The 144,179-nt window shown below is 41.5% G+C and overlaps 1 protein-coding gene and 2 pseudogenes across 2 annotated transcripts; all 3 read right to left on the bottom strand.

Moving 5' to 3' along the window:
* Positions 1-33,747: 33,747 nt before the first annotated feature.
* LOC148016864 (uncharacterized) lies at positions 33,748-79,089 on the bottom strand. 2 transcript variants are annotated; one of them, XM_087662851.1, is made up of 6 exons: positions 78,786-79,089; positions 36,035-36,074; positions 35,775-35,888; positions 35,426-35,615; positions 34,969-35,236; positions 33,748-34,455 (listed from the first exon to the last, which is right to left on the bottom strand). In XM_087662851.1, exons 1-6 carry the CDS (start codon positions 78,837-78,839, stop codon positions 34,246-34,248), a joined length of 876 nt encoding a protein of 291 aa, XP_087518977.1. In that variant the 5' UTR covers positions 78,840-79,089; the 3' UTR covers positions 33,748-34,245. The 2 variants fall into 2 exon arrangements, with proteins under 2 accessions (XP_087518977.1, XP_087518978.1); XM_087662852.1 differs by having other exon boundaries at positions 35,775-35,855; positions 78,786-79,083.
* A 34,969-nt stretch (positions 79,090-114,058) lies between these two features.
* LOC148016863 (calmodulin-like) lies at positions 114,059-120,759 on the bottom strand (annotated as a pseudogene).
* An 18,509-nt stretch (positions 120,760-139,268) lies between these two features.
* Positions 139,269-141,452, bottom strand: LOC148016862 (pentatricopeptide repeat-containing protein At4g13650-like; annotated as a pseudogene).
* Between the last annotated feature and the right edge of the window lie 2,727 nt (positions 141,453-144,179).

The following is a 144,179-nucleotide window of genomic DNA, read 5'->3' as shown; positions in this document are numbered from 1 at the left end:
ATGAGGGCTTGCTCGGTTGTTATCTCATGCAAGGTTCTAGGAGTTTCCCTAGGCTTTAGCATAGCTGGGGGTTCATGCCTAGATAAGCAAGATTGGTCAATGCTAGGATTTCTTATGTCCTTGGGAGTTTCCCTTGGACGTGATTGGTATAGTTCTATCAACCTATTGTGACAGTCTTGTATCCACTCTTGATTGGTCAATGTAAGTTCTGTTGTCAGTGGATTGAGTGTTGCAAGCAACCGTGATGGTAATGGTTACTTTGACTTATTAGAGCACACGGATGTGTCTGAGGCTTCCTCGTTGTTAGGAGAGATGGAAATGGGTTCCTTGGTGGGTGGACTCAATGCTTTATTCCTCAGCTCTTCAGCACTCTTGGTCTCAATCTTCTTGGCATCTACAACCACTTGCAATTGTCATTGTTGTTTTCCTTGTTTTCTCCTCTTTTTCTTAGGCAATCGAGGCATATCCCTTGAAAACTCGAGACCCTAAACTAGGTCAGCCGGTTGATGTGTTTGGTTGGGCCTCAGCATTCTCTTTCTCTAGTGTGTCCTCATGGGACATAGTTGCAACTTGCTGAACAGTCTTTCTAGGTTGCGAGGGTACAACTGCCTCTTTTTTTGGAGAGCTCCGGTAGCTCTACGATCCAAGTGCAAGCTTCAAGCAAGCTCCATCCTCAAGCTCCACGCTCCAAGCTCCATTGTCACGAGCAAGAAAAGAGAAGAGAAGAAGAGAGGAGAAGATGGAGAGCTTCTCCACCATGGTCCCTCACCCTCACACACTCACTCCCTCACACTCTCACACTCCCTCTCTCAAGCACAAGCTCAAGCAAGCAAGAAGAAGAAGAAGAAGAGAGCTACTCTTGGCCTCACACAAGAATGAGCTTCTCATTCACTTTTCAACTTTATATACAGAGCCCTAAATCCCTTTTGGGCGATCATCCCTTTATCCTCTTTTTTACATGGCCGTGGCCGTGGCGTAGGCCCTTTTTCCCATTGTCCTCCTATCTTCCTATTTTCCTAGCTTCCTTCCTACCACCCATCTACTTTTACACTTTGCACGGGTGAGAGCTCGGTGCTCTTAAAATAAATCATGGTGCGCCTCGTGCTCTTTCACAAAAGTATTGACTTGTGCTTTTTCTTGTGTGCCTTTCTCCTTGATTTAGGATTTTCTAGCAGTTCTTGTGTTTCCATATTTTTCTTGGCGCGCCTTCATCTTTCGTTTCACTTTTGCCTTGGCTCTATCTTCTGGTTTAGATTTTCTAGATTTTTCACCTTGTTTGTCTGAGGGTTAACATCTAGATATTGGTGGCCTTCCATATTCCAAGATGCATTTGCATATGAAAAGAGATTTGATATATGCCAAAGATATGATAGTAAAGAGAATTAGAAGTGCCTAGTGACTCCTATTATGGCTTTATTACCATTCGAGAAGTGGGTCATTAACTTTGTTAGTCCTATTATTTTGTCTTCCTTGACGCAAAAGGGGTATATCATAGTGGTGATACACTATTTTACAAAATGGTCAAAAGCACGAGCAATGAGGAAGGATAATGCAAAGGATATTGCTAGCTTCTTTCTTGAATAGATAATTTGTTAGTTTGGCCCACCAAAACAGTTTGTATCAAACCATGGAACACATTTCTTAAATAAGGTGAAATCAAAATCTTGACTAAGGCTTGGGATATTAAGCATAATAAAACAACACCTTATAATCCACAAGCAAATGGGAAAGTTGAAAGTACTAGTAAGCAACTTGTGGGACTTCTACCAAATATTGTCTTAGAAAAGAAAAGACATTGGAACAATAAATTATATGTGGCTATATGGGTGTACAACATGATCTTTAAACGAGCTATTGGCCACACTCCATTTAAATTGGTCTACAAAGAGGAGTATGTGTTATCCCTTGAGAGGGATAAATATGCACTTTTCGAATGCTTTATGATCTTAGCACATCTTTACAAGCTTGAACTTTAGATTTCATTACATCAAGAGATGGCCAAGCATCATATGAAACAACTTCATGATGTGAAAGTGATGAAGTATTCATTTTAAAAACGACAACTAGTCCTATACTATGATGCATGTAGGGAGCTTTTTCATGAAAAATTAAAGCCTGAGTGGGATGGTCCCTATAGAATAGTTAGAATAGGTAAACATAATTCCACTGCATTATTAACAAACTTACAGGGGTGGCATTTAAGAATAAGATTAATCTTAATAAGATCAAGTCTTATTATGTATAAATATACTAATGAGATGAATGCCTTTGTAGATCTAATTGGAAACTTGCAAGAGAGATCAAATTGGTTGATGGGGCAGCTAAGCCCCTATTTGGAGCACCCATGTCTAGAACAAAGATACTATCAAGGAAGGCTAGTTTGGTGGAGAAGAGGATATAAAGTGATTGAACAAGAAGATGAGATGTTTGTTTGGGAAGTTAAGGTCTTCTACCATTATTGCATGACTATCCTAATAACAAGTATCCCTATAGATTTCAATGAAGAACGTAGGATGGAGCCTTTGATTCACCCTCTGAATATGCTGAGCTTCAATTATCATAGTTACGAATAGAGGCATTGACGATGACTGGCTATGTAAGCCCTTTATGGACCTATACATTGTATTTTCATGGAGCATCCAGGGGTCCCAATAAGAAAGGGAGGATCACAATAGCCATTAGAGATCCCTAATGTAGGGTGATGATGAAATTAGCTAATTGTCTTGGGGTAGGATTTACTAACAATATGGTAGAATATAAAGCCTTGATAATGGGATTGAACATTGCTAGGAGAGGCACTATATTCTAGTTATTTGCAAAGGGAGATTCCCAATTGATATTGAATCAAGTAAATGGGTTGTACATGATACACAATCCCATCCTTCATATGTATTATCGCGCTGCTATAGACTTGATTAGTGAGTTTGAAAGAGTATCCCTTCACCTGGTTCCCGGACATTGAAACTAGTTTGCCAATTCATTAGCAAACCATGCTTATGAAGAAGACCTCTTTTTCAACTATGGTCCTTGCTTGGATATATCTCTAGATGATGGGATAGGACCTAGTCAATTACGGGGACTCTTATTTGAATATGCTTTATATGGCAGGTGATGGCTAGTTTGGGTAATGCAGAAAGTAGTTGAGACCCATCTACCATTATTATCCTAGACCTATAGGCTCATTAGATGACATTTTATGTGCACGACTCTTACTTTATATGTAGGAAGTATGGGTCATAATTTGATGCACTTAGTTTAGGGATAAGAGCCCTATTTTCTCCTTGGAATGGAACATCTTGTTACATGTCGAATGCCACTCTAAGGGGGGATTTTGTATAAGCTGTATAGATTTATTACTTTAGGGGAAGAGGGCCACTTATTTTTGTAGTGAAATGATTTACTTCATTAGGTCTGGTAGGTTCCTAGGGAAATAAATCATTAGGTCTGGTAGGTTCCTAGGGACGAATTAGACTCGGAGTCAATGCCATGTCTTCTTGGGGTTGGCATTTAGCCAAAATAAAATAATGATAGTTGGAGTGAAAATAAAAGTGAGTGGGAGAAAAGGATTTAATGTTGTCTCATGAGAGCTTTGGTAGGTTCTTGGGTAGCAAGACTAAACCTAGCCCGATGCCCTATTCTCCTTGGGCCACAATATGCTTAGCTCCCTTCTTTTCACATGTCTAAGTATCAAGTAATGAAACATAGAAAATGAGAAAAATAAAAAAGTATATGAATTCAACTAGTGCAAGCTATAGAAGACTTGCCCAGTAGGAGTTCCTGGTCTAGTTGTCCTAGGTTAGGTAGGTGGGTCAAACCACCACTTAGGATGACCTCTTTGATAGCTCTTTTAGCCAATCTGTGTTGGAGCAATGAGTTACCAAATAGCTCCTAATCTCATTGTCAGATTATTCTTGGCCTATCCATTGTGGACTTCATGTCTTAATCTTTATTAGGGGGTAGGACAAGATGTTGAGGGTTAATATGATTATGTTTTTTGTTGTTTTTTTGTTGGTTTTTTGGCTAATTTTTGTATGATTTCAATGATGATTGATTGGTTTGGAAGTGTTTTAGAGAGTTTTGGATAAGTTTAAATAGGTTTGAGAATCTCATTATATTTTTATGTGTAGATATGATGTGCTAAAAAGTTTTGTTAAGTGCCTGTTGAGGTTTTGATTGGTTCTATTTAGCTTCTATTTTATTGTGATTTCCTTTTGTATGAGAGGTTGGAATCATGATTGATGGAGTTTAAGAGTGTTTGGAAGCTTATTGAGGGATTCTTGATGGTTTTGAATGGTTTTAGTTGAGCTAAATGCTTTTTGATGACCTTTTGTATGGTACTATAGACCCTCTATGTAGAGCTTCTATAGAGTCTCGATCTTTGTTCTGTTTTTGTTCCATATGCCTTTGTAAGTGCTCTACAAGATGAATATGTAGCTTGAAAAAGTTTTATAGTCTTGGAAAGAGATGAATACAAGTTCAAAATTACTCAAAGAGAGGAAAAACTAACTACCAAAGACTCAAGGGAAGACTAACATGATAGTGACATTGTTGAGCTACGAAAGGACACTGTAGTGGCTCTGGTGATCGTTCATATCAGACATATCTCTTGGGAGGGGTATTCACAACCAAAAAGGTATTATGTATGGTTATTCTTCCTTAGTCCAATGTACTATTGAGAGAGAGCATATGAGAGAGAGAGTGTGTGTAGGAGAGATAGCTGATTCTCTATGAGAAACATTATATCTACATATGAGAGACGATTAAGACTATGAAGATGATGAAAGATGAATACTATGTGATGATTTCCATTCAAAGTGGAGCATTCTTTTGGGTTCTCTCATTCTTTCGATGAAGAATATGTTGAATTTTTATTGTGATAAATCCATGGGAGAATTGCTATATGATGCTACGTGAAGATTTGAGAAAATCGGAGTTGTTTTTCTTCTTGTGGTTGATTAAAATATGAAGAACATGCTTGTTGATGATACAATATAGATTTTCTAGTAGTAGATTGCTTGTTTTCTTGGTGTCTCTCTTGGAGCTCCATGAGAGCTGCATTCTATGTCATGTTGTGTATTTTATTTGAAGTAGCTTGCTACTCTCTATGTTTTATTTGTTTACAAATCTGTTCAAAGGTTTGATAGACCAGTGCCTAACGGGTTAATTAAAGAAGCTGATTGTTACATGTCCAACTAATGTGTTAGATAATTAAATAACTGAAACAACCCGAGGAAAGTGCGGTGGATGTGGCCATAGGTCCGTCCTACGAATGGGTGGTCCCAGTTGACTGGGAACTTTTCTCAAATCACGATGGACAGCAGGAAGATCGTCAAAGAACACGAACAACAAAAGCGTTGACCTAGAGTTATGATTGATTCTGATTTACGCTGTTTTAGGGGAATGGAATGGGACTATGCCTTATGGCAGAGAGGTTGAGCTTTGCATCCCTCTCGTTTCCCATTCTCCTTGAACCAAGTGCAGCGTGAATCCGCTTCGGACCTGGCGTTTCTGTGTAAAGTAGTTCGCTTGGGCCGACGCTAGTTGCTGTTAGGAAATGACCAATAAGGAAAACCCTAATTCAGGTTGTCTTAAGTGGGAACGACCGGAATACTTCTGCTACGTGGTAGACACGGAAAGCCCTAGACCGCAAACCCTGTAACATTCCATGGGAGTGCCGAGCGGAGCTTTCTAGACATCCTTTCCGATGGACTGCTAAGAGGTGTTCTAAAGATACAAGTGGACATGTTATAGTTGGTATCAGAGCCGACCAACAATGGAATTTTTTTAATGAAATATTAATAAGATGCAATAAAGCAAATGTTGATATTCCAAACATTTCCTTACCTCAATGCTGTCTTGCAGAATTACAAAGCGTGGAACAAGTTCTTAGTATTTCGAGTCATGTTTATGACTGCAATGCATTCTCCGCATTATCGACAAAGGGTTGAGATGATGAATATCCTAGAGCAAATCTATAATCCATCACCTTTGTACATGGAAGGAAGATGGATGGTTGCCTCAGGAATCTACTATATAGCCGCCCACCGGTTTGCTTACCTACAAACCAACCTAAAAAGGATCAAGTGGTTGGAAGACCTGAAAGTCGTGAAGTTGTTCATTTTTGTGGAAGCTCACGTAAACTCAACTTTACATATTCGAGGTTGGAGGGTTGAGATGAACTCATATACATATGAGGAAGTAACCCGTGTAATCCCCGCCGACAGGATAAAAGTGTTAGGGCGCCATGAAAAGAATGGGTTCCAAAGAAAAGGATATCCTGAACTTCCAATGATTTATCGATTCCTGAAGATCCATGACCCGAAACCATACTATTATACAGTTCCTGTAGATAAATGTAATACAACATTGTTCTCCCCAAACTAAATGTAACAATTGGCTTATCATCGCAAGAAATGTTGTATTTCGAAAGGGCTATGCCCATGTAAATACAAATAAGACTTCTTTTTATCAATGTCTAATTGTGCATTAGAATTGATAAAAAGTTAAGTGGTTAGATTGCTTGGGTGATAGCGGAATTGAAGATGTAATATAAATCAATAACGTTTATTGTATAATGACGTTAAGAAACCTTTATCTAAGCACAACCCCAGGTACAGGTTCCCAATTCGCCTCCTACATCAAGTACTGCTGTAATCCATGAGAAGAAGTTTCTTCTCAAGCAGATTAAGCCGCCCAAGTTTGACGGGAGAGGCAAGTCCATCCAAGCGGATGCTGAAATTCGGATTGAATCCATGGAGGATTACTTCGAAGCAGCCGGTACTGCACCCGCCAATCAGGCTATTTTCGCCAAGCTAAAGCTCACCGGTGAAGCCAGGCTTTGGTGGAAGCAATGGTGCAGGGATCAAGAGATCGCGGAGGGATCCGTTACCTGGGAGAAGCTGAAGAAAGCCGTGCAGGGAAGATACCACCTGCATACCGCACGCAGAAAATGAATGAGTTCTACGAGCTAAAATAGATGGGACTCAGTCTTGACGCATACTATTCTAAATTTGTCTTACTTCTTAAGTATGCACCACAGATGGACATGACACAATAGGTGTCCAACTTTTGTGCGAGTTTAAATCCACCAGTAAATACCCGTCTCGAATCTATGCGTCCATCGGATCTTCAGGACGCACTCATTCGAGCGGCGCCTATAATTCAGGAGGTGCAGTCTAGACCAAGGGGTAACAAAGCTTGGTCTTATAATGACCCGAACAGAGGAGCATTCAAACCTCAAATGAAGAGAGTTCAAGGTCATAATCAGGGACAAAGAAAGAAAGCAAGGACTAACAATGTCAACAACTTTGTTCCTACTCAAAGCAATGGCCGAAACCTCCGTTGTTTCCACTGCAATGAACTCGGTCACTTCAAGAGGCAATGTCCCAAGCTTGGTGGAGGACATCGCCAAGCATCTTTCCAAGGAACGGGCCGTGGTCAAGGAGCCGCTACCCGAGGTAGAGGAAGAACTGCCTGCATTGCCAATAGGCAATTGTGTGAAGAAGAAGATCCGACCATGGAAGCAGAGTTCGAAAGGGCAACAGTCCATGCCGCTCTACACAAGAAAGGCCCGAATCGCCAATTCTCGGTGATTCAAACACTGTCGGGCTATCAAGGTAAAACTTTCAAAACCTTGATTGATTGTGGCAGTATACATTCCTTTATCTCACCAGCATGTGCAAAAAGATTAGGAATAGCCACAGTAGAAGCACCTACCTTGCTGGTGGAATTGGCAAATAGTCGTGTGGTTACTTGTACCAGGCAAACTGCTAAGGTGGAATTCTTTTTGGGAGGAAAAATGACTTCGGTCAAATTCAGAGTCATGAATTTAGGTATCCATGAGTGTCTACTCGGAATGGATTGGCTTAAGCCTAATGACGTCCACATTCACTGTGGAAAAGGTCAAGTTTCTTTCGAAACTCTGAAAGGGAATTAGTCACAACTCAAGGTGAGGCTGGAGTGCCAAGAATCCAATTGGCCAAAGTATCTCGGATCATAAAAGGAGTCTGAAAAGGATTACTTGTCTACTTAATTAAGCTCAACAAGTTAGATCAGAAGCAAGAGTCTAGTGAAGGACCTTCTTGGCTAAAGAAATACATGGACGTATTCCTTAAAGAGTTGACAGAGCTCCCGCCTCAAAGAGAAGTGGATCATGAGATGAAGTTAGTACCAGGATTTGCGCCAATTGCAAAGAGACCTTATAGAATGTCCATACCAGAAGCAATTGAGCTGAAGGAACAACTCAAGCAACTACTAGATCAGGGCTACATCTGGCCAAGCAGTTCACCAGGGGGAGCTCCAGTACTGTTCCAGAAAAAGAAAGATGGAACACTTCGACTATGTATTGATTACCGAGGGTTGAATCAATCAACGGTCAAGAACAAGTACCCTATTCCTAGAATAGATGAGCTTCTTGATCGTCTTCAGGGTGCAAAGATCTTCTCCAAGATTGATCTCAGGTCAGGTTACTAGCAGATAAGGATCAAGGAAGAAGATATCCCCAAGATAGCCTTCAACACAAGATATGGGCATTTTGAGTTCCTAGTTATGTCATTCGGGCTTACAAATGCACCTGCCACTTTCAACAGGTTAATGCAGGATATCTTTAGGCCATATCTTGATGACTTCATACTTGTCTTCTTCGATGACACTTTAGTCTATTCTAAACAGGAAGAAGATCATGAACCCCAACTTTGGATTGTCCTTGAGACAACGAGGGCACATAAGCTGTATGCTAAAATGAAGAAGTGTGCATTATTCAAACGTCAGATCGAATATCTGGGATTCATAGTATCAATAGAAGGAATCTCAATGGACCCAGCCAAGGTCAAAGATGTGCTAGAATGGCCCATACCAACATCTCTCAAAGAAATACACAGCTTTCTTGGATTGACAGGATGGTATAAGGTCTTCATAAAAAACTATGCTTTGATTGCAGCACCTCTGACAGACTTACTAAAGAAGCAAACTTCCATTTCATGGTCAACTCCTGAACAAAATAGCTTCGATAGATTGAAGCAAAGTTTGGTATCAGCACCTATCTTAAGACTTCCAGACCTCAATAAAGAGTTCGAGGTAGTAACTGATGCTAGCATTCTTGCCTTGGGGTGTGTACTCATGCAGGAAGGTCATCCCGTAGCATACTCTTCAAGAAAATTGAAGAGTCATGAGAAGAATTATGCTACACATGATTTGGAATTGCTAGCTGTCATCCATGCTCTAAAACTTTGGAGACACTACCTGTTGGGTAACAAGTTTATGCTAGTAACTGACCATAAGAGTCTCAAATGGATCTTTATCCAGAATGAGCTCAACATGAGGCAACGTCAGTGGATTGAAGTGTTGGAGGAATATGACTTTGAAATCAAGTATTGACCAGGAAAAGAGAATGTAGTTGCCGATGCACTTAGTCGCAAGGCATTCCTAAATTCTCTAATCTTGCAGAATCCATCAACAGCTAGATCTCTAGCTACTAAAGTATCTATGCCAAACAATCCAATACTTGAGTTAGCTAGAGAGGAAGCATGCCATGATCCAACCTATCAAAAGATGCTAAGGAAAATCTCTACCAAGGATCAGAACCAAAAGTTGTAGGCTAAGTATCATGAATTTTCTATTAATAGTGGACTTGTCTACTATAGAACAAGGCTATGTATACTAGCAAGCCAGTCACTTAAGTAGAAGATATTGTGGGAAGCTTATGATTCCCCTTTCGCAGAACATCCTAGCTATGCAAAGACTCTTAATGCAGTTAGGAAGAGCTACCATTGGGAGAGGCTTAAAGGTGACGTTCTCAAATATGTCACTGAGTATTTGTCTTGTCAACGTATCAAAGCTGAACATGTCAAGATGCCAGGGAAGCTGCAACCGCTCGACATTCCCCAAATGAAATGGGAATTCATCAGTATGGATTTTATTGTAGGCCTACCCCAAGTCCAGGGAGGATACAACTCCATCATGGTTATGGTTGACATGCTTACTAAGGTTGCACACCTTATTCCAGTAAAGACAAACTATAAAGCCTCAGACATTGCAAGATTGTTTATCAAGGAGATATTCAAGCTACATGGCTTACCCAGAAGAATCATTAGTGATCATGATTCTCTCTTCACGTCACACTTCTGGAGAGCTATCTTTGAAGCTATTGGGACTCAACTCTGCTCTAGCATCGCTTACCATCCCCAAACGGATGGCCAAACTGAGCGAGTAAATCAAGTCATCGAGGATATGCTTAGGGCATACTGCTGTCGGGAGCCGAAGAGGTGGATTCAATACTTGCCTTTAGTTGAATTTGCCTACAATGCTTCTTACCAACAAGGCATTCAGATGACCCCTTTTCAAGCATTGTATGGTCATGACTGCAGAAGTCCCCTAAACTTGTCAGATCCAACCTTAAGGGTTGAAGCTTCAAGGCAGATGTTGGAAGAGATGGATGACCAAATAAAGTCAATAAGACAAGACATCCAAGTGGCCAAGGATAGACAGAAGGCATACGCGGATTTGAAGCATCAAGATAGAATCTTCAAAGAAGGAGACATGGTCTTCATTCGCGTATGCCCAAAGAAGAGTTCCCTATCCTTAGGAGATTGCAAGAAGCTAAGTCCAAGGTATTGTGGACCGTACAAGATCCTCAAATGCCTAGGACCTAATGCTTATAGATTGCAACTCCCTGAGAAGCTAAAGGTTCACAATGTATTCCATATCAGCCTATTGAAGAAATATGTACCTAATCCTAACCGTGTACTTGACGACCAACAAATTGTAATGCCTAGTCAAGAAGTCCTTGAACTAAAGCCTGATAGGATCTTAAATGTTAGGGAAAGACAATTGAGATCGAGAACCTTGAGAGAATGCCTCGTCCAGTGGAAAGATTATCCCGAAGAGGATGCCACTTGGATAGATGAAGGCACTCTCAACCATCAATATCCCCAGTTTATCTCGAGATGAGGACATCTCGATTCCTCTAAGGGGGAGAGAATGTAATATACTGAACACTACACACATGAACCCCCCATTTTAAGTAGTGGGGATAATAATATAGCATTTTGATAAATTACCAGGATAATGTCAAATTTTTTTTCCTTATTCCCCTCCCCAGCCGATTGTTGTGCTGGAGGGGGAGGGGAATAGAGTGCATGAAAAAGCTCCTCCGTGGAGCTCGCTGCTACTAGTCGCCATGGCGCAGACACGTAGGGGAGGAAGGATTCCCTCCCCCTTACCTATATAATTGAGGGGCTGTAGGTTGAAAGGAAAAATGAGAGGTCGGGTAGAGACGTTGTGTGCCGTCACATTGCAGAGAGGGAGGGAGGTCAAGCTGGTCGTCGCCAATCCGCCCTGGGGGAGCCGTGAGCTGCCACGCCAGCAGCCGCCACGCCAGCAGCCGCCACCGTTCAGGCTCTAGTCCACCTAAACTTGCACCAACTGGCCACGAAGCCTGTCGGTTATACCTTCTTCCCCCCTCCCACGTGGCATTGAAGCTTCAGAAGCTTCATGGGGGGGAAGCTTCCAAGGGGCCTCATAAGCCCCCTTTTCCCCCTTAGCCCTTCCTTTGGGCTCGCACCACGCTAAATACCCCTTGGAGCTTTGTTTTTCCCCCACTCGTAAAAGAAAAAGAGAGTGTTGAGGGTCTTTTGACACCTCCCTTTCCCACCCAAAAGCCCTAAGGGATTCCACATCTTTTTATTCCCTGTTTGTGCGAGTCTTTACAAGGCCATTAAGCCCTTCCCATGGCTTTAATGGGTCGTATCCGCAAAAGATTTTGAAACACCCCTTCTTCCAAAATCCCTACTTCAAGGAGGGAGCCTTCTAAAACTACTTTCGATGGACGGTGCAAGTTATTGCAAAAAGGGAGCGACGGTGGAATTTCAAAGAGGAGTTGTAAAGCTACTTCCATGACGAAAAGACTACAATTGTGATGCCTCCTAAGAAAGTCCAAGGCGCAGCCGAGCGGGAGGGTCGTCTTCGGGCATCCACGTGGATATCTCACCCCAAGCCCAGGTCTTCCTTCCTAATTTTTATTTGGTATTGTTGTAATCCAATCATGCAAGATTAATTGTTAGAAGTAGGATATATTTTTGTCCTAAATGCTCACGACGGAGGAACTTAGTCATTAATACTTTTAATGAAACATGCAAAATAAAGAAAGCATAAATGCATTTCTAGCAAATAGCTTTATGCATTGAAATGAATTAAAAATTAGATTATCGTCCATTAAAATAGTAAACTTCGGTTTAAGCCTAGAAGTATAAACTGCATATCGCACTAAAGTGCAAGGCTTGAAATGATTCTTACGATGCATAACTCTAGGAAATTATCGTTTGTCAATTGCATAAATTATCAAGTAAAAGGTTGCTTGTTTAGCATGAATTTTTATTCGCAAAGTTATAGGAAGATTAGTTGGAATTTAACCTAACCTATCATTGACCTCAAATTGATAAGTTAGGGTTGAAAAAATCAATTTACGCATAGACAACGAGTCATGTGAAAATGATCACGTAATTATCTTCTAGAGTTAAACAAATTGGCATAAACCTAAAACACCTAAATTGCAGAGTACTTGTTTAGAATGAGTTAAATTCCAAGAAATTCACTAGGAATTAATACGTAACCTAATTGCTACGTATTGCTAAACTTGAATCTCCTATACCCTAAATACTTGCCCACTTTCACTGAAATATAGGGATAGTGAAACATATTTGGAACGTGAGCTAGGGTTTGTCCCTAAGAATCTTTTGAGATGGAACTTGGAACTCTAGGATTGACGACGTCAGCCTAATGTAATTAGGAACAGATTGTTTCATGACTTCGTTCAATGAGTAGAACAAGTCTCATAGTTCGATGCGACACTTGCGCAGCAAGTGCGGAGTCATAGGATCTTGTGATTGGATCACAAGGGAATGGCCAAATTCTCGCAATGAGGTTGGCAGGTCCTTACGCAAGTTATCTTGCAAGAGGATGAATAATCATCCTAATTTAGTATCTTTCTTGAGTAAAGAAGATTGATTGGAAACTAAAGACCAGCCGAGGTGGTTTAGCAAGGGGTTTTGGTACCCAAATCCATCGGTTGCCTGCATAATACCCTTGAGCACGAAGCAATGCCTTGGATATCCATCATGGCATTGTGCTAGCTCTCCATAGATGCCTTCATCTATAAGGCTTGGGCTTCTTTCGTGGTCTTCTATGATATTTGTAAGTCCAAACCCTATCCTTGGCCTTGTCTCCTAACCTTTTTGTTTCAAGTATGGCCTCACTCACTGGTTCTCTCCATTCATCCTGCGCTTGTATCAACTCTTTCAACAACTCCTTGCTCTCATTACTAGGCTTGCTTGGTATGTTAGAATGCTCCTTGCCCTTCCCTCGAGGTTTGGTGAGGTCACCCTTGCTAAAAGTTATGATTATCCTCACACCTAGTAGCGTTAGGTGTATCCTCTGTGCAATATAGTCGGCTTCACACTTTGTTACCTTTTTGAAGGGCCTTCCTAGGAGGATTTCCTTTCCAAAATTCTCACTATTTTGCTAAACATAATAGGACTGGCAAGCTTTCTGTTTCAATAGTTACAAGGATTCTGCACTTCCCTAGAAGTGCTCGTGGGTGTTCCCCGTAAGGATTAAGAGTTGCATCAGTCAGTTTGAGCTCTAGTTGACCTAGTAGAGTCCATGCTTTGTAAGTTAAGATATTGAAATATGCTCCTTCATCAATGAGAGCATCAACACTATGCTCTCTTTTTGCAGTGAGTTTGACCCTAAGATAAGTAGATGGCACTATGTCTTCATCTTCTGGGTCTTGGTTTACAACTTCAAGCCTTCTGATATACGCCTTTGAGTCCCTAACTGCACAGTCAGACGTGGATTCTCTACTGAGATCTTGGGTTGCCTGTGCAGCGCTGCTCAAGGTACATCTATCGTCAAGCCTATCATGTCTAGTCATCCTCGCATTGATAGCTTGATGATGTTACATTCTGCTTTGACTAGACGCAGTTTGAACACAATGTATATGTGTTCTTGTAGTGTGGCCTTTTTGCCCTTGATGGTGGCTAGATTGGCCCGTTGAGGTTCTAGGGTCTCTGTTTGTCTCTATTCGTGTACGGGCTTTTGGTTGCTCCTTTGCAAGTGAGAATCCATGCTCGTGTAGAGCCATTACTACCCGAGGGTCTAAGTTGGAGGGCCTGTCATGGAGCGCGTTTTCTCTCCAACCTACTTGGGGGAGGTGCAGAGGGGGCAGAGCCCCCTCTGCAGGGGTCCGGGGGGCTGTCCCCTCCCCGGCCCACAGGGGCGTCACGGTAAACACCATGCCCAATTTGGAGGATCGTTCAGCCGAATCTTGAACCACTTGCTCGAAGTTTCGGCCCAGTGGTGGATCTATGATGTGCCTTTTACTCTATGTAGCATGTGGGATCAATTTCGAGGTTCAAAGTTTTTCTAATTTGTTGCCTCGTTTGTTTTTGGGTCCAATCAGGCTTTTCCACTCAGCGATTTGTGTCTAAGTCCATGGTCTCGCAACTGCCTACTTCTAGCTGCTAAGCAGCTGCGCCCTACGATTTTGCCTATTCCGTGTGCCAAAATCAAGTCATGAGCATCCTAAGGGCTTTCGACAGTTCACGCTGCTAAGTTCTAGCCGGGTCAGGTCAAGTTTTCTGAAAATTTGGTGAAACTGTACACTCGGCCCAACTGGTCCGAATTGCAAGGTTCGAGTGCCCGATTTGGCCCATCCGGGAGTCGCGTAGAAGGGGCCGTATGTAACTGTCTGAATGCCAAATTCGGCCCAGTCCAAACCCGGATGTCTGAGGGCCGAGTAGGCCGAGGCTGAGTCAAGTAGGCCGAGTGGGCCGAGACCGAGTTCCAAGGTAGTCCGAGTACTCAACTCGTATGGGAGCGTGGGCGTTGGAGTGGTCAAGAGGGTCGAGTGGGCCGAGGGCCAAATGGCCGAGCAGTCCGAGGGTTGATTATGGGCCTCGGCCCAGAATAGCCGTCACTCGGACACGCCGGGCATGGCGGATTTTTTCGCCAAACCTCACGAAATTTTTCGTGCCGGGTGTTGGAGGCCTTCCCCCTAGTCAAGCAGCTCCAAATCCATCCTACTTATGTAGGAGAAGGTGTAGAATTACCTAGGCTGGGCAAATATCTCTCGGGTGACAAGATTGAAGCAGATCCACTCACAAAGCTTCCCTCTTCTCTCCTGCTCTACTGAAACCCTACAATGCACAATGTGGCCTTTCTTGCCACTTTTGGCCCTTATACCCCTTCCCGGGTATGGTATTGATGCCCCCAATAACTCACTTGCCAATCTTAGGCATCACAAGCAAGTTTTATACCATTTTTGCATGATTCTTGCCCTGTTTTGCAATAGTAAACCCTAATGCTTATTTTCTTTGTTTTTATTTGTTTTCTCCTACTCTAATTCACCCAAATCACAAGGTAAATACCTACACTACTCCATCTCACAACATAAATCTCAAAAAGAAAAAAACCTACTTCCCAAGGAGATCGAATACCATCTTCAACCCCCTCACTTCCTACCTATCTCAAGCACTGCTTCGGGAAAAACCCTTACTTCGATGCTCGATTCGAAGCGCGCAAGCACTTAAGGCTTGAATCCATTGGTCCCGGCAACAACGGAACCAAAATGTGGGAGCTTTCACTCAACTGCCAAGACCCACGGATCGCTTATTGTTTCAAGCATTCCAAGCTGAGCACTAATGGCTACCTCTCACATAGCCGACGCGCCAACCATATCTACGGGTGTAGTGAGCTTAACTCCATGCCATTCAAGTTACATCCTCTCCCGCACACTCCGGTAGCTCCACGATCCAAGTGCAAGCTTCAAGCAAGCTCCACGCTCCAAGCTCTATCACCGCGAGCAAGAGAAGAGAAGAGAAGAGAAGAGAAAAAGAGAGGAGAAGATGGAGAGCTTCTCCTCCTCGGTCCCTCACCCTCACACACTCACTCCCTCACACTCTCACACTCCCTCTCTCAAGCACAAGCTCAAGCAAGTAAGAATAAGAAGAAGAAGGAGAAGAGGAGAGCCACTTTTTGCCACACACAAGAATGAGCTTCTCATTCACTTTTCAACTTTATATACAAAACCCTAAATCCCTTTTGGGCGGTCATCCTCTTTTCCCTTTTTAACATCGCCGGCCGTAGCCTAGGCCCTTTTCCCATTGTTCTTCTTTCTTCCTAGCTTCCTTTCCACCACCCGTCTACATTTACAAATTGCACGGGTGAGAGCCGCACTTTTTGAATTAAACCATGATGTGCTTGCACTTTTTTACGAAAGTTTTGACTTGCGCTTTTCCTTGTGCGTCTTTGTCTTCCGTTTCTCTTTGCCTTGGCCTTTGTCCTTGTCTTCTGTTTTAGCTTTCAGGATTTTCCACCGCCTGGCACTCTTTTACAAGGTTTCAGGGTGCGCCTTTGTATTTTAAAATGCACCTTTCCCCTTTTGCATTTGCCTTGGACCTTTTAAGGTTGCCCTTGCACTTTTGGCATTTTCTCCTCTTCTTTCTTCAGTCGAGATACCTTTTTTCCGCCTTTGCCCTGCGTCTTTTTTATTTCCTTTTGCTTTCTTCGTGTTGGGGTTAACACCAGATTAGGGCAACCGGCTATTATTGAGATCATACTCTTCACCTTCATCTCCTGCTTCCATGGCTTCCTCCTTCCTTCTCTCCTCTTTTCTCTCTTTCTCTCTCCTCTTCTAGTCTTCTTCCTTCTTCTTCTTACTCTCTTTCTCTCTCTTCAGCTCTTCTCCTCTCTCCTCTTAGCTTCTTTCATTACAAGTGGTATCAGAGATTCAGGCTTTGGTCCTTTTCCCCTTTCCCCTTTCTTCCTTTTCAAATCCCAAAAACCCTAGTTACTCAGCTTACAAGTACAGGTACATCAAGAAGGGCTGCTGTTAATTTCAGCTTTTTGGAGCAAGCTGGACTTATGGCTGGAGACTCAGACATATCTCGAGGTAAAATGATTAAAATAACAGCTTTTTGGAGCAAGCTGGAGTTATGGCTAGAGACTTAGACATGTCTCGAGGTAAAATGGTTAAAATAGCAAGTTGTCACTTCTTTTCATGCAAATTTTAAGGGTTCTAGGCCAAGTTTAGAGTCCCAAGAGTTGGAAGAGGGCAAAACCTCAATTACTTTTTTCCTCGACCCTCCTTCTCTCTCCTTTCTGCAAGCTACCATGGCTACCAGCCCACATAACCTCCACATACTTGCTTCATACACCTCCAGGGCTCTAGCCACCACTTGCACTTGATCCCCACCATCTCCAGCTTCATTTGGAGCACCTAGGCGACCAAGGAAACCCTGCCCCAAGCAGCAGCAGGCAGTAGCCCGCAATTTGCAACACAAATTCTGTTATTGCTCCTTGCCTTCTCCTGCCTTCGGCTCTTGCTCCTGGTCTGCCCCTTGGCACTCCTAGGGCAAGGACTGAACCCCCTCAGCAAGATCTAACCCCCCCTTCCTCTGACATTGACACCCGATTGAACCTCCTACTGAATACCCCTGTGGGTAGCCATTACTGCTCAGTCCAAGCTCTTGATCCAGCCCATAACCCCTGGAGCTAAGCCGTCAAGAGATCTCTCAATCCCCCTTTTGGCCTCTTCTACTCAGATTGAAGACATGGAGTTTAGCTTGCATGGGAGCTTTATGGGTAGCCATGAAAGCTTCACTTGAAGCTTCCCCTCTTTGAAGCTCAAGCTCAAGGACAAGCATGGCATTCGAATGCTGAAGTTCTCTTCCATGAATGCCCCAACCAACCGGACTTGATCGATGGAGCAATCAGACATCATGAGGAGTTATGCTCAACAGTCTCTGCAAGCATTAAAGAGGTATGCCAATCTAATCTCAATCTCTTGAATTTAGCCACTTGCTGAGCTTAATCCCTTGTTGGAGAGATTCAAGATTGCATAAGGTTTAATAGTTCAATCCTCTTTGTGTGCATGCTCATAGCTCTTCCTAAAATTCATTGTATTAGCTGACATTAACCCCCATTTTGTCTTGTGATCTTGGATGAGCCCCAATATGAATAATAGCCATTGTACATTGGGTAAGTGGCAGCCAGTGAGTCATTGGACTGCCAAGGTAACCCCCAGCCCAACCTTTGTCGTTCCTTGCATCTCATGAAAAGGCCCAATGTCTCTTTTCCAATGTATCTCATGTTGATTGCCTAATAAAAATGTCTTCCATGTATACTCCGATTGAGGAAAAAGACCGATGCGAGGCGGGGTGGTAAGACAAAATAGAGGTGACCTTTCCTTACCACTTAAGACCCTGAAGAGGTGCACAACCTAGCCCGGGGGGAAATTTGCACCTCTTGGTGATCCAGAGACTGATACTTGTATGAAGGTGCAGGTACTTCCCATGATCTCCACTCTCTCTTATGCAATGATCCCCCTTGGACACCCCCACAGTGCTAATGGTACCCATGTACGATACTTGAAATGCATGCAGTCAAAGGAGATGTATGGCTGTGAATTCATTTATGCATTGATGAGAGAGAATATGGGTATACAATGATGCTTGTGATAATGCTCAATATGCTATGTATATTGTTGATCAATCCTCTCTAACTATGCTCCATCCATATGAGGCTTTTGCAATAAGAGCCTGGCAGTGTTTTTGGTCACAGTCCTACAGGATAGTCAAAAAGATCCTATTGCAGAAATTTTTGTTTTGAATCTAGAAGTCAACTCTATAGGTCACCTCAAAGAGGGTTTTGTCCCCTCTAGTTTGAATCAAAAACCTCCCCAATCAGAGCTATAGTTTTAAAGTTATGCCCATTTCTGTGCACTAGGGTCACTGTGGAGAGGGTGTAGACCACTCCAGGACAAGCATAGTAAGTCCATTACAGAAAATTCTAATCATTTTTTATCACAAAGGTTAATAGCTCATCTTGAAGAGGAATTTGTCCCCTTTGACTTGAGCCAAAAACCTCATCGATCAAAGTTTCCTACAAAGAGTTACGGCCCTTTTACTGACAAAGGGTCCTATGGACTGCATCCAAATGGCAGGCCAGAAAGGCAAAAGCAAGGCCCAAGAGGAACTACAGAGGGAGATTAGAGACTGCCAAACCTCCATGAATGAGGAACCAAGCTCGACACAGGATTACCATGGTGACATATAGGAGAAAATGCCTAAAACAGACCCATACACCCTTCTCAATCATACCCTTTGTCAACATGAGCTTCGTCACATGGAACGGCATAACGACATGGTGCCAACCACCGCCAAATGATTTCCAAGTTTGATGAATCGATCAATCACATGGCTCTCTCAAACTCAAAGACTCAACAGACCTTGGAGCAACTCACTACCCTTTTGCTCAATTAGTGACCACTTCATCCCAAGAGAAGGCCAATGACTCTAGGCATGAGTCTCGACATCCTCCACATCAGGAATCATTGCATGGCCCACAAGGTATACTTGGTGCTAAGGGAATCTCCCCTTCCACCTACGATATTGGTGAACCCTCTCATGTGCATGATGAGCCCTTGTCGAATTCCCCCATCCACCATGTAGCCAACATTCATTCGAGGCCTTCTCCCACCCTTGGTCGAATTTCCCCCGCTCTCCCTAGGAGCCCCCATGCACCCCATATGAATCAGTCCCATCGAGGACAATATGGTACGAATGGCTAGTCTAGCAATCATGGATAGCATGGTTATAATGGGCAACATGGGCTTAATGCACCACATGGGATGTATGGACAACAAGGCATGTATGGCTACCACGGGATGTATGGATGGCAAGGGTTCCATGGGCAACATGGCCCGAATGAATTATGTGACAAGATCATCCTCACAAAGTACAGTGGGCATTCCCCTTCACCATCTCACTTAGAGGAATGGATGTCCAAGTTGGAGTCCTACTTCAATATCTTCCCTTGCACCAATGATCAGAAAATCATTTTTACTTCTCTCCACTTGGAAGGATTTTCCCACACATGGTGGCGCTATATTAATTGAGAGAATCAGTAGTTCATTGATTGGGAAGATTTTAAAATGCATATGGTCCAAGTTTGTGTCCCCTTTGGAAAAAGAGCGGTTGGCAAGACGATGGTACACTCTTGACCAACGTAACCTCACTGTACGTGAATACACAAATCAATTCATGAACTTGGCCGTATATGTGGAGAGCATTAGTGATGATGCTAAATTGCACAAGTATATCTATGGATTGGAACCGAGCCTATCAACAGATGTCATGGTCCAAAAACCTACCACACTATTTGATTCAATTGAATTAGCTAAGAGATATGCCAAAAAAGTACCGTGAGAATTAAAATTTTCAGCAAGGTGTTGGACAGCCCCGCATTCCTTTGCAATCAGCCCCATATGAAGGTGGCTTTCGAGGCACTTCTATGCCCAATACCAACCCTAAAGTACCCACTTACCCCGCCTTCCATGTTAAAAGAAAAATGAGCACTTTTGGGACAGCATTTGACTCTAATGCTGAGAATAAGTATGCTGAAAATAAACAATCCACTGCATCACATTCAGAAGAATCCAGTAGCCAATGGTTCATTTCCTCAAATGTTGTGAAGGAATGGAAGGAAAAGGGCCTATGCTTTATGTGTGGAGATAAGTGCACTACGGATCATGCTTCCAAATGCCCATACAATACAGCCAACTTCAAAGTTCATAGCATGTATGTCATGGAAGATTGGCACAATGATGAGGATGACATGCCCACTAACTAGACTGAGCATATGGAAGATGTTGATCACGAGCAGTTCTATGACCTGGAGGATGGGTTTCCCTTCGACCTAGGCAGTGATCCATCATGGATACTTGATTTGACATCCCACTCACCTACCATTTCCCTTTGCTCAATCTCTTTGGATGCTTAGACAAGTTCCTGAAGCCCTAACACCCTTCGCATTCAAGGCAATATCAATGGAAAGCATATCTTCATCCTTGTAGATAGTGGTAGCACTCAAAGTTTTGTCAATAAATCAGCCATTGATCGGTTGAAATGCACCCCTATAGCACTGCAGCACCCCTTGAAGGTCCAAGTAGCAAATGGAGAAGGAGAAATCGGCACACATGTATGTCATGTAGTTCCCTTATGCTTGGCTGAAAATTATGTGGCACTGGTTGATCTAATTGCCCTAAACATGGGCCCCATTGATGTTGTCTTGGGCTGTGATTGGCTGAAACAATTTGGAAAATTTGCTATGGACTTCTCTCAACTCTACATGGAGTTTATGATGCATGGACAGCCTATCCATCTAGAGGGAGTTCAAGATCATGTTGATTTTCAGCTCATTACAACAAAGCAACTCAAAAGGGAGTTTAAGAAATGCTCACAAATCTTTGTCTTGCAATTGAATAAGGACAACTCCGATCAGCCCTCTGCAGTATCTAATGATTCAGCCTTGCAGGCCTTACTTGAGGAATACAATGATCTATTTCATATGCCTACAGCCCTCCCTCCTAAGAGACAAGTGGACCACCCACTTGACTTAGAGCCCCATTTCAAGCCAGTAAACAAGCCCCCTTACAAACTCTCCAAGTGGACCACCCACTTGACTCAGAGCCCCATTTCAAGCCAGTAAACAAGCCCCCTTACAAACTCTCCAAGTGTGAGCATGAAGAGGTTGCAAAGCAAGTCAAGGAGTTATTAGAGATGGGGTTTTATTGAATCGATTTCTTCTCCCTATGCATCCCATGTCTTGTTAGTCAAGAAGAAAGATGGCTCCTTTGGCATGTGCATTGACTATAGAGACTTGAACAAAATCACGATGAAGAACCACTACCCCATCCCACGGATTGACGACTTGCTAAATGAGTTGAAAGGGGCATGCTTTTTCACTAAGATTGACTTGCGCTCTGGCTACCATTAGATTCGTATGAGGGAGGGAGATGAGATCAAAATGGACTTCAGGACTAATCGTGGACTTTATCATTTTCTAGTGATGCCTTTTGGGTTGACTAACACCCCCATCACATTTCAAAGCCTCATGAACAAAGTCCTACAACCCTTTCTGTTCAAGTTTGTGCTTGTTTTCTTTGATGACATTCTCATTTACAACAAGTTGTCCAAGGAGCACTTGACACATGTTAGAAGGGTGTTTTACATATAGAGAGCATTGACTCTTTGCTAAGGAGAGCAAATGCATCTTCATGCAGACATCTGTGGAGTACTTGGGACACATTGTGAGCAAAAATGGCATACAGGCTGACCCAAAGAACGTGCAATGTGTTAGAGACTAGCCCATTCCTTCGACCACCACTTCTTTGTGTGGGTTCCTTGGTCTCTCTTCATTCTATAGACACTTCATTAAGCACTATGCCACCATTGCAGCACCTTTGACTGATTGCTTAAAAAAGGAGTCATTCTTTTGGGATGCCACTGCGGATCATAGCTTCAAACAGTTAAAGGATGCACTCACTTCAATCCCCCATCCTTGTTTGCCTCAACTTCTCTAAATTGTTTACCATTCATTGTGATGCCCGTGGCTAGGATATTGGTGCAGTATTGTTGCAAGAGCATGGTGTGATTGCATTTAAGAGCTGAAAACTTGATGAGAAGGAGATGCAAATGAATGTATATGACCAGGAGATGTTGGACATCCTCCATGCCATCAAGAAATGGCACCACTATTTGTATGGCAGCCGCTTCCAAGTGAAAAGCAACCACCAAGTCCTTCAGTACTTCTTGACTCATTTCACTTTGACTCCTAAGCAAAGGCGATGGGTGGCAACCTTACAAAACTATGACTTTGACATTTCGCACACTTGGGTCAAGGATAATATTGTGGCTGATTCATTTTCTTGAATGTGGGTATGCAGAGTATCCTCTATCTCTGAATTGCACAGTGATTGGGTCGAAGAGCTTCAAGAGGCTTACTTGTTAGATGATCACTTCAGCCACATATTTCAGGAATTACAGCATGGGGTCATGGCTGAAAACTCCTAATATCAGCTCAAGCATGGCCTTATTTTGTCCCATGACAAGATTGTCATCCCCCACACTTCCCCCTTTATGTATAAGATCATGGAAGATATGCATTCTTGCCCCACTACTGGTCACTTGGGTGTTTTCAGAACATATGATAGGATTGCCAAGAGCTTTCATTGGAAAGGCTTATGGAGGGATGTCAAGGACTTTGTGACCAAATGTGTTCCAAGCACAGTTGGGATACGTGGCTCCCCTTGGCTGAGTTTGCATATAATTACTCCACGCACTCTATCATTGGAGTTTCCCCTTTTGAGGCCTTATATGGATATAAGGTTCCCCTCCCCGCAGTCTTATTTAATGATAAGATCAATCCTTAGAGTTAGGCTGAGTTTGGATCGCATGTAAGCTTCACTTCAGCAATGTAAACTGAACCTTCAAAAGGACCAAACACACATGAAACTCTATGCTGATGAGAAACAACGACATTTGGAATTCCAAGAAGGGGAATCGGTCCTTTTGAAAGTGCCTAAGTCCCGCTACTCGACTCTCAAAGAGGCAGTAGTAACAAGCTAGCCCACTGCTTCTATGGCCCATACCAGATCTTGAAGAGAGTTAGTGACTTGTCCTACCGCTTAGAACTCCCCCATACCACTAAAATCCACAATGTGCTTCATGTCAGCCCCAGTTGAACCCTTTGTAGGATCCTCAGTGGACTATGTGGAAGAACTTCCCCCCATAGATGAAGAAGGCATCTCTCAGTATATCCCTAAAGCAATCATTGGGCAGAGCGATAAGCACTTACGGTTCCAATCCATTAAAGAATACCTCATCAAATCGCAAGGGCTACCCTTGGAAGAAGCCTCTTGGTGCTCAGCAACCATTGTCAATGAATTCCCCTACCTCCATGAGGCCCAAGTTGGAAGATTAGCCGGTCATGCCCCACTTGACCACCCTCTGCCTACAGACTACACATTGTTTTAGAACAATTTTGTACTTATTCAAATCTCACCTATGTGCATCCTACATAGGCTGAAAGTATTTTCCATAAGCTCTATTTCAACAAGTGGTATGCCCTATTTGGAGCAGCCTATCAAAAGTTATGACATGTTTACTTTAGCAGGCCGGGTCTTGGACAACATGCTGTCCCTAGTCTCTACCCACCCAATTTTCATTGTCAAAGGGCTATGTGTAGTACTCTGCAACCCTCCCTTAGACACCCCTCACTCCCCTCTACTTCTCCTTGTTTTTTAGGGCCAAAACCTTCAAGGTGGGGATGGATTGTTACAAGCGGGATACACACCGACCAGGGTTTAGACACCCAGTCACATTGATCGGGGTATATAAGGTGTAAGAGTCCCAAATTAGGGCAACCGGTTATTATCAAGATCGTACTCTTTATCTTCATCTTCTGCTTCCATGGCTTCCTCCTTCCTTCTCTCCTCTTTTCTCTCTTTCTCTCTCCTCTTCTAGTCTTCTTGCTTTCTTTCTCTCTCTTCAGCTTTTCTCCTCTCTCCTCTTAGCTTCTTTCATTACAACTTAAATGTGGCATGGGCTACCGCCAAGCCAAGGAGGCTTCTACCTAGGGCTAAAGAGCTCCCACATCACTTTGTTTGGATGTCGTATCCACTTGAACACAGTATGGGTCACCAAGAGAGAAAGGCTTCTCCTTGGAGTCAAGGGCCTTCGTATCACTTGGTATTGACCCTTGCATGCATTGAACTCCATATTGGTCACCATCGAGTGAGGGAGACCCCTTGCTCGGTGTGGGTGGAAAGCATAAGGGGTCGCTTAGTATGGACCCTCATTTGCACTTGAACGCACTGTGGGTCACCACCAAGGGAAGGATGCCTAATTTAAAGCAATTTGTTTGGCTTGGAGAATCATTTTCTACTTTTAAATTTGATGTTGGGTAGAGGGAACAGCAAGATCGATCAGGTGTTTGAGGATGACATGGAGGAGACCTCAAATGAAAAGCTATATATGTTCCTCTACAATGTTGGCACTCACTTGTGTGCTCCCAAGTTGTTGCACATGTTTAACTTGCCACTTCCTATTGAGAAAGTATCGGGCTCCTTTGGGAATGTACTGGCTGAGAAAATGGAGGAATTCCAAGAATCACATCATCTGGCATGGTGAGAGTTGATGCAAAGGAATATGTTCACCCGAATGACCACTGCACACAGGGGCACAGAGGACTGCCCCCAGTACACTCAAAGACATGTTGTCTACTGCATTCTTCATTTGCATTCCTTTGTTACTTGCATCCCCTACTAGATGGAGATGACTTACAAGGGACTTCACAAGCACTGATGCATGCTGGTGGTGGCGACGACAAGAGACAACCTGCTATTACTAATAGAGAGGTTGATGGGGCGAAGGTGATTGTAGCCTTTGATGTAGAGGAGAAGGCAATGAAGGCTGCTCAGCAAAGGCAAATTTTTGCACATCCCCAATCACTACCCTTGCTAACCTAGAGGATGTGCTACTACTAGATTCATATGCCAAGGAAGGAGGCATGATTGTCTTTTACCTACCTACGTTTATGATATTGAATGACTAGGATTCAGTGTTGTTGGTTGACATTATGAGTTCACTAGACATCCGTGAGAATTATAGTCTTGTTGCCTTGGCCCAGTTTGGCGAGGCTAACTCATGGCAATGGATAACGTAGATCTGCATCTCTCGGTCGCGATGATGTGTTCAAAGATGAAAAATGGACATTGAGTGAGGAGATCCTTGAAAGGCTTGAAGTGGAGGCCAATGCCTATGAGTTGCGGAAATGGCCTATTGAAGAGGAAAGACGAGCAATAATGCAAAGGCTTGGCATAGCAAAATGCACAATCCCTTTGTGGATGTGGTGATTGCTTGAAAGTGATGAAAATCAACTGGTATTTAGTTTGTGTGCTCTTCTTATTCTTGGTCTACAATGGTTCCTAGCTTCGTTTCCAAGTGTTTATTTGCAAGCAAGTGCTAGTTGACAGCAAGATGATTTCCTTGCACAAGCAGGGAGCTCAAGGACATCGGTTGCTATTGCTAATTGCCAACAACTCCAAGACAACAAGCCACAAAAAAGATGTCACTCTCTCACAATACATTGCAAATTGGATCATAAAAGATACATATGCGCAAACACATTGTCAAGCAATGTATTACAGGGACAGATTATGTATTGATCTAAATAAATCACTTTGTTGTTATAGATTATAATTTTTCACAATGAATATTCTCCAAACAATGTAAGGCTCCCCATTTTTCTACTCAAGGTGCTAACCAAGTTTTGTGGAGGATATGCACTTCCGAAGAATGTAGAGAAACTAATTCTAGTTGAGAAGTGGCATGCATTGTTGGTGTTTGGCATTGGATATGGATGCCATCTTTGAGGGTCCCTTACTATGTATCGTACACCACTCATGCCACTGTAACAAGGGTCTAGGAAGTGGACGACTTGCAACCTTACGCAAAATGAGAATTCTTGAGGTGGACAAAGTGCAGGGTTTCTTTAGAGTCTACCCTTCCAGGAGTGCTACATATATAGTCAATCCCTCCAACGGAGCTAGTACCACTTATACAGCTGCCAACCTTGGGTGATGAGGGTGATGAGAACGAGGAAATGCTGGCAAAGAAGATGAAATCGTCCCCATCCAAGCAACATAGTGAGGAATGAGTGCCTGTTTATCCACTCCTTGAGCCCTATCTCTTGCCTTATCTCTCCTTGGATGCCAACCCTTTTTAAAAAAATTGCACATGAGTTATTGTATGCTTCTTGTCTCTTTTGTTTCAATCTTTTGAATGCAAGATCAATGTCAGAGTTTTGGGGTGTTCTTTTTACTTCTCCTAACCTCGTTCTATACCAAATTAATATGTAAAATCACTAGAAAACTTCTAGAGTTAGGCTATTCGCCTTTTGTGCACCACCATCATGTCATGTATGCCAAAAAAAAATTGGTCCTTGCTTAGTAATGAGACTTCTCCATTCCTTGGGTGGACCAAATCAACAAACTCCCATACTACCTTGCAAACCGAGGGTCCTGGCTATAAATAAATGCTACGCATTAGAAAAGAGATGGAATTAGTTCATTGCTAAGTAGTAAGTTCTAGGGAGGGTCACTACCAAGTGGAAAAAGCACCAATCTCATATAGGAGCGGCCTCATATTGGTAGTGGCCCCTTTTGTACGTGTCACTAAGGCCTCATATTTTCTTTCCCTTTCTTTTGAAAAAAAAAAATAAGTTAAAGAGTTTGCCTTACCATGTAGTGCGTGAAATTGTTCTCTCCCCAAGCATTCTTCATGGAGTTTTTGAACTTGTCAAGGGCCTTCTTGAAGAGCAAGAGGTCCTCAATGGACCAGGTTGTTTTATCACAATACATGAACATTGTTTCTAATGCCTCCAAAACTTTAGCCTTCCTATTCCTTGCTCTTCCATCATCCCCGTGGTCTTTGACTGCATTGTGTAGCACTTTCCATTGGTTGTGATGAATGTGAGAATAATCTTTTCTGAGCTGCCATGCAAGCCCAAAAACCTTCTAGCCTTAACCCCACTTATTGAGGGTTTCTTGGAAACACTATTTCCATGTTTGGATTTTTGAGGATCTACCTCAACCACAACATTCTCCCCGTGGAGACCAATGTCTAAAAAACCCCTCTCAATAGCCCTAATAGCACCATCCTTGGCCTTTTGGGGTTGCAATTTCCATGCAAATCCAATGTACAGATGCACAATTTTCTCAACTATTCTGCACAAGGCATGCAATGTGCACATGTGGAAATTTGTTAAGGGGATATCCAGAATGACCTAAAAGTTTGGATCTTTGGTGTATATATCGAGCACCTTGTTCCAACAAGTAGATTTGCACTCCTTGGACATGGCCATGCAATAAATGGAATAACTCTTAATAGTAGCACCTTTTGACATATTGTACATGCACTTTAGTGTCTTCAAATGTGTGACCATGTGCCACTCTACTTTATATTTTCCAAACCCTTCAATGCTTAGTTCCTCCCATAATTGTTGAGCACTTATTACCTCAGGTATAGAAGTTTGTTGAAACACCCAGTCCAACACATGAAAATCTTTTGTGTCAACCTAAAATACTCCCAACCACTAGATATCTTGCTCTAATCGCACTCAGTGCATGGTTGAAGAACCCTATTCATTAAGGTGATAGAAACTCTCTCCATTTTCTTGCCCCTTCACAATCTCAGTTTTCTCCAACTTGATAATAAAAATGGAAATGACATTTGCTTTTGCATGCTCTAGCATATAAAACCTAATCATTGCTCTTTGCAACGTCCTCAAGTCAAAGAATATGTTGCTACAACTGTCATAGTTTAGCATCTCTTCTTTCCAGGATATCTGTCTATGATGTGAAAGGGCTTGATAAGGACTTCCAAGACTCACTAGTTGATGTTGCATCTTGTTTGTTGAACTAAAGATGGCTTTGGAAGCAAAGACCCCCTTCACCCTTTTCTTCTTCAATGTCTCTTGCATAACTTTGAAGAGCTAGGTGCACCTTTGTCTACTAATCCCCACCATGTCTAGGGTGCTTTAGATGTCCTCTTTGTCTAAGCAAAGGCCCTTGCATGAACTTTTCAATGCACTACTCCTTGGCCTTCTTAACCCTCTTCTTGGTCAACATGCTCCTTACAACTTTGGGAGGAATGATGTTGCTGTAAGCGTCTAATGTTTTCTCCATGTTCCTCATTGCTTTGTCCATATGGAGAACGGCCTTGTTGGTTACAACAACAATGTTAGAGTGAGGAACAATACAAGTAGTTCAGGGTGAGTGACCAACAATTATCGTATTACTGCTATTCTTCCGTGCAACCTCCACTTCCAAGTTGAGTCTCAATATTCTTCAAACTTCTCTACCTCTCACGCCTCCTGAGCTTCATTTCCTTCCATTTTGCTACACGTAGTTGGGCTTCGAGCCTCCCTATTTTTCCTTAGCTCTCCTCTAATCATTTCATCATTGTAGCTCTTTCTTGGAGTAACCATTGGTTCTATAGCTTCAATATGTTTGAATGTCCTGTTGATTATGTGTATAAGCTAGAAGCCCTTGCTTGCCATCCCCAATTAACCTCAACAATGAGGAACACAATGAGAATAGAGGGGTGCTTCTCGTTGTGAGATTCATAGATCAATATGGAGATGGTAAAGGCGTTTATAGCCAGCCATGTTTGCAATCGAGTTACAGGCAATGATCCACGCTCACAATATTGATGTGGTTTAGAGTCCCCAGAAACAAAGTCTTGAAAACAAAGAGGGAAGATTTTTGAGAGAGTCATCAAAGGGTAGTTTCTATGCAATGGCAAGGTGTTGAAGGCGTGCATGTGATGTCTTTGAAGTTTTCATCGTTAATGAATGATAGCCAATGAAAGTATCAAGCTGAAAGAACAATTTGGTGGTACAAAACCACATGCCTTTAGTGAATTGTGTGTAGAATAAACCAATTTTTAGTTGCTCGACTATTGTGAATTTAGTGAGAATCAACCCATGCATCAACCACTATGCTATGATCCCATTGGCTAGAATAGTTTTTTTTTTTGGAAAGAAATGGAAAGATTAAAATATTTAAACTTAAGGACTGAAGTACCACAGCACCCTACTAATGGCCATTGCAATTGATTGTAGACCTAGCAGGTCTCTGGCGATAAAGAATCCTGGCTATGGTGTGTCTTGAGCTGCGATGACTCCGAGCCAGTGTACCCCATGGATGTTGGTCCAAGCATCAACGTGATGTTGCAAAGAACCGCATGCAGCAAAGAAGCCAAGAAAGGGATCATGGCATTGTATAGCGAGGTCACCAAAAACAAAGTCATGGGAGGACATTTTCTTAGCTATGGCATGGTGATGGTGTAAGCAAACTCAAGGTCTCCTAGTGTGGGCGAGTAAAAGGATCTACTCCAACTATTACTATGCAAGAACTCTACAAAGGACATGCATTAGGGGAGTATACCTCATGCATATTTTGTTGGACGGAAATGATTCGGTCTTTTTAGGACATTGCAAACCTCTGTGGCCTCTAATATTTGATTCTACTTCACAAGGATTGTACCCATTTTTAGATTGGAGGGGGTTTTGTATCTCTTTTTATGCCTTTAAAGAAACCCATGTAACATAGAGTTGGAGTTAAATGGAATATAAAAATTTGAAAGGAGTGAAGCTCACATGGAGACACAACTACCCATGCAATTAGACTGATGAACGTCCATGTGATGATAGGGCTTCGAGGCTCGCACTGATCATACATGGCTATCCATGCGATTAGATTGTCAAATGTCCATGCGATGATTGGGCTTCTTGCAGTTCTTATTCTTTCAAGTTAGTTCTTCCTACTCAATGGTCTGTTCTTCTTCCTCAATGAAGATTTTTGCGCGAAGAGTTCTGCTTCCTAGCATCTTTTGTGTCACACCTGAAGGTGCAAAGCTTCATGCTTTCACGGCTCCATTTTCCCCAGTTGCTATGAGGCTGCAAATACACAATTGCACACCACTGCCCCGATGCCGAAGAGGACAGACAATCTCTTTGGTGAAACCACACCAAAAACACCTTGTCTCAGCAGGGAAACAGGTCGACGACAAGGATGAGAAGTGAACAATTGCATCATCACTTGCATGATCACATACAATTGGGTATAGGATGAATTACAAGTGCCATGCAACAACTAATTATATAGTTGTGCATTGCACAGAAAAACAAAAGGGATGAGTACCCAATACATAAGAAATTCTACTTCACAACACAAGTACATGAGGAGTATGGTTCGAGCCTTGAGGGGAGGGTCGCTCGAGACTTGACTGATGCTACTCTCCTAGATGAACAATGGCTCTCAATGTTCAACCTGCAGCATCGAAAGAATGCCAAGATATACCTGAACCATCTACAACTTGAATTTTTCAAGGGCTCCTGGGATTCATACAATATGTCTCTCATATAAATTAGATATTCTTTATATATTTTGAGATCACAAAGCTGAGCCCTTTGGAATGCTTCTTTAGCTTCAATTTTATCATCATATCTATTACAACAAATTCCCCAAGGAGAAGTTCAAAATGGGGGAAAATAGGATTAAAACTATTGGCAATTTCTTCTTTGAGATTTGAGGAAATGCTTCCCCACTAGAGTTGAAGCGTACCTACAAACCATGAGTAAGAGCTTATCAAGAAGCTTTTGAGAGAGGTAACAAAGTAATAAATATAAACTCAATAGCACAATTGAGTTGCTAGAGGGCAAACCAAGATTTATCATCATACATTTGTCAATACAATTGTGCTATGCATGAAACAAATAGCTTGAAGAGGCAAGAAAACTTGGCTCAATGAGGGCCTTACTACAATACAACTCTTATTGACCAAGCAAAAGCATTGAAGGATAAAGAGAAGCACTTGCGTTGACAACTAATGTACTAGTGGCCTTCTAGTCACTTTGAGCTTGTGACCTATAAGTTAGTGTGTTGATCATAGTAACTATATTTGAGACCCTTTGTAGTTGGACTGAGGGTAGTTGAATGAATGTTCCGACTTGATGTAGGTTCCAAGTTTCCTAGAAAAGATCTAGCTTACGTTGTATTGATGTTCTAGCATCACGGTATTTCTTACCATGAGGGACATATCTAGGTATATTGTAAGTGGCCCAAATTTTATTGTTAGATATCATGATAATGAATGAATGTCAACACACCAAGACTTGTCCACTATGGAGTCTAAGTTAGACCTCTTACTTTCTCAACTCTTCTAGCTCAAGCAACCAGCAAAGCTCCATATAGCCTCAATGATATGCTCTATAAAGAGCCTTAGTTGTCTTGACATCTTTCTCTAAATCCAAAGAGCAAGTTGTAAAGATGATTGAGGTTTATTGAGCTTTACTAGTAGTTGTTTGAGTTGTAATACTTGTAAAAGTGAAAGGACCAACCATGCAATCCATAATGGATAGAGCTATCCATGTCCTATTAATATTGGATCAATGATATGGTATTAAAGAATAATAAAAATAAGGTTCAATAACAAAGATGAGTCTTGTTAGCTCACATGCCGCATTTTTGGAGGAGACATGGCAAAGGCAAAGTCAAAAAGACTAGTTAGAGTTCAAATCCTTCAAGGATTGCAAGAAGGTGATTGTGACCATTGCAACAACTTAACCCAAAATTAGCAAACAAAAGTCTACCTGGGGTTAGAACTAGAATTAGAACAAGAACAAAGACTCTACAACTTCTAGTACACCCACACATCATTTATGATTAAAATATCAAAATACTTAAGCATCAACACATTGAAAGCTCAAATCATTCTAAGAAAACCAAAACCAATATTTTGAAAAAATAGTGATACAATTACCCTCATACAATGTCAAAAAGGTTTCAACCATAGTTGCCACATCAAGATGCTAAAGTTGTAGCTTTCAACTCTAAAAGTAACTAAAATGCCGCTACATTACCCACCATAACAAATGTTTAAAAAAGTTGTATAGTAAGTTTATGAAAATATCAAGGACTTGATTGGCCCGATGGATGGAGAGAACTGTGGTCGATCATGATATTTTAGGCATTTCAACATCATTGTTTTGCTTATGCTATTCCATAACTAGAGTTGTAGAAATATGCTTTGAATGGGCATTTTGAACACATGCCCAATTGCAGACAAGTGTTCCATGACATTTTCTTTCCAAAGGGCACAATACTCCATGGGTTGATTCGAAAAAAAAGAGGACAAACAATATCCCACCCCTTGGGTTTTTTAAATTAAAATAAGGACATAATGAGTATTCAATCAATTAAACATGGTGCTTTTCCATGTTGATGCACAAGGCTATGAAGCTACTAGAATGTGGAACATTGTTAAGTTATTTGCATTCCTAAAACATGATCCAAAGATTTACGAATGCAAAATTTGGGACATTGCTTGTGATTTAAGAGATCAATCTTAGGTAACTTGTTACTAATACTAGCACCATCGTGATGTATGTAGGTAAAATCGATGGGAATGATTGGTCTTTTTGAAGTAGTTTCTTACTTTGCTTCCTTTACAAATGTACACATGAAGAAAGTCCATATCATTTGAGTCTTTTAACCAACAAATTTATTCAAAGAGATGTGAGATGACATTAAAATGAAGTCAATTTACTTCTCATGACTAGCTGCCTCTATCAAACAACACACATTGCTCAATATGGTTGGTTCAAGACAATTCTCATCGAATTGGTACGAGTGGAGTGCAGGTCAAAAATGAAGAAGGTAACATGTGTGAAATCACCAATGATAATGTGATCAAACTTGGTGAAGTGAACCCAATATCCACATGACAAGAACCGAAAAGACCTACACAAGACAAGGCCTCGTTAGATACCACTATTTTTATTTTATTTTTTTCATAGCCTAGAAAACTAAGAGCATGTTTGTGTTGGCATTGATAAAAGGTAAGAGGATGAGCATCTATTTCGTAAAGTGCCCAAATTATATGCATAGAAGAGAACCAGTCTTGGCATTAAATAAAAGGTAGACAATGAACATCTATTTTGTAAAGTGCCCAAATTATATGCATAGAAGAGAACCAGTCCTGAGCTTGGTTGAAGAGCTTCCAGATGACATAAGGATGACTATGGGCGAAAACTCTTAAACTAGTATTGCGATAGTAACTGCAGGCTGGATTACTTAGCCCGCACGAGACTCTGCCTAGAAATTATTTTATATGCCGACTAAAATATCGCTATTCCTTGATGGCATGGACTCATGATAACTAGCTTAAAGACGAATTTGAGAGAATTTCAGACCAGCAAAGAGTTCATGGTTCTTAACCAAGTATCAGGTGTAATTTCCATGAGCAGAAGCCTCAGGCTGCTGCCCACATAAACATAAATACAAGAGAAAAACAAGCCACAACAATTTTTAATGTCCATGTCCAATTGCTTGTGTTCACAAATTCGAAATCAACATTCATTTAAATCCATCATCAATAATGCACAGTACGACAGACAAGAACATCTGACTTTGAACAGAGTAGGTATCATGTAACATTTGAAGCATCAGACCATGGAACAAGGGAAATGATCCTTCGATTTGAGTTTGAGCCTGCAAATAACCTAAATTTCTTCATAGTGAAAATTGAAAGATTGGCAGGAAAAAGGCAGATGGCGAGCCTGAGAACGCTACAACTCAGCTTCTCCTCGAGAAAAATGCACCTTTGGAGGTTCCTGCTAAAAGATGGAATGCAATTTCATGCATAGCTGGATTCCGTATGATTTTTACATCTCTTAGTACAATGCCATTTATGTTCTGGCAGGTCGCAACTGTCAAAAGAATTGCTTATGAATGCTGCCACAAACCTAAAAGAAGAATACTGCATCAACTACCTATAAATGGACTCAGCCGAATAAGATTGTGAAGAAATAGAGCTTGAGGACTAGTGCCATGCCCAATTGGAGTAAGAAAGTGCCTGTCACAACGAGTAGCCACCTGTCACTCTGAGTTTTGATATGTGACCTCATGTTGAGTGCAAGAAAACTTGCGGACAAAAAGCCTGCCACTGCTACAACCACCCATCTAAATATCTCAATCGGCACCACAGAGAGGAACTGCAAACAGCAGTCAACTATTGTCAGTGTGAAGTTGGCAAGCCGTGAAATTGTGAATGTAAACAGTGCCGGCAACCTCAAAAAACAAAACCCCCATCTTTCATAAAACCAGATCTAAACACTGCTACTGCATCTGCAACTAGCAAACGTGCAATGTGCACTACAAATCATACACATCATAATCATACGCATACGCATACAGATCAGTCATGCCCATTGTCAGATTACATATGACACCATACAGATCAGTCATGCCCAATGTCACTCCTGATTTTAGACTATACACATCAGTCATGCCCATTTGCCACATTACATATGACACCACAAATTGCCAACAAGACTCCAACCTTCTACCAAGCATTTTAGATAAGCAATCTAATTATCTTGATAAGGAAGCTTATATATGTGTAACATGTGCAGGATAATCAAACAGGAAGATCACAACCACCTTGACAGAAAGACACACAAAAGCATGCAAATGTTAATTGATAAATCAGGAGAGACAAGCAGTACCGATGCTGGTATAAATATGAATAGAGAATAGCCATATAAGCACCATAGTTGAACAAGACCAGATGCCACTCCAAAATAGTTCAACAGGAAATAAAGCGCCAGAGGAACCACAAAAGTATATCCATAAAATAAGCCAGCAGACCAAGTTACTTTATTGATGTCATACTTCCACCCTTCATCCTTTAGCTTATGAGACAGATAAGCTGCAAAGTTGCCAAGAGCTGCTGCAACAAATATCAAAGTTGTACAAATCCAAAAAGGCCCATAACTGCAGAACATTTGGAAACCCAGAGAAAACAAGTCTTAGACATCACATGATAAGCAACTCTGAAGTACATGTTTGCAAGGTGCATAAGTGGTCATATATACAACAAAAGAATGAATATAAGGCTAAAAATGAGATACACCAATGGGAACGTACATAGCAAAATGTGTATAAAAAGCTACAAAACCTTACATATCAGGATTGTGGTCGGTCTTCTCAAAAAAGTTAGCTTTGTGTGGGAGAAAAGAGTCACGAATCCTTTCCAAGACATCAGATGTGTCCACATTGAAATAAGGCCTAAATCTAGTAATACTGAAGAAACCTTGCCAGCCTCTGGATTCACGTTCCTCTTGATTAACTGGGCCAGGTTTTGAAAAGGAATCTGGTGGAGAGAGAAGAAAAGCTGCTCAGAAAATCATTCCTGCACAAGGCTTGCTACAGCCACTAAACTTCCATGCAAGGCATTAGTGCCAAGGTTACAAGAACGTTCTTATCATCTCAACAGCAACTGTTACGTATCAAAGATAACAGCAATGCCTACCATCTGCATCTGTTGGAGGTCGATAAGTTCCTGTTATCTTGCCTTGGGTTTCATTTGGTGGAAAACTTTGTAGCTTTGACTCTGCAAGGAATCCAGCTTTGAGTTGGTTTGTGCCTTAAGGAAAAAGACTAGTCAGGCTGAAAAAGCAAGCCTTACTTGTTGGCAAGTGCTTCTCCAGTTCCAAGATAAAACCAATTTGCATCTGAACAATTCAACTACTTAAAAATTAAGTGCACATTTGCAAGGCAATAGGGAAATACCTGGAAACGGTAGAACCATGTGATCACTTCCAACAGCGGCCTGTTACAGAAAAAATTTTCTTTTTAAAAATCCATATTCACTCTCAAACCCAAGATCCAAAATTATTTACAAAAGTGCACTATGGTTACCAGGCATATCTAGACTCTAGCTGAGAGGTTTAATAATGACCATCAAACAAGTTCATGATGACAGCTTACAAAGTGAGTGGCTTTTATTCTACACTCCATCTCAATCCAAGGGATTGAAATGTTATTAGCTAAACCACAACCAAAAAGAGCAAAGTCAGCCTGGCCTAAAACACAAATATAGTAGCAAGTTTGGCAATGCTCTCTTCCAGCATATTCATGAACTGGGATTGTTATATCTCCACACCCAGGAGTTAGGCTCAGCTAACCAAGATTAGGCATCTACTGAGCTGGCAGAGATAATTAATTCTCTCTTCCAAAGGATGTCAAAAAATAGATGTGCACAGTGGTGGAACTTGCCAACTAGTTCAACACAAGATGTGGGTGATTGTGATGCCAGACCAGGTTAGAAAGAGACAGGTCACATATACTACAGCAAAAATCATTATGGATTACTGTGAGGGAAGGTTAGTTGGTATGCCAAGTGACTCAGACATACATCTAATTTTGCCTTTTCTTAGTTGGCATTATGAAGTGTGCTGAACAAAATGATGTATGTGAATGTGCCTATTATTTAACAGCACAAAGTAAGTTGCTTGGGATACATAGGGACTGCCCTGCAATCAATTGCTACATGGCATGCAGAATGATGTTTTAGTTTGTCTACCGGTAATAGGTTTTTCTAAGACAAGGGAATGGACAGTAAAGAAAACCCACACTTACTATGCATTCCTTGTCGCTCGACCTTGTTGGGTTAATGGGCAAGCAAAGTGAAACACAGAGTTGAGGATAGATGTGCATAGCACATAAGACTCCAAGTGATGGTCTCAGTTAGGGACAAGGTACCACTCCACAGGAACAGAATTCTAGGAATAACCACCAAAGAAAACTTGCTCCTACGTCTTATTGTTAAATGAATGCTTACAATGGACTACTACTTGCCATCTGATTTTAAGAAAGTTGAGCTGCAAGCAGCCATCAAATTCTTTTGAGGTGTAGAAGAGATTTTAAAAATTGCAAAGATGTGCCTAAAGTCTGCCCAGGATCAGACAATGTATAACAATAATCAACATACAACTCCCATATTGGTATACCAAGGACATTGATATATGGTGCCTGATTCTGAGGGAAAGTAGCCTAGTGAATAACATTATCTTGATTAGAATCTGTGGTATTTGATTAAGATGCATAGACTCTAGAGTTACCTAAGAGTGCCACAATATGTAGAGTTTATGACATTGTTTTGCAGTTGTGCATGCATATTGGTCCTTTGTTTGCTGGCTCTTGACTGAGATTGCAGGGGAGAAGCAGTTGCTTGACTTCTAGGCCATTGACATATTAGGTATTTAACCAAAAATCTGCATAACCTACTGCCCCTTAATCCAAAATTCAATGGTGGAAAACTTTGCCTTTAGCATAGAACCTGTGGGTAAAAACTACTCAAAACACCTGTGAAGAAAGGAAATTCACTCCAGTTGCAACATCCACTCAAAATCAAACCTTAGCTAGATTTCAGACTCACTCTATCTACTCTCTTTTATCCTTATAGATATTGGAATTTGAATAAACAAGTTGAGAGCAGCACATAGGTTTAATTTTTGGTATCAAAGTGTAGATTAGCAGAAGTACATCAGATTGTAAATTGAAATCCAAATGGTGGTTGTTATCAGACCAAATTACTATTGCAACAAATTTGTCTTTTGCTTTTCTCTAGTCAATAGCAGGAAGTGCGGCTCCAAAGCAGCCTCTTTTTGCAGAAATAGCTGTGTTTACAAATTTCTACCATCAGCTAGTTTTTGACACAGTGTTCATCCCATGAGGCTTCAACACAGCTCCATCTTAACATTACAGCTGCATTTTCCATCACAATCCTTTGGATCAGTAACCACCCAAGTGTTACATTTTCTGCAGTAATAGCAGCCTTAAATTAGCATGCGGCAATCCAGGCCAGCTTGAAACAGCTGTATGGCCTTCAGAAAGTCTTTATCTTTCGGAGGAAATGTCCCATCTTGAAATATTTGCATTTTTGCAAACCTTCAATCAAACTCACACCAATTTTGAGTTGAGATGGGCACATACTTCGGAGAGGCACCAGCGGCGGGCAGATGTCAGGGATGCCAGTTGGAGGTGGAGGAGGAGGAGCATTACATATGTAGATGTCCTACCTATAATGGGATATGAGAGCACTATCATTGCCTTTTTCATGAGGGATTTGGCCCCCTTGTTGAGCTAAAAATGCATTAGCTTTACTTAAACAGCCCCAAAACATGCTTAATTAATGAAGAAACCTTGTTTATTTAAAAGAAACACGATCCTAGAGAGTTTCTGTGTCCCATAAGCACAAACCCACTTGGGAGTGACCAAACTTTCTATAAATACATATGCTACCCTTCATTCAGCCCACAATCCCATTTTTGCAAATTTCAGGTGTTCAGCTTGCTACCCACACCCTATTCGCGGAGGACATTTCAGCCGAAGCTGTCTATTGCTGTTTTCATTAGTTGGCGCCTGATTTCCAGCCCTCTTCACACAGTTTGGAGCTGATTCCAGTCAAGCGATTGCTATTCCTGCACAGACCTACTGCCATACAGCCTACCACGTCATCACAGCCTTGAGTTTGCTTCCACACCCTGTTCACGGAGGACATTTCAGCCGAAGCTGTCTATTGCTGTTTCCATTAGTTGGCGCCTGATTTCCAGCCCTCTTCACACAGTTTGGAGCTGATTCCAGTCAAGCGATTGCTATTCCTGCACAGACCTACTGCCATACAGCCTACCACGTCATCACAGCCTTGAGTTTGCTTCCTGCCAGCTCTCGCCCAGTTGTCTTGCCTACGTTTTTAGTCACTCTCTCTCTCTTGGAAGCTGTCCCTTGCGTTTTTAGTCTTTCTCTCACTGCTGTGTTTATTGGTGTTCGACATCCGGAGGCTGCCTTGCTGCAATTCGGGATCCGTTCAAAGTACGACACAATCTCCAGCTCATTACCCTTGCCCTAATCCTTGAGATACACGAGTTTAAGGTATAGCATTCATTCACTGCATAGTGTGTTTGTTGCATGAGCAGCGTATATTCAGTAGTCAAATCACTTCATTCATTCACTGTGTTCATTATCTTTGAGTTACCCTAACCCTAACTGTGTTCTTTTATGAGTCTGTGCTTTGTCATACGGTTTTTGTTTATGTTTTTGTGTTAGGGCATTTATTTACATGGTATCAAAGCCTGGTACTCTCTAAGAAACCTAGGCCTTTGATCTGAAAGCTTTACACAAGAAGCAAGAACAACAATAGGTTCAAATGACTTCGAACACAACACCACCGATTCAGTCTCTCCAAAACCAACTATGCCGAGAACCGAGCGAGAGTGGGCCAATCAGCTTGCTCCACAAAGTTCCGACATGGTGAAAGACACTTCTGATTACATGGAAATTGATCATATATTATAGACGAAAGAAGATTGAGGAGCTCGATCAAAGGATTGCCCTTCAAGAAAAGCTTCTAAATGAAGGTATGCATGAATTTCTCTCTTCAGATTTTGCACATAAATTTGATGATGTTACAGGGCCATCGAGACCTCCATCAGGGATGGGCCCCCCTCTTGGAGAACAAGACCTGGAGTATGTTCCTTTCTTTCATCCTCTTCTGTCCACTCCAGTGCAATGTACTTTAGATTCATCTTTTGTTCCTTCTTTTACCTCTTCTGCTTTGCAATATTTTGGTAAAGATCATGTGGAAGAAAGAGTCCAGTCGGTTGACTATGGAAAAGGTCCTCTTGAGAACCAATTCTTGTATGTTAACACACATCGTGGGATTATAAAAAAAAGCCAAGTACCTATTCTTCTAACATCCCTTCTTCTCTGTCCACTTCACAAAATCAGAATAAATTTGGTATTCCTTTTTCTTCATTGCATGGTGCATCATCATCTTTACATTTTTATTTCCAATCATTAAATGATAAAAATGAACAAAACGCATCTACACCTCACACACCACATTTTCAAAACCCACCCATCCCACCACATTCTTCTGTTGCTTCTCCACTTCCATTCACACTATTTACATTTCCATTTCACACACCTCATGTCGCACCGCATATCACATCAAGGGGTTATGGAAACATAGGCACGTCCTTTAGGACCTCATCCTTCCCTCAACTGGGTAGTGTTCCACCTACTTCACACATATTTTCGGGCTCATTGCAGCTTGGGTATCCCTCCTAGTCTCTCTCGAGTGTGGATCAGTTGACTCCACAATTTGCCTCCATAGGTTTACTTAGTGGACCTTCTGGTCTTACTGCTGTGCCCCAGCCTAACTTTGGACAGGGCTTCCATATCCTAGTGCCTCCACCTACACCGGCACCTTATAGAAACATTCATGTTTCAGTGCCTCCGCCTCAATCGGCACTCATTGGACACTCATAGCCTACTTCTGTCTACCCACCTCTACCCCCTTCTTCTACCTATCAGACGTATCCACCTCCACCATCTTATCCCCCATATCTATCTTACCCCACCTACATGACACCTCATGGTTCTAGCTCATCTTCTGCCAAGCATGCATTTAATGACAAGACTCGTTTTAACGGGTCAAACTTTACCACTTGGTCGAACTTGATGAGACATGTCCTTGACTCCCAGAACCTATGGGATCTTGTGTAGGTGTCAAAACCCCAACCCGATCCCACACTTGTCCCATACGAGGTTGTCCGCTCATGTAAGGCTAGGAATTCCTTCACTATTGTCGAGCTGATGCAGGGCTTATTGCCTAAGTTTCATTCTCAGCTTCAGCATTTTGTCTTAGCATTTGAGCGATGGGCACACTTGACTGACCGCTATGCAGCTCGGGATAGGACCACTTATATCAATCTTGACCATGAGCTCCAACTTTTCAAAATCACTGATCGGGATGACTTGAAAGTCAAGTTGGCTGAGTATCGGCGTCTTCTCGCTGAATTCTCCACTAGGGGGACTCCCAAGTCCTCTGACGATCAAGTCACATTGTTCCTAAATAAACTCCCCATGAAATATTTCAATTTTGTGGAAGGTATAGGTTCAATGCCTACCGTGCCTACATTCTATGAATTTGAGTGTCAGTTATTATGTTACGCACGGTTGTTCGATCAGTTTCATATGAATTCCTCTTCAGAGGGAGCTCTTGTTGCTCATTCTCAGAAAGGGCAATAAGGGAAGGGAAAATAAAACCAAACCTCCACTCAAAATCAAAATCAAAATCAAAATCAAAAGCAAAATCCATCTAGGGAATCACAAGGAACATCCCAATCTCTCAAACCTAGGTGGCAGAATGTACCTAAAGAGAATAGGTATTGTCAACATTGTCGAAAGACTGACCGTTTTGACGACAAGTGTCGATCAAAGGCCAAAGACATAGCACCAAAACCTAAGTCACAGACCCCTACCCCTTAATCGGGCAACCCCCAGCAGGGGAGGCAAAGTGATGGCAAGGGGCTTGGGGTGAACTTGTCTCTCAGCTTGGGGTGAACTTGTTATCTGTTCAGCAGCTTTGTCGATTGGGGCGAGCAGTCTTCTTTACAACAATCACAATCAAGGTCCTTGACTCTCAGACTGGTTTAGTGATTGCTCACGGTGAGGCTGGTTTAGTGGTTACTCGCGGTGAGGCACAGCCTAATGGCCTATACCACATGACACATTTTCTAACCGAGCCGACAGTTGAGGACTCCGTGTTCCATAGCTTCTAGGCCTTAGCCACATCTCAAGAGCCTACGAACAATGAGCGTCTTTGGCATTTTCACTTAGGGCATCTTGGTTATGACTCTCTTTATGAGTTGTCGCACCGTGAGCTGATTAAGGGCCTTTCACACCTAAAGCTAGCTCAAGATGTCTGTAAAGCATGTCAGCTCGAGAAACAGCACCATACCCATTCCCTCAGCAAACCTCGCATCATGCTAAGGCATCTCTTAGATTGATTCATGTTGATATTTGTGGGCCGACTACCACTGCCGCCTTGAACGACGCGCCGCACTTCTTATTGATAGTGGATGATCATTCCAGATATATGTGGATGTACTTTCTCAAGCATAAGTCAAATGCTTTCACATATTTTTCTGCTTGGGTATTACTGGTTCATAACCAAACTGGTCGTCGTGTCGGTTGCATGAGGAGTGATACCGATGGTGAGTTCATCTCCCACGAGTTTTCCGAGTTTCTACAGAAGAGTGGTCTCTCCCGCCAACTCACCTCTACCAACTCCCCTTCTCATAATGGAATCGTAGAGAGCAGGAACCGGGCAGTCATGGAAATGGCACGCTCTATGCTGTTCGCAACAAAGCTCTCTAAGCTCCTTGGGTCGAGGCTGTTAACACTTTGGTATATATCCTCAACCAGTGCCCGACTGCGGCTCTTTCTCAGAAAACCCTGTATGAGGCATTTTTTGGCTCTCGGCCAGTCATTTCCCACTTCAGAGTCTCCGGGTATCGTGAGTACACACACACACCTGATGACAAGATAGGCAAGCTCACTCCCCAAGCTGATCTCCTTATTTTTGGGGATATTCCTCTAAAGCGAAAGCCTATCGTTTGTTTGATCCTCGGACAAACAAGGTGATCGTTAGGCGGAATGTCGTCTTTGACAAGAGAGATATCGTGCAATCCTCTACACATGACTCCGATTCAATTTCTTCTTCCACATCATCAGAGATCATGTCTACTGAGCCTGGTCTACTTCTCGCTATCGCAGTGCATAGGGTTGAAGGTCACCACAGGGGTTTGGCAAGAGAATAATGTATGGGGGTTCAAGAGCTTAGACTACGGAGATGGTAGAGATAAGAGAAGGGTTAAAGGTTTCAAGCCAAGTTATTGAAGATGTTGATAGAGCTTCCAACTGCATGTTCTTAGCAAAGATCACAAGAGTATTATCTCAAATCAACCTTGTTTTCTTCACTGTAAGAGCAATCACAAATTATAAAATCAAGTATAGTATGATGTCATGTATCATAAACAACTCTGCATCCCATCATTCATACATGATGCCATAGCATGAATCAACCTTGCATGATCACATTCAATATAGTCTGTTAGAGACAAAAGCTTATGAGTCAATTACAAGGCTTGTAGGGCAAAGAGACTTGCTTCAAGAGAGCTTCAAATTGAGTTCCTGATAAGGATAAGTTACCACAGCCAAGAAATAAGAGAAAAAGATCCTCTTAACTCAACTCAAAGCATCTATGAATGATCTATAAACATTGCTCTACCATAGGGCACATAATACTTGCATATTTTGACAAGATGTCTTCTGTAGAATAAGAAATGAATTAAAAGAACAATGCTGTAGCTAATTCTCTAAATAGGCTGAAGATATCAGCCCCAAATCAGCCCAAATATCTTCCGAAATTCACCTCTGATGATAGCATAAACTTCCCTTAACACGATGTCAGTGCGTTTGGTGTCAAGAGTCCACCATGGGGGTAGGAGACAGCAGGGTGAAGGTAGATTCCGAGAGAGGAATAGACGGAAAATAAGGGGTTCGAAGAAATTGAAGACGTAAAAGAATACTCCCAAAAAGAATTAGAAAATGTAGAAGAATACTAACAGAGATGAAGCCTGTCAGTTTCTTTCAACATTATGAGAAGATATAACTCTAATAGACAAAAACGTATATAAAATAATATTTTCCTCTATGTTGCTCAAATCGCAAATCTGATGCCTCCATTGGCTTCAAAAGGGGGGTAAAATACCAGCACACTAACCAGAATTCTGCTAGATCACTCCTCTATCTCTCCCTTCGGAGTGCTGTTCACTGCCTGAAAACAGCGATCGCGCATTGCGCGATTTCGTCAATCTCTCTTTTCACATAAAATCCTCTCAAATTGGCTGAAAGCTACATGTTTTCTTTTACATGTCATCCTAATCTAGAAGTTGTCTATAGTTTTATGGATTTTTACAAGAGATAATATCTAATTGGCTAAACTTGTCCAAAAATCTAATATTTTGAACCATGGACACTAACACTAATGTCTAAAATGGCATTGGCTCTCTAAATCAATAAGAAAGCCATACTCTAGATTTTTTTATGCAGTGTGTGCGTAGCGGTACGATATCCACCCCCTCCTAACCTGCACATCCTCTAGCATGTGCCAAAGTCTTACGATTTTACAGTGTTAGAAGAAGTATATTCTACCATGTCAATGTCTTTATCTTCTTCCTCTATGTCTTCATGCTCTTGAATTATATCCAAGTCTTCTAACTCATATGTTGAACTTTCTCTTTGTTTGAAGAGCTTGATTCTTTTTCCAGCTATAGGTATCTTCATACTTGTTCCATCCAATTCAGCCAATGAATATGTGGCATTGTCATGAACGACCTTTACCACATACGAGCCAAACCAACACTTTACCATCTTTCTAGAAGCATTGTATTGATTGTCTAGGCTACTATCAAAGACAAGCACCCAGTCATTTTCTTGAATTGCTCTTGGCCGAAGTCAATGTCACTTATCAAATCTTCTTTTGTTCTTTAGTCTTACTATCTTTAGCTTCTCAATAGCTGCTTGAACATCTTCAGGCCTTCTTTCTAGCTGCCATAAGCGCAAAGTCAACAACTCTTCTCTACTGATGCCTTCCTTCCAAGGTTAAAGACTCCATGTGAAAATAGATTCTTCAATTGGCATAATTGGTTGTTTTCCATGCATAAGTTTAGCTGCCATATAGCCAGTCAATGTACTATGAGTAGTCCGGTCAGAGTCCATAATGCAAAAGGTAGCATTTTAGGCCATTCTTTGATCTTTTCTCTACAAGACTTTGCTAGAGCTTTGAGAATAGACCGGTACCCCCTCTCACTTTTCCCATTGCCTTCATGGTTGTAGGCTGATGTTAAAGCCAACTTAATACCCAATTAAGCAAAGAAGTTGTGTGCCTCATCAGCATCCAACTCTCCTCTATCTACAGTTACTTTACCCACACAACCATATCTGCAAAACACATCTTCAAGCAAAAAACGACAAACAGCTTGAGTAGTCTTGGTTATTAAGGCTTTGCCTTCAACTTGATTGGTTAGATCCTCTCTTGCAAGCACTAAATATCTCATATTCCATATTCCTGTAGGCATGGTTACAAGATCAATAACCCATCTATAATGTTAGTCAAGGGATAAGTCGGTTGTAACCCATCTCGATGCTTGACCATAGAAAGCATCTGACACACATAACAGATTTCAACAAAATGTGCTATGTCCCGATACATGTTTTGCCACCAATATTTTTCTTTGACTTTATTAAACGTTCCCCATGTGCCTCTATGGCCAGCCCACAGGCTTTCATGAAATTTCCTTCATTACCTATTGTTGCAATCTTTTGTTACCTAAAACTCCGATAGGCGCTCCTTTCTTCTTCTTTGCATGCTTCCATAGATGCCCTTCTTTAAGAAAAAAGCCATAAGCTTTCCTCTTAGTAATGCTTGAACTCTTCATCAGTTCAAGACGACTCCTTCTTCATTGTGCTCAAATATTGGCCAATCTTCTTCATAATCTTCTTCAAGGAAATAAACTAGAACTTAAGCAATGCAATAAGCATATTGGCTTCTAGTTGACCACCCTTCTTCCATAGATAAATCTTTTATCTTTGTTACTGTATACTGATTTACAGCAGTACCTTTTCCTATTCTTACTATACTTAATGCTATACCATTAAAAAGATCAGCTTCACTTGCAAGATTCAGCTTTGGGTTTGTATATGCAGCAATTGAAAAGGTACTTTCAGCAGCCATAGAATGAAATTCAGCAAGTATAGATTCTTCAGCTTCATCTTCTTCCATAAGCTCTTCTTCATTGTCATATCTTGCACGTGATAGCATGTCAGCAATTGGATTCGCCTTTCCTGCAATATGCTTTAATTCAGGGTTGAGAGATTTAATATATGCAATCCATCTTAGCATAGCAATGTCGACTGTAGAGCAATTGGCAATCATGCCCAAGAGTGGAAGACAATCTATTTATACCACTACGGAAGCACCTATAAAGTATTCACGATCACACTTTAATGATGTTATAACTCCCCACAATTCTCTTTTTACTTGTGCATACCTTCTTTGACGTTCATTGAGAACCTTTGCTCCAAAACGAATTGCATACCTGTTATCTTCAAGGCCTTCTTGGCCAACAGCCCATCCTATCACAATGGGACTTGTTTCCACAATAAGGATGATGAGTTGACCATTTGAATAATCAACCCTTTTGAGAGTGGGGGCTAAGATTAACAACTTCTTTAGTTTGCGTACAGTGAAAGTATGCTCTTCCTCCCAAAAGAATCTTTGGCCTTTTCTTTATAATTGATAAAGATTTTCGGCTACATGAGCAAAATGTGGTATCCATATGAGATAGAATACACATGTGCCAAGAAATCTTCTCACCTCTCAAATATTTGTGCATTTTTCTTACATTCTGCTGATGGCATCTATCTTGATTAGCGAAGGTTTATGTCCGTAGGGGCCACACAGATATCCAACCACTAGGACTTATTCTACTCCAAAGATTGACTTAGCTCCAGAAAGGGTAAGATGTACCTCTTCTAGCCTTATCAAAATCCTATCACAATCATGAATATGGTTAACTACAAATGTCCTACAGCCATCTTCGTCAAGCTCTTCATTCTTTTCATTAACTTCACATCCCTTGATAGGTACATCATCAAGAAATGGAAGAGTAAGTTGTAAAATAAAGTTCCTTAAGACTTTATGCATGGCATTCATCATATGGGCTATTGAGTTTATTGCACCTTGTGGTAGAGTACACATGTGGACCAATCCAAGAGGTGTCTTCATTGTGGTAATGTCTCCGCTTTCTAATGAAAGCTGAAATTGGTCATATCCTGAATATAGGTCGCTCATCTAAATTGCTCTACCTGCAAAAGCTTCAACAAACTCATTAACAATTGGACCCGAACCAACATTTCGGATTGTGACACAATTAACAAGTCGTAGATCTTGAATGAATCATAAGAATCAATTTTTCTTGGGCACGGTAAACCATCGATTTGAGTAAGATGCTGAAGAAAGTTCTAAAATCTTCATTCAGATCTTTTCATTTAGAAGTTCCAATAATTTGAGCAAATGCGCCCTTGAAACAGAAATAGACTTGAGGTTCCAAGGCACATGTGGGACCGTAAAAATGACCATAGAAGCCACAATATTTGGATCCACACTGCCTATTTCACTTGGCTGAAATGCAAAAGCTTTTTCATGTTTCATTAGCATTTGCATAAAAGAGTGTTTTTTAGCTCGTGAAAGAAAAGAATTTTCACCTACTTTGAGCTCTTTTATACTTTCAGATATGAACTTGCGACCAATATTGGAAGGATCGCGAAGACTTGGCTGATTTGCTGCCCTATCAGCCAACCCTTCACTTTCAAGAGGTAGTGGGACTGCCACAGGCTTGACTTTCTTATCCATCGTCTTGTATTTTGTCTCCACTTGCGCTTCAGTCTTGTTGAGTAAACCAATGTCTTCCTACTCAACAAATTCCTCAATTGTTTGATAAAAATCCAATGTACGTACTTCTATGGACTGATTTTCAGCCAGATTTTTTGTATGAGCAGTTGCATATATTTCAGCCAATTGTCAATAGTAATTAGTCCAAAAAAAATGCCTGAAATATCTTCATTTTCAGCCATCATGTCATAAGTTTTCAGCTCCCTTTTTACATGGCATAAATATTTTCTTTCAGCTTTAGTCATGGCTGGAAGAGACTTATAACAACCCATACTATTGGCTGTACATACATACAGATTTGCTAGAAAGACAGTTTCTGTAGCATAAGGAGGTTTAATCTATTTACATGACGCACTGCCATAGCCTCCTTTTATAACAGTGCAACCCGAAAACCCTTGAATTCTCGGGCATTAGGAGGCACATGATAATCACACAGTCAATCTCTGTTTCAATGATGGTTAACACACACAGTAAGAAATTGAACAGCTCATTCATTATCCTTGCTTCAGATTCAAGCATAGGAAGAACCATCATCAAGAGCTTTTGTTTCCAAGCGGTTTCAGAAATGTAAGGTTGCCCAAGAATGATAGGGTAACTACAAGAGTCTTAAACAAAAAAGTGAAAATTATCTTTTATGTCTCCAATAGTTACCTGCACATTAAGACATGCAGCATATAACTCTCTAGAAGAGTTGTTTGCAGCTCTCATTCACCAACCTGGATCAACATCTATGGGCCATCCGCCACTTTCATAGAGACTCCTTGCCATGATGTTTATCTTCGAGCCATGGTCTAAGAGTACAATACATGGTGTTTTTTTTTCTCCAATTTTAACAACTCTCCGTTGTTGCTCTTGTCCAATGCATACGGGAGTAGTAACTGATTGAAATGAGCCGAGCCTCTTCCTCCTCATACATGTGCTGTAGATGGCCTTCTTTTTGAGAGGTGGGCTCGCCAACTCGTTGTGGACCAGCCGACCATTACATTTTCAGCTTTCACTTCTTTAATTTTCGCATTCATGCTTTCTTTATCTTCAGCTTCAATTGCTGCAATTAATTCTTTAACTGCTTCAAGATGAATTTCTTGTGAAGTCAGCTTATCTTCATCCTGCACAAAAACTTGAAGAACTTGCAAAAAAGCATGCACTGTTTCTTCAGCTTCATCACCAACATATTGTATTTTTATTTTGATTACATTCATAATTATATCATAGAATTCACGTTTGACAATTCCAAGAATTTCGCCTAAGGTGAATTCAATTTTGCTTCCCAAAATTCATTTTTCTAAGACTCGTTTGAGATCAGTTGTAGATTCTATGTCAGACTGCAATTTATAGCCTGGCTGATTGCCTTTCTTCTTTCCTTCAGTCTCCTTTGTTTGTGGCACATCTTCCATCTCTTGATCTGGGGTTATATTTTCAGCAAGCTTTGGTTGTTCAAGCGTTCTTCTAGTTACCCGTTTCGGAGGGCCAGAAGAGGAAGGCCCTAGTTCATCTTCTCTTCTTCTATTTTCTTCAATCGAGACTTCTTTATGATTCATGTAAACCAAATGTGCAAAGGCAGAAAAAGAATCTACCGGTTCTTTCCAACCAGTTATTCCTCGAATGCACTAACTGGTGTTAGCTAAATCTTCTTTGGCTGCTTTATCACGTTCCATTTGATCTAGTGCCTGCATCCATACTTTAGATTGCACATTACCTTTACATGCTTTCAAATTTGATTTAGTTGGTTCAATTTGCAACCCATAGATAGCTGCATCAATTCCTGTGTAGGTATTCTTTACAGCTAAATCTTCTGATCTTTTCTTCATTCCACCATTGCCAAAATTTGGCTCCAATGGAAGACCACTTTCAGCTGCATGAATTTTTTCGTCTTTCCAAAAGACGAGCTTCTGTGCTTCAGCCTCACGGAAGGCAAAACACTCCCTCTTGTCATGTTATTGGCTGTCACACCAAATACAGCACGTCTTAAAGCCTTATCTCATGGGTCTTTGAGTTTATGAACATCCTCGTTCTTCAACTTTGACATCCAGCTTCTCCACCTTGAAACTAAATTCTATAAGATTCAGATGAAGATCTCACATGCTTTTAATGAGTTCATCCACTATATCATTTTTAGAAGGAAAAGAAGAAGAAAGAGTTGGTTGATTAGTCAAAGAAATAGGGGATTTTGAAGGTGGAACAAGCTCTATCAATGTAGTTATTGAAGTTGAAGTAGAGCCCAATCTTAGCCGCATCCGCTCTCTTCAAGCAATCATGTTAACTGCATCAGTAAAATCTATCCATGTAGTCTTGACTCCTAAAAAGAAGGTAGCATCTTCTAGGCGATCAGCAAGCTTCTCTTGCAGAATGGGATCTACAGCCTTAAGGAATAATTCAATCTTCTGACCTTCCATACTTTGTTGGTCTTCAACATCAAGTTGCCCAAATTTACTTTCAAACTCATGGTATAAAGTTGTTGCGGCTAAATCTTTATTGGGTTTCTCAACCCAATCAGTGAAACTTTTCTTCGTCATTAGGCCAGAGTCTTCTAAGAAGTATTCTTCGCGTAGGGCTTTTTTTAATACAGCCCAATCCACATCTCGCTGAAAAAGACCATGGATTCTTTTTTGAAGGCCATGCTTGGCTAGTCTGGCAAAATAGCGACTCCATGCATGTTGCGGTACACCAAAGAAGAGCATTTTCTCAACATACAAGAGAATGAAAACAAAGACATTTTGACCATTAAATTATTTTAATTCCCGTCCAACTTCCTCTAGGGCCTTGATAGTTGTGAAATCAATCTTCTCTTCATCTTCCCTTTGTTGTTGTTGTTGTAACATTTGGATTTGTTGTTGCTGAGTCTGCTGCAATATGCACACCAACTGTTGTAAAGTATCTCCTGAAGAATCTCCCATCTTGGAGTTCTCTTACACCAATCTTCATGTCCGGTTCACCAATGTCGCAGCGTGTAGGGTTGAAGGTCAGCACAAGGATTTGGCAAGAGAAGAATGTATGGGGGTTCAAGAGCTTAAACTGAGAAGATGGTAGAGATAAGAGAAGGGTTGAAGGTTTCAAGCCAAGTTCTTGAAGATGTTGATAGAGCTTCCAACTGAATGTTCTTAGCAAAGATCACAAGAGTATTATCTCAAATCAAGCTTGTTTTCTTGACTGTAAGAGCAATCACAAATTATAAAATCAAGTACAGTATGATGTCATGTATCATAAACAACTCTGCATCCCATCATTCATACATGATGCCATAGCATGAATCAACTTTGCATAATTATATTCAATATAGTCTGTTAGAGACAAAATCTTATGAGTCAATTACAAGCCTTATAGGGCAAAGAGACTTGCTTCAAGAGAGCTTCAAATTGAGTTCTGATAAGGATAAGTTACCACAGCCAAGAAATAAGAGAAAAAGATTCTCTTAACTCAACTCAAAGCATCTATGAATGATCTACAAACATTGCCCTACCATAGGGGCACATAATACTTGCATATTTTGACAAGATGTCTTCTGTAGAGTAAGAAACGAATTAAAAGAACAATGCTGTAGCTAATTCTCTAAATATGGCTGAAGATATCAGCCCCAAATCAGCCCAAATATCTTCCGAAATTCACCTCTGATGATAGTATAAACTTCCCTTAACACGGTGTCAGTGCATTTGGTGTCGAGAGTCTACCATGGGGGTAGGAGACAGCAGGGTGAAGATAGATTCCGAGAGAGGAGTAGACGGAAGAGAAGGGGTTCGAAGAAATTGAAGACGTAGAAGAATACTCCCAAAAAGAATTAGAAACTGTAGAAGAATACTAACAGAGATGAAGCCTGTCAGTTTCTTTCAGCATTATGAGAAGATATAACTCTAATAGACAAAAACGTGTATAACATAATACTTTCCCCTATGTTGCTCAAATCGCCAATCTGATGCCTCCAATGGCTCCGAAAGGGGGGTAAAATACTAGCACACTTGACCAAAATTTTGCCAAATCACTCCTCCTTCATCTTCCCCTTCGGAGTGCTATTCACTGCTTGAAAACAGCGATTGCGTGTTACGCGATTTTGTCAATCTCTCTTTTTACATAAAATCCTCTCAAATTGGCTAAAAGCTACATGCTTTCTTTTACATGTCATCCTAATCTAGAAGTTGTCTATAGTTCTATGGATTTTTACAAGAGATAATATCTAAAATATCATAAATTAGCTAAACTTATCCAAAAATCTAATGTTTTGAACCATGGACACTAACATTAATGTCTAAAATGGCATTGGCTCTCTAAATCAATAAGAAAGCCACACTCTAGATTTTTTTACACAGTGTGCGCGTAGCAGCACGACACCGCTCCTCACATTTCCGTAGATTCTTCCACTCCTAGGCCCCCTCCTCCAGACCCGTTACCTTGATGGTACCAGTAGACCTTGCGGGATTCGAGGATCCTACCACTAGATTCCACTCCGGACGGACCTAGAAAATCTACCCAGCTTGCTCCTCATGCATCATTTGTATCGATGTTTACAGCTGATTATATAGCACATTCTGGGCCGGAGAAGGCTCTTCAACACCCTCAATGGCGAGAGGCCATGGAGAAGGAGCTAGAGAGTATTGACTGCAATGAGACTTGGACATTGGTGGATCATCCGAGCCACAAGAAAGTCATTGCAACAAAGTGGATTTTTAGGACCAAGCTAAAAGCTGATAGGACTTTAGACAAGTACAAGACTCGCCTTTTCTTGCAAAGGTTTCAACAAAAGCATAGCATTGATTATGAAGAGACCTTCGCCCCTACTGCGCGATTGACTTTCTTTTGGTTGCTACTCGCACTAGCCGCTCATCACAGTTGGCCGATACATCAGATGGATGTCAAGAGTGCCTTCTTGAATGGTTTTTTGGAAAAGGAAATCTATGTGGAGCAGCCACCGGGCTTTCCTTTACGGAACCCTAGGAAGAAGATATTCCGCTTGCATAAAGCTCTTTATGGGCTGAAGCAAGCGCCACGGTCTTGGTTCCATAGGATGGATAAGTTCTTATAGACTCACGGATACCATTCTACCCCTAATGACCCGAACTTATATGTTCGATCTACTATAGAGGGGGTTAGCTATATCCTGCTATGCGTTGATGACTTACTCATCACAAGCTCAAATTATGTTGCCATAGCGGAAATCAAGGCTAAGCTTAAAGCTACACTCCAGATAACAGACCTTGGTTTGTTGTCCTATTTCTTAGGGCTGGAGGTAGTTCGTTCTAGGGGCTGTATTTTTATGTCACAGCAAAAGTACGCACTTCAAGTCGTGGACCAATAGACTCCAGATCAGACACGGCCAGTGGCCACACCTCTAGATCCTACTGTCCACTTGTTGAAGGATACCCTAGGACAGCCTTTGATGAACATACCTATCGTTCTACTGTAGGAAAACTTCTTTGGTTAATTCACACTAGGCCAGATTTAGCTTACTCAGTTAGCACACCTAGTCAATATTTCACAGCACCTAGGATATCACATTGGATTGCATGTCTTCGTGTGTTGCATTATTTGCCGTGTACTTATTCTTATGGCTTGACATATAGTTCTGGTTTATGTTTACAGGGATACACTGATTCTAATTGGACAAGAGATCCTGACACTCAGCATTCCCATGGCGCCTAGCTCTTTACCTTGGGCATGACTTCCATTTCTTAGTCCAGCCGTAAGCAAGAGATGGTGGCCGCTTCCACGGCCAAGGCTGAGTACCGAGCTCTCTTCAATGGCATCACCGAGGCCATCTATCTGAGGAGTTTATTGGCGGCACTTCACTTTTCATGTGACTCTTCCACAATTATCTACTGCGACAACCAGAGTGCCATTGCCCTTGCTGGTAATCCAATTATCACACCACGAACACGCCATGTGGGAGTCCACTTCCACTTTTTCAGAGAGTAGATTGAGCTAGGCACTATTCGCCAAGAGTTTGTGCCATCATCAAATAATTTTGCAAATATCTTGACAAAAGCAGTCAACCGGCCGGTTTTTTAGTACCTGCTACTCAAGATCGGCTAGATGCACCCTTCCCTACTTCTTCAGCTTGGCAAGGAGAGGGTGCTTCCCTCTTGCTTTCCCTTCCAGTTTGAGAGGGGACGACTTCTACTCTTGATAGTGACAGTGATGATACTTACAGTTTTTTTAAGACATTGCATTCATTTATTCTTTTATATTGTATTATGGACATTTGTAACTTCATCCGCACTGTTAAGATGACATGATTGTAAAAGGACACTTGGATAAGTGAACAATTCCCCTGCGAGGGCATTATCCCAATGGCACCGTTGCATAACATTTTGCATGAGCATGATATCTTGCATCTCCCTTTGCATTACCCCATGCATTGGCATTTTGTTCATGTAAACATGTATCTGTGCACATTTATTTCTTTTCGGTCGTTTGGAAAGATCGACTCTAGGATCCACCATATTCGTAGCATTGCACATGGCAGTCTCCAAGGCCATCTTTCCCAGCTTGCTTGCTTGCTTTGCTTGTCTTGCTTGCTTAACATATTTGCTATACATACACCTTAGCCATTTTCTTCATCATCGACACCCAGTAATGGTAGGGATAGTATGCTTATTTTATGAAGGTCTTGGTTTTAACCATCCCTTATCACTCTCCCGTTTGGGACACGGATGCTCAATCGGACAAAAACTAGTTTGAAACCCTCACTTAATGCTTTATCTATCAAACCTTTTTTTTTTTTAAACCAAACAAAAAAGTCCATAGCTGATTCCAACTGTCTTTGGAGGGCTTGGTAGGCCACTGGGTAGCCAACGTGCACCCTTTGTTTGATGCCCTATCCTCTCTGAGGTGATCACTTAGGCTCCCTTGGTAAGATAACCATCGTCTCTGTAGTCTTAGTAGGCCACTGGACAGCCGACACGCACCCTTTGTCCAATGCTCTAGCTGCTTTGGGGTGGGACGCCTTGGGGCAAAAGATAAATCAAGAAAGGCCTTGGCTGGCCTCTATTCTCGTGACATTGTTGTTGGGCCTGAGAGGGAATGTCGAGCTAAAAATGCATTAGCTTTACTTAAACAGCCTCAAAACATGCTTAATTAATGAAGAAACCTTGTTTATTTAAAAGAAACGCGATTCTAGAGAGTTTTTGTGTCCCATAAGCATAAATCCACTTGGGAGGACCCAAACTTGTTTGGTGTAAAGGCCCTTTACGCGCTCTCCCGTGTATATATTACTTTACACATGTGAACCCACCCTAACGGGTGTAAGTGTACTGTATCCTAAGTATAAATACATTATTTCATTCTTTGTGTGTACCCACACCGATACACACCTATCCAACCACTCACTCTCACTCTATCGTTGTCAAACACTATTCAACTCGGAGTCATTGAAACTCTCGATCACTGTGTCTGCTCTCAGCTCACAACTCTCACTCTCTATCTACTTCCGCTTCGCCTCTGTAAACTGGTATCAGAGCCAATGGTTCAAGCAAGCCGTTGAGGAGTAGGCAAGCAAGCATCAGGTCGAGTGACTGGTCGACGAACGTGCAGACAACGACTGGTCAAGTGCAAGCATAACAATGTAACAGTCTCGTGGATTGTTGAGGAGCACGCGACACATGGCGAGTAGACAAATAGGTGACAGTTGACAGCAGACTGATGACAAGTCAGACGGACTGTGTGACAGGTGACAGGTGACCATAGTCTAGCCTAGGTAACTTGCAGGTTTCAGGACTAGCACGCAGTTAGGACCAACGCAACGGGATCTGCATACGGCCAGACGAACGGGATCTGAACACGACGTCAGACGGGTTGCACGACGACCGATGGGGCTGCACGACGACCTATACGTGACGGGCGACAGGTCATCTCGTCACACAAACAGGTAGAAGGTCAACACCACATTTTTCTCTTTAATTTTCTTCACCTTATTTCCTCTCTCTATCAGGTCTTCACACCTACAAGCACAGAGTGCAAATCTGTGTCTTAAAATTTGAGGCTTTTCCCAAATTTGGTACTTGGCAAATACTGCAATGACCTCTCGACCATAAATTGCAAACATAGTGCACAAGACTCAAAAATCTTTTTGGGTATTCTCAAATGCAAGTGAAATTTTTGCTTGGATGAGCCAATTTCTTTGAAACTGTGCACTGTTGAACCCCAAAATTTAGGGCTTTTGCAGAAATCGTGAAATTTTTGCAACATTAGCCTGCACTTGATGCTCGGGATGATGTATTTATGCAATTGGAGCGGATTCACTGCAGAAATTTTGGGGCTTTTCACTTTGGTGATGTATTTTTGAGTCGTGTTGAGACTGGACAGTGAAATTTGCAGCAGATTCACTGCTGAGTGGGAGTCTTCAGAGTTTTGGATGCTTCAAATGTTTGAAAAAGGGCAGCTTCTCTTGGTACATGCATTGTTGAATACTCATTATGCAATGAAACAGTGGTAAATATAGCATTTGGATCGTTTTGGGAATTTCGGTGATGTACTACTGAAGTGGGAGATATCCTTGATGCAAATGTATCAGATTTGATTCGTGCACATGCTGTAATCAATACTTGAGACTGAAATTTGCAGCTTAGCATCTGCTTCTTGGACACTTTGAAAGTACAAGAGTGTATACTTCCTATTACAATTTACAAACCTTGCTATTGGCTGAAAGCATTCAACCCTTTAATGCAGTTGTATATTGCTGAAGATGGCTGGCAATGCATCTACATCTGACACAAAGGATCTCTTTGAGATTCGTAAATTTGACGGAAATGGTTTTGATCTTTGGAAAGATCGTATCCAAGGTATACTCTTTCTGAAGGATTGTGATGATGCTTTAGAAGAACATAAACCTGTTGCTTTGTCAAATGAGGATTGGGCTAAAATGAATAAAAAGGCCATTACTTACATTAAAATGGCTGTCACAGATGATATCTTGGTTGATATAAAAGGACTTGATACTACCTATGTAGTTTGGGAAAAGTTGAAGGCTATTTATGAGAATACAACTCCTGTCAATCAAGTACATCTCATACGGAAGTTGGTCAACTTGAAGCTTGATGAGTCCAAACCTACCTCAGAGCATTTGAATACTTTCACTGGTATTTTGAGTCAGTTACAGGATGCAGGTTTGCCAGCTTTTGATCCTAAATCAAGGGCTATCTTCTTGCTCATGACCTTGCCTGATTCATGGGAAGCATTGGTTGTGTCATTGAGCAATAACCCCAACTTGGCATTTGATGGTGTGCGTGGTTCTATTCTAAATGAAGAGATTAGACGCAAGGCAAGTGGGGAAAACAGTGGATCAGCTTACAATGTAAGAGGAAGACCTAAAAAAAGGTATAATGCAGCTTGATGAGTCCAAACCTACCTCAGAGCATTTGAATACTTTCACTGGTATTTTGAGTCAGTTACAGGATGCAGGTTTGCCAGCTTTTGATTCTAAATCAAGGGCTATCTTCTTGCTCATGACCTTGCCTGATTCATGGGAAGCATTGGTTGTGTCATTGAGCAATAACCCCAACTTGGCATTTGATGGTGTGCATGGTTCTATTCTAAATGAAGAGATTAGACGCAAGGCAAGTGGGGAAAACAGTGGATCAGCTTACAATGTAAGAGAAAGACCTAAAAAAAGGTATAATGCTCCAAATAAAAACAAAAATCGCAACAAAAGTAAGGAAAAACAGCAATATGTAACTTGTTATCAATGTGATCGCAAAGAGCATAAAAAGCCCAATTGCAAGTACTTTAAAAAGGAACAAGAACGTAAGAAGCAGGCTAATGCAAAAGGCAAAAAGAATGACAAGGATGGTAGCTCTACCCCTAAAGAGATAGAAAAAGCAAATGTGGTATCTAGTGTTGTTATTGAGGAGATAGAAAATGATAAAGATGCTGATTTGTTGGTTGCATTTTCAGATCCGCTTGCTATGACACAAGATAGAGAGCAACAACTCTTACTTCTCTCACAAGAAAAGTACATCAGTAGAGTACTTGATCGTTTTTCTATGTCTGATGCTAAGCCTCTTGGTGTACCTTTTCCACCCTATCTTAAGCTTAGCAAAGTAGATTGCCCGAAAGATAACAAGGCAGCCAATACTATGAAGGGTGTTCCTTATGCTTCAACTTGTGGTTCACTCATGTATGCTATGGTTGCTACTAGACCTGACATTGCTTATGCAGTGGGAGTTGTAAGCAGGTTCATGTCAAATCCTGGCAAAACACATTGGGAAGCAGTGAAATGTGTCTTACGATACCTTAAGGGCACACAAAGAAAATGTATTTGCTATGGCAAAGGTACATTGGATCTGCACGGGTATTGTGATATAGACATGGCAAGTGACTTGGGTACTCGCAAGTCTACTAGCCAGGTGGGGCGGTTTCTTGGTACTCTAGATTGCAAAAAATAGCAGCACTCTCTACCACTGAGGCTGAATATATTTCAGCCATTGAAGCTTCAAAAGAAGCAGTTTGCCTTGGTCGTTTGGTCATGGATTTTTGGCTGCCCACCAAAACACCTGTTTGTAGATGTGATAGCCAAAGCACTCTATGCTTGGCTAAGAATGCCATGTTTCATGCACGTACCAAACATATTGATGTTCGGTATCATTTTATCAGACAGGTTCTGGATGATGGTCTAGTCACCCTGACTAAGATCAAATCACAAGATAACTCTGCAAATGTTCTCACTAAAAGTCTTGCAAAGGCTCCACGTGAGCATTGCATTTAGACTTGTGGGAGTTGGTTAAAGGTTCGCTTAGGACCTTTAAGTGGGAGGTTGTTGGGTGTAAAGGCCCTTTACGCGCTCTCCCAAGTATATATTACTTCACACATGTGAACCCACCCTAACAGGTGTAAGTGTACCGTACCCTAAGTATAATACATTCTTACACTGGTACGCACCCATCCGACGACTCACTCTCACTCTACCATTGTCAAAACACTCTTCAGCTCTAAGTCAATGAACCTCTCGATCACTGTGTCTGCTCTCAACTCACAGCTCTCACTCTCTATCTGCTTCCGCTTTGTCTACCTACTCTCCCGTGTATATATTACTTCACACATGTGAACCCACCCTAACGGGTGTAAGTGTACCGTACGCTAAGTATAAATACATTCTTTTATTCTTTGTGTGTACCCACACTGGTACACACCCATCCGATGACTCCCTCTCACTCTATCATTGTCAAACACTCTTCAACTCTGAGTCATTGAACCTCTCAATCACTGTGTTTGCTCTCAGCTCACAGCTCTCACTCTCTATCTATTTCTGCTTCGCTTCTGCAAAGCTTTCTATAAATACGTATGCTGCCTCCATTCAGCCCACAATCTCGTTTTTGCAAATTTCAGGTGTTTCAGCTTGCTGCCCACACCTCGTTCGCGGAGGACATCTCAGTTGAAGCTGTCCATTGCTGTCTCCATTAGGTTGGCGCCTGATTTCCAGCCCTCTTCACGCAATTTGGGACCTGCTGCCATACAGCCTGCCACATCATCACAGCCCTGAGTTTGTTTCCTGCAGGCTGTCGCCCAACTGTCCTATCTACGTTTTTAGTCTTTCTCTCTCCTGAGGCTGTCCTACCTGCGTTTTTAATCTTTCTCTCACTGCTGCGTCTGCTAGTGTTTGACATCCGGAGGCTGCCTTGCTGCGATTCAGGATCCGTTCAGAGTATGACGCACTCTCCAGCTCATTACCCCTGCTCTGATCCTTGAGATACACGAGTTCGAGGTACAGTGTTCATTCACTGCATAGTGTGTTTGATGCATGAGCATCGTATATTCAATAGTCTATCACTTCATTCATTCACTGTGTTCATTGTCTCTGAGTTACCCTAACCCTAACTGTGTTCTTTTATCAATCTGTGCTCTGTCGTACAGTTTCTGTTTATGTTTCTGTGTTAGGGCATTTCTTTACACTCTTTGCCAGATCATGGCCTCTCCTAATTAGAGATGCCTTAGACTCTATAAATAAGAGCTCCACATACACCAAGATTTACTGAGCCATCCTCACAATAGCCAGGAGTACACATGGAAGTAGATATTGAGCTAAAACACACTTTTCAGCAGATCAGCATTCTTAGACAGCTCCAAAACACACCTAATTAACGAAAAACCCTAAAAAGGGAGCGGTCCAAAAGAGTTTCAATGGTCTCCCAAAAACCCTAATTCTTTGGGGCACCTTTCAACATCTATAAATAGACAGGCTGCCCCCATTCAACCTATCTCGTTTTTGCAAATTGCAACCATCAGCACACACACACTGGCAGTCCAACTCTTCAACTACTGTCTCTCTCTCTCCGTCAGCCCTTGCAGTGCCCTGGCGCCTTCCTCCAAGCTGTCGCCCATTGTCTAGTGCCCTCCTACTTGCTGCATTTGGCCCTATTCCTCATCGCCAGCACCTCCACCTTCATCTACACCTTGCATTTGCAGCTTCTGGCTATAGGCAACAGTTGGCAGCCCTCCTCCTCTATCGGGCGACCTGCTGCTGCTGCGTTTGGAGCTCTCCATCACCTGGCAGCAGCTGGCGACCATCTTCCTCTACCTGGCGGTTGCGTTTACAGCCTTCTACTGGCGTTTTCATCATCAAGCATCATTCTCTGTAGTCATTGTCATGAGGACATGTATTTTTGAAACCTCACTTAACATGTGGATTAATTTCTAATCGCATGATTAAGTAAACGTTGCACATGTGAGGAGCAACTAGGATTAAAGTAAATTTACGAGCCCGGGACCCGAAGAAATCACGGGATATCAAAGGCAAAAGTTGCTATAAGTTATGCCGCACATGTACTTGGTGGTATTTGGTGCCAGTTGTTGGCCCAGGTAATTCATTTGGCCATAAGTATCAGTTGGTGACACTAGAGATGTGGTGTTTAATGGTACCTAACACCAATATGATGGTCAAAGATGGCACAGAGACACTCGGGAATGAAAGTTGCCTAGCCAATTTAATTATTGCCCAGTCAGATTATTTTTTTAAGCATTGAAATAATTATTAAATCCATTTTCAGTATTCCAAGGCTGAAAATTAATATTTGATTATGAAAAATGCTAGAAAAACCATTTGAGAAGGCTGCCACTTGTGAAAGATGCCCATGCAAGACTGAAAAACGTCTTTAGAGGCTGGAGAGAGGCATTTCTATAAATTCAGCTTACAAGAGAGAGGGAGGGGAGGCTACTGGTCTGATTTGCAACCATTGGAGGACCTTTTGAGGTTGCCAAGGGCAGGAGAAGATCAATCAATAGCATGAGGCAACATCTACAAGCTGTTGAGACAAGGCAGCAGCTGTAAATGACTGATTTTCTTCAGCTCTTTGCATCTACAAGCTATTGTGGCAGGGCAGCAATTGCATTTGACTGATTTTCAGTCGTTCTTCGCGACAAAACTCTGAATTTTCTCTCTCTACAGCTTTCCCTCTCATCTCCCAGCCATTTCACAGCCTTGCTCCGAAGATCTCAGCATTTGGACCCTTGGAGGCTGAGAAACTGCAAATTTCTCTACTGTAAACCCTAATTTACAGTAGAAATTAGGGTTAGCAGCAACCTTAGGAAGCGTGCCAAAAATTGGAAGCTCCAAGCCTTGGATTCAACAAGGCTGAAGGTGAATTTCAGCTGAATTCAAGTGTGGAGGACTAGCCAGCCATTGAATTTGGGGCATTTCCATTGTCTATAAAGTGGATGAAGGCCAATTGAGTGCACGAATCAAGGGGCAAAATAGATTGAAGACTTGTTGGTCACTTTGGACAGCAAGGGGAGTTGAAATACCGAAAGGGATTGGGAGAATCCCATTGTAAGTCAACTTTTTCTTCAATAAAGCTAAAGAAATACCGAAAGGGGCACCAATTTTGGGACCAATCAGGTGTGCACTGTCCAAGATTAGTAGGTAAATTTGTATTTTCAGATTTGCATTTATTGTTTGCTGATGTAATTAAGTTATAATCAGGGATTTACCACCCTATCCAAGGAGGAAGGCTAGTTTCAGTCGCCTACACTCTAGTGATCAGCATTTGGTGTTTCTTCCTCTCTCTTCACAGTTTGACTGGTAGATACAGACTCGGGATCCATCTCCGGCGGATGTCACTCTCCGACCCACTGCTCTGCCCTTGAGTATCTATACACTCTTACATTCATTTGCAGTATTCATTCGCTTCAAAGTTGTGTTCTTCTTTCCCTTCTTCTGTTTGTGTTTGAGTTTCTATGTTTGAGTTTTGAGTTTTGCATTTAGGGTTTGAGTTTTGCTTTCTGTGTCTATCTCTTTGTGTTTCTATCGTGGTCATACACTGTGTGTTTCCTTAGTGCAAACCCTAGCTGTTTTCATCACATGGTATCAAAGCCAGTGCTCTTCTAAAGAGTATCCTATAGATATTGAGGAGAGCTAGTCTTTGAGCAAGGCACACAATACAACTCGTAACCGAATCACAATGTCCCAAACACCTTCTTCTCCAGTTCCTATGATGTCCTATCAAGCTTCTTCATCACTGGAGACCCTGAGACGGTATTATGAACCCGGTGAGAAGCACAACACTCCAATTTCACCTTCACCCTATTTTTCTACTCCTATTCCAAATTTCACTAATATGACAGAGGAGGACTTTAAGGAGTACTATCGCAACAAGTACGTAAATGCTTACACCCCTCCTACAAGCTTTGCTACCACATTCCGACCAGTTGGTAAGGCTGGCCACCTCTCCGATCAGTTTTCATCACATGGTATTAGAGCCTGTGCTCTTGTAAAGAGTATCCTGCAAATATTGTGGAGAGCTAGTCTTTGTGCGAGGCACACAATACAACTCGTAATCGAATCACAATGTCCCAAACACCTTCTTCTCCAGTTCCTATGATGTCCTATTAAGCCTTCATCATTGGAGACCCTAAGACGGTATTATGGACTCGGTGAGAAGCACGACACTCCAAATTCACCTTCACCCTCTTTTTCTACTCCTATTCCAAATTTCACTAACATGACAGAGGACTTTAAGGAGTACTATCGCAACAAGTACGGTAATGTTTAAACCCCTCCTACAAGCTTTGCTACCACTTTCGGACCATTTGGTGAGGCTGGCCACCTCTCCGATCATGGAGGATATACGGCATTCAAAAACGTCTAGCAATCCATCTTCATCATCTCAGCCAGATCCAATGTCAGGTTTGTACAATCCTTTTGAGTTGCATGAATCAAAACCCTCGCCTGTTTCTTCTTTTGAGGTACAGGATCCAAATGGCTTTGCGTATGTGAACTTTAATAGAAGGGACTCACGAAGCAGACGAAATTCAGGTACATCTACGGCTTCTGTTTCATTTAAGCATGTAACACACACTTCTCACTTTCCTCCCATCCCACCCTCTTCTATATCACAACTTGATCAACTCTCATCATCTTTTCAAAATCTCGGATTACACTCACCACCTGCTTCACACACACTAGGGGTTGGATCATCCATCTCCGCTCCTAGCACATTTTCCTTCTCTAACCCATTCTCTACCTCTTTGCACCATGGTCCTTTGTTAGGAAAAATGCCACCCTTTAACATAATGCCTCTCACCTTTCCACGAATGAGTAGACCCATAGCACCTGGGATGACTGTGATGGTGGGCATCTCCCTCACTATTCCCAGATTCACATCACACATGACCACTCAGATGTAGGGGTTTCCATCCTCCGCTTATGGTGCACCTTCACACTCTCCTTGGGTTACACCTACACAGGGATTCCCATCTTCTACTCCACGTGTCCCCATCCCACCTCCACCATGGGCTACTCATACGGCTACCATGTCCATGCCTAGTCAACCCATCCCTATCTATGGATCCACCTTGTGTTGGGGGTAAAGGCGCCTCCACCTAACCGCCCGTATATTACTACACTGACAGTCACCGCCACTGCACACTGCAAGTAGCGCGCGCCCGTCACCGTCACTTTATTCTTTATTCTTTTAGTGACAGTTTGAATAAAGGAAGACCCGATCACACATTGTGACTGTTGGAGTTCCCATTTCTTGTCTCTCTCTTTCTTGCTCTTGCTCTCCCGCCACTTTATTATTTATTCTTTTAGTGACAGTTTGAATAAAGGAAGGCCCGATCACACATTGTGACTATTGGAGTTCCCATTTCTTGTCTCTCTCTTTCTTGCTCTTGCTCTCCCGCCATAGCTCTCAAGTGCAAGCTTCAATCCTTCTCACCTTTCAACTGGTATCAGAGCACGCCTTCCGACTCTTGAGCTTGGCTCGCAGCATTCTCAGCTTCCCATCGACTCCCTGTCGCATTGGGTCTCCTTCCCGACAGCCATAGCTCATTCTCTTGAGCTCCCGTCACTCCCCGACTTCCCGAGCTTCTTCCTGGCCTATTGAGGCACCATCAGGGCATTGACATCGAGGTATTGCTTCATTATTTCAAAGATTTATCTCAATCCACAGGTCTAAGTAAACAGGGTTTTTACAAGTTGTGGGCAACCATAGCTCACACCTCTTGGAGCTTCCTTCACCTGGATCTTACTTCCAGCCTATCAAGGCTTGCTGAGGCTTGGTGTAGGCCTTCTTTGGCCCCCATTTGTGCCCCCTTTGGGCCCCATTGTTGACACATGGGACAGCAGGGGGCCCCCAGCCAGCTCACGTTTTTTTTGTGCCTGATTCAAAATCTAGCCTAAAAATCACTCTTTTTGTCATATCTCGGGCATTCGGAATCCGATTAAGGCAAGGTAAGAGTCTAAGTTGGGGTTTTGGCATGCTCCAAACATGATGGTGATGTCGGATTTGCCAAATTCTGATGACAGAATATTCTGCAACAGATTTCAGATCTGAGATAGCATGTATTTGAATGCCTATGGCTTATGTGATGCTTCTACTGATGTCTATTAATACTGGATCACTTGTGGATGTTATGCCTCTTATGTGAGACACATTTGGAGCTGATTTAGCTCAGTCATTGACTGTTTTGAACAATCCCAGATTTGTCCAAAACAGGGCAGTCACCTGTTACTTCAATTTTATGCTTACAAGTCTTGGCATTTGATACCCAACTATGCCCGATTATGCCTATGGTTTGCCTATGGATTTGAGCTTGGATTGAGCACTAATTTTCTCAGTTTACAGAGGTTATATGCTGCTGGAAACTTCAGGACTGAAGCTATTTATGCTACAGTTGGGTTATGCCTATTGGTCACGGGGTGCTCCCGGCTACTCGGTATGATGTCATGATGTATTTGGACTATGCCACATGTCTTGTTTATGCTCCGGAATGCTTTTGAGCTGAGATTAGAGCTCGATTTGGGTTTGACTGTCACTTCTTTGCAACTGGCATTTCATCTATGACATGGGTTATGCCTAGGCTACCCAATACGGGTTATGATGTCTTGGTGAATGCTTTATGCTTTGGCTGTGGATGGCAGTTGTTTGAGCTCATCTCGACATTCATTTGAGTATTCCCTTGAGCAGTTGGACATTGACTTGGATTTTTCCGTTACGACTTGGCTTTTTCCATTACGACCTTGGATGTTATTGAGGCATTGTCTTGGTTACCTGTCTTTGGTACTTTCACTTGGTTTGCTTGAGCTGTTGAGCTCGTTTATCCGCCTTTTGAGCCAGTGGGAGCATCTTGTATGCTTGACTGACATTGAGCAGGAGGTTTATGCTATTTGAGCATTTTGCAAATACTTGAGACTTTGGGATCTCTTACACTTACATGTTGCATGGTTCATGCACTGATATCTTGGAATTGCTTTTGACTTGAGCTTGGGCTTTGCACTCTTGTGAGCATACACCTACTGGTGTCAGGTCTTGCAAGTGTTATGTATACTTTTCCCTATTGTCCAGGGGGTATGCATACTCAGGACGGATGCTTTGGTGACATGTTTAGGTGTTTGCTCAGGGTCTTGATGACTGTTTGGTGCTGATTTATGCCCTTTTATGGCTGGTTATGTCTTGGCTGTCATTTCTTAACTTGGTGCAATGATTTGGTGAGCAATTGCATCTCACAGTACCTTGCTGTCATTTATTACAGCAAGCATATAACTCCGGACTGACATGGATTTTTTATGCTGAAATATTCTGAAATGATGTAGTTTCACTAGTACTTGGTGGGCAGCAGCTTTGGTTACACTTTTCTCGCCATTTTCTCTCAATTTTGGTGATTTTTTTGTCATTTTTTCTGCAATAAACAGCAAGCAGTTTTGAACTGTCTACAGTCTTCCAATCTGCATTATGGCAAGTTCGTCCACTGATCATGCTATTTTCAACATCACTAAGCTTGATGGTACGAATTACTCTTATTGGAAGAGCCAAATTTGGCAAGTGTTGGTGCAGAAATCGCAGATCAAACCTTTGAGGTTGAGCAGGCATCCCCTTGCAACTATGCCAGATGAGGAATGGCTTGAGCTTGATGAGTTATGCAAGTCCACTATTGTATTCTCTCTCACAGAACAAATTCATTACAATGTATTTAAGGAAGAACAGAGTGCGTGGTAGTTGTGGGATAAAATCAAGAATCTCTATGACAAGAAAAGTCCAGCGAGTCAGATGTATTGGCTGAAGCAGCTTATGGATCTGCGCATGAAGGAGAATGTGACTATGTCTGCTCACTTGAGCCAGTTCCATGCTATACTCAAGAACTTGACTTCGGAGAACATCACTTTTGCAGAGGATGTCACTCCTCTTTTCTTGCTTGGTACTCTTAATGAGTCATGGGATGTATTCCGCACTGCATTATGTACCTCTACTGCTACCTTGAAATTATCTGATGTTGAGAGTGCTCTTCTGCAGGAAGAGGTTAACCGTAAGAATTTGGATGCCTCTCGTGTGTCGCATGCTATTGACAGTTAGAGACAGGAATGATGGATATGGAATGCATGGTAGTGGCAGTGGCCGTGGACGGGATTCTCAGAAATCTCGGGGAAGTCGCGTAGCAAATCCCGTGGCAGAAATGCAAATGTTACTTGTCACCATTGTGGGAAAAAGGGCCATATTAGGCCACAATGCTATGAACTGCGCAATGAAAGGCGCAAAGATAAGGGGAAAGACAAAGTGCAGAATAAGTCTTCTGATTGCAGCATAGTGCCTACAAAGTCCAGTGTTAAAATTGAAGAGATCAATGTTATGCAACCTGAGGATGTTGATGATGATCATATCCTTCCAACTTCTTCTAATGCTTCGCAGATGACAGAGATACACTCTATGTATGCACAGTGTTGGCTCTTAGACTCAGGTGCGTCCTTTCATGTGACACCTTGCTGAGAGTGGTTTCATTCATATTGTATTGTTTCGAGTTCTGTGCGCTTGGGTGATGACAGCTCTCTTGATATTATGGGCATTGGTGATGTTAGGCTGTAGTTTCCTTCTGGCAGCAGTTTTGTTATGCAAGATGTACGTCATGTACTTGCTTTGGCACGCAATCTACGCAGGTTATCATGTATCTTTTGGAGACTCTGCATGGAAGATCACTCGTGGCAGACTTGTGATTGCGAGAGGTGCCAAGGCTGGCAGCCTCTATCCCTTGATTGTATCCGCTTCTTCCCTTGATCATGTTTTGTCTATGGGTTCTATCCCACATGTATCTCTTTGGTATCCCCGTTTGGGCCATATGTCTTTGAAGGGAATGAAAATGCTTTCTAGTTTGCAGTACTTTTACCGCCCCTTGATTATGCATATTTTGATTCATGTGAGCATTGTCTTTATGGCAGGCAGACTAGGTCTACGCATAAGAAGTCTGGTAGGCCACGCAGTAAGCCCTTGACATTGATACATTCGGATGTCTGTGGACCCATGCCTTGTCAGTCTATGGGTGGTGCAAAGTATTTTGTTACTTTCATAGATGATTTTTCACGGAAAGTTTGGGCTTATCCCATTAAGCTGAAATCCGATGTCTTGGCTATGTTTCAGAGATGGCTTACATTGGTTGAGAACCAATCTGGGTATAGGCTAAAATGCCTAAGAACAGATAATGGGGGTGAGGATGTCTCACGTGCTTTTGAGCAGTTATGTAATGAGGGGTATTAAGCGTCAGTTGACCGCCCCCTATACCCCCCCTAGAATGGTTTGGCTGAGCAGATAAATAGAACCATCCAAGAGCGTGTACGCAGTATGCTTAACCATGCAGGCCTGCCCCACAGAGCTTTTGGACTGAGGCAGTTAGTACAGCTCTGCATGTCATAAACAGATCACCCTCTAGTGGTTTGGATTTCCAGGTTGCAGAGGAGGTATGGACTGAAAAACCTCCCTCTTATGCGCATCTCCGTGTCTTTGGATGTGAGGCATTTTGCCATGTGCCCAAGGACAAGAGAAGTAAGCTGGATCCTAAGAGTGTCAAATGCATTTTCCTTGGTTATGGGGATGCAAGCGAGATGGGTTACCATCTCTGGGATCCGCAGGCACGGAAAGTCATCCGCAGTCATGATGTAGTCTTCCATGAAGCCAAGATGCATCGGCAGCTTGAGAGAGTTGTTGAGATCCGCAAGGTCATATTTCAAGAGGAGTCGAGAGCTCCCGCACAACCAGTTGGACAGCCTACAACTACAACAGATGCTCATGGTCAGAGTGTTGGACAAGCAGCTGGGCAGGCAGCAAAGCCTGCCGTGAGACGGTCTACTAGAGACAGACATCCACCTAATAGATTTCAGCCCTCGATGCATTATGTCTTGGTTACAAATGCAGGAGAGCCTTTCACTTATGATGAGGCTATATGCAGGGGTGACAGTCACTCTTGGGAGAGGGCTATGCAGTCTGAGATAGACTCCTTGCATAAGAATGAGACTTAGGATTTGGTTTTCTTGCCTAAGGGGAAGAAGACTTTTCCATGCAAGTGGGTGTACAAGCTGAAAAGTATCCCTGGACACCCCAAGCTGGCATACAAGGCTAGATTGGTAGCAAAGGGTTTTAAGCAAGAGCATGGTATGGACTTTAATAAGGCCTTTTCTCCTGTGGTTAAGATGACCACCCTGCGCTTAGTCTTGGCTTTGGTTGCTCAGCTTGACTTGGATTTATACCAGATGGATGTCAAGACGACTTTCTTATATGGGGACTTGCATGATGAGATTTATATGGAGCAGCCTAAGAGCTTTGCAGAACCTAGTAGGGAGCACCTAGTGTAAAAATTGAAGAAAAGTCTTTATGGCTTAAAACAAACACCTAGGGAGTGGTATCATAAGTTTGATACCTTTATACAGTCACAGGGCTGAAGCATGAGTGCTATGGATCCGTGTCTTTACACGAAGAAAGCCCATGATGGTTCTTTATTAATTTTGGTACTCTATGTGGATGATATGCTGATAGCAGGAAAAGCTCATGATGAGCTAGATGCTCTTAAGTCTCAGCTCAAGAAGAGCTTTGAGATGAAAGATTTAGGGCAGGCCTCTCACATACTTGGTATGCGCATTAGACATGACAAGCATCAAGGACTCCTCTACTTGTCATAGAGAGAGTACATTCATAAAGTCCTTAAGCACGTCCGCATGCAGGACGTAAAGCCTATTGGCTGTCCATTGCCTTCTTATGTGAAGGTATCACAGGCTGATTGTCCGCAGACAGATGAGCAAAGGGCCGAGATGGCCAAGATTCCCTATGCATCCGCAGTGGGCAGCCTTATGTATACCATGATCGCCACTCGTCCAGATATTGCCTTTGTAGTTGGTGCTGTGGCACGCTATATGGCTACACTTGGCAAGAAGCATTGGGATGCCGTGAAGCATATCATGAGGTACCTAAAGGGCGCTGCAGATATGTGCATATGCTATGGCAGCCAGGATACAGGAGTTGTGGGATACACTGACTCTGATTATGCAGGACATGCAGATAGTAGGAAATCCACTTCCGGCTATGTATTTACCTATGCTGGAGGTGCTGTTTCTTGGATGTCCAGGGTGCAGAAATGCACGGCCCTTTCTACTACAGAGGCTGAATATGTTACAGCCACTGAGGCTTGCAAGGAGGCCATTTGGTTAGGTCATTTGGTTGCTGACCTTGGTATTGATGCTACCCCTACACTGCATTCGGATTCTATGAGTGCTATTCAGTTAGCCAAGAATCGGATCTTCCATGCGAAGACGAAACACATTGAGGTGAGGTATCACTTCATACGTGGGGTCGTTAAGGACAAGTCTGTTGATCTTGTCAAGCTCTTGACTGACCAGAATCCTGCAGATCTGCTCACAAAAAGCCTCTCTACAGAGCGCTTTGCCTTCCTCAGGAGGTTGATGGGCTGGGATGAGATGACGCCTTTCCTCATCTTGTTGTACATGTGTACATGTTGTACTGTCTTTTTATTTTTCTTTTCACTCCTCACTCAGACAGATTCGCCTTTAAGTGGGAGATTGTTGGGGGTAAAGGCGCCTCCGCCTAACCGCCCGTGCATTACTACACTGATAGTCACCGCCACTGCACACTGCAGGTGGCGGGCGCCCGTCAACGTCACTTTATTCTTTATTCTTTTAGTGACAATTTGAATAAGGAAAGGCCCAGTCACACATTGTGACTGTTGGAGTTCCCATTTCTTGTCTCTCTCTTTCTTGCTCTTGCTCTCCCGCCATAGCTCTCGAGTGCAAGCTTTGATCCTTCTAACCTTTAACCTTGCACACTGCCTGCATGCTTGGTAGGCACTTTGGGGTCCATTCCCAAGTGCACTCCACTCCCCCATCTTACCCCCATTACACTTTTTCACACTACCCATCTCCGAGCACTATCACTCCTGTTGCAATGGCCAAGAATGCCTTCACGGATAAGACTCATTTTAACGAGTCAAATTTCACCACTTGGTCGAGTTTCATGCAACAAGTGCTTGAGTCTCAGGGTCTTTGGGACCTTGTCATTGGTCTAGAGCCTATACCGGACCCTGGACTAGCTCACCCTGACTACATCCGTCAATGGAGAGCCCGCAATGCTATAGCCAATGTTGAGCTGATATAGGGATTGCTTCTTGAGTTTCATACTAAGTTATAGCACTTTCCACTCGCGTCAGAGCGTTGGAGTCACCTTCTCGACTGCTATGCGGCCTGAGATCGTACTCAACGCATAAATCTCGACTTTGAGCTTCAAGAGTTTTCTATTAAGGAAGGGAATAATCTGAAAGTCAAGCTGGCCGAATCTTTGCCACTACTGCCTCTCCAAAGTCAGACAACGATCAGATTACATTCTTCTTGATTAAGTTACCCGAAAAATACTTCAATTTCATTCAGCACATCATCTCACAACCTCGATTGCCAACCTTCTATGAGTTTGAGTGTCAAATCTTGCGTTACGTGAGGCTGCATGCTGAAGTCCACATGAAATCCTCATCACAATCTTATTTAGAGTAGAGGGAGTTGGTTGCCTCTTCTTCGTGGGAGAAAACCAACAGTGGCAAGAACTCGCAAGATAAGAAGGCAAGCCAATCAAAAGGTGACTCCTCTTCCTCAAATGGAACCAAAGAATCTAGACCTATCTGGTAGCAACACCCTAAGAAAAATCTGTTTTGCACACTCTGCCAGAGAGCAAGCCATGTGAACGAGGAGTGTCACTCCAAGGCCCAAGGTCTTCCACCTAAAAAGCCTCAGCAGACAGCTGTGACTACACAGTCCAGTGAGGCTACGCCTTCCACTTCTGCTTCATCTGCTCCTTCAACACCCGTTGTTGCTGCTGGACATGTGGCTCGAGCACAGCCTCAACAGACAATCTCTTTCACTACCCCTGAGAGACTACTAATTGGTCTGTAAGTTCCGATCACGTTGCACTTCATGCATCCATCTCCCCTTCCTCTCCACCTCATCAAGCGTTCCCTTGGCAAAGCCCTACTATTGGTCGTACACGATGGTGGATACCTCCTTAGACTAGCATGTCTCTAGGTCCTTTAGGATGCTCTAGGTCAATCTGGCATCCATTTTTCGCACTCTTAGAGTCGAGCCCATAGGATTCATTGTCTTTAGCTTTTCCATTTTTAAGTCTTCCGCTACATTTACTCACACATGTACACATTTATTGCATTGTCTTCTCAATTAGATTTTCTCTCTGTTATGTTTTGCTTTGGAGCATCTCACCACTGACCTCTGTGTTTGCAAATTCTCATCTCTTTTGCAAAGTTTTGTCTTTCAATGTAGGGTTAACTTGCAGATTGCTTTGGTCTTACCTAGGCTCGAGACGTGGGGATGCGCACCATTCCTTTCATGGTTTCATCATCCTAGGTGTGCTTGCTCTTCTTCCAGCATGGAGGTTGGCAGATCGTGCAACATCTCTCTCGATACTATATGGCGGTGACTTCTACCTTGCTCTTCTAGCGGGGTGCTTCATCCACTTCATCTTCATCACCTTCTTCCATTTCTTATGGTTCTCAGCACCACCTGAAGACCGACATCAGGCTCCTCTTCCTTCTTCGGCGTCTACATCTAGATTGAGAGGGGGTTCCTACCCTTCTTGGTATTCTACAGGCTTCAACACTTTGTCTTCGACATCGGCTTCTCCCCCCTGTTGTACCTTCCCCTTTGCATTGCATGATTTCATCATCTTTGTACTAGGGCGCTTGGGCAAGTGAACAATTTCCCCACGAGGGACATTGTCCAAGTGATACCTGTTGCATGAGCATTCTTCAGCATGTAGCATACTTTGTATCTCATTGTACAGAGCATCACTTGAGAGGATCCTAAGTTGTTTCCACCGGCGGCTGTTGTCACCACCCCACCATACTCCATCACATGGATACCTCATCACTTTTTTTTCTTGTTCATCGACAGCCTTGAGTGGATGGGTAATCTTGTACTGCTTTGTGATGTGTTGGGTGTACCCTCCCTACTCCCATCTTCTGGGTCACTATTACTCAATCGGCCGCATCCCATAAAATTTAACTCACTTTCAAAAAATAAAAAATAAAAAAAGTTTAATGTGGTTCCATCCACCTTTGGAGGACTTGGTAGGCCACTGTGTAACCGACGTGCATTCTTTGTCCGAAGCCCTATCCTCTCTAGGGTGACTACTTGGACTCCCTTGGTAAGATAACCATCGCCTCTATAGTCTTGGTAGACCACTAGGCAGCCGACGTGTACCCTTTGTTCGATGCCCTGGTTGCTTTGGAATGAGACGCCTAACCTTTCAACTTAGTTTGGGCCTAAGAGGGGGTATTGAGCCAAAACACGCTTTCAGCTAATCAACATGTTTAAACAAACCCAAAACATACTTAATTAATGAAAAACCCTAAAAAGGGGAGCGGTTCGAGAGAGTTTCAGTGATCCCCTAAAAACCCTAATTCTTTGGGGCACCCTTCAACATCTATAAATAGGCAAGCTGCCCCCATTCAGCCTATCTCGTTTTTGCACATTGCAACAATTAGCACACACACGCGTGGCGGTCTAGCTCTTCGATTGCTACCTCTCTCTCTCCATCACCCTTTGCAATGCCCTGGCGCCTTCCTCCAAGCTATCGCCCACTGTTTGGCGCCCTCCTACCTGCTACATTTGGCCTTGTTCCTCATCACCAGCACCTCCACCTTCATCTGCACCCTGCGTTTGCAGCTTCTGGCTATAGGCGACAGTTGGCAGCCCTCCTCCTCCATCAGGCAACTTTCTGCTGCTGCGTTTGAAGCTCTCCATCACTTAGCGGCAGCTGGCAGCCATCTTCCTCCACCTAGCAGTTGCGTTTACAGTCTTTTGTTGGCATTTTCATCATCAGGCATCATTCTCTGCAGTCGCCTACACTCTGGTGATCAGCATTTGGTGTTTCTTCCTTTCTCTTCACAATTTGACTAGTGGTCACAGACTCGGGATCCATCTCCGATGGGCATCACTCTCTGACACACTGCTCTGCCCTTGAGTATCCCTACACTCTTACATTCATTTGCAGTATTCATTCACTTCAAAGTTGTGTTCTTCTTTCCCTTCTTCTGTTTGTGTTTGAGTTTTGCTTTCTGTGTCTGTGTCTGTGTCTGTCTCTTTGTGTTTCTGTCCTGGTCATACACTTTGTGTTTCCTCAGTGCAAACCCTAGCAGTTTTCTTCACAATAGATAGTAGACACTCATAAACTCCTCCAAGGCACCAGCACCTCTGTTAAGAGGCTTCAACACCTACCTCATTGAGTAGATGACCATTGACAGAACCCCAAATTTGTGTAGAGATAGTACACCCCACCCTCTGATGGTAAGCATCGATCATGAGATTATCCAAGGATACTAATCATCATATTTCAGCATTGTTGGACAATTTGGAGAGCCTCACCTCAAGAGATGCCATCATGGATGTAACCCCTTCATAGTAGGCCTACACTAGATATTTTAGATAATAGGAGAGCCACCTGGCAAGAGCGCTTGTACACATGGCTAATACGTATCTACTTTCTTGCTATTAATTTATGCCGTCCATGATAAGACACACCATGGATTAGTTGCAATCATAGTTGGATTCAGACGCATATGAGTCAGCGTACTAGACATCTGCAAACGTCTCGTGTGTAGATATATTAAAAGCCATTTCATACTTGTTCATTTTTGGGTCTTTGAAAAAATCCCGCCTATTCAAAACTGCTGCTTTTTTCCTAGTGACATTTTTTCCTACAATCTCAATATTCTCTTGTATATTACCTGAGTGTGTAGCCTGCATGCCTTAGATTGTTTATGTGCAACCAGCACGATCAATCATCAACCTATGCACTCTGCAGAACTAGGGTAGCGTGTGCAGAAATTCAGATTTAGGGCAGCATGCTCAGCCTGTGCAAAAACAGGGCAATGTGTGCTCAACCCTTGCACTATGCAGTGTGTTCACTGCTGAGTGATCAGCCTCATCCTCTCACTCTCTCCTGTGCTGCTATGCTGAGTGCTCTCCAGCCTACACAGAACTCTCTAAAAATTCATAGAGTCCCCTTTTCAAATTTTAATGTCTTTTATGCTTGTTTTTCAAAGTGTAAGCTTTGTTGAAATGCTTACAATTCCTGAGAATGCCTTTTCCTTATCAAAGGGGAAGAAACTAATGCAGAGTTGAGAGACTCATTAGATAAATATTGTAAGGTTCAACTTATCATATGACTCAGCCTAGGGGTTTGAATCATAATTCAGTCATACTTTCATACTCATACATGTATGGACGTATGAGATGTATGTTACCAACTATGATTGCGATTACCCTTTTAATCCCATAGGTCATTTTTGCAAGATAGCAATGGAAAGGAATAATGAGCACGGATTGAAAGAGAAGGACACAAGTGAAATCAGTGGAATGAAGGAAAATTTTGATAGAAATCTGAATGACACAATGCTGGTGACTGGTCTCAATCAGCCCCTACATGCAGCTCAGAGCAGCATTGAGGGGACTGGATGAAGGCAAGAGATGAAGATGATGACAATGAGACAGGCTGGGCTGAATATAGAGCACCAGTGGTGGATCTTGTGAGTGCCAATAATCACTAAATATGATGCACTGTGGTGGAGCTTGTGAGTGCCTCTGACCAAAATGAGAGTCACTGGTGAGAAGCTATCGAAGGCACTATAACCTGCAAAAAATAGCAGCACGACCCAAGGGCCATGGAATGGGCTTGCATAAAATAAGCTCCTCATGATCCTAAGAATTCCCCTTTGAAACAAGAAGGGCTAGGGAATCCACAGCCGCATTTCCAAGATTGTCCCCCTCAAAAACAAGAAAACAATGCAACTACTGTTAAGGATGACCTGCTGCTGTTGATGTAAGCCTGCTGTAGGGTCTACCTAGCTGCTGTACAACCAGCAATGATGACATCAGCAATAGAAACACAAGCTAGGAGGAAGGGAGGTAGAGAAAACACAGCGGTTGGGGTTGGTTGGCTGCAAAACAGGAGCCTGGGGCTGGGGCCGGCGGGGCTGGGGCCAGGGGGTGGTTTATGCAGCCTGTAGGGGCTGCTGAAGATCAAAATGCAGCCCTTGAAAGCTATATCTGCAGAAAACGCAGCACTGAAGGCCCGTGTTGGATGGAAATGTAGCTAGATCAGCCTGAAATGATGTCGGCCAGCAGTCTTGGCCACATACAAATGCTCCACTTCAATCCCTTTCAGCTTCCACCATGGCAAATGATACCATATGAGGGGTGTGATGCAAACAGGAACAATGAAAGAAGCACAATGGAATGAAGGAAAAAATTTACCAAAATCTGAATGATACACAGTTGGTCTTAGTTAGCCCCTACACACAGCTCCAAGCGTGAATGGGCACCAAACAAAGGCAAGAGATGAAGATGATGACAATGAGGGAGGCTAGGCTGAATACAATGCATTGATGGTGGAATGGGTGAGTGCCATTAAATAGAAACACCCCAAGAAGCTGGCCAACCTGCATTTCATACAGGTCTGGGACCTGATCCAAACTGCTGCCATGCCCAAAAGTGGCCACCTACGTTTGCCATTAGTGAATTGTCTACATGCCCTAGACGAAGTGAAACAGGCTGCTACAGTGATGCTGGTCACCAATGCCATGTACAAAGATGTAGGAATGCCACTGGCAGATAGAACCTCCACTTGGAATGCCTCGGGGAAACAAACTAGCAAACAAAGACTATGTCAAAGCTCCTAGAGTCCTCATCAAACTCAAACCAAGGGCTCACAGGCAAGAGATGGCCATACATGGCAAACATGACTGATAATTTTGGCCTCTACTCTCTCTCTCTCTCTCTCTCTCTCTCTCTCTCTCTCTCTCTCTGTGTGCGTCATATCCTTCACAACTATTGTAACATGGAATGAAAAAAAGGGAAGAAGAGAAAAGGTCAAGGTCAAGAATGAAAGGGAAAACAACATCCTATAAATGGATGAGACAATAGATGTGGAAGGGAAAAGGAAGTGGAAGCGTGAAAGTGAAAAAAAGGGGGCAGTTTAATTTTTTGCTAAAGAAAAAATACTAAAAATTGTGAGATGGTAGTCTTGTGACAAGTGAGCAACCACGGAATAGTAAGGAAGAAGTATGGAATGGGCAAAGAAACGGTTAGGGAATGGGAATACCCATTCCAAGGATAAGATGCATTCTAAACATTCCTGGGGACTGGAATGGCCATTCTTTGTTTCTATGAGGTCCACACCTCAAAGACTTTCAAAAACCAAAATTTCTCTTGGGAAGTAAAATTCCTAGGAAAATTATTGACAGCTGCACCTCCCATAGCCTTGTTCGGATGTGAGACCCCTAGCAAATCTTGATGTAAGAAGCTTAACTCTTTGATAGGAGATCTTTGGTTGACCTATGATAATGTACATTATAAAATGGGAAAATTGGGTAAATGATGGTGCCAAAATATCGCCACAATTCTTAAGGCATGCAATAAAGCCTCTTAAGGACCATAGCATTTCTTAGGAAAAATGATAAATGACAAATCAAATACCTTACATGTGAAAGAAGCATCGAGCCATCATATGCGACCATTTACATAACTTCGACCTTCCATGTGTTAGCAGTCTACATTCATGGGTATTAGCCACATTCAGTAGGCTTGTTTTTGAGCACCTATATGGGCAATTGGGCAGCTCATTTAGGATTGGTCCATTTTTGTCTCAGATTTATATAGTCTATATATATACTCCACTCCTCCACTCTTATTGTATTGGATCACATCCACTTGGAGAAAGGGGGATGGGGGATATTCCTGGTTAGTATATACATGCCATCACTTGTGTGGTTTGTACAGTAGTACATCTCATGTCTTGTGCTATAGATTCCATCACCCGTTCATACATTCCTTGAGTTGTTGTGTCCTCTCTCTCATTGTTCATTCATCTCAGTGTTCAGCAGTTGTGTTCTTTCACTTCTGTTGCCCATTCTCACATAGTATCAAATGACCAAGTTGTTGGTTTAGGTGCCTTTTTTTTGCTGCTCTGACAGTTATTTCAGATCTGCTACAAGCAAGTCTACTACTACAGAGGCTGCTAAAACCTGCATTTTGCTGCTACAAGTCTTCATTTGAGCTGCACAACTTGTTATCAAGGCTGTACAACCTGCACACCACCTTGTGATGCTGCATACCATGCATTTTTTCCTGGCAACCCTGCATTTTCAGCATATCCAGATATATTTTAGCTCCAGTTGCTTCTTTCTGCATCTCAATGCAGTTTCCTACCTGTCCACAAGCCCACTGACCTTGTGTTTTTCTGGCTGGTGGTAAATCTGATGATATCTTAGCTTAAGAGGGGGTGTTTATCTCTGTTGGTTGTCATGCTTACTCACTACATTCCCTTCACTTTGTGATCCATTTCCTGTATGTTATGCTTGTCAATTGTGTTATGAACTTATCCTCACCAAGCTCAATATGAGAGTCTTAAGTCCACTTGAAGCTGTAAATACTGTAGACACTCCTTGCTCAAGTATATTGAGAGCTAATTTCACTCCTCCATACGATACACTTTGCAGAATACATGCATATATGCATGTGCATATACATATCTGTGTGTGTGTGAGAGAGAGAGAGAGAGAGAGAAAGAGAGTGTGGCAGAGAAGTTTATTGGCATTTTATTTGTTGATGAAAAGTCATCAGCTCCCATCCAATCCTCTACCAATGGCAGATCAAACAGAAAGAACAAACATTTTCAATTAATGCAAATTAGCCATCCCTCCATTACAGCTGAGATCACTGTCATCCAGTCTAATGACTGTTCCACCTGGTATCTAAAGATGTTGGATGCGTTTCCCAAAAAATTAGGTGCAAGTCCCCCCAACGAACAAAACTGTAAACTAGTGAAACATGACCACCTGCACAAAGCAGTCGAAGACAAGCACACCATTTGCATCTCCTCTGAATATAAGTGTCGTACAGGCAAAAGTTGGTTCACATCTCTTCTAAAGATTAGTGTCTTACCGGCAAAACTTGTTAAGATGCAGCATTCAAAGCATGAGTGCCAGCTATAATCATCAGATCAGTGTTTTAACAAGGAAACACAGAATGTTTGTGACTACAAGGCTACATTCGTTGCCATTGCATCCTCTCCGGAGGTCGATAATTAGCATGAGAATTTGTTATGATGCAGTATTCACAGCATGAGTGCCGGCTCCACTCATCGGATCAGTAATTTAACAACGAAATGCAAAATGTTTGTGGCTAAAAGGCTACATTCGTGTCCATTGCATCCTCTCCAAAGGTTGATAATTAGCACGAGAATTTGCACTGTCTAAAATTGGAGGACTCGTGCAAGATACCATTGGAACGCATCGAACGCTTGCAGATCTGGACAATCCGGCATGAGAGGCTAAGCCAGGACGACGGTCTTTTGTCCGTTCTGTGGATTTTCTCTTCCTTTCATCGACAGGCAAACTGGTATTAAAGATCAATGAGAGCCAGAGACTCACCGGGACAGATCCGGAGACATTCTCCGTCCCGAGGTGCGTGTAGCCCGTCGACATGCTCCTCGTGCTGCAGCAAAGCCACCTGAGACAGTAAAATTATGTTGCAGGAAGGTGAATTTCTTGGCCTACTGCGTGATTTCTGTCGCCAGGTGCCTGTCAAGCATGTCTTCTCTCTCTCTCTCGTCCTGGTTGGCCTGCTGCTAACGGTGAAAAGATGTGTGAGGCCTCGACTTTAGTCTTCGTGTGGCAGCCTCGCTTATTAAGATCCACGAACTAAATCATGATATGGGGGTCGGAGTTCTTGTACTTTGTGGACGTTTGGTATGCATCTCAAGGGGTGCCTTCCTCTTAGAGGATCCCAATGTACCCTTATTGGTTGGGATATCGAAATACTTATTACTAAATCCCTGCTTTCAATAGCCAATTGGAATTGATCATATCCAAAGTAAAGATCACCCAAGGAGTAGATTTCCCTTCCTGCAAAGGCTTATGTAAACTCATCTACAATCATACCAACTCCAACATTCCTTATAGTTACTTTATTCATTGGTTGCACATCTTGTACAAATCATAGAGTCCCATTCTTATTTGATGCACTGAACCATCTGTTTGAGTATGGAGCAAAAGATGGTTCCAAAGGATCCATCCTTACCTTTTCATTTAGAAACTCAACCAATTTTGGCAAGTAAGCTTTCGGCACTAGAATAGGTTGCAAACTCCAAGGCACATGTGGCACAGTAAAGATGACCATTGAAACAACACTAGGATCCACACAACCAATATCATATCGTTGGAAAGTAAATGCTTTATCATGCTTTGATAACATTTCCTCAAAATATTGTTTCTCCTCTTGAGTTAAAAGGATCCCTGTTAAAACCCATCCGTTCTGTATGTCAATATAATTACTTTCGAGCTTGAGCATACTGATAGGTATGCTAAGTGATGTGGTATGTTTCCAAGGGAATTGTGCAATTTCAAAAGGATTTCAATAATAATAGTGACATTTGATATAGAAAAACTTGTTAATCTAAGATGTTGCCCTTACTTTGAGTGGTTGGAAACATTGTCCCTTATTGTAAGCATTGCCACCTCTTATAAACTCATCATATGAATCTGGATTGTAGGCACATGCTGAGTGGATGGCCAAAATGTATCCCATATTGACAAATCCTAGACAAGTTACTATACCATTTCAAAACAATCATATAACTAGATACCTCAAAATCACAATTAAGTGCAACCACTTAAGCATGTGACTTAAAGTCTCAACTTTTGAGTATAGTCATTGGTATCTTGCCCAATCAGAGACAAGTTCCTTTCACTATTTCACAAAACAACACATAACTGAGTACCTCCACTCTAAGTTTTTGATTTTTATCACATGATTATGTGCCTTCATATCTCAGTTCTTAACCATTATTATAGGCATGTTATCCCATCCCTAACAAACTCCCTACACCATCCAATAGTCACAAGAATATACATATATATATATATATATATATATTCATAAGGTTTAATATGAGATTTATGGAGATTATTTGATGGTAGCTTAGTTTTACTATCTCCATTAACCTATAAAGCTCGTCTATGTAAATGATACTAGTTACCATCTTACATTAAAAATTTTGCACAAGCTAATAGATTTTAGAAAGAAGAACTAGGAGTTCATGATAGGATAGAGCCTCCCCCATGATGTAAGCCTTGGTTTGCAATTCTTCATTATGGAAATATAAAATTACAACTCATATATCCATCCATATATCATACTTCCATCTAAAGGAGATATAAAAACCATGAAAAGACAAGGTTACACCTCATGAGTAAGATTCCTAGAGGTTGTGATAGTAGTTATAGAAATCAATGCATACAATCTCTTCACATTTTCATATCAAAATCACATTTTAGGATGTGAGAAACACATTGTAACATGACTCTTGAAGCACCAAATCTTGATGTTGAATGAGAGAAACTAATGTATCTTGCCCTATTCCACCATATATGCATACAACTCTCTTGATTTTTCTTATTTCTTTTTTCCTAATATAGGCCATAGCGAAGAATTCCATAAAGTGAGGATTGCAAGCTCATCTCAATTGATAACTAATATCCTTTATATTAATGAGATTAGTTGTACGTTAATGAAGATACAATGATAGTACCAAAATTAAGTTAGTACCCTCTATAAATAATCTCCATACATGTTGGATTTAGATATTATAAACTCAATATGCTTTCTAACGTGCCTCTGTCTTTGGAGAGCACCCAACTTTAGTTGTTATGATCTAGTTAGTATATCCTATGTAATAATATTAGAGGACATAAGATGTTTTCAAAGGCATCAAATTATTAGTGTAATTAAGAAATACAAAGTATGTAAAAAAGAATAAGATTAGCTCAATGCCACCAAATCAAGTATGCTTTAGTTTTCACTAATCTCAATGTCCTAAGAGAAATATGTGCTCAAGCTACTTAGTAATATATATGAACTATTGTGGACCTTCACCATATAAGAAACTTATTCATAATAAAATGGAAGGAGAACTCACAAATTGCAAGAGAAAGAAATAGAAGAAGAGTGCACTAACCAAGCATTGAACAATTTCCCCCTATTCATAGGTGAGCACCTCTCCCATGCATGTATTTATAGATTTGCATTATCTTGTTGTGCTCAAGATACATTGAAAAAGAGCATCCTTTTTGGGCTTCTTGATTTCTTTGCTTAAAAGCCATGCTTTTGACCTAATAATTTCTAACTCTTTTCAAATAAATCTACTCTAAAATTTTCACAAATAATTGTCTAGCCTTTTAGGCATTGCACAAAGGTTACGACCAAATAAGGTAATTGCGTGTGTGCATATATAATAATGTTGCACTTGAGAGAACAAAAAAAATAGTAATTTCACACTAGTAAACCACCCAAAAATAATTATTCCTTGTGCATTTAATGAGATCCACTAAAAAATAATTATTTCACATAACTCCCATTAATAATTTATTCGTCCATCACAATATAAAAGACATTAGTTCCTTCTTATTTATCTACCAAGCATAATGTGAATAGCAATGCATGCGAGCCCATGCACAATGAGTCACTATCATGCAACAAATAAACAAATAAGAATCCAAGTATCATAAATATTACCTAGGGATTTTAAAAAAATTATCCTTGATTGATAAAAACAAAACTGCACAAGTGATTCTAGTACTACCTTCATGCATAAAATCTACCCTACATCAAGGAGGTAATCCAAAAAATCAATGTACTACCTCAATGCATTGAATTTGTATATATCCTATGAGAATAGGGTAGCCATGGATTTTCATAGAACACTACTTCATGTGGTGAATATGTACTCTTAGACATTAATGTGACTATGAGTGGTATGTAATTATTAGATGATCATAAGTTAGAGTTGGCCATGACTTTTGAATAAACTAGGATTCTTCAATAAGATGATTTTTATGTTTAACTAAATATCTATGAATTGAGTACCCATTTTGGTAGTGCTCTACTTGTGGTTGATGACAACTTTAGGTGCTAATATGCTAGTGTCTTTTTCTAATAATGAGGCATTATCTACAACTGAAGTTACTGGTGGCATTCCCTTAAAAGGTTTTAACAAACTAATATAGAATGGATTATGAATCTGCTAATGAAAAGGAATGCCAAATCTGAATGCATTATCATTGATCTTGTGTATAATACGGAATGGCCCATAATATCTTAAAACTACTTTAATTTTCAAATGATTGTCAATGGATTTTAACCTTCTCTTTTTAGTACAAACCAAAACTAAATCATTTTCTTTTAATGTAATAGCCTTGCATTTCTTGTTGGCTTGAGCTATATATCTTCATTTGGATTGTTTTCTCTTATCAATCACTTCTTCTAAAATTTTCATATATTCACCAGTTAAAGCATAGTATGTGGAGCATTGATAGCTATGGCAATCATGGAAACATGCAATTTCTTTCTATAAACAACTTCAAAGGATGTTCTACCAACAGTTGAAGGTGCAGTATTGTTGTAAGTAAATTTCAAGATAAATGTTGGTCCCATTGTTTGGTTGGTCAATTGTATAGGACCTAAGAAGGTCAAGTACAATACTATTGGTTGCTTTAGTTTGGCTATTGATTTTGAGGTGGAAAGTTGAGGTAAAGACTATCTTAGAGCCTAGAATTTTAAACAACTACCCATAAATGCTCACAAAAACTACCATTACAATCGAAAAGTATTGCTTTTTGAAATCCATGATGAGCAAAAATTGTATTAACTTAGTTTAGGTCTTTTTATAGGGGACAAAATAAACTTCTTTACTAAATCTACCCACAATAGTCCATGCCATGCCATTATGGGTAGATATTGTGAGTAGGCGAGTGATATAGTCTATATAAATTTTCTTCCACGATCCATTAGGTACATGCAAAGGCATAAGGAATCCACAATATTTACCATGGCAACTTCTAATTGTTTGACAAGCAATGCACTCAAAAACAAATTTAGCAATATCATACTTCATATCAAGCCAATAAGAATATTCTTCACATATAGTTATGGTAGACTAAATGCCTATGTGCCTTATATAAGCAGGTGCATACATTTCATTCATGGCTATCTTCTTAAAGGGTGCAGTCATACATAATTTTCTTTGATAATACAAGGACCCATTAACATAAGCGTAATGATTAAAAATAGTGGTGTTAGTATTTTGAAATCTATGCCATGTATTAAGATCTCATGCATATGTAGGAATCATAGCATCAAGAGTTTGAATTTTAATCATAGAAATATGATTCAAATATGTATATGTTTTATTTTATACGATTCAAATAATGGAAATATGATTTAAATATATTTTATTTTATCAAAACTAAGCAAATGATATGAGTTTACAACTCGATGTAACTATGACTACACTAGCATGTCTAGGTTGGTATTACATCATTGGGTGAAAGTTTTGAGTGAAGGATGCCTATTCGATATAATAGTTAAAAACGAGTGGTTCATTCAATAAGTGTCTCTTGTTCAATCTTGATGAGAACACCAAATCAATGTAATGTTTCTAAAAATCTAATGCATGTATTACAACCAATAGTTCCTTATCAAAAGTGTTGTAAATTTACCTAGTAGCATAAGTCACCACTAGGAAGAAAGATTGAGAAAATTGGGTTATTGCAATATGGGTGCATGGGTCAAAATATTTTTTAGAGTATCAAAAGGATTTTAAAACTAGGACCCCATCTAAAGACAATGTTCTTTCACAAAATAACATGGTCGAAGATAAGGCTATCAATGAAAAGTTTTCAAAAAAAAATCTCTAGAAACCTGATAAACTGAAAAGAGAGCTAACTTCATGAACACTTATAGGGATAGGCTAGTATTTTATGGTTTTGGACTTCCTTTGGGTCGATAGTAATTCCTTGGGTAGAAACTATATGTCCTAAAAACTCAATTTGATTTGAAAGAACAAACTCCTATTAGGATTTTCATATAGATGATTTTAGTGCAATAAATCAAACAAGATTCTAGGATATTGTCTATGCTCTTTTAACTTACTATAAATAAGGATATTATCAAAGAACACAATTACAAAGCCTTGATCATCTAAAAATATCATATCCTTCATAAGTAAAAATGTAGTTGATACATTCATAATACTGAAAGACACAAGCAAAATTTTCCAATAATCAAATTATGTCTTAAATGTAGTCTTGAATATATTGGTAGAATCCATGAAAATTTGATGATATGCCAATTTAACTTCCAGTTATTGAAAATTTTGGCTCCCTAAGTCTATCCAATAGGTTGTCTACTCGAAATAGTGTATTGATTTTTCATAATTACTTTGTTTAGTATCCTATAATCAATGCATATCCTAGAGTTCTTATTTTTCTTTTCCATTGACAAGGCTAGATGCAAACAACGATGGACTTAGATAGATCAAACCTTTATTAAGTAGTTTGGCCACTTGTCTTTAAATTGCTTTTTGATGTAAAGGAGTGTTCCTATATGGAGCTTTTGTGTGGTGGAGTCACCCTAGGGAAAAGTTCTTTTTCAAAAAATCTAAGTCTTCATGAGATTATGGTAATCTATGTGGATAGTCATCAATAAAGCTATATTTATACGAGTCCAATAACTTTTTCTATGAGTTGGTCAATTTAGAATATTCAAAAGATTCTACTTCAATCACAAATATTATATATAAATTTTTTAATTTTCCAAGGGCATATTTAGCTTGGGTGTGACTAATGAGAGGAAACAATTTAGTCTCAGGGTTGAAAGGTGGAGCAAGAGTGAAAGCACAAGAAGAAGTAAGAGTTATGGAGGTTCAAGCAAAATAGAGTAAGGCAATATATGGCAACTCCAATAGTCACAATGTGTGATGTACCTTCCCTTATTCTATTTTCATGTAAAAAATAAATAATAAAGTGACAGTGACGAGTGACCACCACCTACAATGTACAAGTGTGGGGGGCGGTAAGTACAAGTAAATGTAGAAGGCTAGGCATAAGGAGCCTTTAAACCCCAATAACCTCCCACTTAAAGGCGAATGTACTTGAATGTGGAGAAAATAGGAAAAAAAGTGACAAAGTACAAAGTGTACACAGAAGTACAATACGATGAGGAATAGATATCATCTCATTCTGTGCTCATCATCTTCGTAAGAAAGGCATAATGTTCCATTGGGACATTTTTAATGAGAAAATCTGGAGGATTCTCAACATCAATCAAGAATTTGACAAACTCTATCTACTTGTCCTCAACCACCTCTTTGATCAAGTGACAATGGACATCAATATGCTTGGTATTCACATGAAAGACTAGATTGGGTACCAAATGTATGGCATTCATAGAATTCAAATTCAAATAGGAGTCATAATCATTCCAAGGTCTACTACCAGACAACCCAACCATACGAGCTCCTTGGAAACTTCAGTAATGGCTACAATATACTTAGCCTTGGTGGTAATAGACAAGGCCATGCATTTCTACACCTTGAATATCCAAGATCTCCAGCAAAAGTAAAGGCATAGCCAGAGGTGGACTTCCTACTATCTGCATGTCTTGTTGCATAGTTAGAATCTATGTAGCCCATGACTCTAGTATCTTGGCCACCATAATAAATACACATATCTACAATGCCATTTAGATATCTCATGATGCCCTTCACAGCGTCCCAATGTCATCTACCAGGTGTCGCTATATAACGAGCCACAACTCCCGCTGCAAATATTATGTTAGGTCTAATGGCTATCATGACAGACATCAACCTACCCACTACGGATGCATACAGGATCTTGGCCATCTTACCTTTCTCATCATCTGACTGGGGACAATTTACTTTATGAATATACTCATTTTGTGAGAGATAGAAAAGCCCTTTTTGGCAATTTTATGTAATACACTTACAAAGTATATGAGAAACATACCCCATGCCCTTCATCTCAAAGCTCTTCTTGAGTAAGTCTTCAAAGTATCTCTAGCTCATGATGAGCACTCCTCTCAACAATCAACATGTCATCAATATATAGCACCAAAATGATAAGGCTACCATCATGGGCTTCTTTGTGTAAAAAGACGAATCCATATGATTGCAGGAATAACCTTGTGAATATATATATAGGCATCAAACTTATGACACCATTCCTTAGGTTCCTACTTAAGTCCATAAAGACTCTTCCTTAGCTTGTACACTCTGTGTTTCTTGCCCTTTTCCTCAAAGCCCTTAGGCTATTGCATATAAATGTCTTCATGCAAGTCCCCATGAAGGAAAGTAGTTTGCACATCCATTTAGTATATGTCCAGATCCATGTGCACAACCAACACCAATACAGGGCGTAGGGTAGTCATCTTGGCCATCATAGGAGAGAATATCTCATCAAATTCAACTCCCTTCTTCTACTTAAAACTCTTAGCAACCAATTTGGCTTTATATGCTGGCTTAGGATAACCAAGGGTACTCTTCAACTTGTACACCTACTTGCATTGCAATGCATATTTTCCATTGGACAAAGGAACCACATCCTAGTATTATTTCTATGCAATGAATCAGATTGCATGGCTCTCTCTCAAGAGTGACTATCATCTTTGCATATAGCCTCCTCATAAGTGAGAGGCTCACCATCATCTATCACCATGCCAAAAGGCATAGAGGGCTCAAAACAATTAGGATGTGAGGCTCTAGTAGAGTGTCTCAAAACTAGTTGTGGGACGTATATGGCTTGCCTTCTCTATCCAACATCATGATCCTACACAAAAGGAGGATCTTGAGCCACTACATCATTAGCAATTGTAGCATGTTGTCTAACAGGGACTAGCTGTATTGTAACAAAAGGCTCCTCTTGAAAGATCACCCTGCATATCTCCACTACCTTCTCTAATTTATACGCATGTTTTCCTCATGGAAAACAACATCATGGCTGTGGATAACCTTTCAAGCATGTGGATTCCAAAGACAATAGCCCATCTCACATACATCATCATATCTAAGAAATATACATTCGACGAACTTCAAATCCAACTTATTGCATTTATCTTTGGGAATATGGTAGAAGGCCTCACATCCAAAAACATGCAAATGTGCATATGAGGGAGGTTTATCAGACCATACATCTTGTGTAGCTCTAATACCGAGAGCAATGCATGGGAATCTATTAATCAAATGAATTATTGTAGTAATTGCCTTAGCCCAAAAGTACCATGATAAGTCTGTTTGACTAAGCATAATGCAAACTCTTTCCTAAGCAGTTCTATTCATGCTCTTTGCAATACCATTCTAGGGTGGTGTGTATAGGGCAGTCAATTGACGCTTAATATCCCTCTTATCACAAAATTGCTCAAATGCCTTAGAGACATAGTCACCCCCATTGTAGATCATAGGCATTTTAGTATGTGCCTAGACTAGTTCTCAACCATAGCTAGAAAGCATTGAAACATAACCAAGACATCCAATTTTTGCTTCATGGGATAGGACCAAACCTTATATGAATGATCATTAATAAACATGACAAAATACTTAGCGCTGCCTAATGACTAACAAGGCATGGAACCATAAACATTTGAATGCACAAGAGTCAATAGCTCATCCATGTGCATAGAATTATACTTTTTATGAGAGTTATGAATCTATTTCCAGATAAACAATGATCACAAGAGTCAAAACATGAGTAGTTAAGAAGTGGCAAATACTACAAATAAGTGAGCACTTTCATTCCTTTAAGAGACATATGCCCAAGGCACCGATGCCAAAGAGATCCACGAGAAAGTTTGGACATGGCCAAAACATGATCAACAGATCCAAATACAAGCAAAGGGTATAGGAGGCCAACCTTGGCACCTCTAGCAAAAACAAGACTACCATGAGTAATCTTCCATGGAGAATCACCAAAAGAGATATAATACATGTCCATCATCCAATTGTTCAGTGGAGATAAGGCTTTTAGTTAAAGCTAGGACATGATGTACATCATGAAGCACAAATGAAGGAGAAGTATCAAACTCTAATCTCACATCATGTATGCTAATAATATCCAATGTAGTGTCATCTCCTAGTTTAACAAAACGTATCAGACAGTACGATACATATAAAACTAATAACGATGTTGAGTAACACAAAATAAAGCCCTTGAATCAAGAAGCCAACATTGAGAGTAAGAAGATAGAACATCACTCAATTGAGTAGCATCAATTGATGAAGTAGCAAGTATGTAATCATTTGAGTTATATTCCAACGCATTGATCACTTCTATCTTACCATTGGACTTAGGAACAATGTTATGATCATCAAAAGATTTGTGATGCACTTTTCCTTTTCTTTTTTTGCACGTAACTATCATTGTGCATCTTATGTCACCATGGCCTTATGTGACCCTATTGTCCATGATAGTGATAAGTTAGAGAGGACTTAGGACCACATGACTTATTACATGATTGCCCATGAGACTTAGACTTGCCCTTGTAGGGCCGTGAGTCTCTACCATGATTAGTATCCCCCTTACCACCTTATCTACCTCTCATTGTAAGTATATAAAAAGTATGAGTTGCATCAACATTCTTCCTATTTACTTCCTACATAAGCAAATCACCCTCTACATCCTTGAGCTGAAAGCCACCTTCAAGAGGGTTTGCACTCATAGCAGTGCAAAATCTATCCCAAGGCTTAGATAGTGTAACAAGCAAGAAAAGGGAGTTGACATTCTCCTTAAACCCAATATCCTATGAATTAAGTTGATTGAAAATAGAGTGAAGACATGGGCATCCCTCCCTTCATGCGAAGGTCCGTGATCTTCTTAACCCAATACAACTAAGTTATAGGACTTTGCTTATCATAGAGATGGCAAATCTTTTTTTGTAATGCATAAGCACCACCCTCAATCTCAATGACATTGAAGTATACATGCTTTGACAATGACAAAATGATGGTAGAATTGCATAACTAATCAATCTCTTCCCATTCCTTTACATCACAAAGTTTTGGCTCTGTGTCCTCTAATTTCAATGGCTTGACTTACTTCTTTTGCACCAATACCTTCCAATACTAGAAGTTACTACCGTCGAACTGCTCTATGTTGAAGATAGCACTGCCATTGGAAGGATTTGAAGCATATGCCATTATGTCTACCAAATACAAAGAGTGTAGGCTACTATAATTATAGAAAATCATCCCCAAATCCAAGCTAAAAAGAGTGTAATGGGAATAAGACCGAACCAATATATTACTATCCAACGTAAGAAGCACCAAAGTGCTAAACTCAAGTGTCTACTCTCAAAAGAAGTGCTCAAAAATAATTTTTAGCATGTTTGTCCATAAAACTATAGTAAAGGAGCATAAGTATGTAGGCAAACATGCAAAATAATAAGCTCCCACTGCTTGGAAAATCTGAGTAGCAACTAGGATGAACAATACAACTAGCAATGTAGCATAAACCACTTAATACCAAAGATTGTTAAAGCATCCAAGGTGTCAAGTACATAGATGCATACCACAATGCATGCCAAGCATGTATCCACCATAGACAACTCACTCACAATAAGTAGTATAAGGTGCCCAAATCAAAGGCAAATTAGCCCACAGTCACAAACCTCTATAGTGACAATATATGCATCAACTAATAAAGCATAAGAGAGTCTCCCACTAACTCAAATGAACTAAGCTTTGTGAATAAAGTACTTGTTTCCACTGGAGCAAATTGAGAGTATCCAAAGTAGAAAATACATAGAGCTCATAGCATCTAGGTGTCCAAAATACATCATGTGTACATCTAGGTGTATATATCTTTGACAAGTCTTCAAGCCTACGCGTGAAAATCACTGAAGCAAATAGCCATTGCCTAAATGCAACCAATTGAGCTCAAATCCAAGATGTAGATCTCAATATTTCCATATCTAAGTATAAGCAATGATGCCAAGAACCAAATAACCATGTAGCATACTCCGATAGCATATAGACATTCAATACATAGACATTAAGTGTGAATGCTGATAACTAAAACTAGACGGAATCAACTCTTACTTAGATTTGTAGTTCTTGCCATACTCTTTGTTTTTGAGCTATAAAAGACCTCAATCTAATATCATATGCAAAAGTTATGGCCAAAATATAAAAGTGTTGTCAAGCTACCATAACTGTCCATGACTTCTATAGCATGCTTTGCATCCACTCAAAACGGATAGAATGGCTTCTTCTTAGCTCAATAAGCACTCAATAAGGCTCATCTAACCCTCGGAAAGCTCCTCAACTAGCCTAGAACAAGCGTAGACAGGGAAGTTGATGCATATATTAAATGGACTAAAATGGGGCTACCATGAAAGTTATAAGTCAGGCTCTCTTCTGAGGTTGAATGCAACGTTGATGAAGCTTCTCGAATGCCCACTCTAATACCAGTTGAAATGTGGAGAGTGAATGGAAGCACAAGCAAAAGCAAGAAACAAGTAAGAGCTATGAAGGTTCAAGCATGAGAGAGCAAGACGGTATATGACAAATCTAAAAGTCACAACGTGTGACATGTCTTTCTTTATTCTATTGTCACATAAATAATAAAAAATAAAGGGATAGTGATGAGTAGCAACTACTTGTAATGTACACGTATGCAGCAGGCGATATGGACAAGTAAATGTATGCAGCTAGGCACATGCGACCTTTAACCCCTAGCAAGGGTTGCTAATCAAAGAAATTGATTAGCCTTCAACTTAAAAAGCGATGGTATGTGTGTGGTAGTCAATGTTTGGATTATACTGATGTCTAAAAGACATTACCAAGTAAGGGCAAATGATTGAAGAGGTGCAACTAGGAAATTACACTTTTCTTTGTATGAACCCATAAAATTTTCTAACCCTTTAATTCCCTATATGTTGTTATATTAGCCTTGAAATGCAAACTTTACTTTGTACAATGAAGGACTAGTCTTTAATTGCAACCTCTACTTTTTCACAATAAAATCATGAAAACTACAATGATCGTGTAAAATGATAACTTTTTGGAAATAAAATCATGGAAACTACCATCATCATACAAAATAATAACACCAAAATCTTTCACAAAACCTTTCATCTTAAGTAAAGCTTATAAAGAGATAGGCAAATTTGACTTTCCTTGGTTTGATACCTCTTGTTGGGAAGTTTTAGATGTCCAATCATGAACTTAGTCAGGTACCTCCTTGGTGTAACTGAGTTGAGGTTTTGTTGTTGGATGGAAGCTTTGCATGGGAATTCACTCAAAGATGTCCATGTTGTCTAGAATGATAACAAGGTTGAACCTCTACGTTGGGTGTTAAGGTTAGTGGCTTGTGGTCTTACCTTGTTATCTCTAAGTTTTTGCTAGGATCCAAATAATATTAGAAGGTTGGAGGTCAACTCAAAGGAAAAGGATTAGGGCAATAGGAATTGAAAGGTTTCTTTGGATTGCAAGTATTGTTATATGGCTAGCATTGGTTGGATTATTGACCACAAAAAAAGTGGGCAATAGTTGTCAAGGTTGTCCACAATGGTAACAAGTAGGCTTGAATCTTTTGTGTTGGGTGTTATAGTTAGTGGTTTATAGTTTTACCTTGTTGTCTCCAGGTTTTTGCTTGGATCCTCTTTTAGGTTGGAAATTGGGAGGTTTAGGGTTTTGGGCCGTGACTGGTTGGATTGCTAAAAAGTTTGGTCAATAGTTTGGAATTCATTTTGCACATCATGGGCATAAAAAATAGCATCTTGAAGAGAGAGAGAGAGCTTTGAGAGGATTTAACTTAGCTTAGATGCCAACTTGAAGTCTATCTTCATAATTGTATTGTGATGTGCTCTCAAAAACTTCCTTAAGTATACACAAAAGAAGAAGTCATTGCCAAAATCTATAGGTATAGGTAGCCATGTTATTACCTTCTTAACAAGGTAAATTAGCCCAATTTTATCTTGCATGGAGATTTATTTGAGATGGAAGGAAGGATTCTTTGACTCTATCTTGAAATTTTTTCCATGTTGTCAAGAAATTGGTATTATGACAAAGGATGTTCCACCAAAGTGATGCTTTGTCTATCAAGTAGATAGTAGTTAGTAGCACACTTGATTTTATATTTTTCAAAAAAAGCTTCTTTGTCAAAGTAGTTGTCAAATTGGCTCAACCAAGACAAAACAATATTTTCATCTTTTTTGCCATCAAATTCAGAAAAGTAAAAAGACTTATGATTGATTTCCTTGTCCTTCTTGGTTTGTTGCACTTCAAAGGTGCCTCATAGGATGTGAGCAATGTGATCATCCTCAACTTACACAATTGGATTTTGTCATTTCTAATCTTGAAGTACTTTTGTAACTTCTACCAGATTATGTTGAAGAATATTATTTTGTTGTTGCAAAGATACTTTAGGAAGCATAGATTCCACATTTACTTTGTTTGTCTTTGAAGATCCTAACATGTTGAGCTCAATTTCTTTGCACAAGAACAAGGTCTCAATAATTGTTGAAGATTCTCCCTACATGCAAACAATTGCTCAATCGAATAGTAGAATTTGTAGAAGAAGTCTCCTTAACTATACCTAAAGATGTTAAATATTTCATATGAACAAGGGCCAAGATATATTGTCCTTGAAAAGGAGATGGTGGTGTGAAGGAACAAGAAGATCCAACAAAGGCAAACTAGGGAGGGATTTTTAAAAAATTAGTTTATTAAATCTTTTTTGAAAAGCTTTAGCTTGCTAAAGCTGTAAAAAAGTGGGGATAGACGGGCAGGACACGGATTAGCATGGGAATATCTAGTTATACTAACAGGGTATATAAGGTGTTGAGAGACCCAATTAGGGCATCAGTTTATCAATAATCAAGTCTCTTTTACAATTCCTTCCAACTTTCATGGCTTCCCTTCTCTTTCTCTCTCTTTTCCTGTCTTTCTCTCTCTTCTGCTAGTCTTTCTCTCTCTTCATCTCTCATCTTCTTCCCCTTTCTCTATCCTATATGTAGTCTCTTCCTTCTCTCCTTATCTCTCCTAGGTCTCCTTCATTACAATTGGTATCATAGCTTAGGCATTTGGTTCCTTCTTCTTTCTCTTTTCTCACATCCAGTTCTAATTATAAAAAAAAAACTAGTCAGATAGGTACAACATGGACAGCAGGAGTTGTAAGGAGCAGTGATGGAGTACCACAGGGGGATGGTAGCTTTCTTAAAGACCACACAAGCTATGGCAGGAAGCTTGGACAAATTGGAGGTCAATTCGTTTTCAATCCCTAGTCAAAATTAAGAGGTAAACCTGTCAAGAAAGGACTCACAGGAGTTAGTAAGAGATCCAGTCAGAGTTACTTTTGAAATGGGGTCTTCTCTTTCGTCCCTACAAGCTCCCTTTTGGAGCTTCCATGGAGTATGAAGCCAAGATCTTTTTATATCTCTCAGACCTTGCTCCTCCCTTGCAAATGGGTGTTGTCATGACTTTCTCCACTTCATCTTGAGTGTTGGGAGTACATTGTGCCTTCGTCGATTGCTACCATCTCCCATCACCAACAATAGCTCGATCATTGCAACAGACTACTATGGACCTTGCATATGGATCTTGCAAGGACACTCCATCAGCATGGCCACCATCATCGGTGCCCTATAGCCATAGTTGCCCCAACTATGGCCACATTGCGGAAGGCAAGTGTGCATGAGGAGACCATGGGGCCTGGTCAGGTCAGACGAGATCTGCTGCGCTTCTTGCCCCCCTAGTTGTTCTCTGCCTCACAAGCAGGCCACTTCAGAAGCCTGCAAAAGAATCTTACATCCTTGTTTTGAACACTCGTTTTACTTTCCTTGCTGCTAAGAAGGAACTCGAAGAGGAGCGCAGTCAAGCCTGCAGGAGCAAAGCTAGAGAAGAGAATGAACCTCTGATGCTTGAGCAACACTCCGACATCATCTGTGAGCAAGCATTGGTGGCCTCTGATTGCTTGACACCAAGCAGACTACATCTGCCATTCTTTCCCCAGTCAAATGGTATCGGTTGTGCCCACCGAGGGCTTGATCAGTTGGAAAAATGCATTTGTAGATTGTGCATTCATGTCCCTTAGACTTCTTTCAGTAACAATCTTTTCTGATCTGCAAGGCACAGTGCTGGAAGTAGCTCTATTTTCATGTCCACAATATCCTGTAGCAGGTGGTAGCAATGAAGGTTGCTGACTCTGAAATGGAACCTGCTCTACTGAGACTTGTTGGAAGGCTTCCCTCCTAAAGTTGCCATCAAAGAAACATCTTGATGTTGTGAGGGCATGGCAGGTACACTACTTGTGAGCATCAAAGATGAAGGACTTATATTAAGATTTGGAAGATTAGAAAGGCCTTGGCCACACATACTTCTCTACATGGTAGAAAACCTGCTGTCTACTGTTGAGTGACTCTCACCGCTATCTTTCTCTGATTGCCCTTCGAAATTTTGAGCCAAAAATCCTATATGGCTGTGATGCTATTGGAGAGCTAGATGGTGATCATGGTGGAAGCCTTTGCATAGGCCTCTTTCTTGGCCACCAAGGCTGAGATCCCCATCGGCGCCATCATCTCGACAAGGAGATCTGTGCCAAGGTCGTCTTTAGTGCCAACATTTTCAATGAGGGCATCAACCCTACCATAAGTCCGACTCTGTCAAGAATCGCGTGGTGGGGAGACTTGCTCAAGATGTTGCACCGAACACGCACATAATGCACAAGGAGAAGCTCACTCAAGAGACAAGAAGAGAGATGGAGGCCAAAACGTTTTCTTGCTGGTTTCTTCTTCTTTTTCCACACACTTTTCAATGTACACAAAGTATAGATAAGATACAACATAAAGGAAAGTGGCCTACTAAGTCAAATAATGCATAACCGACTACACTAGTTGACTAGAGCTATAACTATGCCAACTGTAAATAGGTGTAACAACCTGAATATAATAAGTAATGAGTCAGTGGCCATGTGAGAGTCATAATGACCACCAACGTGCTAAGTGTAGACGTGTGCACCCATCTAACCAGGCGGTCCATCATCAATGTCTGCATGTGTTGAGCTTGTCATCTCAACACTCCCCCTCAAGCTCAACTACATCTCTTCAACTCCAAGTAAGCTTCGAAACTTTTGAAGCTTCTCTGTACCCAATGCCTTCGTGAAGATGTCAGCTATCTGATCCTGTGTGCTGAGATACACCAAGTCAATCTCATCTGCTAGTACCTTCTCTCTCACAAAGTGGTAGTGTACCTCAATATGTTTTGTCCTTGCATGGAACACAAGGTTCCTAGCCAACTGTATACTACTCATGTTGTCACAATAAATGACAATTGGACCTTCCACATGCACATCTAAATCAGCCAATAACTTTTGCAGCCATACTACCTCACATGCTGCAACAGCAGCACCTCTATACTCAACCTCTGTACTCGACAAAGCAACTGTAGATTGCTTTTTGCTACTCCAAGTAACTGTTGCACTACCAAGAGAGAACATGTATTCACCAGTAGATCTTCTATTAGACATACTACTAGCCCAATCTGCATCTGTATATCCAAACACCTATACATCTGTACCTGCCTCATAGAAAATTCCATAATGTAATGTGGACTTCACATATCTCAATATGCGTATGACTGCATCCAAATGTGGCTTTTTAGGTACTTCCATAATCTGACTCACAAGACCAACAACGTAGCTCAAGTCTGGGCTTGTAATGGTCATGTAGATCAAACTCCCCACTATCCTCTTGAACATAGTAGGGTCTTCTATCTCATCCCCAACATCAGCACTCAACTTTACATTCTGCTTTAACGGGACTGAAAGTGGTTTGCATGCTGTTATACCATACTTGGACAACATATCCAAGCCATACTATCTTTGGAACTGCCATATATCATCATCATATCTAATCACCTCGATGCCAAGTAAGTACCTTAGCTCACCTAAATCCTTCATCTCAAACTTATTCTTCAAAATGTCCTTGACTTCAGCAATTCCACTATCACCATCACCTGTAATAATCAAGTCATCCACATAGATGACTATGATGACCAAACTTGCATCTCCCTTCCTCACATAAAGTGAGTGATCAGTATCAGAAACATAAAAACCAATATTGACAAGATACTCTTTGATCTTGTCAGACAATGATTTACATGAAAACTTTCAACTCATAAAGGGCTTATACATGCTGTTGTAGACTTCCACAGGTGTTTGCAAAGGTACTTGTGGGTTGAAGAAGTATTTGCAGGTCCCCCAGGGTGCTCATAGGTCTCCCAAAGGTCCTCATTAAGTTTGATAAGTTGGTTAGACCCTACAGAGTATCGACTGTTCAAAACACACCTCTCACAGTTGAAAACAGGGTGTTGGACTGCACAGTTCAGCCATGCATTTCTTATTATAGAATTTTCTATATAAGACATGTTATTACATACCTATGCTCTTTGCGTAGAGGGGATTGATATCTTCGACTAGAGCTTAAAATCTCCCCGATCGAAGCTCCCATTGGAGAGTTACAGCCACTTTTGTGTGCAGTGGTCCTGGGGGACAGCAGGCTGCAGTCCCATTCAGTACAGCCACAGAAAGTTGTTCACAGTCAATCTTGAATATTGTGTCATAAATTTTTTTGCATAGGCTTGTAGAGGGAACTCCTTTCTCCATTTTGAACCAGAAAGTTCCTCGATCAGAGCTCCCTAGCAAAGGTTATCTCAAATTTTGTGACTAGGGGTCTATGTGGACTGCACCTTCAATGGCAGGGGTCAAGGATAGGCTTGATGCAAGGGATGCAGAAAGGCATAAGGACTTGATGCATAAAATGCACCAAAAAAGAGACAATAGTAATTGCAAAAACAAATCAGTCGTGGCTCCTAGTTCCACTTCCTTTTCTCACTCTTGGTATCCCCAAATGAATGCATTGAATGTTACTCTACAGCAACAAGAAGCTCTCCGAACTGCGAGCCACAACCAACTAATTGAGCAACACAATCAACTTATGTCTAAGTTGGACTGAGTGATCTCAACCATCTCGGTCACCAACATGCAAACCATGGCAATCAATGACAAACTTGCAGCCCTTGCGACTCAAGTTACTCAAATGGTTATAATTAAAAGGACAGATCAAGATGATTATGAGCAGCAGCATGGGCACTCTCATGGACATTATGGGTGCCATGACCACTGGCATGGTTTGGATGTGCAAAGGCAGCATCATGTGCCTACTTATGGTCAGCATGTATATGATGATTGTGCATATTTTGAGTAGCAGCATGCATCTGATGACTATGTATGTTCTTATGAGCTACATTCTAGTCACATACATGGACAACCATCTAGATAGCCTTACGTATATGGGTAACATCATGAAAATGTATATGAGCATGTACATGGGGAGCAACAAGATTATTAGCAATGGAGTGATCGATATCATTAGCCACTTGATCACTACTATGAGCAGCATGTCCATCCTTGTGAGCAACGTGATGCTTCTCACAAACGAGGCCATGATGAGAGCATCTCATTGCAACTTCATGAGTAGGTGCCCCATCAGCCCAAGGCCCTTAAATTTGAATGCCCAGTAGTAGCCATGCATGTGGGACTCATGGACTTGAAATGCCTAGGGGTTGTTGCAGTGAATGCTATAGTGATTGCAACCTCATCTGCTCCAGTTCTACCTGGCATAGTGGTTCCCAATGAGTTTATGGACAAGTCAATGCATGCTACCATATGGGCCAGTGAGGATCTTGTGCCACCATCAGTGCTTGAAGATGACACCATGAATTACCTCTATGATACAACGGATGCATTGGATCACAATTATCCTTTTGACCCCGATGGTAGTACGATGATCCACGCTTGTATGGATGACCCTTGTGCTCTTGATGCTTATTATGTAGGTTATCCATTTGATCTTGGGGAATGGAATTATCTTGGAAAAGCCCTACCCCGATCAACATTTCACCAGTGCAGTTCTTCCCCTACTTCAAGGGTGTAATTTTGACTGAGGAGTAGCTAAATTTGCCCTGGTCTGCACTGTAGACAACTTGTAGACAACACACTATTTTAGAATAGTTTTTACCCTGCATTAATGACAGTCAAGTGTCACCTACATGGGTTGAAAGTACATTTCATGAGCTTCATTTTGACATGTCAAGCACCTCAATTGAAGCTACCCATAGGAAGTTATGGCCAATTTTCTCCAGCAGGCCTATTCTGGACAACATGTTGTCCACTGTTTGTCAGCCCCTAATTGTCAAGAATTGGTGGCCAAACTCATATGCTATCAACTTGCACATATCGTATACATCATATACACATTTGTATGCCCCAATTCCACATGAGATTTTACTTCCCCGTACCTATATTCTCCTTTGTAATGCTAAACAGAGTAGTACTCTACAACCCTTCCCTTCTTTTGAGCCACATCAATAAGTCCTCTTTTTGTTTTTGAGGGCAAAAACCTTCGGGGTCAGGATGGAAGATAAAAGAGTGGGGATAGATGGGTAGGACACGGGTTAGCATGGGAATACGTAGTTATACTGACAGGGTATATAAGGTATTGAAAGACCCAATTAGGGCATCAGCTTATCAATAATCAAGTCTCTTTTACCCTTCCTTCCAACTTTCATGGCTTCCCTTCTCTTTCTCTCTCTTTTCCTTTCTTTCTCTCTCTTCTGCTAGTCTTTCTCTCTCTTCTTCTCTCATCTTCTTCCCCTTTCTCTCTCCTATATTTAGTCTCTTCCTTCTCTCCTTCTCTCTCCTAGGTCTCCTTCATTACAAAAGCTTAAAGATTTAGAAGCTTAAAATGGCATTGATTGAAGAGGAGATAAGCAAAATAGAGGAAGTTTATTATGTCGATAGAGGAAGAATAAGCAAAAGCAACATAAGTTGAAGGAGGTAATAAGTTTGGTGGCAATGGGTGGGTTTGGAGGCAAATGAATGGCATGTCACATTTGTAATAGTAGATTAAGCTATCTCCTCTTCTTTGGCAAAACCACTCTTCCTCAAATAACAGTAGTACAAGTGGTTTTATTGTAGGGACTTGAGGTTTTCTTGATGGTGATAAGAAGGCAGAACTTCTTTTGGGAATAGTCTACACATTAATTACCTTGAGAAAATGAAGCTTTTGTACCACAAACCATGGTGAAAGCCTTTTCCCCCCAGCAAACAATAGACGGAAGCTTAATGTGATGATGATGAGGACTCCTCTTGATGTTGATACGTAGATCAATCACCTTGCTCTAATAACAATGTTGTAGCCCTTCACCATATTATAAACTTACTCACATGAAAATTGAAGGAGAATTCACAAATTGCAGGAGAAAGAAATAGAAGAAGAGTGCATGACACAAGGACTAAGTCTAAGTAAAATCTTCTCCCACGCATGGGTGATCACCTCCTTGTACATGTGTTTATGGATTTGCTATAGCTTTTGGTGCTCAAAATACATTGAAAAAGAACATCCTTTTGGGACTTATGTTTTATTTTTCTTCTTGAGAAACATGCTTTTGGCCTACTAATTTGTAACTCCTATCTAATAAATATAGTTTAAGGTTTGTGAAAATAATTGTTTAGGATTCTAAGCATTTCACAAAGATTAAAACCAAATAAAAAAATTATATGTGTGTACGTGCAATAATCATGTGCCAGAGAGTGCTTGAAAATATAATAATTTTGTGCTAATGAAACATCAAAAAATAATTATTCCACACAATTGCATCTAATAATTTACTCACCATAACACAAAATAATTTAGTTTCTTGCCAACTATCTACTACCTACCAAAGCATAAAGTGACCAATGCTACATGTGGGCCCATATAGAACAAGTCACTATCATGTGGCAAATAGGCAAATGATAGAGCACCATCTTGATAGGCAATGGGTGACCTTGACACCTCTATCATGGGCATGTTAACCACCCACTATATTGGAATTTGAGGTTTTAAATATATAGGGTAAAAGAGATGAGAGGGAAGCAAGACGTATCAAAAGTTGTGTTTACACTAATGGAGATAGTATCAAAACCTCTAGAGTTGTACTCCACCTTGGCTCATGCCAGGAACATTGTCCACGCATAGGAGTAACTAGAGGTGTTGGTGGAGCTTGATAACAAGTGTGCATGCAGACTCGTAACAAAGGGAAATATCATCATGGTCATATAAAATAATCAAGTACAAATATAACCATTAGATAACATAATATGACATGCCTAGACATGATATAGGAAGTATTATATGCATTCATAATGAGCTACACACATAATACAAATAAGTACATGGATCCATGAATATAGAAATAAGATAGAATAGGAATTGCCATCTTCACTAAGACTCAGAATACATTTCTTACTATTGCATACATGACTCATGAGAATTGCAAATAAATACAAATTCATTTGCAATTATAGCCTCACTACCCAATCAACAAGTCCCAAAAGGTACATCCTTGATACATGACTATTGCAGATACTTGATGACTTTTTGGTCCATTTGGTGTCCAACATCTAATAAATAGCCATCATTAGAGCTTACTTGCATAAGATCCAATCGATTATCTTACTTCTCTTAAGTAAACTCAAGTGAGTTTTATTCACTCAACTTGACCAAGCTTGCTATTGACTTGCACCCTAGACATTGTTGCTTATAGCTTTGGTCCAAGAAGCCTATCAAGAAACTTATTTGGTTACAAATTGACCCGATCATTTCATTGGAGAGGCTTGATAAGACTAATTCCTCTCAACAAAGGTGTGCAGAGAAAGTTAGAGATTTGATCTTGCTAAGGAGAAGGTTAATGATACAAGATTGTATGGGACACACAAGTGCATGCACTTGTAGTGAACAAAGAAAGGCTAAGGATGATTGTGCCACAAAAGGTCACACTTAGTGAAAGATCAAAATGATGGTTCACAAAAGGAAAAGAGAGTGAAGCAACAACTTGTGGTGATATTTCCAAAAACATAAAGAGTTAAAAGCTTTGGAAAGAAACGAAGGTTGAGAATGGAGAGATCTATTGACAAACTCTAGAGTTTCAGGGAACAATAGCACATCTAGACCACAAAACAAAGTTCAATAACGGAGAATTTTACAATGAATCAAAATGAAGGAAATCCTAAGATACACAAGGAATTTGATGTTGCATGAAGAGTTTCATCTAGCTCTCAAGAGGCGAATTCCTTTGTTGATGCACTTACACCATGGATTATACTTTAAGGTCTATAAGTCCTAAATACTTAAAAGCGAACAAGAATTCTAGAACATTCCCACAGCAACTCATTGACCAATGACAAAGCTACCAAAAGTCCTGAATACTTAAAAGTGAACCAAAATTTCAGAACACTCCTACAATAACTTATTGACACAATAACAAAGCTACCAAACCAAGAACTAAACCCAAGACTAGTAGACAAGATGGTGATAAATAAATTCACAAAGGTTGACCTAAGATGCATTGAGTGTAGCTTCACTCATATGTATCTAGATGTCCTAAATGTAGCCCATTTAGATCTGCAAAGACTACTACTACAATCACCATAATTTCTAAGGGTCAAACTCATTGCCAAAAGAGAGCATGCCATTAGTTCTCTCATTCATGAATGTTTGGAAAAAAATATCATAGCCTGTGATACATGGATTGAGATTGGATGGCTAAAAGTAGTGAAAACAAACATAGCTATCAAACCTTAGGAGGATCCCCATATTTGCTCCTAGGAGGATGAAAATTTTTAATGGCATCAAAATTGAAAGTATCCCAATTAGGTTTTACATGCTTTTAAACCATGAAGATGTGGGAAAGAAAGTCCTAATTGGAAGAACATTCAAGCAATGAAAAAATGTGATGTTGATAGCAAAGCACAATGGATGTAATTAAGCTTACTAGGTGTCAAGTTAATTATAACTTCCAATAAAGATCAACCTTGTCTCTTCTCAAGGAAAGTACAAGAAACTAGCCTCAAAATCTATCACAAATCCTAGTAAAGGTAGCATGGAAATATTAAGGCCCAAGAGGATAAAATGAAAACCCGCAATATAAATCCTCCTAGTCCAAAAGGGAGAAACAAAGGTTCTAGGAACAACACAATAGCTTGCAAGAATACTAAAAAAAGGGTTTTATCAAGAAAGAACAAGAAACTAAAGGCTTACAACATAAGTGCCAATGAAGAGTTAACACAAAGTTACGTTGGGTCCCCAAAGCCCTTGCATGCTCAAGTTATTATGTGGAAAATCAATGGATCTAGTAAGCATAAATAAAGAGTTAAACATAAAATTATGAGAAGTCCCCAATGCCTTTGTGTACTTAGGTAATTATATGGAAAATCGATGGATCTAGTTATCTAAACTAGCTACACAACTACCTCCATAGACCACAATCATGTTTTTGATAGTGATGTGTGTGAACACACTAAGGACCATTGGGATAACTTTTCCCTCTTTAGGAGGTTTTTGTCCCTCAACATTGTATATATACCTATTCACTTTAGGGCATATTTAGTCTTGTAAATATTGTTCTTCTATACCTCTTAATATACTTTGACTTGTGCTCTCTCAAGCTTTCTCTTCTCCTAGAAATGTACTTGTATTCCTGCAACCTAAATCCAACAATTGGTATCAAAGTAGGCTTTTACCTCTTGGGTGGAGTCATCAACACCCTCTGCTTGATTTTCTTGAATTGGGATGAGATTTGGCATCTAGGTCTTGGCATCATTGAATTTTTTTATTCAATTTTGTTTTGGCCTCCATTTAAACTACTACTAATACTATGCATGTTATTTCATCCTTTTGTGTAGAATTTTCAATGTCAATCAATTTTGCAAGTAAGAGCCCTTATAGTCTCCTTCATATTGTGCTAAATAACACATGTAAGTTTTGTGCATATTTTTCTCTATACAAGAAACTTTTGCATCAAGTATAGTTAATGGCCATGGCTAGCAATAATGATGTATTACATATGTTGGCAGTGAGGACAAGGACGGAACCAACTATCCATTATGGGCTTATACGATGCATCATGGATTGTTTGCAAAGGAGATTTGGAACATTGTCTATGTGATTAAAAGACATTTTGTTACTATTTTGGAAGTTACAAGTATAGAAGAAACATCAACAATAGATGTTGTTTAGGATATTGTAGGTTTTGCTTCAAATAATACTTGACCATTACTACCACCCACTCCTAAGTAGATTTGTTGGGATGGTAGAGTTACAGAGACTCATGCTTTGATAGCATTGTATGTTAAACATACTACATTTCCACATATTTACTCATGCAAGACAACTAAAGATGTGTTGAGAAACACAGATCTAGAGCTAGTTGGCTATGCACATGATATATTTTCAGAGTGAGGGATTGTTACTCAAGTGAATTAGGTTCCAAGATAGATTAGATTGGACTCATAAACACAATCTTGAGTGACACAAAATGAAAGTATCATTACATCGAAATGAGTGTCAAGTGCATGCTTATATAGCTTTTGGATAGTACCACTCTTCCTCACCATGCTTATGGGATTCATGGCATCTCTCCCTAGAGCTTCTAGAGCATACATCCTTTTCATATCTTCCATACAAAGCCACATATGGGCACACATTCAGCCTCTATGGGCATACATCATTTGATTTCTCAACACCCCCCCTCAAATGATGAGTCTCTACCCTTGCTACCTTTTGCAAACCCCCCCCCCCCCCCCGGCCCCTACATGTGAACATGGACCAGGAGACTAGCTCTTTGGCAGCCTAGTCAAGTTAAGGCTTGAAACTTTACATTTTTGGTAGCGTTTTTTTTTTTCAACGTCCACTATGGGAAATTTGTTGTTGTCAGCAGGCGAAAGGTACCTTCTTCATCTTCCTTTTGCTTCTTTGGCATCCTTTGGTGATGTCCTCAATCTTCTTGGTCTTCATAATGCTCTTTGACTTGTTCTTTAGTTTTCTTTGTGAGGTCCTTTTTCTTAGTGAGTTTGAGATGGATACAAATAGATACATTGATGTAGCTTGTCATTACATAGATCTTAGAATACATAGGATTTAGGATTCTAGTGGTTTTTGAGTTATTGCAACGTTTTGGGCATGCATGATGAACACATTTCTCCTTGTATAGCTCTTGGTTTTGTGGACATTTGAGCATGGCATAGGCAAATCATTTCAAGTGCGAGAAGGTCTTATCAATTGGCTTTCTGCTCAATGGCAACGTCCAATCTCTCTTATAGAGTGCTTTGTGGGAATTATCAAAGATCAAGAAAACTAGTATATAAAATCACTCTTATTCCTTTCCTACCTTCACATGAAAACACCTTTTAAAGTGATTTTGAGAATGAGTTTGGGGCAGAAAGCAGTGGGAACAGGGGCTGGATAGAACCGGTTTGAGAATACGAGTGCGAAAGAGGCTTAATGGGTAAGACAAGGCATGAATAGGGTTTAGAGAAGGGAATATTAACCTTAAAAACAAGGGTTATTAAAAAAAAAACTTGCCATGAAGAGTCACTGACTTGTGATGGTGATCTTTGTTAGTGCATCGATTGTGAGAACAACACATCAACTGTGGGAATTTGAGCACGTCGTAGACTGCGGGTAGATCTGGAATTCGACGCAGTAACTTCCTTTTTAGCTGCAGGCGACAGTGATAGATCCCTTCTTTAATGTAGCAGGTCAACATCACTAACAAATATCTTCTTCATTCTCTTCCTCTACCACATAACAAATCTTTGATCTAGATCATGATTCACCAAGCTCAGAAAGTTCCTCAAGAGTGTGGTATGCCACAGCTAGCTTTGAGATAGAGCAGTTGACTGTTCAAACTCGTTTGAGATAGAGCCCTCTTCTTCTTTCTCTTCTGTGCTGAAATAGAGTAAGCAACACCAGTAGTCTTAACCCTTGTCTCTTACTAGTAGCCTTATTGAGTCATCTACAAGCCTGACCTGTCTTTTGAAGTACCAAAAACTTATGTTGGAGTAATTGAATAGAGGCCCGTTATAATGTTTGCAGATCAACCTCAGTGATGGCTTCGAAGCAAGGTGACTTCAAGTAGGACTAGGAGTTGAAAAACTAGGTAGGATTATTATGCTATTTTAGAATAGCAACTACCTTGTATTGCTTCAACCCTTGGACAAGAAGGGCTTTCACTGTATCTATCACCTCTAAAGCAGGATCCAAGCCGAGCATGAAGTAGATCCCTCAACTTGCCCTATTGCTTGATACTAGCCACTAACCAATTTTAGCTAAAGACTAGCCTTCCTGTCTTGAGCTCTATGACCTTAGAACTCTTGAGCTCCTTTACCTCATATGCAATGGTAGATGGCTTTGAGGGATAGAGGAGATGATAAAGAAGGAGATTGAGAAAGGACACACACTAGCTAACTAGCTCAGCCATCGCTATGATACCATGTTGAGAAACACGGATCTGGAGCTAGTTGGCTATGGTGGACGCAAGTTAAACACACAATACATTTTCAGAGTGAGGGATTGTTACTCAAGTGAATTAGGTTCCAAGATAGATTAGCTTGGACTCATAAACACAATCTTGAGCGACACAAAATGAAAGTACCATTACATTGAAATGAGTGTCAAGTACATGCTTATATAGCTTTTGGATAGTGCCACTCTTCCTCACTATGCTTATGGGATTCAAGGCATCTCTTCCTAAAGCTTCTAAAGAATACATCTTTTCTCATATCTTCCATACAAAGCCACATATGGGCACACATTCAGCCTCTATGGGCATACATCATTTGATTTCTCAACAGGATGCTTAGGGTATATTTGCATGTTTGTATCCATGAAAAAATTAGGCTTGTGTTGCTTACCTTTGTAAGTAGTTAAATAGTGAATATATGGATGAAGGTGACTACATGGATAGTTTTTTGACAAAGATCAAAGGTCTTAAGGAGCAGTTGATTGCTCCATATGAGATTTTACTAAACAATTCCTTTGTGCAAATTGTTCTCAATGGTCTTCTCAATTCTCATTAGAGTTTTACACCTACTCTTTACTTGATGATGAAAGGAAATCCAAATGCTGTGTCATTTGATGAGTTGGTTTCTATTTTGTTGCAACAAGTACAAGCTAGGAAAAAGAGGTCCATTATGCATGTTGCAAATGAAGCTTTTGTTAATAGTTAGGAAGGTAAAGGACAACTTTCCCTTTCTACTAGTAAGCATAGATATGCAAATGTTGTTTAGACAAAGAAGGCTGGTTGGCTCTGATATCAGTTGAAGGGAGAAGCCCATGTAGAAGCACAAGCAAGCAGAAGGAATAGCGATGCAAACTATGGAGAATGGAGCAAGAGAGCAAGAGAGAGGCACACAAGATGTGGGAACTCCAATAGTCACAAAGTGTGATCGGCTTTCCCTTAATCAATACTCGCACTGAAAGAATAAAGAATAGAGTGACAGTGATGGACATATGCCACTTGCACCATAAAGGTGTGTGGTCACAGTGTGTAAAGTAAATACAGGGTAGTGTAGGCATAGATACCTTTACCCTCAGTATCTCAAATACATGCAAGCACCATCAACAATAAGGCCCTAACTTCTTCAAGCAAGATACACCTTAACTTCTATATCAATGATTACCAGCTATCTCAAAAGGAGTTGCAAATTGCTCCAAAAAGAATGCAATTCTTTACAGACAACTACAATTCTTCTTGAACCATATTAGTATCAATGATAAAGCATTGTGCTTCAGTTATCCTAGCTTAGTCTTTATTGTATGCACTTAACTGTACCAACTATTCTCAGAGTTGAGTTTATTATCTTTAAAGAGCCTTCAAAGACACTTCCTAATATTATATATTTAAATATACCCCTCTAATAGGTTCACATGCATACTCTCTTATTCAGTAGAAAAAGGAGAGATGTATTTAGTCTTATTTGAGAGTAGTTGGATCCATGTGACTATGACATCACTAATGATGTAATGAAGCAACTTGCCTAAGCTTATATAAAAGGCTTATTCTCATTGTAGCAAGAAACTCCTTGATCTATTAGCATGAATACAACTCTACTTTGCTTCTAGCTTATCTAACTTACTCTGTCTTTTTCATCTCCACACACATATTCTCTCACACACACAACCAAGAGCACTTTAAGATATCATCCACCATAGCTATGTTGTAAATCTCATGATCATGCGGAGACACAAAGATTCCAATGTGGTATCAAAGCACACATCTCTAGCCTTGTACACCCTTAGTTCACTATTACGTTGTCATTAGGCACTACTACTATCCCTAATCTTATTCACTTATCTTGCTTCCTATATTTTCTCTTCTCACCAACTACCCACTTGTCCATCACTATTATAGGTAACTCTTTTTCTTCACCAACCTCTAGTTATTCTCCTTAAATTCTTATCCTTTCCGAAATATGTGGGGCCATTTACAGGTTGTTGACTTTGGTGCAATGGATCTCACAGAAGGAGATTAAGACGTCCTCTATTGAATCTGCGAGGCGGGGAGCAGTGGAGACGGTCTGTCTCTTTGAGAAATACCTACCTACCAACATTATCACGATACAAATCCACCTTCTTGTGCATCTTGTAGATGAAGTGGAGATTGCTGGACCTGTCTATACGCGATGGATGTTCTTCTTGGAGCGCTTCATGAAAACCATGAAAGGCTTTGTACGACAACAAGCTCGACCAAAAGATAGCATGGCTGAAGGTTGGTTGTTGTCTAAGACGCTAGTGTATATTTCACAATGGCTACCAATGATGGATCCAGACAACAAAATGCTATGGTCTCGCTGAAGGACGATGATAGACTGACTGGAGATGTTGTGGTTAGAAATGGGGTAGAAAAAAGAATGGATGCTACAATGGAGGAGAAGGTGAATCGATTTTGTATGTTGCACCATGCCTCTATGGAGACATGACTCGCCAAGTACTAGATCACTAGGCAAGATCGAGAGGAAGCGTGATCTGAGTTCCGACGTAGTACGCATCATCGATCGATTCGATATCCCGAGGGCATGGAGGAGATGCTGCGGTTCATGTCAACACGATGATTATATGGAGCTTTGACCGCAGCATCTCGCGAAGGGGCAGAGGTCTCAATGTAGGAGTGGGAAATCTCGAGGGGATGTAGTCCAAAGGTGATGAGGTGTTTAGGATTTTTCATATCTATATTTTATATGCGACATCTAACTTGAGTGTTTCAATGTACAGTACAAAATATATAGTGCAGCATGGTCGCGCGGACGGTATTTTTATGTGGAGCGTATTGATAAAATGCACTCCACAATGGACTGTGGTGTCATGGTAAGGTTCAAGCAAGAGAACCGACGACAAGAAATAGATCCAAACACAATTATAGATGAGATGGAGTATTTTGGAAACTTGCAAAGTATTGTTACGGTGGATTACTGTAGCTTCTCCATGATACTATTCGATGTGCAATGGTTCAAAGTGGTACTTAAAGAAGCTGGAGCAACTGTTCGATGAGGTCCATCTGGATTTCTCGAAATAGATTTCGAAAAAAAATGGACGGATTTGCGCGACACCTTTGTATTGCCAGCCCATTGTGAACAGGTGCATGGACTCATTTGTTTGTTAATTGTATTACGACATGGTACATGTCACAATAGTTTAAACTCTCTTGTACGTGTTTGTGAACAGGTAATCTTCTATCAAAATCCCCGACAACCTCTATGGTGGTATGTTATACCTTCAGCTTTTGGAAGTGCGAGAGTATATTATCAAAGCGGTGTTCCGAGCATAGATGAAGACAATATGCAAATAGAGGGGTCGATATTGCAAGGGGTGGAGGCCACTGAAAGCTTGGAGCCAGCATTGGTTAACAATGATGGAAATACAGGAGTCTAAGAATTCTTTGAGAACAAGATGGACTCATCATTTTGTGGTGACATGTCTATTGACCTTCCAGTGTATGCGGAGTTGTGTCAGGAAATTGACATGGGACCATAGGATACTTCATAATTGAAGCATCCACTTACTCAATTCGTTGACCAATTGCTTATAAGGGTACATAAGATATGCATTTTAAGTGAGATCATTTTTTAAGTATTTATATTATCATGCTTTGTATGATTTAAATTGATTATTCTAACATCATTTTTTGTCTGTGCAGGTGACATTTTCAGGATGAGTCAAGGGATAAGCGATGAGGAGTTATATGATATCTTCATGCGCATGTCTCCAGACCAGATCACGAGATTCAAAGACTAGGCAGACTAGGAGCTGTCTCAGACATCGTCAAGCCGCTTTGCTAGATCTACTTCAACGCGATCGGATGCTTAAGCTTCGAGCAGACGAGGTCGATGCTCCAGACTTGGGCCAGAGGGAGGAAGTGAGCCCACGGTCGGCAGGGGATACATGTGTGACTCCTCACTCTCGTGGCGGTTCCAAGGAGTATCGCTTAGGCTCAGGTGGATGTTGTGGAGGCACGGACGCGGTGTCTTCGTCTCGTCATTCAGTTGGAGTTGTGTCACCTCCAGGATTTGTCACACCTGTGGGGACGTCTACTCCAGTTGCTCTGGCTTTTGTTCAGCCGTCTGCAGGTGGCACCCGTATGGGTGCCACTCCGACAGATATTACCCCGGTCAATACACCGGATGCATAGGGGTCTCCTGGATATGCCCAGGAGCGTGGACATAGATGGGAGAGGATCCATCTTAGGCATACCCCAGGGGGATATGCATATCTAGTCGATGATAGGTCACGAGCCATCATCATGAATGATGAGGGGAGGAGGGTGATGGCTCACATGAGAAAGTTGTGCCAACAAGTTTTTCGGCACAACGTCTTAGATCATTGGAAGAACATACCAGAGGGGAGCAAGGACTACATAGTAGCATCCTTGCTTAAGGAGTTTCCGGTTCCAGCCTTAGTAGATAGATTTTCTACGGGTTGGATGATGGATTGTATGCGTGCATATATGTCACACAAATGATCGGACGCACGCAAGGTACTCAAGAGTGGGGCTGCAAAGCCCGAGTGGTTAGACGTGGACGACTGGCATCGACTGAGGGAGGAGGCTACAGATTCTCTAGGACTTTGGAGTCAGCAGTGCGAGGTAGCGAGGGCATGACTCGAGGCCGGGGTGGTCCATCATCTTGGGAGTAGCGGCCATATGATATATTTGGAGGACTTTGTAAGTTTTTCTTTTGTTTTGCTTGTTTATTTTTTTGCAATATCCTTTGTATTGACAATCATGTTTCTAACAGTTAGTATTTTATTTTCTTTGCAGCACTCCATTACAAATCACGATCCGACCGGCCCTGAGACTCGATATGCAGAGAGGCACGGTCTCACTACATTGATCGACCGATTGTATAGATGCGGTGACCCTGTAAGTCACTCATCTTTCTTGTACGTAGTTACAATGTTTAATTAGAATGCATTATTGTATGGTGGACTGATGTGTTGTTGTTTCTTTTTTTGTAGAGCCCGTTCGATGCTCCTTTGTGGTGGGACGAGCTTTCAAATGGCGAGGATATGTAGCTCACCCTTGGATCCCTGGAGCTCACACACCTTTCTTTTTTGGTGATCGCCTGTTATGTGTAGACATTTTCTATGTATTAGTGATATCTTGTCATGATTGTACCAATCGGTTTCACTATGCGATCATGTATTTATTTCATGTATCAATGTTATGATTTCAGTATACTTTATTTTTGTTCGCATGAGCATTGTATACAGTGCAGAAACTATTTTGTATGGCCCAAATAAAGCACACATTGCTATCTATATGTGGCAGGGTAGCAAGCTGCCCTGCCACAAAATGTTTTTTTCCTTGTTACCATCGCTATTACCATCACAAATTTATTGCTCGCGTCATTATTGGCATCGTTATTATCGTCGCAGACCATTGGTATCAGCGTTGTTATTGGCTTCGATATCAACGTCGCAAATGCGTTGCTGATACCAACACCAATAACGACGCTGATACTGATTGTTCTATGGCATCACCAATAATGACGCTTTTTGCAACGATGGGGGTAAATTTTTTTATTTATATTTTTGTCGCTTTTAGCGTCGGTATAAGGCCTATATCTTATAGTGTCTCTAAGTCACTTGCGCTTTTCTTCACCATATTCACCCCAATGCCAATAACTAAATTGTGAAAGCAAGGTGAAAAAGACACTTTAGTAAAAAGGGACTAATTCCATTGACTATTGCTTATCCCCAAAACTATAACCTTGAAAAGATATTGAGTGGACTCAAAATTTGGTCCACTTTTCTTATTCTTTTTAGCACTGAAGCAAGTTACCTTGCTTCATCGAGCATCATCAACTAGAAAATTCCATGGAGTTGTCTTGTAACTAAGCATTAGCATATGTACACACATGCACTCAATATTATTTGCACCATCACCTATATGTTCTTTGGGTCCTTAAGTGTGGGATAGTGGTTTAGGCTTTCTTGGAGTGACAATCTCCCAATCCAACAATATATATTCTACACACATGGAAAGGAAGATCAAATCCCCTAAGAAGTAATATACACAAGGTTTTCTTACAAAATTTTGTGAAGAATCCTAAACATAGCCTTTACCTTAACGCTAACTCTCGCACCTTCTACTTCCTTTCACTCATTTCCATTGTGCCCCATTCAAGTTTCATCCAACAAGGACAATTAGTCAAGTCTACACATCAATGCAACTTAACTCTACTAGTTGTAACTAATCATAACTTTAGCTACCATCTACCAAAGTCTAAGAAGTAGTCTTTCACTTCGTCATCTATGACAACTAACACTCCTACAATGAATAACAAGACTACCATCCCTAACATTCCATATCTATGGTGGAAGCTCTAGTATACTACCTTTAATGATAAGTGCCAAGGGACTTATACTCATTTAGGAGGGGGTAATGTTAATGGCAAAATGTGAAAGGTAAAGCAAACTCAAAGTCAAAATGCTAGATTTTTTTTTTTGAATAAGAGTTACTTTTCAAGCTTCATATTATTTTAGGCCTTGTAATTTATTCCATGAAAAGACATTATTCTTTTGTAACATTTTGTGAGAGCCCAAGCTCACTCCTATGCAATTTGTAATATTTTTTCAAGATAGACTAGACAATCCACAATGGATATGAGGGTTGTAGACATGTAACTTTGTTTATTTTAGCCTAGATTAGGTTGATTAACCTAAGGTGGAAGCACTAATTGAAAGAGAATTAGTCATCATGAGCCATGGAGTGGGTAGGGTGGCCAACTTGGGTGAAAACCTTGAGCCTAATTGAGAGGGGTACAAATGTTGACCCTAATCGTAATGGTGGAAACCGGCCCCTATTTTCTTGTATAGCAGGAAAAAAGTAAATGGGGCACCACTGTAAGATACATGCCATATACCACAATCTAAAGAGATGAAAATATTCATCTAAAGAATTGCTCCCGTCATCGATATACATATCTCTACAGATCCGTCGCTATATTAGCATTGCCAAAGTGACGCAAATAGTAATGCTTTCTTGACATATTTACCAATGCTCATAGCAATGCGTGCAGGTAAATTAGTGATGGTAATAGTGATAGTTATTACATAGAAAAAAAAAATAGGTAGCTTCAACACCATGTGCTGAACAATGTTCCATAAAGCATTTATAAATTGAGTAAACAATTGTCATGGAGACATGTGCATCATGAGATGTTGAAAAAAAAGAGTTATTGATTTAATATTCAAACAAGTACAATACGAATTACAACAACTCATAAAACTACATGGAACAATAGAGAGGAGAGTCCAAAATAAACATGGAAATGTATTTATAGATATCACAATATGTGAGTCTGTACAAACGATGAGAAATATATCCAGGGAATGCTACATGTAAAGAGCTTGCATGGATCACATGGCCAAAAAAGGAAAGGATGTGTGCTCTATGAATCCAAGTGACTACTAGTACTACAGCTCCTCACCATCTGATAGCTCGTCTCGATGAAATGGAGTGTCTAACGGACTCTGCAATATAAGCAACTAGAGACTAATCCACAATACATAATGCATCACAAAAAAAACTAATGACTGAAAACAAGAAAGAGGCATGACTTATTGGGCCACTATGTGCATACAATCTATTGATGAGTGTACTAAGATCATGTCTCTTTGCATATCGAGTCTTCAAACCTATAGAGTCATGGTTTGTGATGGAGTGTCATTGTCGAAGGGTTTTCGAAAGCAAAGTCACAACCATAGAGGTCCTTGAGAAATTCCAAGATAGAAGATCAATCAAGCAAATAAGCAAGATGAGAAAATGATGTCAAGTCTCTGTTTTTAATTCTGCCAATAATTAAAGACAAATAGAAAGCCAAATTAGCTTATAGTGGCAACCTCCACAACGTTCATATTTACATTCCAACAACTCTTCAGAAGACTGATGAGACAAACAGCTTTCTAGCTTAGCAACTCCCTCTTTTACATCAGAAGAGTTGAGCTCTGTTGTGACAACATGATCTTTTGATTCAGACGGGTAATTATTGTCTATGTTCAAATCCACAACCTCACGTAGCTTTTGAGAATCCTAAACCCAATTTGGGACAATAATTCTGTATGTCTCAGCCCTCAGAATAGCTAAAAGAGCCTATTTAAGGGTGCAGCCTTGGCAAGGAGAAGTGAGCATTCCTATCACAAGACCTTCTCCAAAAACACCCTGAATCTAGCAATCCAGCACCAGACTGTACCACGTTACATAAATGGAGCTCTCTACTAAAGCATGAGAGGTCAATTGCAAGAGTGAATGCTGCCACCATACAGCAAACTAAAGTGACCAAGTTTGTATGTGAGGGTCTTGCTAAAGTACAGACAGAATTGGCTTTGTGTTGGTTTCAAAATAAAAATCATTAGTAACTGCTTGCTGGCATAGCAGGTAATGTCCACCACAACATTTCTCTAGATGCAGAAAAAGGGTGGCTCATTTGGTAAGCATCATTCTCACAAACTCCTCATAATTTACTTGTCCATCATCATCTACATCTACCTCACAAATCATCTCATCCTTTTCCTCATCTGTCAACTTCCTTCCAAGATTCATCATCACATGGCACAGCTCTGCCACAGAAATAAAGCCATTTTGGTCTTTATCAAAAACCTTGAAGGCTTCCTTTAATTACTCTTTAGAATCATTGTCTGTTTCCATCCGCATCAAACTCATTGATCATCTCTTGCAGCTCTACCTCCGTTGGATTCTGGCCAAGGAACTGCATCACAGTTTCCAATTCTTTTGTGGTAATGCTTCCGTCCCTGTCTTTGTTGAACAAACTGAACGCCTCTTTGAATTCAACAATTTGCTCACTCACTGCTGAGGCCGCAGTTTCGACTAACTGCTGGTTACAGTCTTGAAGATCCAAATGCACAATTTAAATGTTATGAGGCCTGATTAGGCTGCTAGATGATAAAATTCGATGGGCTTTCTGATTAAGGGTGTCGTGGTCCCCTGTTAAAACTACTCTGCATTTGTGGAAAGATAGGGCTATGGCAGCATTGCAAACTGCTTCATCATTGGACCCTAATGTCAGGAAGGCCCTCGTCACAACCATCAATTTTTCTAGTTCCTTCGGGTACACAAGTCTTCTCATATATCATTTTCCTTGAGGCCAGTAAAATTCTGCAGATTGCTTCCATGTGTGCGGTGTTAACATATTTCTTGTCTTGCAGCTCTTTCAACAAAGAGATCGTAGACGACGTAACTGTTCCACATGTTAGGCTTAATCTGTCAAAGGATCTAGCCAGGAACTCACGACTATTATCAGAATGTGCTCACAGCTCTGTAGGCCCTTCATCAACAAGCTTGACAAGCCTTTCAACCTGCTCTTGGATTGCCAGCCTGACACACTCTCCTCCACCGTAATGTCCAAAAGCTTCTCCCTCTATTTTTTCATTCCTTGCTTTCTCTTCCCCTCCTTCGAAACCAGCCAATGGAGCTTTTCTTTCTATGTCCCTATTTTTTTCAAAAGCGGCTACTCTCACTCCCTTTTTCCTTGCTTTTTTTTTCAGGTTCGATATACTGTGCTGAGAAAAAGCAAGCCTCGACAAAGGACTCCTTTGAGGTTTACCACCTTATCGATTGCCACAGTTTTTTTTTCTTCATCACGAAGAGTAAAGCGTCCCCAATTGTGGAAAGTCATCAAAGTATTCCACACAGATTAGCTCGTTTACCTCTATACGAGCCATTACCACGGCTCCCCTTTTAACAAACAACACTTTCTTTTTAATAGCTTTCTTTGTCTTGGGGTTGATCTAGTGTAGAAGCTCAATAATTTTACACTCTTCTACAACTGCATGTATATGAAGAACAGCTTTGTAGCTAGCAGTAAAATTTGCCTTGTGATCCAACAGCTCTAAAATTTACAGCTGGGCATCAAACTCCACTAAAGAGGGAATAGGCCGAGCTATACTTGACAGAACAAAACCAGGTGATACATCAGTCTCTTCTATGCCAGTCAATCTGATCTAAAGCTCTTCCCTGGTTTGGCAACTCTGAACTCATTAGCCTCTCTCATTATTGTGACAGCTTTCACATGGACCTTATTAAGAAATGCATATTTTCCTCCAGCCTTGATAGAGTAATCTTCTTTATGGACATGACCAGCCTGTTTACAATCATCTGTGTGGCTATTAGAATGTACAGTGTGTTTCTGGAAACGAGTTGTTTCACGTTTGGTCTTAGCATTGGATTGCTCTTCAATGGCCGAACTCCTCTTCAGCGCGTTAACATTGGAATGCTTAGAATCTCCTGCATGTGATGATGCATCTTACCGTTTCTCCTTCTGTTTGAACATCTTCCAGTCCTTACTGGCTTCCCACAAATATATTCACTTCCAAACCCTTCTCCACTATGCTGGCGTGCAGAACAAAAATGTAAACACAACAACTAAGTATGTACAAAGTAACAAATGTCACACACACAACTTTTTGGTGGATTCCACACCTCAGATGCGCAGCAGTACAACATCATAAAGAAAACAAAGTAGCATTATTAGAAATAATGTTACTAGTATGAGTGGTATTCCAAATAAGAAAGTGAGAACAACCAAAATAAAACTTACAAAATCCTCCAAATAAGTTATATGGTTACTACTTTGTAGATGATGCATAACCCTTGCATCCAATCATGTTATTGTTGCCTCCTGTTATTGCCACCATTGTCATGGAGAGTCTATGGTCTTCTCCCTGAGTCTTCACCAATCCTCTACATCTAACCACTCGGAATTTGAAGTGCCACTCTTCAATCCATTATCCATCTTGTGGAAAACCTCTCTACCACCGTAGGCACCAGAAACTCATTGTGCAAGGACGCTACCACATAGTCCTTGATCCCCTCTAGTATATTCTTTCAATGGTATACAATATTGTGCCTAAGTACTTGTTGACACAACTCTCTTATGCGATCCATCACCCTTCTCCCATCATTATTCATGCTCATTGTGCATGTTTTCTCATCTACAAAGTATCCATACCTTGCTAGGATACGTCTAAGGTGGACCCTCTTGCACCTATGATCACGTTTCTAGGCATAACCAAGAGACCCATGCCCATCTAGCATACTTGTGGGGATGGTATCTCTTGAAATAGCACGTAGAGGGGTGCCATCTATGGATGGTTGAGTGAAACCTAGAGTCACGAGAGTAGACGTCCCTACAAGAGGTGCGACAAACCTTGGAGGTGATAAGTGTTTACTAGACCGACAATAAGGAGGACACTACATTGATGCCTCCATAACACCCACCTAAGCCACCCTCTCTGGAATCAATACAAGAGGGAGGAGTACTAACTAGCCATGGGAACACAACATTTCCATCTATGTAATACCCCCCAGAACTACCCCCTCTACCAGTCGAGTGAGGTGTCCATGAGGCTCCCTCCTAGACTAGTTTAGAGTATCGACTCTACCTACTAGAGATCGAAGCATCAGAGCGTACAAAGGCAGACCATGCATAATAGCTAGATGATGGGACCAAGGCAACTCTTGATCTACCATATCTTTGAAGCGAGCTATTAGATTTGGAGACATGTGCATGAAGATCTACTACAACTCCTCATCTATCATCCCTCGACTCATCATGCTCTCTAGGTAACCTCTAGAGTCAGAAAACAATGCTACATAATCAACATAAGGATTTAAGTAAAGCACAATAACATAAATTTGGAAAAAAGGACGTTAGTTAAATTGCATATACTAAAATATTATTAAAAGTGAATTACCAACAAATTGAGCTAGCGGATGCAAATAAGAATGGCCCTACGGCTCCATGTCAAGCTCTTTGCATAGCTTGATGTACACTGGAATGTCTATATATAGGTATCCATAGAAAGAGGAGTCCACTTTATTCTCAAAAATTTATTGGCCTCCTATCTCTTCATCTACATTATCCGTGCATATTACCTTCGTATGCTCCAAGCCTTCCTTGCCATCCACCCTCCTTCGAGGAGTTGATGGCACAACATAGCACCACTGAGGTTGTCAGCGATTCGGATAGAAGATTATATGTTCAATATCACATATAAGTGTGTCACAAAGAGTGAATCAATATTTGTGACCACTTCGTGTCGTGAAAAAGTTAACAAAAAAGGCCATGCACCTATTCATAATGACATGGCAAGACAAACATGTTGCAATAGATCATTCCATATTTTCTCAAAATCTACCTTCAGAAATCCAGATGGACCTCACCGAATAGTTGCCTCGGCTCCTTCCAATACCACCTTAAACCACTGTACATTGAATATGATCATGGAGAAGTTATGGTAATCCATTGAGATAACATTTTGCAAGTTGCCAAAGTACTCCATCTCATCTATTGTAATATTCAAATTTGTGGCCCACCGACTCTCTTGCTTGAACTTTGCCATGACATCACAGTCTAGTGTGGAGCATATTTTATTGATGCACTCAACTCGAAAATGTCACCTACATGACCAGACTGTGATGCATATTTTGTACAGTATATCGAAATGGCTAGGTTACTTATTGCATATAAAATCTAGGTATGATAACAAAGAAAGCATGAGGTCACCTTCAGACTACATCCCCTGGAGAGTTTTTCCTCCTCCCTTGAGACCTCTATTCCTTCACATGAAACTGTGATCAAAGCTTCATGAAACCACCTCATAAACATAAATTGTGGCATCCCCTCCATGCCCTTGGGATATCAAATTGATCAATAATGTGTGTTGTACAGAAATTCTAATCGTGCATCATCCTGTTCTCTTCTGGTTTGCTTATACCTGTCGAGTCATTTCTCCATGGATGCATGCTACGACATACAAAAACGATTCACTTTCTCCTCCATGGCACCATCCATCCTCTTTTCTAGCCCATTTCCAACCACCATATCTCCTATCAGTCTATCATCATCCTTCAGTGTCCATAGTATATTGTTGTTTGAATCCACCATTGATAGCCACTCCAAAATATGCACTAATGTCTCCGACACTAGCTAACCTTTAGCCATGTTGCCCTTGGGATGAGCTCATTGTCACACAAAGTTCTTCATGGTTTTCATGAAGCATTCCAAGAAGAATACCTATTCGATATGGATAGATTCCACAATCTCCACTTCATCAACAATATGTACTAGGAGGCGAGTTTGTATTGTGAGCATGCTCATGGGTAGGTACTTCTCAAAGAGATAGATCATCTCCATTACTCCCTGTCTTGTGGATTCAATAGTGGATGTCCTTACCTACTTCTATGAGATCCATTGCACTAAATTTGACAACTTATAAATCGTTGAATGTATTTCTAGAATGAGACACCTTGTAATTTTGACCAATAGTACAAACTCTTAGAAATTTAAAGCATTAGAGACATCGAATCAACACAAAATAGTGAAATACGAATTGTACTTGCTATTAAGACCAAGACAAACCTAGCATATCTTGTGCTAATCATGCGATTTTAGTCCTATTAGTTGGTCATCATTAGAAAAAGCAGACTTGAGGGAATGCATCATATCCATCAAGGTGTGGATAAACTTGGTAATTTGCTTCATCATGTGCTCTTCTTTAGTGAAAAGGACCCAAGGAGCACACAATAGTTGCATATGACCATCAAAGCTTGACTATGTCTAAAGTGTATCTTTCTTGCCTACCTCCTTCAAATCCATCCATGCCCCTATAGTCTCTATTCCTACGATATGGTCCCATAATAAATTTCCTACATTCTTGAAAATGCACATGGGATCCAACAAATTATTAATCTGTAAGTGGGTCTAATATGGCAACTCATAGAAAATTGAGAACCATCCACCTTGACTATTACATGTAATTACAAGTAGCTCGTAGTGAAGCTCCTTTGCGTTGCTTCTTATGAAGAAGCTATTTCACCCTTTATTTAATGTGAATGTGAGGCTACATGCATCATGAAGAACATGTCTTGGCCACCCTAGGTGCACAAGAAATGAGAACAAAGCTCTTGATGAGCTCAAGACTCGCCCTACACTTGGTTCCACTAGGTGCGGAGGGAGTGGATGATGGAGGTCCAGAGCTTAGCTAAAGTCACATGTAATGAAAGGCTTTCCCCACCAAAACCCACCTGACAGTGTGCCTTCCAGATGTGCCATCTAGTAAGACTCCCTATGATCTCCCATACCTTAGAGCGGTCTGCTATGGGCTCCAATACCTGGTGGTGGCTGGGTAAAGCTTCCAGGCCAACCATTGCATAAGACCCAGCCTCAATGATGAAGATCATGTCCTACATCTCGGCCTCATACAGAAGGTGACGCCTTTGGCTAAGTGCTTGCCAGCAAAAAGCTCCCCATGAGATACATCCAAGGTTGGGTGCCAAACGGCAGAAAATGCGGCATGCTCCTCTCCACACAAGCTGTGTTGCCTTGCATGACCAAAGGCAGTGTTTAGGAGTTTCCAAAAGCTACCATGGGCAGCGTTTATATCCTCCATCTTGCTAAATCTGGGCTAGCCAACTCCCCACCACCAGTCCTCCATGTGCCAAAATCCATAGGAAATATGATACCGTCCTTGGCCTCCAGTTGTCCCATAGGCGGCACCAAAAAGTCCGATGGAAAGCATTCGTGATACTATGCTCTCCCCAATATTTGCTACGTGAAGGTGGCCAGTCCATGTCCTCCTACATTAGTATATAATTGTCAATCCTGACTATGTACTCCAATAACCTCATTGGCTTCTTGGCAACCACAGTGTGGCCAGCCATAGCCACTCTCCAGGGTGGTCGGCCATAGCCACTCTCCAGGGTCCCACTCCAGCTCATCAAGTGGCCTGCTCTCCCATATGTAGTGGCGCCACTCTCGGAGCTCCTCCCAGAACAGATAAGGGTCCAAAAGCTAGGTCTTCCCCTAAAGACTGACTACACGAATCCTCCTCCAAGGAAGGACAATGATCTCCTCATCTTGCTCCCCTTTGTCACGGACTAAAAGCCCCTCCTCATGCATGGTGAAGAAAATTCCGTAGGGGGTGCCACCTACTCTGCTTTCACCTGTAGGGGGATACCTGCCGGTGAAAATCTAGTGGCCCATACCTCTCCAGGCTCTATTGGATCTCTGATCAGGGGGGTCAAGCCATTCCTGAGGTCACTGCATCAATCTCCCTTCTCCTCAGCTCTGCTCCTCTCTAACACCCTGATGCATGTTGCAACATCTCTTGGTCCACCATCCTATATACCTCCTGCCATGTCTTGATAGTGCGAGTGGGGCCGCGGCCTCCCAACCAGCCCACTAGATATGGGGGCACTCACCAATCTGTATCTCACCCCTATCTTTGACTTGGGGGTTCCAGACCACTGGTTGGTGGTCTATCTCCTCCTGGCGTCCTGGGGGGCTTTGAATTAAGGCCTTACAGAGGCTGTGCCACACATGAAGTAGGCTATGGAGGAAGGAGGATCTTGGGGGCATGATTTGGGCCGCCGTGAAGATCTATCTCAAGCATGGTCTCCAATCACCACCAAGTCTTGGTCTGCACTCCTGAAGACCCTCATGCAATAGGACCATCTAGGTCTGCCCTCCTGGTGTGAGCCTGCAGACTACTGGCTCGCCCAAAAGGGCATGGCTCTGAAACTTTGGGTCTATGATCCCAAGCCCTCCCTCAAACTAATGCTGGATGATTGTTGCCCACACCACCTTGGCCCGAGAATCCCTGGAACCGTCTAAACCGGCCCAGAGAAAATTCCACACTAAGCGATGAAGCTGAGCTACACAAGATGAGGAGAAACACTAGCACGAGGCGATGTACCATGTTGTCGCTAGGAGGACCTGGTTGACCACTAGAGCTCGTCCTAAGGAAAGGTGGGCAGTACTCCAATAGGTCAGCTTCCGCCTAATAGAACCAAGTACAAGAAGAAATTGCGGGCAGGAGTGATGTCATGTCCTACTTGAAACTCTAGGTATCCGACGGTCTGCCCTCTGCACACCCATGTAAATCCCAAGTGGACGCCCCAATTCATGCTAGAGTCCAGGTTCGTAAGAAAACCAACCAACTTTACCAGTTGATTTTTGCTCCTGCTACTATTCAAAACACCCCAAGAGCTAGTCTCACTCTCTCCAACATCAGCTCAACGTCCTTTATATAGTGAGGTATCATCTGCATCTAAATCTAGCAACTCTGTCTCCTTTCTTACTAGAAGTAGGACATCACATCTGCAAAGAGTAGGAACATGTAGTACGGGGTCAGAGGATAGCCCTGACCTCTCCAGTTGAAACTCCTCCCCCCTCCTACCACCTATGAGAACCCTGTTGGTATAGCCGATCTATAAAGTGTAGATACCCCACAGATCCATGCTTGGGGGAGGCCCAACCTCAACATGGTGCCCTCTAGGAAGTCCTAGTCAACCTTGTCATAGGCTTTCTCGAAGTCTAGGAGAAGTACATCCAAAATCCCCGACCACTATGCTGGGCCCACTTAGTCATCTTGAAGAAGGTGAAGACATTGCCAAGGATGGTCCTATTCTAGACAAAACTTGTATGTGTGTCATGAATGATGTCTGGAAGCATAAGGCGGAGTTTCCTACTGATCATCTTACCCAGTGCCTTATAGGCTACTAACAACAAGGCCATCAATTCTCCATTGGGATAGCTCCAACCGATCTTCCCTTTTGGGGAGGAGACTACTAAGACCTACTGATAGACTCCCTAGCATCCATCCTAAGCTGAAGATCTCCTTAAAGGCTAGCAATAGGGGTCCTTCACCACCTTCCAGTAGGTAGTGAAGAAGGCCTTAGAAATACCAACCTCTCTGGGCATTTCTACCCATCCTGTGTGCATGGAAAGCCTCCTCTAATTCCTTCTCTATGAAGGGGTCTAGGAGGGAGCGACCCATCTCCTTTATGATGAGGGATGGGATGTGGTCCCAAACCTAATATCTATAGCCCTATCCTCTAGCTAAGACTACCTCTTGCTGGAAGAGGCATCTGTAGTAGTCAGTGGTAATCTCCATCACCTCATTTGGGCTGGAGCAAATCCTCCCATATTGATATCGGAGGCTACAAATCTCTCCTGAAGTGCGAGGCTGATGCACCTGGAAAAATTCCCTGCACATCATGTTCCCCTTCCATGCCCAAAAAGCTACTAATTTACGAAAGAAAAACTTTGAGAACATGTCCTCATCAAGGCCAACGAGGGCTACTCATGCGCACACATCCACTAGAGAATGGGGTCACTTGGTGCCTCCCGGAGAAGTCTCTACATGGCTGCTAGGTCTCATCAGAGTGCTTTCTTCTCCACCCAGCTCTGTTGCCTGGCTTGTAGGGCTGTCTCTTGGCAGATCATCTTGGTTGACTTGGCTAGGACCTCTGCAACCTCCTCTGCGATCCAGTCCCTCCTGTCTCACTCCCTAGTTCAGAGATGCTCAATCTGCCTCCTCACCTCCTCCCTACTGTAGATCAAGTCGAGGATCCAACATGATCGAGTGTCTAGGGTTGAAATTGGGGGATCAAGTGTCAAGAGGATTGGGTAGTGAGACAAAGTGGTGTTGGCCAACTGACCTATCTGGCCTCCATGAGAGCACCCTCACTCTTCCCTCACTCTCCCACATAGAACCTATCCAACTGCTCTAGCAAAACTCCACCCAGCCGCTTGTATCCCCAAGAGAAGTTCAATGACCTCTCCCTCCTGTGGAAATTTGGGTCCCTCTAGGCATTGCGTGCTCCTACTACGAGGAGGAAGACCTACCATGCCTCCTGCTCCTCCTCTGCCATACCCTGGTAGTTTCTACCTCTTCCCTATTGGTCCTCTAGGGTTGCTAGGTTGTTGAAGTCTCCTTCAACAATCCAAGAGTCCACCTTTGGGAGTCTTGCTACGATCTCCACCCAGAACCTACCGTGTGCCCTAACCTCTGTAGGGGAATAGACATTGAGGACTCCGAGGCACAATTCCCTAATATCCAATCTAATCCATAGAACCCTCCCTACCACAATCGTCCCGTGATCATGTACACAAGCAGTAAGGCTTGGGTCAATAGAGGTGCATATGCCTCCACTCCTGCTATGGGCATTGATGGCATACTCCTAGTAAGTGTGTGAATCACCTAGGAGTACCTTCCCTACTTGATGGGCCTATGAGCTTATGCTCCTGCAAAAGTAGGATGTTGATCTGTCTAGCAAGGGCCGGCTACAACTCTTGCTAAACAATCAACTTCTTGGAACCACGTGCCCCACTATAGTGGAGACTATTCACATTCTAGGATGTAAGATGTAAGCTCATAGGGAAACTTGTGATTGACCGAACAGACATCCGTTGGGTGTGGAAGGTGCTGATGAAGAGGAAGAGCTATGGGGCATGCAATTTGTCGCATGCCTGGATGACAAACTCCATTCCCCCATGGTGGCCCTTGGGCGGACCATGGGGGTGATAGATGCTCTAGGTGGTACCACTAGGGCATCTATCAGCCAGGCTGAGAGTTGTGACTCTGTACTGGTAGAAGCGGCAGCCTATGCTAGCGGCCACTTGATCACATTCATCAGTGCTCTCCACTATGGTGGGGCTCAAAAGATAATGCTCAAGTCTGGGACCTCGACACCAGCCCACTAGTTAATGTCCATCATGCAACCTAGCCACTGCTGTGAAAATAATGCTAGTCCTCCTTCTCCCATCCATTGGGAGATGTGATCTGCCTTGTAACGCTTCACCTCCTCCTCTATTTGTGTCATCGACTAGTCCCCTGAGTGAGAGGTTTGAAGGAAGAAGGCATAGTTTGGTCCATCTGGTGGTGCTAGTAGATGGACCTTGCCACTCCTTGACTTGCATGTACCATGAAGATCCCCACCTCTAGAGATAGTGAAAACTCTTCGCGCTCCGCAAATCTCAAGTAGGACAATGGACCACTGTGAAAAAATTCTTACGGTAACAATTGTGCCTGTCTCAGAAAAGTGTGATGGGAGGCATGGACATATGACTTGGTGGCTGTATGGGGAGGGGGGGGCAAGGCTATTGGTGAGTGGAGGATGTAGGCATATGTGGCTCGTCACCTCCTATGGGAAGAGGGGGAACAGGCATGGGGGGATCACTTGTACCCAATGCAGATCAAGGGGCCTGATCGGTGGGGGAGATGGTGGGGGGGAGAAAGGTCGAGGGATGGTGGGGTGATTGGAGGTATGGGGCGGGTGTGGGGGGTGGCCGGTGGCCTTGGAAGGGGGGGCTGTGGGCTAAGGTCGGTGGGGGATCCATGGGAAGGGGGGGTGGGTCTAGGGCTGTGGGATCTTGGGTGAGGTAGCTTGTGGCGTGGGTGGTGGATGTGGGGGACTGTGGTCCTGCCGGGTGGGGCAGGTAAGGGGGGTTGTGGGGTGCTTTGCTGGGGGGCTGTTGCTCGCCCTCGTGCTCTGTGCTACTGTGGTTGTGTCTAAGGGACTGAATGCGGCCTCCCTCTCATCTCCCTCTCTGTCATCTTTTGACCGGTGTAAAACTGTCAACGTCCACCTGCGGGCCTATCGACGAAATTGCCTTAGCTCCGAAGTGCATGCAATCTGTTGCTTGATGCCCAAAGTTGTGGCAACGTAGGTATTGCCCATGTTGCCCAGTCACAATGACATGTTGCCTAAAGAAGTGTCCTCCTATCTTAATCTCCAAGAACTTTGGTATACTTTTTGTATCTTTCATGGCCACCTGTACCTTCAGGACTCCTACATATATCATTGCATCTACGAAGGAGGCAGGAAGAACTGTGCCGAAGAGTGGGCCAAAGTCCTCCACTAGTTGGTGATACTCTATTGTGAGTCTAAGGAAAAGTAAAGTGATCGGATGTATAAGAAACCTGTTATGGAGCACAAATGTCTCCATTATGAAGCCACTATATCAGGGAACCATGTAAATGACCCCCTTCGTGGAAGTATAGGGTGAGCTATCCACTAGCTCACAAGCTGCATCCACAAAGGTGAGTCAAACCATGAAGATCCCTTAACCCATGAGGACTGCCTCCATGATCTGCACTCCACACTCTGCTAATGCATAGTGTGGAGTGAAGCCAATCCCGAAGCTGGGCTCTCGATGGGGAGTGTCCTATGACATGACCAAAGATTGTTGTTCCTTTCAACTCCAGCTCTATGGCATGGACATCTAAGAGCTATTCCTTAGAGAGGACGATGTGCAAGGTGTTTGATTGGGGGGCACTCATAGAATGCATCGACGTATAACTAGAGGTTTCCATTGGGCATCCCTACAAAGAACCTACCAATCACACCGGTTTGCTACCAGTGGGGGAGGGAGTTGCTACAGAGGAAGGGAGCAATTGGGGGGGGGGGGGGGGGAACGATGGCGAGGGGGGGGAGCTGCAGAGGGTGGGGGAGACAGGGGTAGCATTGGGGGGGGGTGTAGGCAATGGTGACAGGGCCACAGGCATGGGGGGCATAAGTGGGGGTGACGAGGGGCACAAGGGGGGGTGACGGGGGGCATAGGAAGGGGCGACGGGCTGCCGGGCACAAGTAGCGGCAATGGGCAGTAGGGGCGGGGGCAACAAGCAGGGGGTGTTAGGCCACTGGCAACATGCCATAGGTGGGGGGGCACAAGTGGGGGCGACGGGCATAGGCGGGGGCGACAAGCCACAAGGCGGGGCCATAGACAGGGCCACAGGTGATGGGCAAGGACATGCGGGGCAAGCATGAGGGATTAGCCGGGGCAGGATAACATGTGCATGCGACGGGAAGGGAGTTTCTTTTTTTCTATATTTGCATTGAGTGGGGGCTTCCTAAGATCGTAGAGAGAGAGAAATTAGGGTTACACGTATGAGAAATAATCCATATCACATTTGTTCAAAGGGCATTTAGAAATATGCGTTACTCAATGGTTTGGAGAGGAGAAGAGAGTGACTAGGAAAGACTTGGTGAGCCAAGGTAGGTTGGGCTCTTAAAAGAATGAGAGTTCAACTTATGTTCCACTATTTAGCATGTGGTAGGCTCAACAGTGTAGGAGAGACATACCCCTATCCAAGTGTAACTCACTATACATCATTCTTAAATTTTGATGAAATAAAAAATAAACATTCTTTTGTTTTTTTTTTTCTTTCTACACATGAATCGATATACATAGAAAATAATTATTGATTAAAAAAAATTGGGATATAAGTTAGGCTATAAAATTCATGATATTAACTAGATCCCTTTTCGTAATGTTCCGATCATGCATGAGACACTTGAAAAACCATTTTGGCTTTGAATACAATAGATTTCCATTTTATTTCTTTGCCATTGAAGTTAAAAATACTTCTATGGACTTACATATATATCAATAGTTGTTCCCATCTTTTCCATTGGACTAAGCCCTAAACTTTTGAGGGACAAATCAACACCTTTCTCTCAATGCTAAGGTTTTCTTTCAACCTTTATGGAGGAGGGGATAAATAAAGAGTGTTGATCTTCCCTCAAAGTACCTTGATAGGATTTCTTTTGGGAAGGCAAAAGGAACAACGAGGCACCATTGTCACATGAGTCTATAAGTAAGAAGAGCGACAAGCATCCTTTTCTAACTGGGCATGTTGAGTTTCAAACTGCTCACTTAGAGAAGACTGTTCTTGCTATTGACTAATATTCAGGCTCCCAAAATGTAGCTAGCAAGCTGCAGTGATGAATCATCAATCATGCATTTTCACAAGATATTAAAGCACCCTTAATCTGAACCACTGTATTGGAGATGAGCTTGTTGACCGTGGACACCGAGCTAAGAGACAGCCTTGTAGTAGGCAACTTTTGATTCTATTGGGGAGAGAGAGAGAGAGAGAGAGAGAGAGAGAGAGAGAGAGAGAGAGAGAGAGAGAGAGAGAGAGAGAGAGAGAGAGAGAGAACTAGCACTCCCTTTCATCTTCAAGACACCTGGTACCATGTCAGTTGCCTCATCATGGCGCAAGAATGCGACATGTGTTGATTGTGCATGCATGTAGGAAGGACCTACAAAATGCAAAAGAACTGATGACATGAGTTCACACCTACAGAATGAGAAGCAAATTTATAGATAGGCTCTGAAATCCAATGCGGTGGATATGGTGGAAGTGTAGAGGACACTCCGCTTCGATTAGTCTAGAAGAAGCGCTGATTGCAAGGCCAAGATCGAACAAGGAGCCAAAGTCTACAAAGAAAGCGTGTCTCTGTCCTTTGACAGGATCAAGAAAATGTATTCTGATCTGCTTTCTACTGCTACTTACATGTACTTTCTCGGGAGACCCCAGATGGAGGAAGAGTTCACCCGATGGTTTGAAGGCACATACCAAGGTAAGGCCACCCTCCTCCAGCTTCTCTTCGTTGGAAAAGGATTCTATCTTGTCATCCTTGCCACCAAGTCAGAGCAGGATTGGCTTCTTGCCTCGTCCATCAGCTACTGTGGTAACCTTGTCTACACACTACCGTGGTCATCCAAATTCTCCCCTGAAAGAGTACTTCTCACGGGGAAGTTACTATATCCATATCATCTACATCACGTGCATTCAAGGCCTATTTATAAATATCCTTATTTGTGAATTTTTCTTGAATAAAATATAACCCTTTTTTATTTAATATGTAAACAAACTCTTTATATTACACCCTTTTGTATGAAAAAAAGTATAAAAATGGTATTTTAAAAATACCTTATTTTGAACCCACGTGATGTACACATATATTCATGAGTAACTTACCAGAGGAGTACTTCTTCATGAATGCCCTGTCTGGGTTAATGTTATGGATCTACCTCCTTGGCTAGACGAAGAACTGGCTTCCATTGGCTCATCACTTGGAAGATGCTTTACACCCCAACCATTGCAAATGCATGGGGACTCCTCTGCAACGACCATCGAGTCTATATCCTGTGGGACAGTAGGAACCCTCCACCGGATTTTCTCCAGTTGCAAGATGTGTTATGAATGGAGATCACCCTTGCACTTAAGTTCTCGGCATTCCCCGACTCATGCTACTTGTGTCATGGGAGCAAGCACTTCGCCAAAATGTGCCCGCAAGGCCATGCTGAGGAAAAATGCAAGGAGGAAAAGAAGGATAGCTCACCCCAAAACCCCAATGCTTAGCCGCAAATAGATAGTAAAGGGAAAGCTTCGAGTCCAATCCTTGACAAAGGGAAGAAAAAGCAAGGTGAGCCCCCTATTGGTGCCCTGACTCTTGGCAAGGATAAGCCTAGTTCCTCGAAGGTGGCACCAAAACCCATCAATCATGCCTCAACACAAAATAAGGAAAAATTATTACCAAATAAGAAGGGCAACAACAAGAAGAATGGCAAACCTTCCATTAAGCAGCTTGCTCATCAGCCAACTAGTGGATCGCAACTTCTATGCTCCCATCGATGACCACAAATTCATGGACTCCCCTGATGTATTGTGATGAACAGAGCAAGTGGTCACCTAGACTGAAAGTGATCTCCTAGAATGTAAGAGGTTTCAGTTCAGACTTGCGCAAACAAGTGTGCTATGGAATAATCGAAAAATACAAACTGCATGTGATAGCATTACAAGAAGTGAAAATGGATGAGGAGGCTGTTAGCGCTATGTCTATCAATGATTTCATTGTCATGCACGACCTTGGAGGCTGAGGAAAAGGTGGTACTATCTTGTTAATACACAACTCACTCAAACCTCGACAGGAATAGAAGCTCGGAGATGGATGTGCGGTGGCATCCAGAGTAGGCACCAGTGGCGTAGAACTCATAATCATCGTTGTGTATGTAGCCAACAATTCTGCCCAGCATGCTAGGCAACTAATGAAGGAGCATATTGGGGATGTGCCTGCACTCTTAGAGCTGGAGACTAGAATATGACGACCCTCCCATAGATCGCTCTCATGGCACACGGTGTATGTTCCAAGAGGAGTTGGAAGCATGGCGCATGTTTGAGACCTCGTGCAAGCTAAGAGATGTGGCCACACTTGCCTTAGGCACAACTAAAGTTCCCTACACTTGGCATAATTTGCATGTGGATGACACATGGCATGCATGCAGGCTTGATAGATTCTATGCCACTCATGGCACATGGTGGATGTGTGGGAGAATTAAATACCACATGCTAAGTGAAATAATAGCTTCTGACCACCTTTCGATTCTAATCTCTTGTTGTCTTGTCTTGAGACAAGATGCATGTAGAATGGCCCGCTGCCATTTCGTTTCAACACATCATTTCTGAAGGATAAAGCCTTTATGGGTAGACTGCAAGAGTCATGGGAGATGGCCTGAGACTCCTCCCTAGCACCGGAGTTCAGATGGCAAAAATGCCTGAATGCTACGATCAAAACTGTGAAAGAGCATGGTCGAATGATTGTAGCAAGAAGGCAGAGGGACATCCAAGCTGCTGTAAATGCTAGAGAACACCTCCTACAAGTTCTAGCAATGGCCCCTGGATATCTCACCGCTTAGAGCCATCTAAGGCAAACAGAGCACTTCTTGAAAACATAGGAGGACTACTCAATCCAGACTGCCAAAACACTACTCAAGGGCCGATGGGAAAGGTTTGGCAACACACCTAATGCTTTATTCTTCTCGTCACTTAGAGCAAAGCAAACCAGAGAGACCATCACAGGGATTGAGGATGAACATGGAACACTCCACACTGATGAGCACACCATCTCGAGACTCTTCGAGAAGCATTTGTCCTCCATAGTAGGGGTGGAGCCTGAGCTACCCCTCGACTATGACTAGCAGGTTGCTAGATTCTTAAAAGGAGTTGTGATCCCCATTACACTAGCTAGCTCTCTTGCCTTAGATAGGCTGTTCACTCTAGAGGAAGTCCAGCAAGCCGTCTTCAAAATGATGAAGGGAAAAGCTCGTGGCCTTGATGGCCTGCCATTTGAGCTCTTCCAATCCCTCTGGACATCGTGCAGGGAAGACCTACTGCACATGATGAACAACATCCGAAAGTTTGGATGCATCACCCAAGAAATTAATCAAGGCCTGATCAAGCTGGTGCCTAAGTCTCCTATGAGAAATAAGGTAAACAATCGACGCCCACTCACCATGCTATAAGATAATGTCTAAAGCTCTTGCCCTCAAAATCAAAAACCTAATGGGTAAGATTGTACACCCGAGGCAGTACGAGTTTGTGAATGGAAGGAAAATTTTGGATGCAGTGTTAAATCTTCTATTCTCTGTGGACCTGGCATTGACACACAAGTCTGATTTTGTTCTGATCAATATCGATCTAGACAAAGCAAATGATCGAATCAACTGGCATTTTATTAGAAAGGTCATGGAAGCATTCAAATTTGGGGATATCTTCACAAATATGATCACCGCTTTGTTCACCAATTCTATGGTCTCGATCAGCATTAATTGCTAGTGACTTGGCCTTTCTCTCTCAGGAGGTCGATCTGCCAAGGGTGCCCTGTGGACCCACTTTTGTTTGCATTAGTTAGTGACCCACTCCTTCGCAACATATACAAGAAAGTACAGGATGGTACCATCTAAGGGATGCCCTTGCCTGACGGATCTTGCTCACCATCTCAGTTCTTTGCAAATGATAGCGGATCTCTGGTGGCTACAGAGAAAAGATCAGTGGATGAATAGATGGGCGTGTTCAATGACTTTGCACTACTCTCCTCTTCGGTCATAAACAGAAGCAAGAATGAATTCATCCCTCTTACTCTGGGGGATCAACAAAACTAGATGTTTGATTATGGCTTTAAGGTGGTCAAGCCGGGGTAAATTGTACATTACCTTGGAGCTCCAATAGGGGTTGGCATAACTCCTAGTCAAAGATTTAAATGGCATCTAGAGAAGATCCAGTAGAAAATGGTCAAGTGGATGAATTCATCCTTGTCTTTGGTGGGGCAAATCACCGTGATCAAGAATGTCCTCTCTTCACACACAGACTGTGTACATGGCATCCCTCTTTGTGTTTGGGAAGATAGCCTGGGGGACAAATCGAAAAGATGTTGAGACAGTTTTTGTGGAAGAAGAAGGAAGGCCCTACAATGCACCAAATCTCATGGGACCTAATCACCTCAAGAAGAGATGAAGGGGGTGCTAGTATAGAAGCCCTAGTAGACAATGCCAACCGATTGGCATTCAGAGTACTCACAAGACTGAATGGCAACTAGCCATGGTCAGTAATATTGAAGACATGGATCATGGCCTCCAAGGAAGTTGAACGAGCATGGACTAGTGGGGCAATCTCGACCAATGTGGTCTGTAATTACCAGAAAATGATTCACATCCCATAATTAGCAATAGCCCAAAGTTTAGTAAGAAGCTATCAAGTTGTCATCTCATAATCTGACTGGTCTCCTAAATTTAGCAGGCAGGGTGATGCGGCCCTATCCTTGTCAATTTGGCTTAATCCCTTTCCATTTGATCCTCCAGGCTCACCTGTGCTTCGCAAATAAATCTCTTGCAAAAGCATTAGCTACTAAAGGCTTAAGATTCTGGTCGTAGCTTTGGGACCCTACCCGCAATGATTGGTCTCCTTTTGACTATGTCAGAACTAGCTTCGGCTTGACAACCAGGGAATCGCTCTGGTTACAGAGTGTTCTTGTGCAGCTCAGAAATGATTGGCCCACTTCATCGATGTCTAGGAACTCACCGCCCCTTCTTGCACTAACTAGCCAAGCGGGCAAACAACTTATCAAATGCAAGTCTTTGAAGGACTTTAGCCCTCCCTCTATGGCCATCCCTCTCACATTGAAGGATAAATGGAAGAAATGCAGCCCTTTGGCCAGTGTTGCCACCTAGCAACGACGGGCTAAGCGAGTGTGGAAGAACACACCATTACATAGGCTCAATTGCTTCAGATGGAGACTTCTTATCAAGAAGCATCCCCTAAGGGCAAGGCTGGCTAGAAAGATCCCCATCTCTCCACTTTGCCTGTTGTGCAAGAGACATGAAGAGGATGAAAAACACTTACTATGGGATTGCCCGGTAATCTAACCCCTTTGGGACAAAGTGAGGAAGTGGCTAAAGGATGCAAATCTCAAAGCCGAGTTTGGCTTTGCCACTATTTTCTTTGGTGACAAGGCCAACTTGGATGAAGCCACGTGGAGATTGATACTGCTTATTTCAACAATAGTCATGAAGCATATCTGGAGCAGAAGAAACAATATACTTTTCAGAAGTGCCCAAGTTAACAACCCAACCAATTGCTTTGAGTCCCTTCACGCTGAACTGGTTATGATACTTAGAACTGTAGAATTAGAGCAATGGATCTTCAAGCTTTTTGGCAAAAAGCTAGGCTCAATGCCCTGATTTTGTATGTCGATCAATGGCTTGAAACGCCTAAAAGGGTGATGTAAACATTTCTTTACTTATTTGAATGGAAAAGCACATTACAAAAAAAAAAACCACTTCTATGGCCTAGGCCTAGCCCCCCCAAATGCTTTCCATAGAGGTAAGCATTTGGGAGGCGCCCTTTTTAAAAAATTTAAAGGCCAGTCGTCTTGAAGTTTAAACTTGTCTAGGATGTTGATTTTTGTTATTGTTGCACCCCAAAAAATTAATTGTAAATTAGAACAATTTCCGCCCTTTTTAAGCTTTTAAAAAACAGAGCTTAGGCGGGACAAGCAGCAGCGCCAGACTTCATCTTGTTAAATGTTTCCTTGTTCTTCTTCCCCTAGCTGCCCTACCCCGGCACATGCCCCGAGCTCCCCTGGCGGCTACTTTGCAGCTGCGATAGCAGTTGGTGTCGTAGTCCTTCTGCTTAACCTGCTGTTCGTCTTCGTCGCTGTACCTCGCCGAATGGCCGGTGAAAACTGCCACTGCATCAACCTAGCTTCAGGCTTCTTACGTTCTCTCTCCGAAACCTGCACTTCTGTCTGTAACAAGCTCAGATGATGCCTGCAAGAAGCGGTAAAATTCCTCTGATCTGATGATGATCAATACTACAGTAGACCATTGCTGTTTCATTGTTCCGTTTACCTGTACATTTCTGTATCCGGCGTTGTTAAGTCGTAACAGTTTTAAGTGCATCCGATCATTGTTTCATTTACCTGTATGTGTCTGTACTGCACGTTGAGTTCCACTTTCGTCCGATTCTCGCGTTTGTTGTTAAGATCTACTTGCACTTGTCTCATCTCAGCACTCGTTATTGGTTTTCGTAGTTTCAATTAGCAGCACCCGGCCTGCATACATCCTTGCATTCTACGCTTGCTTTAGCTGGAATAATCAGTTACCTCGAGATTGTCCTTCCTTTAGGCGTCCAAGCTCGAAAGTCATTATCAGGCCTTTGTAGTTTATTTTGACAGTTTATTCGAGGTAATCTTGCGCAGCAACAATCGATCGTAATCTTGAAAGGAAGCCTATATGATGCCGTATGAAGAGCATGGAAATGAAGAGGTGTTGTAGAATATCATGATCCGTCTCGTCACATTGAAGCAGTATGAATCCCCATTGTAAAGTCTGTGCTATGGAACTTCTCAAACAAGTGCAAGGTTTGTATATTGACCATAACTATGTCGAGATGCCTGCTTTTTGTTATAGGCCTTTAAGGCTTACGCAAGGTGATAGATATAGTTCCTTCTCAATGCCACAAAACACTACTCGATTCATCGCTCGAGCGTTAATGAAGTTAAAGGCTGTCTTGAAGGTCAAAGTATCAGAAGAGGAGAAACTCGATTCATCGCTCGAGCGTTAATGAAGTTAAAGGCTGTCTTGAAGGTCAAAGTATCAAACTTGCCCCTGCGCATGATTCTGGAATTGTTATGCGTGTTAGGGTGGGTTCAGACCTGGCAGACAAAGGGGTTTCCCAAACAAAGATGGCCAATCAAATTTCAGCATGGACAACTGAATGTTCACACACATGGTGGAAGGCCAAAAAAAGTAGGGGCTCTTTTTGACATGTCAAGGCCAAGTGTTTGCTCCTCTCTTCCGGCTTGCCAAGCACGGATACTTCTTTCGCACCATGTCTTCTCTTTGGCACCTTCCATCTTGCCTATGTAACAAAAGCTTCAAGATTGCCATTGCAGTTCTTGAGCTCTCTCTCTCTCTCCGCTATATATACGTGCTGCTTCGATCACATCATCCAACTCTCGAGCTTCAATCTATAGGTACTCTCTCTCTCTCTCTCTCTCTTTACGGCACAGTGATGTCGGGTGCATCTCTCCCTCTCTCCCCAGTGGCATGTAATCTTCATTGAAAATCGTGTTTGTCTCTTTTCCTTTTCGTAATAGTTGGGTGCATCTCTGTCTGTCTGTCTCTCTCTCTCTCTTCACAATATATACGTGTTGCTTCGATCACATTATCAAACTCTCGACCTTTAATCTACAGGTACTCTCTCTCTCTCTCTCTCTCTCTATGGCATAGTGATGTCGGGTGCATCTCTCCCTCTCTCCCTAGTGGCATATAATCTTCATTGAAAATCGTGTTCGTCTCTTTTCTTTTTCGTAATAGTTGGGTGCATCTCTGTCTGTCTCTCTCTCTGTAGCATAATTTGCATTACTAGAATCTGTTCTCTCTCTCTCTCTCTCTCTCTCTCTCTCTCTCAGTATGTGCACAATTTGACCAGAATTTGCTTGATTTCTTTCTCTCTCAATTAGGTGCATTATCTATCTGAATCGGTGCATCTCTCTCTCTCTCCACTCCCAAAGAGGCATGCAATTTGCATTGAACTAAAAAATTGGGTGTATCTATGTCTCTCGATGCATTGGATCAATAAATCAAGTCTAGACATTGGATTTGTGTTGAAATTGGCCTAATTTTCGTTTTTTGCCATCATGGGAGCTTTTATCAGGCCTCTATTACGTCGAAGCACTTGCTTATCTCGCTTCACTTGGCATGACTGCTTAGCCAAAGGGATCACTCAAGTACATTCAAAAGAAAAGAAATTTGTAAAAGTACTGCTTTTAGTACCAAGCCTTGGTTTGTAGATGGGCATTAGAACTCAATTTTGTAGCAAAACATTATTTAATTTGCAACATTCATTGGTGCATATTAGAACTCAATTTTCATTTATTGCAGCCTTCACACATGTGGTAGAAAGTGTGTGGAGCAGGATAAAATAAAAAAACAAAGTTAGGTATAATTTTGCTATTCTTTTCTCTATATATTTGTGAATGTCTATTTGTAATCAAATGATTGTCTTATTTTGTAATCTTGCAGCAACGACTTTCCGCCAATACATGCAAGACTCTCAAGATGACATTGTCATGGAATCACAACCACAAATCTCTTTGGATAGCCAAATCTCAAGTCCTTCAGGTTTGCTTCCAAATGCATCGTATTATTTGCAGCATCTTTCGCAAATGGGTATGCAATTCGGAATGCCTCCATATGGGTTTAGTGCTATGCTTAATGACAGCTCCTATTTTGAACACTTGTATTACACAACACCTCAAGCTACCAATATGCAAGGGGTTCAACCCTTCTCTACCCAAGGTCAGAATTTGGACTATCACGAGGCAAGTGTGCAATTACCTCAACGACCTCCAAACTCTCGGGGAACAAAGAAGCGTGTAATAGCACCCAATAATGTGTCACTTATCCTTCCTCTCCCTAAGAAGAGCAAGACTAAGGGAAAGAAAGCCATGACCAATGACACAGACAATGAGGAGGATGGAGAAGAAAAAAAGAACAACTTTTGGAAGGATTTTTGTGTTGAGCAGCTAGTTCATGCTCGTGGTAGTATGAATGACCAGTTCAACAAGCCTAAAAAACAAGGTGTTGATCTTTGGGGAAAAATTGCTACATAGTTGGCTTTCATGTATTCTGATTTTGATAAGGACAGTGAGTCTTGCAGGAATAAGTGGACTCGTGTCTATCAACAATACAAGCAAGATAAAGCACATAACACAATCTCGGGCAATGATAGAAAGATAACATGTAAGTGTATGATGTAGTGGATGAGTACATGCATGATCGAGCTCATGTCACATGCATTAACCATGTTTCTTTCACCCAAGAAAACTTGAATGTAGAGGGAGAAGCATCCCCAAGGAATGTTGAAGGTAGTACATCTATAGAAAATGCACAAAAGATATTGGGATCTGATCGCACACGTTGCAAGCCCGTCGTTGATGATTATCTATTTGCAATGGTTAACACTAGACGAGAGCTGGTCTCACAACTAAAAGATACATCTGAGCGACGAGATGCAATAGAATCCCACAAACTTGATATATTTCAAGCCATGCATGGTAGCATGGTGGTATTTCTAGAGCTAGCTAAGAAGCCTACTTAGTGTAGTAATGTTGAATTGTAATGGGAGTTTGAAGATTAATTTTAATCTCATGTTGGTGTTTCAATCTCAACACTGTAAAATGTCTCTATATGTGTCTTCAAAAATGCATATGTTGGTTTTAAAAGTATACTAACTTAAAATGTGTAGCTTCAAATGTCTTTTAGGATTAGCATATGCGTATCTTCAAATTTGTCTTTTAGGATTAACAACTTTTGATTAGATTTTGTATATGCAGAGTCTATGACATGTAGTAGAGAGATGGCTTTGTATTGTGCTTGGGTGATATCTGTTATGATGCTAGCCATGCTAGATTGTTTATCGGATGAAGTTGATGATATTGCAAATGCATGGCTTTATGAGGCAAAAATTGTTGCCAAGATGATGAAGGAAAAGACCCTAAATCATTGTCGAGGTCACCTTACTCGACGATGTTGGGCTTATCCACGCGCACAAAATTTTCATCAAGCCACTTTAATGGGATCATACACAGTCCAAATGTTCAAGAAATGCCTTCGTGTTAGCAGGGATACATTCCACTATCTTTGTGGCAAGTTGTCTGCTGTGTTTGGGAGGCAAAACACTCACATGAGACAAGCCATACCACTTCAAATCCGTATTTGCATAGCTTTGCATAGGTTGGCAAGTGGAACTTCGCTTGAAGTTCTTGCAGATCTCTATGGATGTGGGAAAGGTACAGTATGTCACATAGTGCTACAATTTTGTGCAGCATTGGTAGCATCAGGATTGAAGGATACATATATATGTTGGCCAACACCGTTTCTAATGCAAAAGCTTTTCGAACAAATTGAAGCTATCAAAGGCATTCCCTTTGTGATTGGTGCCATTGATGGAACACATATCCCCATCATAGCACCTAAGGACAATGCAGCAAACTATTATAATAGAAAATGTTTTCACTCTATTTTGTTACAATTGACATGTGCACCTGATTGCACTGCTTGAGACTATGATGTAGGTTGGTGCGAGTCCATACATGACTCTGTGAACTTTGGCAACAGTGCACTTGTGATCCGATGCAACAAAGGTGACCTTGGTAAGTATTGCTTAGTAGGTGATTGTGCATACATAGCAAAACCATACATGCTAGTTCCTTTTAAAGGAAGCAAGGATGGCTTGTCTAAGATGAAGTATTATTGGAATTTCATCCAGTCTAGTATACGAATGGCCGTTGAGAGGGCTTTTGGAATGTTGAAGGCAAGGTTTTGGATTCTCCTAAAATGCATGGACATGGATCTGCTTAATGTTCCCGACATTGTCATTGCATGTCTTGTGTTGCATAATATTTGCATACTACATGGTGACACCTTTGACATGGATTGGGTAAGGGATGATGAAACAATCCTCAGGTAATCAGTAAACCTTGAGGTAAGGACCACAAGGACATCAACATCCACCTTATTTGAAGTTCATGCAATTCTAACAATGTCAGAAGCAGAGGTGGTCAATCGAGCACAAATTGAAGCGGATGATGTAGAGACCAACAATATGGGTAGAGGTACTGAACGTAGGGACAATTTGGCTTGAGTAATGTATAAGGAGCATTGTCGTAGAAACATCCAAATGGTTTTTGGTGATAGTGAAGATGAGTATCTAGGTGAAGACGAGTAATCTACAATATAAATCTACAGATTCAGATTCAACTTTGTACAAATTTGCTTAGCAATTTTTAAAAATATTCTTCGAAATTTATACTCAAAAGTTACTTTTCTATATACTCTATTACATGTTCATTTCTGTTCTTTTCTGTGTACTCTGTTATTCTGATCAAAATTAATGGTATATCAATAGCAAATTTTGCAGTGTAGTAATGTCTCCCTTCTATTTTGAAGGGTATATAGTCCATAACACAATAATGCTTTTGTTATATGGGACTCTTGCATTTGCTTGTGCTGCTATTCTTATTTCTCTAGCCAAGAGATGCATGGTGAAATTTTGAAATCAGGAGTAGAGATAGATCTTTTTTTGAGCTGATCAACTGGTGGAGATTGTTAAGGTGCTAAAAATGCATTTTCATGGTTTTAGATGACTTTAGTTTGGATGACTTTTAGTTTAGGGTGGTAGCTTTCTCTTAGCATTTTCATGGTTTTAGATGACTTTTAGTTTAGGATGCTATCATTCACTACATGAATCCATGACAATTAGTAACAAGTCTAGAATGTTAAATTCGTGGTGTGGCTGCCATGGCTCTCCTACCAAACTGATAAGGACACAAATCAGTTTTTGAGATTCTCTATGTCCAAATTGGGGTTTGAATTTTCATTCTATTTATGGCATTCCTCATCTAGGCACAAAGGTCACCTCCAGTTTGAGAATAAGGACACTGGAGAATCTCTTTGGAACTAGTGTATAGCGTACAAGAGGAGAAAGTTCTACAAGAAGTGGTAAAACTTTGAATCACTCATGTGAATACATTCTCACTATTTTTGCCCAGCTGTGCCACAAGATTTCTTAGTTTTGTTTTGCCACTTGACTTACATTGACTTACATCAGACCAAGGTGTATTAGAAATTGGTGGCTTAAAGTGGTACCCTCAGCCATATAAAACCAGTCTTGTTGTAATTTTCTGTAATAAAATGCTATATAACTTTGTGAGCTGTTGATAATTCTACCACCAAGTCACACTGGGGTGTATACCCTACCTCAGTAAATTTCCTACTAAGTCTCTCTAGCTTCACATAAACATCAGTGCATTGCATGTGGCCATTGTCTCCCACAACAAAGCCATGCACCTCATCATCAATCTCAATGAAGGCATGTCCTGGCTTCCTCCAGCCTTGTGTCCGTTTACGAAGCCATTTTAATTTGTCCACTTCTTTCCACATGCCAGCGTCAGCATAAATATTTGACATCAAAACTATAGCAGAAGCATTTCCTGCATCTCGTAAGCTGATAGCATCAAAGCAGTGTCTTCCTACTTCTACATCACCATATATTCTGCAGCTACCTAGCAAAGATCTCCAGCTTACCATTTTCTCTTAGAATCTCATGCTTTGAAGCAGTTTTTCAGCTTCATGCAAGCGACTTGAACTACCAAGAAGGTCGATCATGCAATTATAATACTCAAGGTTTGGCTTGAACCCAAACTCATTTTCTATTGAACAAAAGCACTGATAAGCTTCCTCAATCAAACCCAAATGGCTACACATAGAAAGTAGGGAGACAAGGACAACACTGTCTGGGTTCAAGCCTTCTTGTCTCATCTGCTTAAAGTACCGCAGCGCTAAAATGTAATTCTTACGAAACGAATATCCTGCAATCATTGCACTCCATGTGACACCATCATGCTTGGACAATGTTTCAAACACTCCATGAGCATCCTCCAAGCTTCCACATTCAGCATAAAGATTAATAAGGGCACTTCCAATCACTTGGTCAGTATGCAAGCCACTCTCAACAACACACGTGTGAATAAGCTTGCCCTGATGCAGAGCACCTGAGAGACAGCAAGCCTTTAAGATGCTAGCATACGCAACAGCATTAGGTGTCACTCTAGATTGCTGCATCTGCTCAAAAAGTGTCAAAGCCTCCTGGCCATTGAATCCATATTGCACATATCCTGAAATTATGGTGTTCCATGTCACCACATCTCGTGTGTGCAGTTGATCAAATGCTCTTCTTGCTTCAATGAGACTCTCACACTTAGCATACATGTCAATAAGGGCATTCCCAATAAGAAGATCAAATGTGCAGTGGCTGCAAAGGATGCCAACATGCATCATTTTGCCCTGATATAGATTGCATGCCTTGAGTACACTAGCAACAGTAATGTTTTCTATACCCATTCCCTCCTGTTTCATTTCTTGGAAAAGCTGAAGTGCCTCTTGGCTATACCCATGTTGAGCATATGCAGCAATCATTACAGTCCATGTCACTGCATCCCGCCTCAGCAACCGGCCAAATAAATTGCCTGCATCTTTGAGAGACTTAGACTTTGTGTACATGTCTAATAGAGAGTTTGCAATTACAACATCAGACTCAAGAATAGTTTCAATAATGTAGGCATGAATCATCCTACCAACATCTAGAGCTGCTAAACTGGCAACAGCTTTCAAAGTGCAAATGCATGTCACTTTGTCTGGTGTTCTTTCTTCTTGGTGCATTTGTTGAAAAAGTTGAATGCACTCTACAGAAAGCCCTTGCCGAACATAACATGCAATAATTGCATTCCATGTTACAACACTTCTCACTGGCAACTTTCCAAACAAATATTCAGTGTCCTTGAGTTCTCCACATTTTGTATACATGTCAATGAGACTGTTGTTCAGGGAAAGATCCGACTCTAATGTAGCTTCAAGAATGTAAGCATGTAGTTGTCTTCTCGTATCTGAGGCTGATGTCCTAGAACATGCCTTGAGAATGCTAAAGAGGGTGACATTATCAGCCATCAAATCCTCCTTTTGCATTGTGCCAAAAAGAACTAGAGCCTCATGGAGATACCCCACATTTGCATATCTAGCAATCATGGCATTCCATGTCACTATGTTGCAAATCTGATGGTTATTGAACAAGGTGCGGGCATCCTTAAGATTCCCACACTTAGCGTACATGTCAATAAGGGTACTCTTGACATAGATGTTAGACTCGAGACAGTTATTAACAATGTCAGTGTGGATGAGTTTACCAGAAGTAAGGAGCCCTGCGATGGCACATGCTTTGAGGGCGACAAAGAGATAGTCGTCCGGCATGACATTGAACTGCTGCATTTGAGAATAGAGCTTGACGACCTCGTGGCTGTGGCCCGAGTTAGTGTGGGCAGACATGATAGCATGCTAGACAAATGTGTTCGCTTTGGGGGCTTTGGTGAAGACCTCACTAGCCTCAGGTAAGCTTCCGCATGCGGCAAACATTCGGATGAGGTGGCTTGCCAAAGAATTAGAGAGCGCAACTTCGTTCGTACAGATCGATGAATAGATTTGCCTGCCTTTGTAGAGGTCTTTTGATTTGGCATAGGCCTGCAGAAGGCGGCACCACGCATCGACTAAAGTGTAGGAACCATTCTTATTCATAAGCTGGGACAATTCATTGCCATGGCATAGGAAACCTGTCAAAGCTCAAGCCAGCTAACATGTGAGAAGGATTCATAGTCGTAGGTTGCACATGTGCCGAATTGTGATGCGAGAGTACTCAGAGATCAAAGATCACGAAGCCGATTACAGGTTTATGCAGATTTTGCTCTGCTGAACGGAGCGATCACTGTCATATTCTTTGGCCCCTTTCGTTCCTTTTCTTCGTCCCCCAAGCTCCTTTCGCTCCTTTCCTCGTTCATGAGAGGGCGGACAACTCTTGGGAAATCCTTGTGGCTGGGTGGAAAAGGGGAATTTTCACCCTTTTGTCCACTGTGCAAGTGTGAACCGGGCCTTAGTGTCAATCGATGATGCATTCTATCTATTAACCGGTGAAGTACTAATTAGGAGACGGGCGGGAAGGGACGTTAAGGATGAGCTTCTGTCTCGAAAAGCAGATGTTCACATAAGAGCAGGTTGAATTATTATTTGTAAGGCCAGGTTTTAATATAATTTCAGACTCGAAACTATGAAATGAAGTGGTTCAACCTAAGGCCTGGTTCACACTTGCACGGTGGACAAACGGTGAAAAATCCCCTTTTCCACCTAGCCACAAGGATTTCCCAAGAGTTGTCTGCCCTCTCATTCACATTAGTGGTGGACAAGGAAAGGAGTGAAAGGAGCTTGGGGGAAGAAGGAAAGGAACAAAAGGAGCGAAAGAAGATGATAGTGATTGCTCCATTGCTGTCCGCCACAACTCACAGGGCCTGCACTTGCTCCCACTGTTTTCTGCTCGCCTCTTGTTGGGACATTCTTTAGAAATGTAAGAAGGCATCCAAACAAAGTTTGTTCTTTCTCTGAAGCTGACAGACCTGGAGACTATTGAATGACAGAATTGTTGAGCTCTTATTAACAAGAGGTATGAGTTGATAGACCTGTAGGCTATTGAATGATAGAATTCACAGTTAGGCATTCATATAAAATGGCCAGTTAGAAGATATTGACAAAAATCAACCATAAGCCACATAAGTCCAAGTGATTATCTTCTATTATAAAGTTGATCAGTTCTAAGCACAATAACAAGAATCCAACTGTGAGAAAGGAGCAATTGTATGGCAAGTTCCCCCAGTTATTACTAGACGACTAGGACCCGCAAAGGAGAACTGAGGTTGGTTTCTTATGGTGGAGGCCTCATTTGATTTGGCATTATGGCCTATGAGCCTGCAACATGCATGGAATCTGACAGTTGCTACCATGAAAAACTACACAAAATGAGAGACCTATAACACATTTACAACTGCATTCCCTTTTTTCATGCATTCAAGAATGGGAGATGACATTATCCAAGCAACCTGCCATCTTAAACATCTCCTGCATATATAGGGACCAACTAGCTTCATATATGTGTAAAAGCTATATTAGTAAGCTACACTAATGTAAATCACTTGCTCTACAAAAGGATCACCACTATTAGGTTGTGGAGGTATTTCATGCCACTACCCAAAGGTTCCCCATTCCTAAATCCCATCCATTTCATTGCACCTTGTAATTTTGGAGCATAGACGAACATGCACCTCCTCATCAGACTTCATGTCAAGCAATTGCTACAAGTGGCCTTGCTTGCTAAGGCTTTTTCTCCTCCAATTTTGCAAAAATGAAGTCATACCACAAAACTAGCCGACTTTTGATTGATCATGTACAACTACTAAAATCTTCAAGGCTTTATATTATACATTGCCATCACTGGCTTTGCTTTCCAGCCTGCTTAGGTATAAGTTTTTGGAGTAGTTTTGGAGTTGCACCTTTCACCTCTATTATTTTAACATCCAAAAAAACTATCAGTCACAATTATATGGAATGATGTGTCTATAAGGTAGGAGAACTTACTCTTATACAAACCTAGAAGTTTAAAAATAAACAGAGGAGAAAGTGGTCTTCCAGATGGCAGTCGAGTATTTGGATCGCGAAGTTCATCAAAGAAAGGATGCGCACATGCTTCAAGTTGGTACACAATTGAGAATAGAATGAACTCACATGATGGTAAAGTAAATATTGGAGTTGAAAATTAAGACATAGTAAAGTAACTATTGCAGTTGCAGATTAACCCACTTTTCTTGTTCACATTAAAGATTAAACATAATGCTCAGTACCTTGAATAGGAAAATATTATTACATTATAGGACTAAAAGATTAAAAACATAGATCTTACTGCATTGCTGGGAGAATATTGCAACACTCTAGACACCAAATCAACTGCCTCAGGTGGTCTTGAAAAGCACAAACATATCATTATCAAAGCAACAATGCCCACCCCTTCCAGCAACAACAAATAAACAACGCAAATGAGCAAATAGTCTTGAACATCCAAAGAAGTATCTGTGGGAGTAAAACTTAATGAATAGCTAAGAGAAAGCTACCACCCTAAACTAAAAGTAATCTAAAACCATGAAAATGCATTTTTAGCACCTTAACAATCTCCACCAG

This window comes from Lygodium microphyllum, chromosome 22 (assembly GCF_053477565.2).
Source record: "Lygodium microphyllum isolate KBCC chromosome 22, Lygodium_microphyllum_v1.1.10, whole genome shotgun sequence".
NCBI lineage: Eukaryota > Viridiplantae > Streptophyta > Polypodiopsida > Schizaeales > Lygodiaceae > Lygodium > Lygodium microphyllum.
This window is presented reverse-complemented; position numbering and strand designations above follow the sequence as displayed.

What these genes read in the sequence shown, in the direction of transcription:
- LOC148016864 (XM_087662851.1), bottom strand. Translation starts at nt 78,839, where the DNA reads ATGTCGACGGGCTACACGCACCTCGGGACGGAGAATGTCTCCGGATCT. An exon ending in ACCGACCACAATCCTGATAT is followed by an intron (nt 35,237 to 35,425) that starts GTAAGGTTTTGT and finishes AATGTTCTGCAG; the next exon opens with TTATGGGCCTTTTTGGATTT. An exon ending in TCATATTTATACCAGCATCG is followed by an intron (nt 34,456 to 34,968) that starts GTACTGCTTGTC and finishes TGCTGTTTGCAG; the next exon opens with TTCCTCTCTGTGGTGCCGAT.